At 43.2% G+C, this 144,179-nt stretch overlaps 2 protein-coding genes and 2 pseudogenes across 8 annotated transcripts; 2 read left to right on the forward strand and 2 right to left on the reverse strand.

Moving 5' to 3' along the window:
• The first annotated feature begins 48,533 nt into the window (after nucleotides 1-48,533).
• Nucleotides 48,534-92,204, forward strand: TARS3 (threonyl-tRNA synthetase 3). 2 transcript variants are annotated; one of them, XM_065906213.1, is made up of 19 exons: nucleotides 48,534-48,864; nucleotides 50,003-50,062; nucleotides 51,178-51,374; nucleotides 58,596-58,719; nucleotides 60,232-60,353; nucleotides 61,544-61,661; nucleotides 63,820-63,884; nucleotides 66,837-66,915; nucleotides 67,785-67,931; nucleotides 68,745-68,843; nucleotides 70,533-70,699; nucleotides 72,330-72,492; nucleotides 79,627-79,764; nucleotides 81,340-81,417; nucleotides 81,497-81,597; nucleotides 86,858-86,962; nucleotides 89,119-89,191; nucleotides 89,817-89,931; nucleotides 91,249-92,204. In XM_065906213.1, the coding sequence occupies exons 1-19, from the start codon at nucleotides 48,562-48,564 to the stop codon at nucleotides 91,395-91,397; spliced, it is 2,403 nt and encodes an 800-aa protein (XP_065762285.1). In that variant the 5' UTR covers nucleotides 48,534-48,561; the 3' UTR covers nucleotides 91,398-92,204. The 2 variants fall into 2 exon arrangements, with proteins under 2 accessions (XP_065762285.1, XP_065762286.1); XM_065906214.1 differs by lacking the exons at nucleotides 89,119-89,191; nucleotides 89,817-89,931.
• LOC136147427 (c-Myc-binding protein pseudogene) lies at nucleotides 53,885-54,318 on the reverse strand (annotated as a pseudogene).
• A 1,559-nt stretch (nucleotides 92,205-93,763) lies between the features above and the next one.
• TM2D3 (TM2 domain containing 3) lies at nucleotides 93,764-105,922 on the forward strand. Of its 6 annotated transcripts, XM_065906645.1 has the most exons (7): nucleotides 93,766-93,874; nucleotides 94,206-94,298; nucleotides 96,784-96,941; nucleotides 101,338-101,512; nucleotides 102,997-103,072; nucleotides 103,272-103,351; nucleotides 104,123-104,681. In XM_065906645.1, the coding sequence occupies exons 1-6, from the start codon at nucleotides 93,784-93,786 to the stop codon at nucleotides 103,318-103,320; spliced, it is 642 nt and encodes a 213-aa protein (XP_065762717.1). In that variant the 5' UTR covers nucleotides 93,766-93,783; the 3' UTR covers nucleotides 103,321-103,351; nucleotides 104,123-104,681. The 6 variants fall into 6 exon arrangements, with proteins under 6 accessions (XP_065762715.1, XP_065762716.1, XP_065762717.1 ...); XM_065906641.1 differs by lacking the exons at nucleotides 103,272-103,351; nucleotides 104,123-104,681 and adding an exon at nucleotides 105,158-105,922; XM_065906642.1 differs by lacking the exons at nucleotides 103,272-103,351; nucleotides 104,123-104,681 and adding an exon at nucleotides 105,176-105,922.
• A 5,006-nt stretch (nucleotides 105,923-110,928) lies between these two features.
• On the reverse strand, nucleotides 110,929-111,611 carry LOC136146942 (NADH dehydrogenase [ubiquinone] 1 alpha subcomplex subunit 5-like; annotated as a pseudogene).
• Between the last annotated feature and the right edge of the window lie 32,568 nt (nucleotides 111,612-144,179).

Below are 144,179 nucleotides of genomic sequence, written 5' to 3' on the forward strand. Positions count from 1 at the left end.
ATTGGAAGGACTGATGCTGAAGCTGAAACTTCAATACTTTGGCCACCTCATGCGAAGAGTTGACTTGTTGGAAAAGACCCTGATGCTGGGAGGGATTGGGGGCAGAAGGAGAAGGGGACGACAGAGGATGAGATGGCTGGATGGCATTACCGACTTGATGGACATGAGTTTGAATAAACTTCGGGAGTTGGTGATGGACAGGAAAGCATGGTGTGCTGTGATTCATGGTGTCGCAAAGAGTTGGACACGACTGAGCGACTGAACTGAAGATTTTTCTTAATGAATTGACCCTGAATTTCCCATTTTACATAAGACAATAAGAGTACCAATCATGCAAATGGAATACATACCCACACGCCAAATGACAGATATGTCATCAACCCTCTCCTACTTGGGGCCCAAGTGTATGCCAAGGATGACTAGTACAGAGTCCCAAACAAACATTTTCCTGATACAAATCATCCTCGGTGGTAGTCAAATGTTAGAACCAATTGCAAAATACCCAAATGACACTCATTGGTCATAAATGGTCCTCAACAATAGTCAGATGTCAGAACCAATTGCAAAGAATGCCCCAAAGCACTTCATGCTCACAAACAGTCCTCAGTGGCAGGCAGACATCAGAACCAATTGGCAAAAATGCCCAAGTAGCAGTCAGTGCTCATAAACAATCCTTAACATCAGACACATGTCAGAGCCAACTGGCAAAGTGCCCAAACAGCACCAAACAGAACTGTCTCAAGCAGTTCTCAACAGCAGACATTCATCAGAATCAACAGGCAAGAACGTCCAAATAGCACTAGCATTCACAAATGGGAAGGTTGTCCGTATGCACACTGGTGGACTTACCCTGTCTTGGAGCTCATCAGCTCATCCCAAATGCAAGTTTCCATTGCACCAAGAAAAGTATAAGTTGACAACCAGGGCCAAGCAGGGAAAAAAACAGGGAGGATCCTCAAAACAAATGGTTTCAGCAACTGCTAGGAACATCCCCCCAATCTCCTACCTAGGGTTAGCTAGCTTACAGTAGCAGGCTAATACATTGTCAAAGACACAACTCTCCCCTGGAAGACTCAGGAGAGCCAGGTGCCATGAAAGCTCAGGAGTCAGCCGTAGCCAGCCCCACACTGGGTGCCAAAATATGTTACTGAAAGGTATGTGTGGGAGGTCCAGCTGCTCACCGCTCAAAAGTCAATACGCAGGCCAGGTTTGTGGAAAGGAAAATTTGCTTCATTTCAGATGCTGGCAGCTGGGTGGAAGGGTGGCAGATATCTGTCCAAAGGCTGACTCTCCCCACCCTCCTGATAAGCAGCAGGCAAGAGTATTTATGGACAGAGTGGGGGTGTGGTGCTAGATGCAGAAACAACATAGTCATCTCTAACAGTCATCTTCAGTTGGTCATCAGTGGTCTGACTGGCATTATTTTGGTTGTTTTAGGTACAGTTAATCTTCAGTTTCGGGGAGAAGTTGCTCCCATTTCTCTGCAGTCAATTCTCAGAATTATGGCAGCTCAAGTCCTGGGTACAGTCTGATCATCATATAGTTAACTTCTCCACCTGGTGTTTTGGTATCCATAAGACAGCTCACAGGATATGGCTCAGAACATTATCTACAGCCCTTGAGAAAGAACTAAAGGTCCTTGACTATGCTTAATGACTACATTATTATTATTTATTCTCCTTAGACTGTTTTCCTTTGTTTCAGCATTTCTCACTTCTCTGATTAAATTTATTCTTTGACTAACCTTTTCCACAGGCAGAAGGCAGGCAGAAGACACGGTAGGGGGACAAGGATTATAGAATCCTGCTCCATTTCAAAATCAGGGTGAAGCTTTCACTAGTCAGGGAAGGTGACTGGAGAAAGATGAGAATAAAGAAGATCTATGACCAATAAAAAGAACAAGAATCTAATCACAATCATATCAGCCCCAACCAGGGATCACAGAAAGCCTTAATCATGTCCTGTGGTGTTAAGACAACAACCCTACATTTTCCTGACAACAGATGTTGGTGCTCATATTTTGGTCTTTGCCTCCAAGCATTGGCCTCCTCATAAAGTCAGACAGCTTTAAAAATGTATGTGTATATGTGTTTGTTTTATAAATAGAAATATATTTGAGGTTATATGAAAGGAGCAAAGTATTTATCTCACCACCCAGTTAAGGACTTTAAAAATATTCATGCCCTGTAATGTCCTTTACAACAGTAAAATAAGTGGGAGCGTTGCTTTGAATTTATGAAGAATAACATATATAATTAATGACTTTCCCCTTCTGTCTGTATTGTACTTGCTCAGTTTTTTTCAGACTTTGTGAAAAGGCTATATATAGGGAAAAACAATGTGTATATGTAATAATAAGGAAATATCTGGTGCTCTGTGACAACCTAGAGGGGTGGGAGGTAGGAGGGAGGTTCAAGAGGGAGGGGACATACACATTCCTATGGCTGATTCATGTTGATGGATGGCAGAAACCAACACAATACTGTAAAGCAATTATCCTCCAATTAAAAATAAAATATATTTTCTAAAGAAAGAAATAATGTGGACTATCAATGAAATGAAAAATGACCCATTTGGATACACTTACTAACAGTTTAAAGATAGTTCCAGATATTCTCTCTACATTCACCTTTCATATTTAGTGCATAACTAGCATAAGAAGATCTTCAAAATTAGGTAACTCAGATGTATCCTAGTTGAACACAAAAAAGTGAGAAAAAAACTAATTTTGCTAAATATGTAATAGAGGGTAGAAGACTGTTGGAATTGTAGAAATCTTTTTCAAAATTTATTCTGAAAAAAAAATTTGATTCTGAAACTAGTGGCAATGGTTGTTCAATAATGTGATAGGACTAAATGCCTCCAAATCGTACACATTAAAATGACTGAAATGGAAAATTTTTCTATATGGATTTTACCATAATAATAATAAAGAAATGACCTTTCTGGGCTTCCCTGGTGGCCAGTGGTTAAGAATCTACCTGCCGATACAAAAGACTCTAGTTTGATCCCTGATCCAGGAAAATCCCACATGCCAAGGGTCAACTAACCCTATGCATCATAATACTGAAGCCTGTGTGCCCTAGAGCCTGTGCTCTGCAATGAGAAGCCACTGCAGTGAGAAGCCTGCATGCCACAACTAGAGAGTAGACCCCACTTGCCACAACTAGAGAAAGCCTGCACAGCAACAAAGACCCAGCACAGCCAAAAATAAATAAATAATTTTTTTAAGGATGACCTTTAAAAAAAACAAACCCATTATTCATCTAAATAGGCCTGGAAATCTACTCTGCTAGGAAGCTAAGATCTGAGACTTGAAGGAAAAAAGAACAAACCTGAATTTGCTAGGATTGCCCATCATTGTCTTTGTTGACAACCTTCGAAATGTTTACAAACTTCAAGGCAAACCCGAGTTCAGTCAGTACAATCAGGAAAGACGTGACATGCACTGGGGCCCAGGCAGATGGTACCCAGGTGTCTCTGGATGTTGAATTCACCCAGTTCCCTACTGAGCCCGTAGCAGAGAGGAGCTGGTTTGAGAGCTACTGATCCTAAGAGTGTGCAACAGAGTCAGCTGGCCGTGAACGGGACCAGCACAAGTGGCCTTTCATGCCGGAGCCCTGCTGGCCGCCAAGAGGACAATCCCTCCATTCATTTCTTCCCTTTGGACACTTGTAGTCTTGGGGCCTTTTGGATGTTTGTTGTTGCAGATGGCAGAAAACAGGGGTGGATCAGTATTATAATAGGATTTTCTTTCTTTTTTAAAAAAATATATTTTTTCTTTTTTTAAATTCATTTTTTATTGACGGATAATTGCTTTACAGAATTTTGCTGTGTCCTGTCGCGAATCATGAATCAACATGAATCATCCATAAGTATACATATATCCCCTCCCTTTTGAACCTCCCTCCCATCTCCCTCTCCATCCCACCCCTCTAGGTTGATACAAAGCCCCTGTTTGAGTTTCCTGAGCCATACAAAAAAATTCCTGTTGGCTATCTTTTTTACATATGGTAATGTAAGTTTCCATGTTACTTTTTTCATACTTCTTACCCTCTCCTCCTCTCTCCCCATGTCCATAAGTCTATTCTCTATGTCTGTTTTTCCATTGTTGTCCTGAAAGTAACACATGAAAAGATGGTCAACATTGCTTATTATTAGAGAAATGCAAATCAAAACTACAATGAGATATCACATCACACCAGTCAGAATGGCCCTCATCAAAATGTCTACAAACAATAAATGCTGGAGAGGGTGTGGAGAAAAGGGAACACTCTTGCACTGTTGGTGGGAATGTAAAGTGATACAGCCACTATGGAAGATGGTATGGAGATTCCTTAAAAAACTAGGAATAAAACTACCATATGACCCAGCAATCCCACTCCTAGGCATATACCCAGAGGAAACCAAAATTGAAAGAGAAATACGTATCGCATTGTTCATTGCAGCACTATTTACAATAGTTAGAACATGGAAACAACCTAGATGTCCATCATCAGATGAATGGATAAGGAAGTTGTGTTACATATACACAATGGAATATTACTCAGTCATAAAAAGGAACACATTTGAGTCAGTTCTAATGAGGTGGATGAATCTAGAACTTATTATGCAGAGTGAAGTGAGTCAGAAAGAGAAAGATCTATACCATATTCTAACTCATAAATACGGAATCTAGAAAAATGATAGTGAAGAATTTACTTACAGGGCAACAATGGAAAAAAATTTATTTATTTATTTGGTTGCTCCAGGTCTTAGTTGTGGCACACAGGATCTTCCATCTTCATTGCAGCATGTGGGATCTAGTTCTCTGACCAGGGATCAAACCTTGGTGCCCTACATTGGAAATACAGTCTTAACCACTGGACCACCATGGAAGTGCCAGTAGGATTTTCTTTAGACTAGGAAAATCCCTGATTAGAAATAAAACAATAGAAAATGGGGAAGGTGAACAACACCAGGCAGCGTAGCTCCTGAGAAAATGACTTTATCCAGACTTTATCCTAAAATATAAGGTGGCCCAGCACGACTCTAGGCCAGGTCATGGACTATTAAAGTGTCATACATCAGACAGCCAGCAGGGACATGATGAGATGCTCATCATTGCTAATTATTTGAGAAATGCAAATCAAAATTACAATGAGGTTTCATCTCACACAGGTCTGAATGGTCATCATCAAAAAACCTACAAATAACAAATGTTGGAGAGGATGTGTAAATTGGTGCAGCCACTATGGAGAACAGAATGGAGGGTCCTTAAAAAATTAAAAAATAGAACTACCATATGATCCAGCAATCTTACTCCTGGCAAACCATAATTTGAGAATGTATATATACCCCAGTGTTCACTGCAGCTTTGTCTAGAATAGCCAGGACATGGAAGCAACCTAAATGTCCACTGACAGATGACTTGATAAAGATATAGTACATATATGCGATGGACTATTACTTGACCATAAAAAAATAATGCTATTCGCAGCAACATGGATGAACCTAGAGATGATCATACTAAGTGAAGTAAGTCACAGAGAAAGACAAATATCATATGATACCACTTATACATAGAATCTTTAAAAAAAAAAGAGTATAAATGAACTTATCTACAAAATAGAAACAGGCCCACAGACATAGAAAACAAACAGGGAAAGGGTGGGAGAGGGGTAAATTAGAAATTTGGGATTAACAGACAGACCCTACTACATATAAAAAAGATAACCAACAAGGACCTACTGTACAGTACAGGAAACTATACTCAATATTTTCTGATAACTTATTATAGGAAAAGAATCTGAAAAAGAATAGATGTATCTATATGTATAACTGAATCACTGTGCTTGTTATACACCTGAAACTAACACAACATTGTAAATCAACTACAATAAAATAAAATTTTAAAAAAGATGTATCCAGACAAAAATAAATAAATATATTTTTTAACAAAAGAAATGAAAAAAGAAAATTAAGGTCTTTTCTGGAGGGCGCAGCAAACTTCTCAGCTTGGTCACTGATCCGATTTGGGTCTCATGCCAATTTCTGAACTGATTTAGGGCCATGAATATGGGTCATTCTCTGACCAACCACCTCCCAGGTCTGGAGGTGAAATTTACCTTCACTAAGGCACATGAGGGGTCCCATGGGTGGGGCTGGGGAAAAGAACCACACAAAATTAGAGCTCTGTTAGCAAGGAGGAAGCAGTGAATGAGTGCTGTGTAAGCACAGAAGGTGCAGAAGGAGGAAGGTGCAGGACGGTATATACAGAAGGCTGACAACTTTTGTTAAAAAAGAGAAAGATGGAGAGAAAGAGAGAGAAATATATATATATATATTCATGTACTCATAAAATACATTTAGATGGGAAACATCCAGGTGTCTGGAGACAAGCAGAGGTGAACTTTTCACTCTACACTTATTTATACCTTAGAAGAAATTTTGTTTTGGCCACATAGCTTGCGGGATCTTAGTTCCCTGACCAGGAATCAAGCTTACCCCCTGCATTGAAGGTGTGGAGTCTTACTCATTGGACCACCAGGGAAGTCCCTATACCTTTAAAATTTTGAACCATGTGAATATATTGGTGATTTGGGGAAAAAATGAAATTTTAAAAAGTGGACTTTCAGAAGCCATGAGAGTGTGAAGGGGCTTGGGGACTCCAGATCTGAACACTTTCAAGGGTTTTGCTGCAGATTAAGTGGATGCTATGCTTACGTATTCATCCAGGGTCCAGAGGGTGATTGCTGGGTCAGATAATCACACACACACACACACACACACACCAAACATAAATTATCAGAGGCAGTGCAGTCTGCATTCATACTTAGGAAGGATGTCTCTACAGTTACTGCCTCCAATGGGAGGGTCATTTTAGTGACTGTGCTCGGGGGCAGCAGGCCCTTTCTTCTGTTACCAGCCTCTGAAGCAGTGGTCCTCAACCAAGGGTGATTTCACAGCCCTCACAGAGGGAGCTCTGACAATATCCACAGGCATTTTTGGTTGTCAGGACTTGGGGGTGGGTGCTACAGGTATTTAGTGGTTATTACAAGGGTACTGCTGAACAAGCTAAAATGGGGGCTTCGCTGGTGGTCCAGTGGCTAAGACTCTGTGCTCCCAATCCAAGGGCCCAGGTTCGCTTCCTGGTTGAGGAACCAGATCCCACGTGCCATAATTAGAGATCCCAAGTGTCCCAACTAAGACCTGGCGCAGCCAAATAAATAAGTAAGGCATGTTAAAATGGATAGGACAGGCAACCACCCCCCTCCCCAATAAAAAAACAATCCCTTCCTAAAGGTCAACAGTGCCACTGTTGAGAAACCCAGCTCTAAGGCAGGAAGTATAAGAGCCGAGCTCTCCGTGGCCACCATGTAAGAAGTTACCTGTCTTTGTAATTGCCACTTGTCTTACTCCCAGATAAGAATTCTTACTAGAATCCTGCCATGAAAAGGAAGTGATGTGGGAAGCTGTGATATCCAGGCTTTAATGGAGTGCACACAGCCCTTCCGGTCAGAGTTGGTTTGCTCCATCCGAGAATGGGATACGGTGCCCGTGAAGCTGCCGTGCTGCACTTGTCTTCAGCAGCCCACAGCTGAGAAGCAGTCGGACGTTCTCTTTACAGGAATGTTGTGATGACCGCCTCCTGTGTGCTGAGCCTTCTTCTAATCTGTACAAATGAAACGGATCAGGACCCTATGGTCCATCCCCCCATGTCCTCTGCCTGCCTTTTGTCTTTGGAAAACTTTAGTCAAAGAGTAAGTTTAATCAGAGAAATGAGAACATGAAGAAACAAAGGAAAACAATCAAATGAGACCAAATAATAATAAGCACAGTCAAGGACCTTTTATTTCTCCTCAAGGGCTATAGATAATATTCTGAGCCATATCCTGTGAGCTGTCTCATAATACTGAAAGCCCCACCAGGTGGAGAAGTGAACTACATGATGACCAGATTGCAGTCATGATATAAGCTGTCACAATAGCAAGAACTGGCCTCAAAGAAATGGAAACAAACTGACCTTGGAACTGAAGATAACTACCTGAAACAACCAAGATGACGCTGGTCAGACCAATGATGACCAACTTCAAGATGACTGTCAGAGCTGCCTGTGCTGTTTCTGCATGGAGCCCACTCCCTCAGCCTATACAAGCTCTTGCCCCCGGATTGTCAGTGAGGGAGTCAGCCTTTGGACAGATGCCCGCCTTTCCCCACCTCAGTTGCTAGCATTTAAATAAAGCAAACTTTCTTTTCCACCAGCCTGGGCTGTTTATTGGCTTTTGAGTGGCGAGGGCCTGGACTCTACACAACTTTCGGAAACGCAAGTACACCTAATTATCGTGAACTCTACCTCACAGATGAGGCCCAGATAGGCTAAGGTCACTGTCACAGTCAGACAGCTGGAGACTTGCTGAGGTAACCTCTGACCCCTGGCAGGCTAGTTCCAGAGCCTGACCGATCACATAACACACCCCTGTCCTGTCCCTGCTCACCCGAACCCTGCCCCTCTACATGCTCTCGTGAGAAGGAAAACTCTCCTCCATGAAGGTCATTCTGACATACTTTCCAATGAATGATACACAGGAGTGACTATTTTCCCTCATCCTCACCAACAAACAGTGGGTATAATGAAGTTTTAAAGCCTTGGCATCAACCCTTATTATTTCTGTTTTTCATCTCCCACCTTAAAATGAAATTAAGAATCTTTCCATGTATTTACATTTGTGTTTTGTGTTTCTTCTTATATGAGAAGTTTGCCTGTTTTTTTATTGGGATGTTTATTCTTTTCTTGCAGACTTAAAACACTTTATTTATTAGGAACATGTAACAATTGACTATCCTATATCACCAGTTTTTTGTCCAAATTTATCTTTTATAGTTTTTACTGTATTTTTCTCTTCCTGTGCAAAGGAGCTTCATTTTTTTCTGTCCTTGGATGTATCAGTCTTCTCCTACTTGGCTTCTTGAGTCTGATGTCACCCTTGGAAACATCTTACCTATAATATATTGGGTTGGCCTTGTCAACTTAAAGAAGACACACAATGTGAGAGCTGTGAGTTAAAAGCTTTATTTGGGGCAAAATGAGAACAGCAGCCTGGAGGACAGCACCTCAGATGGCTCTGAGAGACTGCTCCACAGAGGCAGTGGGGGAAGCTCAATATATAAGATTTTGGTGAAGGGGGAGTTCAATGCAATCAAGTGCTTACTTTACAAAAGGTTTTCTGTTAGTCATGAGGAGCTGATGTCACCATAAGGGATTTAGTGCTTTTTTAGATATGAAGAGATGCAAGGATTGGGGTCATGCAGTCCGTTTCTGAAAATTAAAGACCTGTTCCACCAGTTTCCCTAGAGCACAGAGTGCCTTACTCCATCCTGAACTCTCTGGGGTGTTGAAGGTCAACAGTTGCAACAGCACAGGGTTCAGTCTCTGCAGAGGCAGATGGCAAATGCCCTTGGCAAGCGCCAATTTGCAGTTGACAGCCAAAAGTTCATTTGGCTTTTTTTCCATAAGATGTTATGGGAAAACATGAACAAACTTTTTAGGCAAATTATTCAAAATATTTACCCCAGTTTCCTTTTTACAGATTCTCACTGTAGAACTCTAATCTTTAGTCCATCTGAAGTTAATACACTAAATCTGAATGTGCTTGTGTATTTTAACATGGGAAGAATTACAAATAGATCATGTTTAACCTTAACAGAATGCAGATTTCAGTTGAGGTCACTCTGTCTTTTGAGATTTATCAAAAAATCAACCCAAATCCCCATTGCACACCTGAAGGAAAGCCCAACCCTGTTTCCAAGGTTTCTGTCTGTCCCACAATCAAGTCCTGATTCTCTTCTCTGGCTGAATTGTTGAGCTCATTTGTTCCCTGACCCTCACCACAGTCTGCTCTCTGTTCCCTCAGTCAGATGAAAACTCCATCTACTGTTTTAATCCGGTTTCAACTTTATTTTCTTGGCCTCCAAAATCACTGTGGACAGTGACTGCAGCTGTCAGTTAAAAGACGGTTGCTCCTTGAAAGAAAAGTTATGACAAACCCAGACAACGTATTAAAAAGCAGAGACATCACTTTTCCAACAAAGGTCTGAAGAGTCAAAGCTATGGTTTTCCCATAGTCACATACAGATCTAAGAGTTGATCATAAAGAAGACTGAACACCAGAGAATTGATGCTTTTGAACTGTGGGCTGGAGAAGACTCTTGAGAGTCCCTTGGACAGCAAGGAGATCAAACCTGTCAATTAACCCTGAATAGTCATTGGAAGTACTGATGTTGAAGCTAAAGCTCCAGTACTTTGGCCACCTGAGGCAAAGAGCTGACTCATTGGAAAAGATCCTGATGCTGGGAAGGGCCGATGACAGGAGGAGAAGGGGGCGGCAGAGGATGAGATGGTTGGATGGCATCATCAACTCAATGGGCATGAGTTAGAGCAAACCTTGGGAGATGGTAAAGGACAGGAAAGCCTGGAATGCTGCAGTCCACGGGGTTGCAAAGAGTTGGACACAACTGAGTGACTGAACAACAAACCACTAAAGCCCCTCCCAGAAGACTTTTCCATGGGGGTGGGGGAAGGGTGCAGCTTTCCTGCTGCTACACCAACAGTAAACTGGACATTAAAGTTCTTTGGTCAATTCATGCTTCCCAGGTGGCACTAGTGGTAAAGAATCTGCCTGCCAATGCAGGAGACATGAGAGATGTGGATTCCATCCCTGGGTCAGGAAGATCCCCTGGAGGAGGGCATGGCAACCCACTCCAGTATTGTTGCCTGAAGAATTCCATGGACAGAGAACCCTGGTGGGCTACAGTCCATGGGGATGCAAAGCATTGGATACGACAGAAGCTACTGAGCTCACACATGGTCAACTCACCAGTTTTGAAATGAAGCAGGACTATATGGTCCTTGCCCCCACCACCATGTTCTCTGCCTTCCTTTTGCCTGTGGAAAACTTTAGTCAAAGAATAGATTTAATCAGAGAAGTGAGAAATGCTGAAACAAAGGAAAACACTCTAAGGAGAAAGAATAGTAATAATGTAGTCATTAAGCATAGTCAAGGACCTTTAGTTCTTTCTCAAGGGCTGTAGATAATATTCTGAGCCATATCCTGTGAGCTGTCTTATGGATACCAAAACACCAGGTGGAGAAGTTAACTATATGATGACCAGACTGTACCCAGGACTTTAGCTGCCATAATTCTGAGAATTGACCGCAGAGAAATGGGAACAAGTGCTCCCCGGAACTGAAGATTAACTGTACCTAAAACAACCAAGATGATGCTAGTCAGACCACTGATGACCAATTGAAGATGACTGTTAGAGATGACTGTGCTGCTTCTTCATGTAACCTCCCCCTACTCTTGTCTATAAAAACTTTCACCCCCTGCTTGTCAGGGGAGGGGGAGAGTCGGCCTTTGGACAGATGTCTGCCACCCTCCCCACCAGTTGCCGGCATCTGAAATAAAGCAAACTTTCCTTTCAATCAACCTGGCCTGTTTACTGGCTTCTGAGTGGTGAGCAACTGGACCCCACACACATACCTTTCAGTAACAGTTTGGAGTTTCTCACTGACAGATTTCTCTAAGAGTCTTAGGCTTCTACCCATTTTGCTCAAACATATACACTGTATTCTGCTTCCCTCCCACCTTTTTTCCCCTTCCAAACTTCTCTTTGTTTTTGTACTAGGTGTCACAATTTTCTTGTTGAGCACTCCAGGACAAACCACTCCCTCAGGATTTTGTCTTCCAATCAAAATATTTTCAAAAACAAAAAGAGCATTCTATCATTAAACATACCTTGGTATTATCTATTTAAAAACAAACTTCTCTTTCTGTTACAGTATTTTGAAAGTCTTGTCAGTAATGCAAAATTTTCAAAAAATGGCTTCATAGAATTAAGATAATTGTAAGGCTTTCATTTTTTAAAAGTCAGGCTTTCATTATTACTTATTAATTAATGAAGTTCATACATCAAAGGATTCTTTCATTCTTAAATTAAGCCTTGCTTAGTAATATTGTGTGTTTCTTGTAAAACATGCTCTTTAAGTATGTGTCAGGGATGTGTAACTTCATAAGTAAGTTCGTAAGACTTTAAAATAGGGATGCTCTGTGAATGTGTGTCTCTGTATGGAAGCCACCTGCAGGATGGTTTTAGAAGTCATAATGTACTTTCTCAAGAATAAATTAAGAAGGTTTCCTTTCTCCTCTGTGCTTTAAAACAGTTTAAATGCCTTTGGAATCATCTTTCCCTAAAATGACTTTATTTATATAAGACAAAGTAGACTTCAGAACAAAGAATATTACCAGAGACAAGAGGAAAATACTATTTTTTGGTTGCACCACACATCTTGTAGGATCTTAATTCCCCAACCAGGGAACAAACCTATGCCCCCTGCAGTGAAAGTGCAGAGTCCTAACCACTGGACCACCAGGGAAGTCCCAAAACACTTTTAACTGTAGATGAACAAAGATGAGAATTAATCTATCTTTTTCTCAAAACCCATGTAAGCAAGAAGATAACAGAGTAAAACATTTAAAGTACAGAAAGAAGAACAATACCAATCTGGAATGTCATATCCAATGAAGCTATCCTTGAAAAGTGAAGGAAGAAAGTTTCTCAGAAGACAAAAAATCCAGGTACTATATTACCAGGAGACAGACTTTGTAAGATGTTAGAAAAAAAGATCTTCAGAGATAAGAAAAATTGATACTGACCAGAAATTTGATCTATATAAAGCAAGGAAGAACAGTATATATGCAACCAAGAGACAAGATACATAGACATAAAAACACCAAGTTAGGTAAAGAGGCACAGAGAAGTATATTCCAAATGAAGAAACAAGATAAAGCCACAGAAGAACTAAATGAAGTGGAGACAGTCTACCTAAGAAAGAGTTCAAGGTAATGATCATAAGGATGATCAAAGAACTCAAGAAAACAATAGATGAACAGAGCAGGAAGTTAGAGGCTTTTAACCAAGATTAGAAGCTATAAAGAAAGAAAATAAAAAGATCAGTCATTGCCAGGAGTTCAGCAGAAGAGGGGAGAGAGATTAATAGGTGGAATACTGGAGTTTTATAAAGAAAATTTTTTGGCCATACAGCATGTGATATCTTAGTTCTCCAACCAGGGACTGAATCAGCACTCCCTGCATTGGCAGCTCGAAGTCTTCACCATTGGACCACCAGGGAAGTCCCAAGTATTAGACTTCTCTTGGGTGGTGTAACTATTCTGTGTCATACTGTAATGGTGCATACAAGATGATGAACTTGTCAGAACACACAGAACTGTACAACACAAAGAATGAACTCTAATGTCAGCTGTGGACATTGGTTTTTTTAAATGTTAAGCCCCTCGGCATTTAATAGCGTTTTTCCTTCAGCATATTTTGTCTTGTATTAATATGCCACTGTGGCTCTCTTACAGTTACTGTTTGCATAATATATCTTTCCCATCCTTTCAAGCTCTTTGAATCTAATGGATTTTTTTAAAAATTCAGAAATTTTGATTGGAGTGTTTAATCCATGCACATTTGGTGTTTTAATTTATCTAGTTGGAAGTATCTTTGCCATCTGGACATTTGTTTTCTATATGACTCTTGGTTGCTCTATTCCTCCTCTATCGCCTCTTTTTTAGTAAGTAGATATTTTGTTGTGTATCATTTTCATCCTTTTGTCGACTTTTGGACTATTTCTGGTTTTAGTTATCTTCCTGCATGCTAGCTCACTTCAGTCGTATCTGACTCTGAAATTCCATGGACTGTAGCCTGACAGGCTCCTCTGTTCATGAGATTCTCCAGGCAAGAATCCTGGAGTGGGTAGCCATTTCCTTCTCTAGGGAATCTTCCTGATCCAGGGATCAAACCCTCATCTCTTACATCTCTGGCATTGGAAGGCAGGTTCTATACCACAAGTGCCACCTACTTGCTCTAAGTCTGAAGCACCGAGGAGGGGCAGAATTGGAATCAGGAGAACCAGTAAGAGTCACCATGTGGGTACAACCTGCTGACCACACTCTCTCCTGGCTTCTGGAAGCTGATTTGGTCCCGTCTTCCTCTTAGGGGACTGATTTGGCCTTTGGTCCCTATCTGGCTTGCTGCTCAAGTCCTTGACTTCAGTCTGAGCCTGAGGAATCAGTCTTTCCGACCTGACTCTTCTTACAGTCAATGGCTGTGATTCCAAGGTTTTCTGATCTCTGAGCAGCCCTACATGCCTGCCAGAATGCAGGAAGGAAGCTCCTGTCTAGGTGTTGAAACCTTGGATCTCTCAATCAGCTAACACTGAAAGGTTGTTTCCAATTCTTTTATTCCCCAATTGCCTTAAAATAGTACTGGAAACATTTCTCACCTTCTGCTGTTCCCATGTGTCATCTCATTGAATCTCTACAAGGTCTCTGTTCCATGCTTTTAACACCTTTTTGCTTGAGTTCAGATAAACAATACCTGAAATTATAACCCTTTTATGATAGGATGATTTAGTTTTAGTTTTTCATATTATGAAACTGCAGAATATCTTAAATATGTTTCCTGATAGATCTAGGGCAGCAAAACCCTTCTGGATATTTTTCTCTGAAATTACACTGAAAGAAATAAACAGCTGTCAGGCGGATGCAGGCTAAATCGTTAGATTGCTGACTCAGTGCTCTGGAAGTTACAGTGTGTCCTGGAATGCAAGTCACTTGCTCTGACATTCAAGTACTCTCCTTTGGGGGGAAGGTTAACATAAATTAGTTGAGGGAGGCTGAAAAGAGGACAGGAGAATAACTAGCAAATGCATGGACTACTAACAACCAGGATTCTAGCTGTACAGGCAGATAGTCAAACGAACAGGTCACATGCAAAATATGAGTCATGCCTCATTTAGGATGTCAAAAGCCCATGTTAACAATAGTTCTCTTTACAGGCTTCTCTCTCCATGGGATTCTCCAGGCAAGAATACTAGAGTGGATTTCCATGCCCTTCTTCAGGAGATCTTCCCAACTGAGGGATCGAACCCACATCTCCTGTGTCTCTTGCATTGGCAGGCAGGTTCTTTACCACTAGTGCCACCTGGGAAGCCCCCATTAAAGTTACTGAATTATATATTTCTTTGTTGCTTGGTCTTGTTTTCCCCTTCAAGACCCTATAAAACAGTTGTAATGGAAACAGTATTTTATAAACACAAAACCAGTGCATTTTATCCTTAAGTCATATTTCATTTCAACCTCTCTCATCTTGAGGCAGAGTCAAGAGGCTTACTGGCCAGGGCAGAGAGCTCACATGCGCCTTCTTTGGCTTGATGCTAGGCTTGAAATAAGGCTTTGTGCATTTGGTTGACTCATTGAGCGGTAATTTGAATGGCCTAATCCCGACTTGGAACTTAAACCATCTCCCAGAGTGATGAGAGAAGAGAGTCCTTCCGTCTGTCTCTGCTGGGCCTCAGGGCTTTCTTCAGTCCAGTGAGAGGAATCTCGCAAAGAGGAGATGTGAAGGGAGCTCCTCCTTTCTGAAGGAGGGTGCTACAAAAGAGCAAGAAGGGTCCGGCCACGTGGTCAGTGGTGTGAGTATCAAGCTCCAGCAGGAAGGGGTGCAGAATACAGGGGACCTACAAGGGGGTTGCTGGGTGGGGTCCCATGAGCCCACGTGAGGGGGCCCAGCTTCCTGAGCCCAGAGCTCAGCTGAACAGTTTGCCAGTTCCCACCAGCACTGCCCTGAGCTGGGAGCCACCTGGAGTCTTGGTAGTGGGGTGAGGCCAGGCTGCAGGGGCCCTGAAGGAGTCATAGGGAGGATAATGCAGGCTCTTGGAGGAGCTCAGCCAGAGAGATGGGGGAGAAGCTGGGCCTATTGGGGCCATGCCTCCCCTGTGGAAACCTGCAGGCTCCCCCAGGCCTCAGCTCTCACGCCATCAGGGAGCTCAGTGCCCACACAGCCAGGAGTGCCCTTGGGACCCAGAGGAGGACCGTCTCACACTCAAACACTTGGATAGATGGAACCGGGAGGCCGGCCCATGCCTAGCAACAGACAAAAGAACTGTTTGTCTCTGGACTTTAAACCTGATGGGTCATTTAGTTGGGTCTGTTGGTGTGTTTGCTCTGTTGCCCCAAGAGGTACTTGAGGAAGGTGGGAAGTTATGAAAACACAAGGAGAAACAACGTTTTCTCTGTACATCCTAGCTGTGGCCTGCATCGCTGCAGGTAGGCTACAGGTTGAGGGGAAGCACACATGTGTGCACACACTCACACCTGGTGTAACAGAGCATATGGGAGTGAGTGTGAGCAGCAGAGCAAAGCATACACAGCCTTCTCTACATGGCTTTCTCCTGCCTCGTGGTTCCTCCCGGGTCTCACAGCGGCCTTCTGCAGGAGGGGGCCAGGACATCCTGCCTACATCCCTTACACTGGAGCTTGTGGCACCACTGCAGAAGAACCTCCACACAACACGCCTTTTCTTTCTTTTTAAACCACTTTATTGATGTATGATTGATATGCCAAAAGCTGTATATTTAATATATTAAATATACATATATGCAAATTGACGAAATGGAGATAGCTCTATATCTATTAAACTATCACCACAATCAAGGCCTTTAGCTCCTCTTTTTTAATTAATTAATTACTTCTTTATTTTTGGCTGTGCTGGGTCTTCATTGCTGTGCAAAGGCTTTCTCTAGCTGCAGCAAGTGGGAGCTACTCTTCATTGCGGTATGTGGCCTTCTCATTGTTGTGACTTCTCTTGTTGTGGCACGTGGGCTCAGTAGTTGTGGCGCAAGGCTTGGCTGACCAGGGATGGAACTCAAGTCCCCTGCATTAGCAGGCGGATTCTTAACCACTGGACCACCAGGGAAGTTCCCTTTTTAAAAATGTTTTATTTTATATTGAAGGATAGTTGATTGACAATGATGTGTTAGTTTCAGGTGCAGAGCAAAGTGATTCAGTTCTAATAAACAGGTATCTATTCTTTTTGAAGTTATTTCCCCATTTACGTCATTACAGAATATCGAGCAGTTCCCCACACACCACTTTATAAGAAGGTTCACCAGGGCAGGGAGCTTCTGGTTCTTGAAGCCAAGTTGGCCTCAGTGCGGCCAGTTCTCACCCAGAGGAAGAGAGTCCTCCCAGGCCTGGGGCCCTGAACCATCACCTGCTTCCAGCGTTCAGGGAATCTTTTCTCAGGGGGACTGGTCAGTTCAGTTCAGTTCAGTCGCTCAGTCATGTCCGACTCTTTGCGACCCCATGGATTGGGGACTGGTCAGCCACCTGCAAATGAGCGTCTTCATGTGAATACATGATTATGGGCGCTTCACACACATGATGTTACTTATGTAGCTAACTTTTTATCAGATGAAGTGTTTACCCATTTTAGAGTTGTTGGAGGATAGCTATCCCAGTGTGGTGAGGGGGGGATTGGGGTGTAAACACAGTGAACCTACCCCTCTTGGGCACTGGAGATTGTTCCCATCTTCTTGGCTCCCCCAGACCCCCCAGGATGAACAAACCTTTCCCAGACTGAATGGCACTGGCCCTGCAAAACCCCTCCAGGAGTTTCCCAACTCAAAGTTAATATGGAAGCTTGAAAAGCTACACATTACTGTCATAATTATATTGTGTTGAATATACTTATCACCATATCCAATAGTTCATCCTTTTGTTTTCATCTAGTCTCTGAAACCACAGTTGTAAAGGCCTCTTTTCTACCACACTGAGTTGATTCGAGTTTTCCTTATCTTCAAAAATGTCCTGGGACTTCCCTGCTGGTTCAGCTAAGATTTTGAGCTCCTAATGCAGGGGGCCCAGGTATGATCCCTGGAGAGGGAAATGGCAGTATTCTTGCCTAGAGAATTCCATGGACGGAGAAGCCTGGTGGGCTAGAGTCCTTGGGGTCTCAAAGAGTCAGACATGACTGAGCGACTGAGCATAAGGAACTAGATTCCACAGGCTGCAACTAAGAGTTCGCATGCCACAGCAAAGATCGGAGATCCTGCGTGCCTCACTAAGACCTGGTGCAGACAAATAAATACATAAATAAATACTTTTTAAAAATAGAAATCAAAAAATCCCTTTAAAAAATGTCTCACTTCATAATCTTTCTTTTTTGTGATTTTTCTTTCAGAATATCGATGGATACAGACTCTGCAGGACTTCCTGAATTCTTCCCTATTTAGCTCATCCTCTGTTGAGAGAATGACCACGACTTGATGAAATATGGTACCAGTGTTGGCCTCTCTTTCCTCTGGAAAATTCCAAAGGCAGCCAAAATTCTGAAAAAGATGTGCTAAAACACACAGGCAAGGCCAACATTCCAGACTACAAATTTAAAAAGATCTTCAAAGAACTGATCGCCTGAGGTCTCTGGCATGGGCTCAGCATCTGTCTCCACTGGGGTTGGCCATGTATCTTCATGGGGCTTTCTTGGCATTTTGGGTGGGACGATTCTTTGTTCAGAACTATTGCACACATTATCAGATAGCATCCTGAGCCTTCAGGCACCAAATGATGGTAGAATTTCCCTGTTGTCATGGCAACCATGCTGACCCTAAATGTTTCTGAATTCCCCTTGAAGGAAGTCTCTTCTCCAACTGAGATCCATTAGTTCTTCCTAAAAAGTATGAGCAAATGATTCTAGAGTTCTTTGTTTAGATAGAATTTCATGTTTGCAATCAGGTCTTTAAAAGCATGAAATTCCAATTAAACAAAGGGCTTTGGAATCATCATTGGTACTTCTTAGACAGAGCTAATGGATTTCAGTTGAAGAAGTCTTTGGGCCTCCCAGGTGGCATCAGTGGAAAAGAACCCACCTGCCAATGCAGGAGACATAAGAGATGTGGGTTCAATCCCTTGGTCAGGGAGATCCCCTAGAGGAGGGCACAGCAACCCACTCCAGTATTATTGCCTGGAGAACCCCATGGACAGAGGAGCCTGGAGGTCTACAGTCCATGGGATCACAAAGAGTCAGACACGACTAAAGCGAATCAGCACACATGCAATCAAGTCCGTAGATCAAAATCTACATTTTAAAACTCAATGAACTAGTAGAACGAAGGGGTCTAATGGGAATCATGTTTGTCTCCCACTGCCCTTAGTTTTTCAGTCTTTCTACATTAAGTGCATCCTCATAGAAGCAGCACTGGCATCATCTGAGAGCTTGTGAGAAATACAAACTCTCCTGAATCAAAACCTGTATTTTTTACAAAATCCCCATTTAATCCATATGCACTTTAAATTTTGAGACACAGTGCTTTAGTGAATGCCCTGGACAATCTTGTGACAGCTCTTGTAACTAGACTTTTCCCCACTCAGGGGCACAAATGATTTGGATCCCAACCCTCAATGTTATAAATGCTTTCCATTTGCACTTTCATGTTGTGATGGGATCAGCCACTTCTTTACCAAAAAACCACTGTGCTCCTCACCAGCATGGTCTCCAACCACATCAACTAAGCACTCTCTCTCTCTTTTTTAAAAGGTTTATTTATTTAGTTTCCTATTTTGGCTGTGGTGGGTCTTCGTTGCTGTATGAGGGCTTTCTCTAGTTGCTACCAGTGGGGGCTACTCTACATTGTGGTTCTTGGACTTCTTGTTGTGGTGGCTTCTCTTGTCACAGAGCACAGACTTAGTAGTTAAGGCTCACAGACGAATTAGAGCCTGGGCTTGGTAGTTGTGGCATACAGGCTTAGTTGCTCTGTGGCATGTGGGATCTTCCAGACCAGGGATCCAACCAGTGTCCTTTGCATTGCAAGGCGGATTCTTAACCACTGGACCACTAGGGAAGTCCTAAACTGTCTTATAATTTGGAGAAAGCCAGAATATCAGGTGATCTCAAATATTCCTCTTGCAGTCTATGATAATGTGTTTCTTTTCCATTACGGTTTTTTGTTTTTCAACATTTATTGGGCTGTGCCTGGTCTTGGTTGCAGCACATAGGAATCTTCAATCTTTGTTGTGGTATGTGGAGTCTTTAGTTGCCATGTGCAGGATCTTTTTTTTAGTTTAGGTATGTGAAGTTTAGTTGTGGTATGTGGGATCTAGTTCCCTAACCAGGGATTGAACCCCGCCCCCTGCACTGGAAGTGCAGAGTCTTAGCTACTGGACCATGAGGGAAATCCCTCAGCTTATTTATTATAAGATATTGAATACAGTTCCCTGTGCTATACAGTAGGTCTTTGTCATTTACCTATTATATATGTAGTAGTATTTATCTGTTAATCACCAACCTCCTAATTTATCCCTCCCCTACTTCCTCCTTGGCAACCGCAAGTCTATTCTCTGCGAATCTGTTTCTGTTTTGTAAATAAGTTCATTTGTGTCATATTTTAGATTTCACATGTAAGTGATATCATATACTACCTGTCTGCTGTTGGCCATCTGTATGTCTTCTTTAGAGAAATATCTGTTTAGATCTTCTGCCCATTTTTGATAGGGTTGTTCGGATTTTTTTTTTATATTGAGTTGTGTGACCTATTTGTTTATTTTGGAAATTAATCCCTTGTCTGTAGAATAATTTGAAAATATTTTCTCCCATTCAGTAGGTTGTCTTTTCATTTTGTTGATGACTTCTGTCGCTGTTCAAAAGTTTTTAAATTTAATTAGGTCCCATACACGTATTTTTGCTTTTATTTCCATTACTCTAGGAGAGGGATCTATAAAAAGATACTGCTGCAATGTCAAAGAGTGTTATGCCTCTGTTTTCCTGTAGGTTCATTTCCTTTTTGTTACACTATGGTTTTTTTCTTCAGTGTTAAGATCCATATTATTTTAAATTATAGTTGACTATTAATAACTATGCTGTGTTAGTTTCACATGTACAGCAAAGTGATTCAGTTATTCATATACATGTACGTATTCTTTTTCTAGTTCTTTTCTCATTTAGGTTATTACGGAATATTGAGCAAATTTCCCTGGGCGGTACAGTAAGTCTTTATTGGTTACCCATTTTAAATATAGTAGCATGTACATGTCATTTCCTTTTGAGAGAGCTATGGAATGGACTCCTGCTTGCTTCCCTTGGACACCTCTGTGTTGGGAAATAAACATGAGGCAGACACTTCAGGCACAGCACTGGAGGACTGGAGTGCCTGGATTAAGCCAACCCTGAAACCTGAAGCAGTCCTTCCAGGAATAGGACAGAGGTATCTAGCAGATGAGATTAGGGTCAGGAGGCAGTGACATGAGAGCTGTAACTGTAAACACAAAGTCATTTCAGTCCAACTCTGGTGGGCTTGCAGGCTTCTGGTTAACAAACGTAAAGTCATTTCTGATGTATAGTAAGTTACAGTTTAAAAAGTACTCTCACATTCAGGTCTTGTTTGACAGTGGCTGTGCAAGGCAAACCCTCCACTGCACTGCACAGTGAGAAACGGGAAACATCGTGGGGAAGTTCTGGTCCAAGGCCATGCCTCCTGTAAGAGGCGGTACTGGCACCTGACCTAAGTGTGGTTCCGAACCAAGGTTACATTCCCTGACTTTCCTGTGAACCCGAGGCTGCCAGTCTCCAGGCATCTGTACCCACAAACATGTAGGGGACACTCCTGGTGGTCCAGTGATTAGAACTCCATGCTGCCAACGCAGGGGGCCCAGGTTCAATCCCTGGTCAGGGAACTAGATCCCTTACTACAGCTAAGATCTGCTACAACTAAGATCTGGCACAGTTAAGTAACTAAATAAATAAAAATAAATATTAAAAAAAAACCCCAACATACATGTACTGAGGGCCCATGCTGCCTCCAGAGCAGCAGGACCGGAAATCCCTGGACAGGCAGGAAGTAGGAGTCGGCAGGAAGAACCCCATTAGGATACAGCTGCTGCCACAGGACAGCATGACCTCTAATCCCTGCCCCTGCCCCCTCCCCTTGCAGCCAGTCCTCAAGATTCAGTGTTAACATGTAGCCTCCAGGCTGCACTGAGGCAGGAGAGAAGGACCCAGTGCCCCTTATCTGATGGAAGACCCCCCAAGACAGACATTAGGGTGCGATGCTGCTGCTAACTCACTTCAGTCGTGTCCGACTCTGTGCGACCCCATAGACGGCAGCCCACCAGGCTCCGCCGTCCCTGGGATTCTCCAGGCAAGAACACTGGAGTGGGTTGCCATTTCCTTCTCCAATGCAAGAAAGTGAAAAGTGAAAGTGAAGTCGCTCAGTCGTGTCTGACTCCTTGCGACCCCAGGGACTGCAGGGTGCGATGCTAGGGAGCCCCAGATGGCCTATGTCCCGCCAATCGCTAAGGTTCCTGCCATCCCCAAAACTCTGGTGGCAAATAACAATGAATACGCTTTAGCAACCTCCTTCCTCTGGAGAGTTCTCTTTCTTTTAAAAATAATACTTCAACTGATTTAAAGAGAATTCAGTCTGAAACATGAGAGCAGAGTTGATGATGGGTTCAGGGAGCTGACCTCAATCAAAAGTTAGGAGAAAGACACGTGCAATAGCATCCTTGGGCTCAAACTTAGTCCCAGAGCTTCAGCTGAGTCTGAATGTGTCACTTAGAGGCATTGCACACACCCTTGTGCTTCTGCACAAGCACAGGCACGCCACAACGGTGGTGTCGCTTTTGTTTTTAATCCTTTGTCCATTTTTAGATCCTAAAGCACAAAACAGAAGTGTGAATTTACTTGAACCAAGCTGTAAAAAGTTTTTCTCAACCTCTGAAAAATGTGGCTACAGAATTCACAACAGTTTTAATTATAACACACTAAATTAATACAGTAAAGCAACTCCACTCTGAGGTTGAAATCTCTATTTTTATCTCCAAGCAAATAACAGACCAGAAGAGAAAGTTACTACATCTTGAGTGGATTGTTGAATCTAAGCATCAACAACTTCTTTGACATTATTTTGTACTGCAATGCTGAAGAAAATTGTTTACCTGAAAATATTACTGTAAATAGGCTGAGTAAAAAATGTAAGGTTTTTTAGAAGAGATTTTCTTCCCACATGCAAAGAAAGAATAAGCACATAAAAAACACTGCTATGCAAATTGTGCTCTCTCCATACAATGGAAGACTATTCAGCCTTAAAAAGGAAGTAAATTCTGACACAAGCAACAACATGGATGAACCTAGGGAACATTATGCTGAGTAAAACAAGCCAGTCACAAAAAGGCAACCACTGAAGCCCATGTGCCCTAGAGCCTGTGCTCCACAAGAGATACCACTGCAAGGAGAAGCCCACATACCACAACTAGCCAGTAGCCCCTGCTCTCTGAAACTAGAGAAAAGTCCACATAGCAATGAAAACCCAACACAGCCAAAAATAAATAAACAAATAAAATTATTTTAAAAAAGACAACCTACTGAATGAGAAAAAATAATTGCAAATGAGATGATTAACAAGGGGTTAATATCCAAAATTTATAAACAGTTCCCACAGCTCAATATAAAAAAAAACAAAACAAAGAACCCAATTAAAAAATACAGGCTTTGGGCTGGAGATATATTAGCTGTGTTTCCAATTACTCAGCTGAAAAAGAGAATTTTATTAGTAATTTTATGTGTTTGTAAGTCTTGTATTGGTACATATTTATTACAATAAACTCAATTTTATTCTTTCACCAAAAAAAAAAAAAAATGAGTTGAAGGCCTGAACAGACATTTTTCCAAAGAAGACAGATGGCCAACAGGCACAGGAAAAGATATTTAACATCACCAATCATCAGAGAAATGCACATCAAAACCACAATGTGATGTCACCACACATCTGTCAGAATAACCATTATCAAAAAGACCACACATAACAAGTGCTAGTGAGGATGTGGAGAAACCCCTACACTGATGGTGGGGATGTAAACTGGTGTAGTCACTGTGGAAAACAGTATGGAGTTTCCTCAAAAAGCTAAAACTACCATGTGACCCAGCAATTCCACTTTGGCCATACATTGGAAGAAAATGAAAACACTAATTTAAAAAGATGCATACACTCCATTGTTCACTGCAACACTGTTTACAATAGCCAAGATTTGGAAGCATCTAAGTGTCCATCAACAAAGGAGTGGATAAAGAAGATGTGATTTATATATATTTATATATATTGGGGCTTCCCAGGGGTCTAAGCAGCAAAGAATCCACCTGAAATGCAGGAAATGCGGGTTTGATCCCTGGGTTGGGAAGATCCCCTGGAGAAGGAAATAGCAACCCATTCCTGTATTCTTGCCTGGGAAATCCCATGGACAGAGGAGCCTGGCAGGCCATGGTCAGATGGAGTCACAGAGTCAGACATGATTCGGTGACTAAACAACAATGAAATGCATGTATGGGTATATATATATATATATATATATATATATATATATATATATACACATATACATACATATGTATATATATATTGGGATACTACTTAGCCATAAAAAAAAAGAAATCTTACCATTTATAAGCTTGGATCGACTTGGAGCATATTATGCTTAATGAAATGTCAGACAAAGAAAGATAAATACAGTACGTTATCACTTATATGTAGAATCCAAAAAATAAATAAATGAATGTAACAAAAGAGAAATAAACTCATGGACATAGGGAACAAACTATGGTTACCAGTGAGAAAGAGAAAGAGGGGAGGTGCAAAGCAGGAGTTGGAGAAGAGCTACCAACTACTATGTACAAAATAAATAAGGACTTCCCTTGCAGTCCAGTGGATAAGACTGTGCTCCCAATGCAGAGGGCCTGAGTTCAATCCCTGGGAACTAGATCCAGCATGCTGCAATTAAAGATCCCACACGCCACAACAAACTCCCAGTTCAGTCAAATAAATAAATAAATATTAAAAAACAAAATAAAATTTCTCTTTCAAAAATAAAATAATATAAAGTACAAGGCTATATTGTATGGCACAGAGAATATAGCTAATGTTTTATAACAACTTTAAATGGTACCTCATCTATAAAAAATATTGAACTAGTATATTATACATCTGAAACTAATATAATGTTGTAAATCAACTATACTGCAGTTAAAATGGTAATGTTTTCCTTTTTGTCAGAGTAGTCTTTATTTTTATTTTATTGAAGTATCTATTGTGCAGCAAAATGATTCAGTTATACATGCATATACATTCTTTTTCATATTCTTTTTCATTGTGGTTTATCTAGAATATTGAGTATAGTTCCCTGTGCTCTATAGTAGGTCCTTGTTGTTTATCCATCCTATATATTATAGTTTACATCTGCTAATCCCAAACTCCCAGTCCATCCCTCTCCCACACCCTCCCCCTTGGCAACCACATCAGTTCTCTATGTCTGTGAGTCTGTTTCTGTTTCATAAATAAGTTCATTTGTGTCATATTTTAGATTCCACATATAGGTGATATTTGTTATTTCCTTGCCGTACTTCACTTAATATGATAATCTCTAGATCCATCCATGTTGCTGCAGGTGGCCTTATTTCATTCTTTTTTATGGCTGAGGAGTAGTCCATTGAAGATATGTACCACATGAGATGGCAGATTTTCTGTTACATACATTTTTACCACAAGAGAAATTTGAAAACAAAAGAAAACAAAAGCCCTATACTGCTCTGAAGTATTTTTAAACTATAATTCTCCTCTTGTCTTTCAGAGGAGCCCTTAGAAATTCTTCCTTTCTCCCTCTCCACAGTCACAGGGCCTAGGGCTCAGGTCCCTCCAGTCATCCCTGCAGCTGGGGTCTGGGGACCATGGGATCCAGGAAGACAGCGCCCTGGGCATGGTGGGCTGGGGGCATGGTGGGGGCTGCCAGTTAGAAAAGCCTAGGGCATGCCACCCCACATACCTGCCCTTGACCTCACTTCCCTGCTCTTCCCACATCAGAAATGTCTGTGGGCTGAATGCCTTCTCCATACATGAGGTCACATGATAGAACTCTTGTAAGAAAGGGACAGCAAAGGGAGGAGCAGGCAACAAACATTGAGGTTCACTCACTTCACTTTCAAAGCAGCCCCCACTGCAGGTGAGGAAACAGGTGCACAGAGGTGAAGAGCCGTGCAGGGGACCATGCTTCACCCCAGCTCTGCCTGACGTGAAACTTTGAATTACATCAAAATAACTTCTGAAAGAAAGGGTTAGAGAACCGCTGATGGAAAACGCCCACCCTGACCAGGCAGAAGGATAACCACTTGCCTGAAGTGCCTCACAATAGGACATCCGGATAAAGAACGCTCGATGCTGCCAGGAAAACTAACCTAGAAGAATTTGGGAGGGGCTGAAAGGAGGAGGACACGCTAGCCCATAATATATCCTACCAACCTCCCAGAATCTTTTGTACTTGAATTCATCTTGGTAGAGAGAGACCCGCACCACCAGGAAGGACCCTGAGTCACCAAGTATGGACCAAGCAAGATGACTGGCCGAGAAAACCCAAAATCTAACCCATCACCATGAAACCTGATACTGCCAGCCTTGTGGCAGAGCGGTTGTCCTGGGCTCCCTGACCTGCTGCTCTCCTCCCAGGCGCCCCTTCCCAATAAAGCCTCTTACTCTGTCAGCATGTGTGTCTCCTCGGACAATTCATTTCCGAGTGTTAGAGGAGAGCCCACTCCTGGGCCCTGAAAGTGTTCCCCCTTCTGCAACAAAAGAGTTGATCCTCAAATTTACAAAAAAAGTTTAACAAGCCACCCAAAGGACTTGTTTGGGAGATTCAGTGAAATGACTACACAAGAAGTTTTCCATCAAAGTCACCCTCGTTGAACACTTAAATTATGTTTTAACACAAACAGCTATTAAATTGCTTAAAGATGTTTTAGGGCTGAATGGGTTAATTCTATATGATGCATTCCTAATGAAAGGAAACATGGACTGTTATTATTCATTATAAGGTGTAAAACAGGAGATTTCACAACCAATCAAACCAGAGTTTAGAACTGGGTCCTTCTGCACGTTCCCCTCCCCACATGTGGGTCACAACCATTCCCTTCTGCAGGTTTCTGCTGGTCTCCGAGCACCCTGGACCACCAACTACAGGCTGCCTGCCTGATCCAGCCAGGAACACCCCTGGGGGAGAGGCATCATCTTCCGTGCAGTTTCCAAAACCCCTGGGACTTGTTGCCATGCCTGGCTTACTCTAAAGATTTAACAAGTCAACAAAAATACAGTAGAATCTCAGTGCTTGGCTTGGGGTTTGAAGATCAATGGCATCTACTATTGGAATGACCTTGGGGCTTTCCAACTGACTGATGGACTGACTGATTGTGGTGTGGATGCCCAAGGGTCCTCAACTTGGCCCAGCTCTCTCTCTCTGTTGCTAATTCCACCCCCAGACTCTCGGCTGCCTCCCTGGTCCTTGCCTCTCCATTCACACCATCTGGGACCTGAAGCTTGTCTGTCCCGCACCCCGGGACCTTGGCTTGGTAGCCTCCCCACTGTCTCCTAGGGAGGTCCAGCTGCCTTTTCCTGGTCAGGGCTGCACAAGGAACCACACAAAGTTGCCAGTTTTGTTGGTTACTTTTTCCTACAGAGGACAGAGTTACATCCTTCAGTTTCATACTTCTGGAGGAGTAAATGACCTGGTTTTGTTGCCCGATTCAGGGAAGGGAATGGCAACCCACTCCAGTATTCTTCCCTGGGAAATCCCACGGACAGCAGAACCTGGTGGACTCCAGTCAAAGAGCTCGCAAAGAGTCGGACATGACTGTGTGACTAACACACAATAATCATGGAACAGATAATTCCTGCCTCAAAGAATTTTTCTGAGCCAAACCACCCTTGTTCGATGCCTGTGTCCTCTGCAATGCTACGGGTGGCACCATCACAGGAGGCCTGGATTCCTTCCTGCTTCCTAGAGAGCTCATTGCCCTTTGCCTGACAAATATCCTTCTTAGGATGGCTCCACTGTGATCGTCTTCTGAGGGTGCAGTGACAGGAAGAACATGAAATACTGATCCTGTTCCCTTAAGTAATAAATTACAGTTTCTTCCACGTTCTCTTTGACTGGAAGCTTTACCCAAATTTGGACATCTTTCTCCACTATGTAAAAAGCAAAAAGGATGGGATGGATCCATTCAAATTAGCCTGCTTCAAGCTGGAGACATCAATGACCCCTCTGTTCACTGTCTTAGAAGGCTTAGTAGCTGATAAATGTTTCTTCTTCAAATGAACTGAAACACATGCGATCCCACAAAACCTGGGATACCACAAAACCTGGGCTCATCATACGAGAATGTGAAGCTTCTCCAGGTGTGGTGCTGGCCTGTCTTGTAGAAGCTCAGAGTCAGGGGTGGGGTGCAGGGGAGAGGCCCAGCCAGGGTGCCTGGTTCCAGGAGAGGACTCTTGTCAGTTCCATATGTAACATCTCACTGCCGGAAGGCAGTTAGGGGTGCATTAGAGGAGTGCATACATAAAACAAGATCAAAATACAATGAGCAAAGAAATGGAGACAGAGGAGGATGAAGGTAAAAAGTTAAGATGAAGCCACATTTTTCTCTTTGCCTCTTCATATTTTGAGTTTTCTCTCTTTCCTTATTGGCCTGTAGGAGTTTCTTGTATATTCCAGTCTGTACTGCCCAGTGGGGTCGTCACAGGTCCTGTGTGCCTGTTAGAATGACGATTAATTAAAGTACAGCTGCTCAGGCACACTGGCCTCATTTCAAGTAGCCATTCATGGCTCTCGGCCAGAGCAAACCTGGAACATTCCCATTGCATGGAAAATCCTCTCGGATAGAGTCGTTCTGTCTGTGAGCCCCTTGTCAATCTTATTCATTTCAAATCTTCCAGATTCTTGTTTTCTGCTAACTTTGACTAAGACGCTTTCACAGAGTCACATATAGAGTTTTTATGTGGTCTTATCCATCCTACTTTGCCCTGTTGGTAAATTGGGGATCTTGTATGATCAGTCTTCTGATGATCATGATCAGTATGGTCATGTCTTGTATGATCATACAAGAGGATCAGTCTTCTCCCTGAGGTCTCCAAGACATTTCCTTTGACCTTTTTGCATCCACTGCATGGTTTTACTTTTTCTTATCTTTTACAAAAAATTTATTGGCCTATAGTTGATTTACAATGTAGTGTTAGTTTCAGATGTACAGCAAAGTGAATCAGTTACACATATACATATATAGTGCGGGACAGGGGAGCCTGGTGTGCTGCAGCCCATGGGATCACAAAGAGCTGGACGTGACTTAGCTTGACTGAACAACAGCATAGATATATCTATTCTTTTTTTTTAGATTCTTTCCCCATATAGGTCATTACAGAGTATTGAGTAGAGTTCCATGTGCTATACAACAGGTCCTTGTTGTTTATCTATTTTATATATAATGTTTGTCTGTCCATCCCAATCTCCCAATTTATCCCTCCCTCCCTTCCCCTCTGGTAATCATTAAAATTGTTTTCTACATCTGCGACTCCATTTTTGTTTTACAGATAAGTTCATTTGTACCCTTTTTTTAAGACTCTACATGTAAGTGATATCATATGATATCTGTCTTTCTCTGTCTGACTTACTTCACTCAGTATGACAATCTCTAGGGTCATTCATACTTTTCCTGTTTAGGTATTGACTCTAACAGGACGTTGCCTACTTTGAGAGGGGTGGGTAGGGAGGAATCCATTTACCAAGACAGGTGTCCCAATCGCTCCTGCTACACATGGGCTTCTCCCCACTGGTCTGGGGGGCTTCTGCTCTCCCAAGCTCATCCCAAGCCTTCGTGTGGCTTGTGGGTCCATGGCTCTCTCAGTAGCTACATTTACCTCTGTTTTTCCAGAGCACACTGCCTTCTTGCTACGACTCTGTAGTGTAACTTCACATGGGGAGCGTGCCCGGCAACCCCTAGCTCTTCTTTTGCCAAAGTATCATAGCTATTCATGGACCCTACCCATCCACCCATGCACTTTAAAATTCATTTTTAGGTTCCTCAAATATATTTATGTGTGTACATGCTCAGTTGTGTCCAATTCCTTGTGACCCCATGGACTGTAGCCCACCAGGCTCCTCTGTCCATAAGATTCTCCAGGCAAGAGTACTGGAGTGGGTTGCCATTTCCTACTCCAGGGGAATCTTTCCGCCCCAGGGATTGAACCAGAGTCTCCTGTAGCACCTGCACTGGCAGGCGGATTCTTTACCACGAGCCACCTGGGAAGCCCTCAAATATATATGTATGTAATATTACACATAAAAAACCAGCATCCACTAATGAAACGCTCTCCTTTGATTTTCAAAGAGTGTATGTATGGGGCAAGCTCTGAGATTTCCTTCTGAACCTCAGAATGAAGCTGCAAGTGTGAACAGTGATTCGAAGTCCACCCCTGGAGTCTCGGTAACCCTGGTGCGCCTCGTTTCCAGAGCACTCTGCCTTTGGAGGCTTCTGATGAAGGCAGTGTGTTGCCACGGTAACGGTTACTTTTAGTTAGTACTTTTTATAGATTAAAGGGTTACACCCTGGAGTCTATGCCTGCAAAGGAATAAATCTTAAGGCTGTGTGGTACTTCATCTAATGTAGACATTTAACAGCACAGAGGTGACCTAACCCACCAGCAACGGGAAATTTCAGCCTTTGTATTTGATGTGGATATACACTGTTACCAGGGCTACAGCATTTTCTTCAAACTTTTTTCTTTCCTCTTTTTTTTTTCACAAAATACAAGTTAATATTTTTTTATCCAATGAAATATATCCATATTTTAAAAGTTGTGGCAGAAATACATGTGTGTCAGGAGTTTGCCCAGATGGCTGTTTTCTATCTGGGGCAGAATCCACAGTTACTGGGGGAAATCTGAAGACATGAAGAAGAGTGTCTCCTCTCCTGATTGGGGGACCTCAGGGGTGCCAGGGGGAGAAGGGAGCAGGTGGGCCTGGGTCTGGACATAGCTCAGCCCTTTACTGCCTGTGTAGTGTTGAGCTTCAGAAGACGGGATTTCCCTATCTACAATGCAGAGAGACATAATGCCTCAAAGAGATCCATGTCAAAGTTGCATGGTATTTATATGAGGAATCTGAAAATACAACAGAGTAGTGAACACAACAAAAAAGAAGACTCACAGACACACAGAAAAAACTAATGGTTCTTGGGGAGGTGGGGAAGAGGGAAGGGAGAGGGGCAATTCAAGGGTAGGGCGTTAGCAGGTACAAACTTTCAGATATAAAATAAGCTACAAGGATGTATTGTACAACATGGAAAATAAAGCCAATATTTTAATAACTATAAGTAGAATGTGACCTTTATAATAACTCTAAAATTGTGAATGACTATATGATACATCTGGAACATATAATATTGTATAGCTAGGTGGACTTCCCTCGTGGCTCAGATGGTAAAGAATCTGTTTACAATATTGCTTCTATTGAACGTTTTGGTGTTTTGGCCCCTGGCATTTGGAATCTTAACTCCCATAAAAGTGATAAAACCCACACCGCTTGCATTGGAAAGTGAAGTCTTAACCACTGGACCACCAGGGAAGTTCTCTCAAAATGCATTTATGAACCTTATCTCACTTGGCTCCCGGAAGAACTTTGTGAGCTAGAATCAGCAGGCATTAGTTACATCCTTGTCTAAAATCAGAAGAGACCATTTCCAGAAAAGTAATAATCACAGTGAAGGTGAAACCATTTTTAGGCCTTATTCTGTCTCAAAAAAAAAAAAAAAAAAAAAGAAAGGAAGAAAAGAAAGTGGCTTCTTTTGCCTCTGTGCTTCAATACCACCACCAAGGTCAGGCTTATGTTGGTTCTCTGGGAATCAGGAGGCTGAGAAACAGACATTCCCAGAAAGGGTCTCTTAGACCTCTCAAGGACAGTCGTGATTGTCTAGAAGACAGATCAGTTTACTCTGCAATGAAATGAGCATGTTCTGGGCATGGTCAAAACAGGGTACTTCCCAATCTATGAGCTCTCCAGGGCTCAGATGGGCATGGGTTGAGGGACACCTACCATGAATACAGTTCGGCCCATCATCTAGCTCTTCCCTGGTAACTCAGACATTAAAGAATCTGCCTGCCAATGCAGGAGACCTGGGTTTGATCCCTGGCTTGGGAAGATACCCTGAAGAAGGGAATGGCAACCCACTCCAGTATTCTTGTCTGGGAAATCCCATGGACAGAGGAGCCTGGCAGGCTACAGTCCAGGGGTCGCAAAGAGTCAGACACAACTGAGCAACTAAACAACATCATCATCTGGGTCCATGTGATCCCCTTCTCAACTGTCCCATTGTAGTGCATGGTATTTCCACTGTTCGAGTCCCCTGGGGGGAAGAGCTTCCCAAATGGCCCCCAGTGATCCCTGCCTCCTGGTATTCATGACTTTGTGTATATGGGCTGGACCACTGACTTAACTTTAATGAACAAAATACACCAGAGGGGATGGGTTATCACTTTTGAGAAGGGGTTATAAAAGACTTCCCTCTTTTTCACATACTCTGTCTTTCTGACTCTTCTCAAGTGTTTGCTCTGATAGAGTAAGAGGAAAATCCACATGGTGAGAAACTCTGGGCTGCTTCCAACTGTGCTGGTTACTCAGTTGTGTCCAACTCTTTGTGACCCTGTGGACTGTAGCTCACCAGGCTCCTCTGTCCATGGGATTCTCCAGGTAAGAATACTGGAGTGGTTGCCATTCCCTTCTTCAGGGAATCTTCCTGACCCAGGTATAGAACCCAGGTCTTCTGCATTGCAGGCAGATTCTTTACCATCTGAAGCTTCCAACTACCTGCCAGTAAAGATTCAAGGGCTTGGTCCTAACATCTCAGAGAGAGCTGAATCCTGCCAACAACTGTGGGAGGGAGCCTGGAAGTGGGTCGTTCTCCCATGAAGCCTTCAGATGAGACCCCAGCCCTGGCAGACACCCTGATTGTGATGGCCTGTGAGAACCCCTGAGCTGTGTAAACCAGCTAAATTGTGCCTGGATTTCTGACCCACAGAAATGATGAGATGATAACTGTGGGATTTTCTGCTTTTGTTTTTGTCTTCTCGGCATTTAGGGATCTTAGTTCCCTGACTAGGAGTTGAACTTGCGTCTCCTGCCATGGAAGTGCAGCATCTTAACCACTGGATCACCAGGTAAGTCCCTCAAAACTGTGTTTTTTAAGCTACACATTCTGGGGTGATTTGAGGATGATTTATTATGTAGCAAGCGATAACACACCCAGATTCCAACACCTGGGGCTATCTTTGCTCCTGTTGATTACGACAAGGCACCTTAAAGTGCTCCTGCCCTTTTCTCAAGGCCTTTATATTTACACTTCTTTAACCCACTCCAGTATTCTTGGCTAGAGAATCCCATGGGCAGAGGAGCCTGGTGGGCTGCTGTCCATGGGGTTGCATAGAGTCGGACACGACTGAAGCGACTTAGCAGCAGCAGCAGCAGCAGGAAGGAAAGATCTCCAGTATCAGCCTCCTGGCACACCTTCCACTGCTGGACAACACCTCTCCAGCTTCTTGTCAGAAAACAACACCTTCCTTGCCTTGGACTTGCTACATCCCAACACTTAGCTTGAGTCCAGACTGTCTTCTTATTTCTTGATGGATTCCAATCCCAGAGCCCAATGCTGGGGTTCTCAGCCTGACCCAAGCAGCATACCTTTTATCACTGCTGTGTTTGATGGTTGGTCTGTGGCATTCTTGACGCCATATGACACCCACTCAGATCAAACCATCTTAACAGCCTTGCCAGATGGCCCGAGTCCCTCCCTGACCAGTACACAGCCAGGTTCCCAACTGGGTCCTGGTGGCCAGCCCTGGCTGTGGCTCCCCAACTGCTCTGCTCAGGCTTTTCATGTCACTGACTTTCCCAATGCTACCCCCTGAGGAGGCACGCACCATCTGTCAAAGGCCTATGTCAAATTCTGAGCTCTTTCTCCTAACTTTCCAGGCGACAGGGGTCAGGGGGTGGGGGGGACTTGTGGACAGGCCAGTTCTTCAGGGGAGATGTGAGCACAGTGGGTCCAAGAAGAGTTTGGCAACAGAACCCCCCTCAGTGGCACCGCAGTGACTCAAGGCAGTGGGGAATGGAACATGGGTCAGAACCAGCTCTCAGGCCCTTTCAGCAAGGATGAAGCAGACTGTTGACTTGGAGCCAGGAAAATAAGAGTAAAATTTCCTTTCTTTGGCTTCCAGGGAAAGTCACAGACAGACACTAACCTACTCGTCCAATCTGTCCTCATCTCAAGCTCTCTGCTCTCACCACTTTCTAGTCCAGAATTCTTTACTTTAAAAAATATTTATTGAATGGATGAGCCCCTCACACGTTATGTGAAGCAAAAGAATCTGGATGCAAAAGAGTAAATGCTGTGTAACTCCTTTAGATGGCTTTTTAGAATAGACAGAGCTCGGCTAATGTGAAAAAAAAAGAAAAAATTCTACTAGTCACCTCTGGTTGGTGAGGGATTGCCTGATGAGAGATGAGGAACTTTCTGGACTAATGGAGACATTCTCTGTCCTGAATGTATGTATTTGCTAAAATGATAAGCCAACTCTGCGGTTCTGTTACTATGCCATTTTCACATATGTAAATTTTATCTCCAAATAAAAAAAAAAATTAAACCGGGGCAGGGAGTGGGTGAGGTTACAGAAAAAGCAGAAACGGTGGAACAGTAATGAGGGTGTACGGATAAGTGTTTTTTTTTTTTTTTTTTTTTTCAGTAGGGAGGGGATAAGTGTTTTTGAGGGGAGGAACCACCTTTTACTTTTTTGCATTCCTCCCAAAACTTAGCCCTATGGTGCTCAGTAAACATTTGTTCAAAGTATTTATTTAGAAAATAAGTATCTCCTTATAAAGCTTGCCTGTATTATATATATATTTATAGTCTGAATGCTTGTGTCTACTCCTGTGTTTAGTTGCTCAGACATGTCTGACTCTTTGCGACCTCACAGATTGTAGCCTGCCAGGCTCCTCTGTCCATGGGATTCTCCAGGCAAGAATACTGGAGTTGGTTGCCATTTCCTACTCCAGGGGATCTTCCTGACCCAGTGATGGAACCTGAGTCTCTCGTGTCTCCTGCACAGGCAGGTACTCTTTACCACTAGCACCACCTAGGAAGCCCTCCCCCTGCCCCCCGCCCTGCTCCAAATTATATGTTTAGATTGTAACCTGCAATATTGAGGGTGTTAGCAGGAGTCTTTGGAAGGTGGTTAGGTCATGAGGGTGGAGTCTTCACACGTAGGATTAGTGCCCTTATTAAAGGGGCCCCAGAGAGCCCCCTTGCTTCTTCTGTTAGGTGAGAAAACAGAGAGAAAGCAGCCATCTATGAATCACGAAGCTCTTGCCAGGCACTGAATCTGCCAGTACCTTGATCCTGGAAGTTCCAGGATCCAGAACTATGAGAAATAAATATTTGTATTTAAATGCCACCTAGTTCAAACTATTTTGTTGTAACAACTCAAATGTATAAAGATATATGTAGATTTATAAATATATCAGGGAGAAGGAAATGGCAGCCCACTCCAGTATTCTTGCTTGGAGAATCCTGTGGACAGAGGAGCCTGGAGGGCTGCTGTCCATAGGGTCACACAGAGTCGGACACGACTGAAGTGACTAAGGATGCATGGATAAATATATCAAGAATTCTTTCTCAAAGTATTGAACTAAATGATTAATTGTTAGTGGGACATGCTCTTTTATGAAAGGAAATATAAAAATAGGTAAAATTTGAACATAACTTTTCAGTTATTTAATTTTGTGACATGCCAATTCAGTTTATTTCCTGTTTGACAAATTCTGTCTATATTATTTTTGGTATCTGTCCTCATGCAAACCATCCATATGCTGAGTTGGTTGTAGGGGAAACATTTGTTCTAACAGAGTTCTTGGGACTTGAGCTGAACCTGAACCCACTCAGGCATTTGAAGAACCATCATTCTTAGGAGCTGACCACAAATGAGAGGAACTATATGTATCTATTGGGCTTGTCAGGTGACTCAGTGGTAAAGAATCCACCTGCCAATGCAGGAGATGTGGGTCCAATCTTTGGGTTGGGGAGATCCCCTGGAGAAGGAAATGGCAACCAGACAGAGAAGCCTGGCAGGCTACATTCCAGGAACTTGCAAAGAGCTGGCCACAACTGAGCACAACACACAAAGAAGCATTAGAACACACTTTAGGGGGTCAATACATGATTCCTAATCTCCATTGATATGTTAGAATTTTACCACTGAAATGCAAAGTTACCTGGGAGGCTCTGAAAGTGCAGAGTTGGGGCTCCAATAAAGAACAAAACCCCATTACAGATGAACCTATTTCCAAGGCATAGAGACACAAACTTGTATACACAGGAAGGGAAGGAGAAGGTAGGATGAACTGAGAGAGTAGCACTGACATATATACACCACCATGTGTAAAACAGATAGCACAGGAAGCTCAGTTCAGTGCTCTGTGATGATCTAGAGGGGTGGGATGAGGACAGGGATGGGGAGGAGGTTCAAGAGGGGAGGGATATATTTTATAATATATGTATATGATTTACTTTGTTGTACAGCAGAAATTGACACAACATTGTAAAGCAGTTACCCTCCAATTTAAAAGAAGAACAAAATCCCAGGAAAGTCAGGAGTGTGCTCTCACAGCATCAAGGGCCTATGATAACTGTGCTCTCCAAGAACTGTTCTTTCTATACTTTGAAACAATCCAAGAAGCCACACAGTGACCTAGGCATGTCCTCGGAAATATGGGCATCAGCATGACAATTTGTAAAGGGTTTCCCCAGTGGCTCAGCAGTAAAGAATCTGTCTACCAATCAGGAGGCACAGGAGACCTGGGTTTGATCCATGGGTTGGGAAGATGCCCTGGAGAAGGGAATGGCAACTCATTCCAGTATTCTTGGCTGGAGAATCCCATGAACAAAGGAAACTGGCAGGCTCCAGTCCATGGGGTCACAAAGAGTCGAACACAACTGAGGACACAAGATGATTTCTAAAGGCCCAGAGGTCAGGGTGGAATCAGATCTACACTGGAGGAAGAAATCTAAAAAGAAAAAGGCAGGACTTTTGAAAGGCTGCAAACACACTGGGAATATGAACATACTTGTTAAATAACTGAAGACTTTCCAGATCCTCCGGCTCAAGGACTCTGTGAAGTTTTTCAGGCTGAGCTCCAGCCTTTGCCTTCTGCTCTGCGGCAGCTGCGTCTTGCAGGGTCCCGCGGGTCCTCTCTGAGTCAGAACAGAACCGGGAGTCAAAGTCTGGTGAGACCCTGGCTCACCTGTCGCTGAGCCTCAAGTTGCCTGTCGTTGGAGACGTGGCCATTTAAACGTCACAGAAACGGACAAACAGGGTTCAGGCCAGATCTTGCTGACTAGACACCTATTAGTTCACTGAAACATGGTTCATGCTTAGTCAGTCTTTCAAAATAAACAGTCTCTCACTTGCTGGGTCTGGGAAGAGATGGGCTGGCTTTCAGAAGCCCATGTTGCTATCTTCCTGGGCACAGAACTCTGGAGTCAGTACTTACATTCCCTATGATATGGAATGTTTGTTTCATGGAAACAGGGAAGGAAGAAGAAGAGGAAGGAGGGACGAGAATCCCTTTCTCAGGTGGCTTCCTGCGAGCCGCTGACCCAGGACAGGCACAGCCTGGTGGGGTTGGGAGGCACAGTAATGTGAGATTCACCAGGGAAGCTCGTCTTCTCCCTCTCCAGGGCCTGGTTCAATCGTTACATCTGATCAAACCGTCTGAGACTTTGTTCTTGGCCAGTGTCTTCGTCCCACCTCCCATCTGTCATAAGAGGCCATCTTCCCTGGCAAAAAGCTGATGGTACCCAATTAAACCTTCTGTCGGGGCCCTTCAGCATCCGAGGTCACTCACCAACCTCTCTGCTCACCCCTGCCTGCCCTGGCTGTCGCTCACATGCCCTCCCCCTCACATGCCCACTCACGTGCACCTCCCCCACCCTCCCAGCACTGGTCTCAAACCTGCCAGGTGCTGACGTGTCGTGGTCTGTGCGGCCACAGGGAACCCCATCATCCTGGAAGAGCTCCCTCAGGAGCTGGGCTGAGGGAGAGGTGGTTCTGCTCACACTTAAGTGGTCTTTTCAGTTCTAGGGCCTGTCTCTCTGGCCTATGCACAAGGATGGGAACAGGAGAAATGGGGTGGCCACCTTAAGGGGCCATAGGGATGAGTCTCTCGCCCTATGTGGGGGCTTCTCTCCTGTAATTAAGGGTGTCAGGCATTCTTTATTTCTAGGGGCACAAATGATCATTACAACAACAAGTCCTTCCGCAAACAACATTACAATGTGGACATAGGACTCCCTTGGTGGCACAGTGGATAAGAACCTGCCTGCCAACGCAGGGGACATGGGTTTGATCCCTGGTCCAGGAAGATTCCACATGCCAAGGAGCAACTAAACCCATGTGTCACAACTACTGAGCCTGTGCTCTGGAACCTGTGCTCTGCAACAAGAGAAGCCACTATACTGAGACTTCTGCGCACAGCAACAAAGAGTAGTCCCCACTCACTGCAACTAGAGAAAGCCTATGCACAGCAACAAAGATCCAGAACAGCCAAAAATAAATAAATAAAAATTATTTTTAAAATGTGGGCATAAAACACCATCATGCTCTTGGGCCCCACATTGCACTAGCTGCTGATACGGAGCGAAATATAGTAACTTCTTGCCTTCACCTTTATACCGATTAGGTCATTTTTCCTTTGCATTTGCTCTGAAGCATAACTGCTGATTGGGATGCTTTCTTGCATGGTCATGCTGGGACATGTTTGCTTATAGTATGTATGCCTAATGATAGTAGCTGGCCCTGTGCATATAAGAAGAATGGAAAGGCCTCCTAGGCATTTGCACAAGCTCTTTCTACTCCCACCTGAGGAGACCAGTTACTTCTGAAAGGAGATGTCATGATGGGCCATCATAAAGCAGCTCCTTCTGGGGACCCACAGAGGGCAAGCCCCACGGTTGGATCACCCCATACTGGAAGAAAGCAAACCTCTGTAAAGAACTTGCAGAAGAGCTTGAAATTGTTACCTAGGGAACCAGCTACAGAGGTTACTTTAAAACTCTTAAATCCTGACCATCCATATGGAATTCAGTTAGCAAAAGACATTGCACATTTTAGAATTTGATTTTTGAAAAATAATCCCTCCAGTTAAATTCTTGATAATGTATTTCTGTGTCTATACACACACACACACACACACACACACACACACACAAATTTTAATTTTTGAGGAGTTTTAGGCTCGTGTAGAAGTTGCTCCCACGTATCTTTCACTCTACTTCCTCCAATATATTGTTTTGCATAATCCTAGTTATGATATCAAATAGTCAGTCAACCACCTAAACCAGAAAGCTGATATTGGCACTGTACTAATCCATAGATGTTATTCAGATTGTACTAGCTTGTACATGCACTCTTTTTTTGTGTATTTTTGGATTTTTGCTTTTTGTGGTTGTTGTATAATTCTATGGCTTCCCTGGTGGCACTAGTGGTAAAGAACCTTCCTGCCACTGCAAGAGACAGAAGAGTCGGCAGTTGGATCCCAAGTCAGGAAGATCCCCTGGAGAAGGAAATGGCAACCCACTCCAGTATTCTTGCCTGGAGATCCCCAATGGACAGAGGAGTCTGATGGGCTAGGGTCCATGGGGTCACAGTGACTTAGCTCGCAAACAGGCATATAGTTCTATAAAATGTTATCATTGATACAGATTTGCATAACCACAGTCACTCCTATTCCCTTTACTTGCAGCCCTGGACAATCACAAGTCTATTTTCTGTCTCTATGGATTTATCTCTTTTGGACCTTTCATATGACTGGAATCATACAATAGGTGGCATTTTGTAACTGGCTTATTTCTTTTAGCATAAAGTTTTCAAGGTCCATCCATGTTGCAGCATCTTTTAGGCCTTCATTACTTTTTACATCAGAGTAATATCCCATTGTACGAGTATACCATATTTTGTTTATTTACTCATCACTTGATGGTCATTTGGATCATTGCTTCTTGGATAGCATGAATAATGCTGTTGTGAACATTCTCACACAGGTTTTTTCTGTGGACATATGTTTTTACTTCTCATGGGAATATACCAAGCAGTAGAATCCTGGTCATATGGTAACTCTTACATTTTGAGGAACCATTGCAACTTGCATGCCTTCACGTGTAGAATGAAAGCTCAGGCCAGAACTTCCATGAACAGAACCTTAATCTATTAATGTTTTGGCGGTGGTTTAGTCACTAAGTCATGTCCAACACGTGACCCCCATGGACTGCAGCCTGCCAGGCTCCTCTGTCCATGGGATTTCCCAGGCAAGAATACTGGAGTGGGTTGCCATTTCCTTCTCCTCTTCTCTGGGATCTTCCCCACCCAGGGATTAAACCCACATTTCCTGCATTGCAGGCGAATTCTTTACTGACTGAGCCACCAGAGAAGTCCAACTAATATTTTATGCTTTGCAATTAAAAGTCCTCGTTAAAATCAGAATGGTGAAAACTATTCTATCAGACAACCGAAATCACCCTCTAGGCTATGTTGTGTGAGCTTTTATGTGATGCCACAGACATTTATTTCTGTGTCATCAGTACTGGAAAGGAGCACTGAAAGAAGTTCTGGGTCTTTTTTATTAAAATAAAAATCAGAGACATAGCCAGTTGGGGAAGAATGCTGTTACCTTAAAATAAAAATCAATGCTGTCTTGAAGCTCCTTTTTTTTTTTTTTGCAGTGCAGCAGGGCATGTGGGATCCTAGTTTCCTGCCTGACAAGGGATCTACACATGTCCCTTGCAGTGGAAGCACAGTGTCTTCATCACTGGACCACCAGGAAAGTTCCTAAAACTCATTCTTAAAGAGTGTGGATGTGGTACCAGATATTTTGATTAGACCATCATTCATCCTTCTTACCACTACTCAGAGCAAAGCGTGTTCTTACCTTGGAAGTAAAGAAAAAAGCAGGTGAGCAGGTAAGGGCAGAATTCCTCCAGATGAGAGCAAAAAGCACAGAACGCCTCCGGCCCTTTGGAGCCCAGCTTCAGGAAGAAAGCATCCACTCTCTGCTGAGAGCCAGCCCTGGAGAGGATCTGGGTGCCCTCCTGCAGGGAGAACAGGCCATCGTACACCAGATGTGGGAGCACCGAGCCCACGTCCAGGGCCCGCAGCGCCCTCTCTCGGTAACTCCCGGGGATCTCTGCGAGCAGCTGGGCCCGCCTCTCTCTTTCTCTCCGCGCCCTCGGCTCGCAGTGATAGAACCAAGAGCTGACGCCTCTCTCTGCTGCCCTGGCACGGGAAGGGCCCGAGAAACCGCTCCCCCCGGGGCCTGGCGGCTCCTCGGCCTCCGCGGGCACCGTCCACACCGCGCGGGCATCTGCAGGCCGACTCATCCCGCCGTCTGCAGAGACTGCAGGTCTGCGGGGAGGGCTGGGATTAAACCTGCAGTGCTGGCGGTCGTGCCCTAAGAGGATTGCGCTGCACCGTGAACCCCTTGCGGGGGTGAACATGAAAAGATGAGCCAGAGGCAGACTGACTGAATCCCCTCCCACTGAAATTCCTCCTCCGGTTCCCAGGTGAGCACTCTCACCACATCCCAGGTGACCCCTACATCGCCCTTCCCCGCCCCCCACCCCCCAACACATTTACAGGTGACTTGGAAAATACAGAACGAAGTTACATACAGTTCCACTATTGTTGTTCAGTTGCTCAGTCGTTTCAGGCTCTCTGCGACCCCACGGACTGCAGCACGCCAGGCTTCCATGTCCTCCACTATTTCCTGGAATTTACTCCAATTCATGTCCACTGTGTTGGTAATGCTATCTAACCATCTCATCCTCTGCCGCCCCTTCTCCTCCTACCCTCAATCTTTCCCAGCATCAGGGTCTTTTCCAATGAGTCAGCTCTTCACATCAGGTGACCAAAGTGTTGTCGCTTAAACTTTAGCATCAGTCCTTCCAATGAATATTCAGGGTTGATTTCCTTTAGGATTGACCAGTTTGATCTCCTTGCTCCTTCTCCAACACCACAGTTTGAAAGCATCAGTTCTTCAGCACTCAGCCTTCTTTATGGTCCTTGTTTATGGTCTCTCACTTCCTCACATGACTACTGGAAAAACCCTAGCTTTGACTACATACACCTTTGTTGGCAAAGTGATGTCTCTGCTTTTTAATATGGTCTTGTCATAGCTTTTCTTCCAAGAGGCAAGCATCTTTTAATTTCTTTTAATTTCCTGGCTGCAGTCACCAATTTGCCTTGACTCATGGACCTAACATTCCAGGTTCCTATGCAATACTGTTCTTTACAGCATCTGTAAAGTTCTTTACAGGACTTTACCTCCATCACCAGTCACATCCACAACTGGGTATTGTTATATTGTCACCCTCCTTATTTAACATATGCAGAATACATCATGCAAAATGCCAGGCTGGATGAAGCACAAGCTGGAATCAAGATTGCCGGGAAAAATATCAATAATCTCAGATATGCAGATGACACCACCCTTATGGTAGAAAGTGAAGAAGAACTAAAGAGCCTCTTGATGAAAGTGAAAGAGGAGAGTGAAAAAGTTGGCTTAAAGCTCAACATTCAGAAAACTAAGATCATGGCATCTGGTCCCATCACTTCATGGCAAATAGATGGGGAAATAATGGAAACAGTGAGAGACTTTATTTTTTTGGATTCCAAAATCACTGCAGATGATGACTGCAGCCATAAAATTAAAAGACGCTTTCTCCTTGGAAGAAAAGTTATGACCAACCTACATAGCATATTAGAAAGTAGAGACATTACTTTGCCAACAAATGTCCATCTAGTCAAAGGTATGGTTTTTCCAGTAGTCATGTACGGATGTGAGAGTTGGACTATAAAGAAAGCTGAGTGCTGAAGAATTGTTGCTTTTGAACTGTGGTGTTGGACAAGACTCTTGCAAGTCCCTTGGACTGCAAGGAGACCCAACCTGTCCATCCTAAAGGAAATCAGTTGAATATTCATTGGAAGGACTGATGCTGAAGCTGAAACTCCAATACTTTGGCTGCCTGATGCAAAGAACTGACTCATTGGAAAAGACCCTGATGCTGGGAATGATTGAAGGTGGGAGGAGAAGGGGGCGACAGAGGATGAGATGGTTGGATGGCATCACCAATTTGATGGACATGAGTTTGAATAAGCTTCGGGAGTTGGTGATGGACAGGGAGGCCTGGCATGCTGCAGTCCATGGGGTTGCGAAGAGTAGGACACAACTGAGCTACTGAACTGGACTATAGTCACCATCCACAGTAATTTTGAAGCCCAGGAAAATAAAATCTGCCACTATTTCCATTTTTTCCCCATCTGTTTGTCATGAAGTGATGGGACTTGATGCCATGATCTTAATTCCACTATATATTACAATTATTTTTTGAGTAGATAAATTAAGATTTTTAGTTGGAGTTTCAATATCAAACCCTCAAAAATTAATAGAATGAGTAGACAGAAAAGTAGAAGGATATAGCAGAACTGGAAAGCACTGTGAACCAATTTATCATAATAAAGATGTATACAATTTTCACACAACAGTAGGATACAAATGCTATTCAAGTTCCCATATACTATAAACTAAGAGGTACTGGTATATATCCAGAGACATAAAAGAAGGTGCAAAAATTTCATGGTCTAAAGGTATTGAAATCATACAGAGTCTGTTCTCATTGTGGAATTATGTTAGAAATCAATATCATAAGATATCTGAAAATAACCCACACATTTACAAGTGCAATGTGACATTTACCAAGAGAGATCTTTGACTTAGCCATTGAAAGCCTCAATAAAGTTAAAGACTGAAAAAACACAGATGGTGATTGTGAGAAGAAAGCTTTTAAATGAGAAATTAATATCAAAGATACTTTAAAAACCCAAGTCCAAATGATTATTTTCAACATCACAAATGTAACAGGCTCACAGTCTGTACTGAAGGGTCTCCTTGTGACAGTGGAAGTTGTGTCAGGACCTGGCTACTTATCTCTCTGGCCTTCTCTGTGCCCTAGAGTGGGGTTGGATGCAGCCTGACAACTAGCCTGCCTGCAGACACTGGGGAACTTGGCCAAAGCCAGATTTTGAACAGGGCATTTCAGTTTTCCCAAACTGTTTGCTGAGTGCTATTTCTTAGTACATGGTTTCTTTTCTTTCAGAAATTGGGACACCTCATTTATAGCAACATGGATGGACCCAGAGATTGTCATACTGAGTGAAGTAAGACAGAGAAGGAGAAATATCATATGACATCCCTTATATGTGGGATCTAAAAAGAAATGATGCAAATAAACTTACTTACAAAACAGAAAGAGACTCGCAGACTTAGAGGACGAACTTATGGCTGCTGAGGGGAAGGGATAGTTAGGGAGTTTAGGACGGACATGTGGTAGTTTAGTCACTCAGTTGTGTCCGACTCTTTGCGACCCTATGGACAGTAGTCTGCCAGGCTCCTCTGTCCATGGGATTCTCCAGGCAGGAATACTGGAGTGGGTTGCCATTTCCTTCTCCAGGGAGGATGGACATGTACACACTGCTATATTTAAAATGGATAACAAACAAGGACCTCCTGTATAGTACAGGGAACTCTGCTCAATGTTAGGTGGCAGCCTGGATGAGAGGGGAGTTTGGGGGAGAATGAACACATTGTATGTATAGCTGAGTCCCTTCACCATTCACCTGAAACTATCACAAGATTGTTAATTTAGTATAACCCAATACAAAATAAAAAGTTCAAAAGAAAAAAAAAAAAGAAATTGGGACACTTCTGTGTGATGACTTGGTTAAATGATCCGGTCTCATAGATGACCCCTCCCCTTTGATCCAGCTCTGGTGTTCAATTAATGGATCAGATTAGAAGGGATTATTGCCGGGTTGGGAGAGTGCATGGCCAGCCACAAGCCATGCCTCATTGAGGATCATATAATATGATTACTCTACCTGCTGGAGCCGCCAGGCCCTAGTGACCTCAGGATGCTCCCTGGTTGCGTCTGAACGGGACCTGTTCTTCTCTGGCCTGTCCCTCTTCCTTTGCCTGTGAGATGAAGTATGGCCTCAGGGTCCTTCTCCGGCTCACATCACCCACTGAATACTCTGTAATAACCTGTACAGGAAAAGAGTCTGAAAAAGAGTGGATGTATGTATATGCGTAACTGAATCGCTTTGCTGTATACACCTGAAATGAATACAACATTGTAAGTCAACTATACTCCAATACATTTTTTTTTAAACAAAGCAGATCATTTCCAGGTGAAGAGAAAAGATTTAAAGAAGCCTGATTTCTAAATTGATAAAAAGTTCTGTTATTCTCTAAGATCCCTGCCAGTTAATAGATATTTTTCTACAATATCTGTGTGGAAGAGTTACTTTTCATAAATCCAAACACCCTTGTGGTTGTCTGGTGGTAGTGTCACAGAAAAGACTTCCTGGCTTTGCTTCTGACCTCATGTGTGACCTTGAGAAAATAATTCTGTGTCATCATACTCATTTGTGTTAACCATGTTTTCCTGATGTTTTGCTATCTTGAGGCCTTACCTACTCTGAAGAGATGGCCTCCTTCCCCCTGAGGGCTGGCCAGGTCCTAGAGACAGAAGAGAACTTGCCTGCAAGCATGCCTTTTATAGGCAAGTTACCAGTCTAGAAGCCACACCCCCACACACCTCCTTTATGGGATCTTTACACCTGGGACCACACTCCACCTGCCCTAATCACTGCAGGGCCAGAAAACTAGGGACAGACTGTCTGCTCCACAGGCTGCCGAATGTATTCAATCTAGCCCATCATAAGCCTGCTTACCACCTCACCCATTCCTCCCTGAAGAAACCACACAAAGGCTCTTATCCACATCTGCTTCCTGCTCCTCCAATCTCCTGCTGGACCCCATGATTCCCCACGTGGCCCTGCCTGGAACAGAGCACCCTCTCCTCTTGGGAACTGTAGGTGACAGACCATCTTTTCAATGGCAGGGGTCTCCTGCTCTGTTGGCCTCACCCTGCCTCAGTAACAGTAAACTCCATATTTTAAAACGTCTATTGAAAGTACAAAGCTGGGGCTGAATTGTGATGACTGTAAAGCATTTTTGAGTGTCGTTAGAACAGGACCAGATGACATAGAATCTGACTACTTTCTTCAGCACCAGCAGCGAAGGTCACGCTGAAACTTCTAAGGAAACCAGTGCCATCTTGTGGTATTTGGTAGTCTCTCAGGTGATTTCTTTTCCTTCACACAGTGGTCCCCAATCTTTTTGGCACCAGGGACAGGTTTCATAGGGCTACCCCGGTGGCTCAGATGGTAAAGAATTTGCATGCAACGCAGGTGACCTGGGTTCGATCCCTGAGTCGGGAAGATTCCCTGGAGAAGGGAAAGGCAATCATTCCAGTATTCTTGTCTGGAGAATCCTATGAACAGAGGAGCCTGGGGGGCTACAGCCCATGGGGTCGTAAAGAGTTGGATATGACTGAGAAACTTTCACCAGTTTCATGGGAGACAATTTTTCCACTGACCAGAGAGTGGGGCTGGTTTTGGGATGATTCAAGTGCATCACATTTATTGTGCACTTTGTTTCTATTATTATTGCATTGTGATATATAATGAAATAATTGTACCACTCACCATAGTGTGGAATCAGTGAGAGCCCTGAGCTCGTTTCCTGCAACTGGAGGGTCCCATCTAGGGGTGATGGGAGACAGTGACACCCCGAGTGTGTTGATTATGTCCAGTCTACTCTGGAATCTCATGTTGATTGCTGTCACTGCAGAAAACTGTGCTTCACAAAGATGGGATATTGGAAGTGGAAGCGGAATTTCAGTACTTTTGTGGTAATCTCAGGATATTCTGCCTTGACTCTAATCCAGAAAGTATGGAGATTTGAAGCTATCTCAAACATGCGTGTTGCCTGCTAAGTCACTTCAGTCATATGACACCCCTTATATGTGGGATCTAAAAAGAAATGATACAAATAAACTTACTTACAAAACAGAAAGAGACTCGCAGACTTAGAGGACGAACTTATGGCTGCAGAGGGGAAGGGATAGTTAGGGAGTTTAGGATGGACATGTGGTGGTTTAGTCACTCAGTCGTGTCCGACTCTTTATGACCCCATGGACTATAGCCTGCCAGGCTCTTCTGTCCATGAGATTCTACAGGCAAGAATACTGGAGTGGCCTCCACATGCCCTCCACAAGGGGATCTTCCCTGATCCAGGGATTGAACCCATGTCTCCTGTGGCTCCCACATTGCGGGCGGGTTCTCTACTGCTGAGTCACCAGAGAAGCCCCATTTCAAACATACCCTGATCTTAACCCTAACTCTGACCTGCTGTGCAGCCTGGTTCCTAACAGGCCATGGGGACCCCTGTCTTAACAGACCTTACTTTTTAGAGCAGTTCTAGGTTCACAGCAAAGTTGAACAGAAACTGCAGAGCATCCCTATGTACCCGCTGCCCCCTCCCACAGCCTCCCCCTGGCCCATTATCAATATCCCCCACCAGAGGGGTACTTTGGTTACAAGGATAAATCTACATTGACATGTAATTATCACCCAGAGTGCATAGTTCACTCTTGGTGTTTCAGATTCTGTGGGTTTGGAAAATACATAATAACATGTGTCCGTCATTACAGGATCAGATGGAGCTTCATTGCCCTAACATCCTCTGTGCTCCACTTGCTTATCCCTCCCTCCACTCTTGATCATGTAAGCTCTCTTTGCTTACTGAAGCACCTATAAATGGCTGTGTCTCTCAATATAAGTATCTTTTAAAGGAGTTCATACTTGTGTAAAGACCTTAGAACAAGGTTTGCCACATCCCAAGCTGTAAGAATGTTAATAAAAACCAATCTGTGTTGTTTTTATGGGAGGGTGTGTGCTCATGGTTATGAGGGACACAAAGACCTATGTGGCACTTGCCCTACCCTCGAGGCACTAGCAATTTTGTGTCATCAGATGTAAATCTTTGTAGCGATCTGGGTGCCCTGGTGCCATGGCCTCTACACTTGGTCAGACTTGGCATGAGGCCAAAGAAGGTCAGTTCTCAATGGCCACTTTTTAGAATCTGGGGGCAAGTTAAAAGAATGGTGACTGCCAGCATTTGAGAGGGGAAAGACAAGAACCATTCTGGGAAGGGAGATGTTCCCAAGGTTTTGGACAATTTGCATTTTGGCAACATACTGGCGTGCTGCAGTCCACGGGGTCGCAAAGAGTCGGACACGACTAAGCGACTGAACTGAACTGAACATACTGGTAGCTCTGAAGGTACCTTGAACCTGTTCAGGGCCAACGCCGCTCTACTGGCCGGCCTGCCGGTACCCGGTGGTCTCCCCCCAAAAGAGTGCCCAACCTGGGTCCACCTGCCCCGCCCTCCTGGCCCCTCGCCACCGCCCCGCCCCTCGTTCCGTAGCCCCGCCCTGCAGTGCACAACCGGCCCCACCCCTCCCATTGCCCCGCCTTCCTTACGCAGCCTGTCGCTCCGCCTCTTCTCTTCGCCCCGCCCCCTACAGGCCCTATGGCCCCACCTCCCCAGAACCTATCGTCCCACCCCGGCTGTGCACAGCCGGCCACACCTTTCCACATGGCCCCGCCCCTACAGTTCTTATAGCCCCATCCAGAACCTGCGTTCCCGTCAGCTCCTATCGCCCCGCCCCTAAAGTGTACAACCAGCCCCACCGTGCCCTGGCGCCCCGCCCCCCCGTTTATATAGCGCCGGCCGTGCCCCCGCCCCCGCAGTGCGCCCCTTCGCTGCTGGCTGTCCACGCGTGGCGCTGGTGCGTGTGGGAGGCGAGGTTGCTGCCATGGCGGCCGAGGCCCTTGCGGCTGAGGCGGTGGCATCGCGCCTGGCGCGGCAGGAAGAGGACATCCGTTGGCTGTGGGCGGAGGTCCACCGTCTGAGGGACGAGCAGCTGAATGCGCCGGACCGCTGCCAGGCCGAGGGGCCGTGCCTCACGCGCGAGGTGGCGCAGCTGCGGGCAGAGAACCGCGAGTTGCGCCACCGCCTGCACCGATTGCGGCTGTGCCTTGAGGAGGAGCTGAGCCACCAGGCGAGGCTGGAGGGCGCGGAGCGGTCGGAGGCGGGGCGCTGGGCCGCAGGCGCGCAGGTACGGAGGAGGGGGCTGACTGCCGGGCGGGGCGGGGCAGGGAGCGTGCGCTGCTGGCCGGGGGTTGGGGGGGCGGCAGGTGCGGGTGCGCTGAGGGCCAATGGGCGGCAGGAAGGTGCTGAGACCGGACCTCCTCCCTGTCTCCGCCATGACCCCGCTTGGACCCGGAGCCCACCGTAGGCCAGGCACCCCAGGGCCGCTGCGTTTGCAGCGATCGCCAGGCTGACCTAAGGCAGTGATGTCTCAGCTCTTCTAAATTGTCCGCTACTCATTTTCTTAAGTGGCAGAAATAGGGTTCTCCTTTCTTTGAAAAAAATGCTTTGGTGTTTAAAACTCAGTGTTCTTTGCTTGGGCAGAAGAGCAGCAGCTCCCTATAGAAACCCCTCCGTTCTGATGAATGGCTGGTCTGACCTATTGACGACAGGTGGCTTGGGGTGTTTGGTCCTTGCCTTGTTTCCGAGGCGGGGAGGTGGGGGGAGGTGTGTCTTGAGATTTGCGTATCTAACATTGTCACTTAATAGTGTTCTGAAAGATTGAGGACACGAGGAGAAAGGGGCGACAGAGGGTGAGATGATTGGATGGCATCATCGACTCAATGGACGTAAGATTGAGTGAGCTCCAGGGGATGGGAAGCCTGGCGTGCTGCAGTCCATGGGGTTGCGAAGAGTCAGACATGACTGAGCGACTGAGCACGCATGCATGTTAGTGTTTTGATTCATTTACCTTCCAGTGATGTAGGGCATTTTAAGTTCTTACTGTGGTTCAGACTGTGGATGCTCCTCACTTTTTTGCCAGGGGACTGGGTGTTTCTGCGTAACACCTTCCTGAAACAGTGCATTTAAAATCGCTGATGACAGCTCTGCAATCGACTTCCAGGGACATTGTTTAAGATTTGGGGTGGGGGAACCATTAAAGAGCAAAATTTATTAAGTGCACTTAGCAAGAGTGTGCACAGTCAGGAAGGACTGAACCCAAGAAAATCACTTACCTGTTGAGGGTTGAAGGTGGTGGTCAGGAGAGCCTCTCACATGGGATGCCTGCTGCCTGCCGACCTGTCCCTCCCCTTCCTTAGACTTCAAACCTGTTGCTCTTTGTGGTCCTTGGTATAAGTTGTTTATTATTTCTGTTTGTTTGTCAGCCTTCTCCTAGTCAAAGCCCAGAAGAGGACATTAGAAAGGAGATTGAGCCTGACAATGAGGTAAGTCATTGCTGTGGAAATAATATAGAATACTACCTATAATTTAAATAACACTTATATAGTTAATTGCCCAGGGGTGTGTGTGTGTGTGTGTGTGTGTGTGTATGTGTGTGTATTTGTGCTCAGTCGTGTCCAAGTCTTTGTGACTCCATGAACTGTAGCTCTAGAGCCTGGGAACCACAACTACTGAGCCTGCACACCTACAGCCCATGCTCCACAACAAGAGAAGCCACTGCAATGAGAAACCCATGCACCTCTAATAGAGAGTAGCCCCCACTCACCAAAACTAGGGAAAAGCCTGTGCAGCAAAAAAGACACAGCATAGCCAAAAATAAATAAATAAAGATTAAAAAAAAATAGCCGTCTTAACTTAGAGATGAGACAGCCACATAGCCATAAAGCACTGCTTAGTCTAAATTAAGACAGCAGAGCTTTTCTTTTGTGTTAAGGAAACTTTGTTGCTTTTTTAATATAAGTCATTACAGCAACTGGAGAGAACTGATAAAACATCAACATTTGGTAGGAGCAGAGGAGGAGTACTTGGCCTCACAGGGATCCCTGGGGTTGAGGAGTTCAGACACATTGGAGAAACAACTAGAGAACAAAGTCAGATAGTGTATCAATTAAGGGCTGAATTGTGTGACTGTGCACACGCTTGCTAAGTGTGCAGAGAAGGGCGATGCCAGTGGGTATAGCAGTTGGAAGAGGAGGGTTTTGCATGGCTTGGTGAGACCTGGGCTTCCCAGGTGGCTCAATGGTAAAGAACCTGCCTGCCAATGCAGGAGCCTCAGCTTCAATCCCTGGATTGGGAAGATCCCTGGAAAAGGAAATCCAGTATTCTTGCCCAGAGAATTCCAGGGGCAGAGGAGCCTGGTGGGTACAGTCCATGGGGTCACAGAGTCAGACAGGTGCATGAAGGCACTGAGTTGGGAGGGGGTCAGCCCTGTGGAGGGGATTCTCTAGAGGGTGAGAGTTAAACCAGAGCCTAGGGGCTGGTGCAGGGGGATGCCCTGGGCCTGCTGAGGAGGGTGAGGCTTATTTAGAGCTGAGCAGTTAGAAAAAAAGTTGGCTGTGTGTGTTAACCTTACCATATTCTGTATTCTGATGGCTTTCAGGTGAAGAAACCACCAAATTTTGTGAAGGAAAGATTGAAGCTTTTTGAAATATTGAAGAAAGATCATCAGCTCTTACTTGCCGTTTATGAAAAGAAGGGAGATTCAAGCGATGTGATCACAGTAAGAGTGGCTGATGGGAGAACAGTGAAAGGGGAAGCTTGGAAAACAACGCCTTACCAGGTGGCTGCTGAAATTAGGTAAACCATAGTGTGGAGCAGATAATGTTAAGTGCTGCGCCAGAGCTTGGTGAGGGTGTGTTCTTGGGGCTGCTGAAGTATTTTTATCTTAGTTGAATAAATTAAATGTAATCAGTTTATTTATTCCCTCTTGGCTTCTAAAGAGGCCATTTTATAAGTAATTGAATGTCAGAACACAGTCTCTTCCTCTTTAAAGTGTCCAACTTTTAGAGTTCTAATAAAAATACATAGTAGAGAAAAGTACCTATAATCCTTGACAGGCGACATGATGTTGACTCGTTTTATCATCAAGATACTTCCATGAGATTTTACAGGTCTTTTGTCGGACTTGACTCCAAGCCATTCTTCTGCCAGTAGATAACCATGGGTGAGTCTTTGGACCAGTGTGGGCAGATCCCTCCAGCTGTCCAAGCCCGTTTTCTTATATCTTAAGTGGAAATGATAATACTTTCATCATTTACCTTATAAGGTTGTAAAGATTAAATGAAAAAATGTATATGGAAGATACTCTGAAAATTAAAACCTTTCTAGAAATGTACAAAGAAGGCTTACTAATTATAGATTGAAGATGTGTGTGTTAGAGCTATGATCAGACTTGGAATAGGTGCCTTCATCTTCCTAGAATTTAGACACTTGAGTGAAGTTACGTTATTCTGACTAATGTTAATTCCTGGTATTATATAAAATTCTGTGGAAGCTGTAGCTCAGAACTGCCATGTAAATAAACTTATTATTTAAAAAGCAAACTTTTCAACAATTCAAATCCTCAGATTCCTTTGAAAGCTATGGTTAAAATTGTGTTTCTTTTATCCTATTACATCATATACCCTCCAGGGCCCTCCCATCTGTTACTGTGCTTTCCAGGAGAGATGGATAGATGTACTGGGAAAATGGACTTTGAGGCAAAAGTAACCTTCTGTCTCCTCGTGGAGAGTCATATGCATGTTGGCAGATTGAAGTCTGAGCTGCCCTGTGCTGAAGAGATGGTCCAAGCTTGGCAAACAAGGTTATTTCATTCTAGGCCATGTTCTTTGTTGTTCTGTCAGTGATATTCATTTCCACAGGCACCAGGTCAAAACCACCCTCGAGTTTGATGACAGAAGGGTTGCAGGAGTTGTCTACAAAGTAAAATTGTCCAGAGCTAAAGGATGGACCTAGCCATGTCAGACATACCTGATAAGAAGAAAGCAGAGGTCATGATATTACCTTCAGGTGGCAGAACTCAGGGATACACTCATCGAGTGGGCGACTAGGACTTATTTTTAAAATAGAACAGTGTAATCCGCAATTTTTCGCACCCCTTTATGAGTTATATAATGTAGCATCACACCAGAAATGCAAAATTATAAGAACTCAAGAGTAGCAGCCTTTAATATACCTGTCTCAGTTCTTGATCAAACAGGCCAAAGTTAAGATGACATGGTCTGAATGGTAACACTTAAGGTGGGCTTCATGGCTACTCCCCGGTCTCTGTGCTGTGGCCCACATGGTGCCTTCTCTCTTGGGACATATGGTTGTGCTTTCAGCTCCTCAGAATAAGATGCAGAAACACACAGTTAGCATTCTGTGAGCAAAATTCAATCCATTGTGAACTCAGTAAACATTAAATGGCAACAAGACAAAACAAAACTAGGAAATTGAAAGAAAGACTTCAAGATACTCAGGTGAAGGGAAATAAAAACAAATATTCTTAAGAATAGAAAGGAATATTCTTAGAAAATACTTCTTTAAAAAAAAAAAAAACTATTTATTTATTTGACTGTGATGTGTCTTGGTGGCAAACAACTCTCAGTTGCAGCATGTGGGATCTAGCTTCCCGACCAGGGATCAAACCATTTGCATTGGGAGCTCAGAGTCTTAACCACTGTACCACCAAGGAAGTCTCAGAAAATGCTTATTATAAGAGAATACATTTCAACATCTGTGGAATAAATCTGAAGTGGTGATCAGAAACAGGTTTGAATTGCTGAAGGCTTTTATTATCGAATAAGAAAAAATGAAATGACCTGAGAATTCAACTCAGGCAGTTAGGATAATTAAACAAGGAGGAAACTCTAAAAATGTGGCTTAGAGAAGTAACTGAAAAACTCGTAAGGGTAAAGGTGCAGTGAGGTGGCTGGATACAAAAATAAAGTTAAAAATAATAGTTTTATAAAGTTATTCTGCCTGTTGCCTTGGTTTCCTGAGAGTAGATTGCATAGATGATTCTTCCTGTTCTGAAGGAGTGTAGTAGGCCTTCTGAAGTGCAGTGCATAAGGTCCAGATCATTCAGGCAAGGATGGGAAGATTTGAAATCACTTTGGTGAAATAGCTGTGTGTAAGAATGACACCACAGACAGGGAAATGACAGATGTGAAAGAAATGCACCATATAAAACAAATGATCACTCCTTAAATAGTTTTTCTTTTTTTTTTTTTGGTGATTCTAAGTATATGTGTTTATAACAGTTAATGTGTGATAGGTGAATTTAACATATTTAAAAGAGTGCTATAGCATCTGTTCGGAAAAGATTATATACTGTATAAACTATTCAAGTCATACAAAACCATTTTTTTCAGTGTCTTTTCAATTGAGATGAATCCTATTCAGCACATTTCTCCTCCTGAGGTGGTTCATACTGAGCAAGCTTTGTTTTCAGTTTTTTATTTTCTTCTACAATAGCTTCATATTTCTCTTTCATTTCTGCCAATTCTAGGCGAAGCAGCTCTATTTCTGGATTTTCTGGGGTAGCAGCTCCTAAGTGATGCTTTAAAAAATCCAAATCACTATTAGGTTTCTCTGGTTCTTCATATAAGGCTACCAATACCTTGGTCAGCGTGTCCAGCAACCCCGACTTCTCCAAGTACCTCCGGAACTGCTCGCGCTTCGAGTCGGCGGCTTTGTAATGGGCCATAGTGACAGCGGCAGCGACGTAGCTGGCGCCGGAGACCGTGGCTGGCGGGCTCAGAGCCTAGTTTTTCATATTAATAGGAAAATGATGAAAACTTCAGAAAAAAAATAGTCTTAGGAATGCAAATTAATTGTGTATTATAATATCTTTTGATCTATCAAAGGTTTACTAATAGCAGTTAATATTGATAGCGTTTGGCCCTGCTGGAGGGGTGGACGCAGAGGTGCCATGTCTTTCTTAAATGTTTGAACCCCAGCCCTGACCCTGTCATCCTATACATAGCCAATTATCCTCAGAAAACACCCCCAAAGAAAAAAATGGGCAAAGGACACTTGATAGCCCAGTGAAGAGTAGCTCTTGGCTTGTGGTCCCCAGATCAGCAGCACTGGCATCACCTGGGAGCTTGATAGAAGAGCAGCGCTCCGGGCCCCTTGGGAGTCAGTCAGTCACCCGTGCTCCCAGTGCCCTTGGGGCTCCTGACTTAACTGCTGCCGGAAGAAGCCCCTTGGAGACCTAAGCTTAGATAAGACACATGCTACTCTCCCCTTACGGTGTGGCGGAAGCCTGCTGGTGGGTATCTCTGGTCCAGGCCGTTTTTCATGGACCCTGATCCCTCTTTCACCATCTTGTCACTCAGCTGACCCTTAAGTGGAGTTTGTCCGTATCTGGGGTGCAGGCTGTGTGTCACCCCTGGACCAGCTCACAGGCCAGGGGAGGAGCGGCTGAAGAATGAGGGTGCTTTGAGTCTAAGACCCCGGAGTGGCACACTTTAATCCGCTAGGGGCTGTGAGTTCATACAGAGTCACAGGCTCTGCCGAGCTGTGGGAGAATGGAAACACAGCTCCTACTGACCCAACGCATATCCAGCCCAGGTGCTCTTGCCACAGGAGAGAAGACTCTTAGCATCAGGTACAGTGTCTCCTGGCCGTGTCCCTTGATGTCCAGACCTCTGTGAGTAGCCCCCTGCCTCATGCCCCACCATCCCTCCTCCCTCCCCTGTGAGTGGACTCCAGGCACCTCCAGTGGCAGCAGAAAGCCCAGGACTCACTTTAGGTGAACCACACAACTGCCCTCCTCGCTCCGCCCATCAGCCAGCTGCAAGCAAACTAACAGACAAGGCTGCATGTGTCACATGGGTTACAGTGAGGGATAAATGCAATCACGGACATTTGGAACAAAGAGGAGCGGTGTGGCTGACATCAAGGCAGTGTTTAGGAGCCCTCGGGTCCTGTTGGTTTGGGTTGGCCTGTCTGGCCACCCTTTGTTCTCTGAGAGTAGCTTGACTGCCCACTGTCCTCTTTTGGGCCTGGTTTTGCAGTTTGGAAGGTACATTGTCATCCCTTGCCCTCACCTGCCATGTCTCAAGTGCGGACAGCCATTGGGTATAGAGGCTGCGTGTTTGGTGCAACTTCCCTGGTGCACATGGTGAAGGTGGGGGTGGGGGTCTCAGGGCTCCTCTGAGGATCAGTCATGCGTGTCTGTGAGTGGGGCTTATGGTTTGTTCTGCAAAACAGTTCCCTCAAGCAGTTAACTGAAGTAGGCCTCTCACCGGAAGCTTCTAATCAGTTTCACACGACAGTAATCTTCCTAAAGAGTTCTCCTAGACCGGAACTTCTCACCCTCTTATGCCCTGACTTTGTACTTGACTCATTTGTCTCTTCCTTCATTTAATGGACCAAGATTAGACATACCGTAGGCTGGGGGAGAGTGGCTCCCTTACTCTGACCTGTGCAGTTGGATGGACCCATCTTGTCTGTCCCTGTGTGGACTCTGAGAAGGGCTGTCACTGCCTGTCCCCTTGCCACCTCTGTTTGCAAGCAGAATAGGTCTCACCTGAGCATCCCTTGGTCTGGTGTGTGCATGCTCAGTTGCTTCAGTCGTGTCTGACTTGTTGTGATGCCATGGACTGTAGCCCACCAGGCTCCTCTGTCCACGGGATTCTCCAGGCAAGAATACTGGAGTGGGTTGCCATGCCCTCCTCCAGGGGATCTTTCTGACCCAGGGATCAAACTCACATCTCTTAAGTCTCCTGCATTGGCAGGCCGGTTCTTTACCATTAGCGCCACCTGGGAAGTCCTCTTGGTCTGGTTGTTGTTGTTGTTTAGTCGCTCAGTTGTACCCCACTCTTTGTGACCCCATGGACTGCAGCACACCAGGCTTCCCTGTCCTTTCTTATCTCCCGGAGTTTTACTCAAATTCATGTCCATTGAGTTGATGATGCCATGCAACCATCTCATCCTCTGTAGTTTTTTGCTAAAAGCCAGAGGAGTTCCCTGGCATATCCCAACATTCTGCCTTTTCATATCTGTTTGCTCAGGTGCTACAGGCGTTGTGAGCAGATGTTTTGCCTGCAAGTCTTACGAGATACTTTATTGTGCTGTAACAATGGTTGTTAGCTCTGCGCGTCTTAGTGTCTCTCCTTGTAACTGCTGCCCATCTGCTAAGCCAATGCCATATAACTTGTCATGTTACTTCCAGGTCCTTGTTTCTGTGTTAGTTAAGACACAGGCTAAACTGCTGCAGTGGAGGCCACAGAAAACTCCGTGGCTTAAATGTGGTCAGCATCTCTCTGAGAGCAGTCAGGGGCTGCAGGGTCCAGGCTGGGAGGCAGTGCGTCTCCATACCCTCATTTGGGGACCTGAAGTCCTTCCATGTGGCTGCTGGGTGGTCTGGTATGGTGTTGCCTTGTCTGTGTGGTCCAAAGGTTGTAACTCACTTGTGTTCCATCCACAGAGGGCCGGGAGGGGGTGGATTGGTGCCCTGCATAGTCTAAAGGCAGAAATGCAGCCGTGTTTCTGCCCATCTCCTCCACCTTAGCCAGACAGCCCCCTTCTGCTGCAGGGCCAGCCAGATGCTGACTGTAGAGGATGAAGATGACGGACTGGAGGGGCCCTGAGCTGCCTGGCCCGGCCAGCAGAAATGAAAATGAGATTCTACTCCTTTGACAGTAATACTGAACATTTATTAAGTTCTGATCATGAGTACACCTTATTTTTGTTGTTGTGTAGTTGCTCAGTCATGTCCGGATCTTTGCGACCCTGTGGACTCTAGTCTGCCTGGGTCCCTCTGTCCATGGAATTCTCCAGGCAACAATACTGGAATGGGTTGCCATTTCTTTCTCCGGGGGATCTTTCCAATCCAGGGATCGAACCCGCGTCTCCTGCCATCTCCTGCATTGCAGGCAGTCTTTACCACTGAACCTCCTGGGAAGCCCACACCTTATTTTATCCTCAGAATAAATATATGAAGAAGGTCCTGTAATTCCCATTTTACTGATAAGGAAAGTAAGGCTTAGAAAAGCTGAGTAAATTGTTCAGGGTTCAGCCTGAGGTTGTCCTGACCCCAGAGTGTGTGCTCTTAACCACAGGGCTGTGCCCCGGCTCAGGGCAGTCACAGAAATACAAATGAAAACATTACATTGCCAAGAAGACATAATTTTGTACTCCCTGAGAGCACAGAGAAAGGTATTCTTAGGCCCTCTCCTGGTAGGGAAATTTGGGAATGTAGTCCAGTTAAGTTATTAAAAGTTCAAATCCCAAAAGTTTACTTCTAGAATTTTCCTCAGAAAATAGCCAGGAACTAAAATGTATTCAATATTCAATGAATATTCAAGAATATTCACTGCAGCATTATTTGTCACTGCCAAAATAAAACAAGACAAGCAAAACCCTCAAATTATAACCAAAATGCTCAGCAATAGTGAGTTCATTGGGCAAATCTTAGTTCTACTGCAGCTGTCAGGTAGCATGTTTTACAAGTCTGTCTGCTGTTGGGGAAAATGTCGTGGTTTGCTGTTAAGTTTAAAAAGTGAGTGAAAGTCACTCAGTCGTGTCCAACACTCTTGCGACCCCATACAGTCCATGGAACTCTCCAGGCCAGAATACTGGAGTGGGTAGCCTTTCCCTTCTGCAGGAGATCTTCCCAACCCAGGGATTGAACCCAGGTCTCCTGCATTGCAGGTGGATTCTTTACCAGCTGAGCTACCAGGGAAGCCAAAGTTTAAAAAGTAGGTTATCAGATAACATAAGCAGAGTAATACTTTCAAAGCTTTTATATTGATGTATAAATGTTGTGAGTACTTATCTCTGAGTGGTAAGATGTATGTGATTTTATTCCTGCGCATTCTGTTTTCTGAATTTTTACAGTGAACAAATCATATTTCTTTTGTACTTAAACATCACAAAAATTAAAAAAAGATCTATCCTATTAGTTTACATTTGTACTTTCCACTTAAGAAAGAAACAAACCCTGGAAATTAATTTCATGTCTTGTTTTAAGGAATAGCTTTAGTCTGTGATGGGTTAACCCTGACATGACTGTCCTCTCCCCAGTCAGGAACTAGCAGAAACCACCGTGGTGGCCAGAGTGAATGGGGAGCTGTGGGACCTAGACCGCCCGCTGGAAGGGGACGCCACTGTGGAGCTCCTCACCTTCGAGAATGAGGAGGCCCAGGCCGTAAGTGTCTGAAAACCAGTCGACCACACTTTGGGTGTTTATGTTGTCAGATGTACCATGTACAAAGTCACACACTAAAGGGTAGAACAGTGGGTTTTGTGATTTTCTAAGTTTGGTATTTAATAAATCTAACATGACACCGTATTTAAAAGTGATTCATAAAGAGCATGAACAATATATGTAATGAAATACATAGCTTGCATATATGTGTTAGTTTTTCTCACTTAAGGACTAACCCTAACAACTGTCACCTAGCTTCATACCAGATGCCACCCTGGAACTTGTGAACCTGTGTTGATTTCCTTGGTCAGCTGACCAGCGTCCAAGATGCTGGGTGCATGTGCCAATTCTATGGGCAGCAGAGTTCACAACAGGTGGAAGGAATCGTTAGTAAGCAAATCAAACAGCTAGATGCTTTCAGGTAATGTCAGCCTCTGAGAGGAGCCAACCCGGAGCAGCTGTGGTGGCTGGCCTAGCAGGTGGTTTTAACCCTCTCCTGAGGTCAGAATCCTGCTGAGACCTGAGCAGTTTCCCACACAGGTGGGCTCTTGGTTGACCTGCAGACACGGTTCTTTAACAGTGGGCTGCTAAGGGCCTTCAGTCTGTCAGAAATATGGGTGGTGGGGACAGGGGACCACCAACCTTAATGTTCTACAGAGGGGTCAGCCTCTTTGACATTCTGTCCCCCTGTGTTCAGTGACATCATGAAAGATAAAGCATTTATCATATTATCACGGGAAATCTTTCTAGAGTGCCTGATCAGTCCACCCCTGGCACCTGGTGTCACGCCGTAGGGCTTCCAGAATAGTTGTGGTTGCTCGTGAAAATGAGAATGTTACCTCCCAGGCTCCATCCCCAGCCCTGGTACACATTATCTAGGCGAGACCCAGTGACCTTGTCACAAAAGTACTGTGTTAATAGTATGCAGAGCTCAGATGATTCAGTAACTTTTCCTTCCAAGAGACTCCTCTGCCTTCCTGAGTCCTCTTTCAAACTTCACGGCCACGTGCTCTGTTTAGTGTGGGAAGACTGCTGTGTAGACGCAAAATCTTGTTAACGTGAGCGATGTCAGGAACAGCCACTGTGGCCGCATCTCTGGCTCAGAAAGGCTGGCCAGAGGAGGAGGATGAAGGGGGCCAGTGCTCACACTCATAGGCGACCCTCTGCACTGGGCCTGAACCCGCTCTGGGTGACTGGCCTGCTCATGGTCCAGTTCTCTTCTGCTCATGGTTGAGGCCCAGAAGGAAGTGGTTTAGGAGCCGGGCTCAGCGCTGCTCAGAGTAAAGCTGCAGGAGAAGCACATAGCCTGCTGGTGGGGTGGGGGGTAGGGTGGGGGCACAGTGGGCTCCAGGGAGGGCTCAGAAACAGGCAGGTCTCAGCAGTCTGCAGAGACGACACTGCCTGTGTCCTGGGGTCTGTCACCTGATGCTGTGCCCACATGCTCACTCGTCCCTGCGTCCCCCTGGTGACTTCCCATGATGCAGCTGTGGCCTGGCCTCTGTCGCTCCACAGGTATACTGGCACTCCAGCGCCCACGTACTCGGGGAAGCCCTGGAGCTCCACTACGGGGGCCTCCTGTGCTGCAGCCCACCTGGCGATGGTGGCTTTCACTATGATATGTACCTGGAAGACAGGTAACCCTGAGAGCTTACTTGTCAGTGCATTGAGTATCTGATACAGGGCATGATTACAGATGGGGTAACTGTTTGTGAAAATTATTATTTTTTATGAGTGTAGATTTAAGGGTAACTTCTCAAGTGGTTTTCTTTCTTTCCTCAAGAAAGACATGACACACTATTTATCTGACCTGAGGCTTGTTAGGGCAGACTACCGATTTGGACCAGAGTGGTCAGGTTAATCCCCGGAGAGCAGGTAGTCCTCGCCGTGATGGTCAAGGGCAACGTGCTCCCCAGCCATACATCCCATGGCTGGTGCCAGAGGGGCCAGTCTCTGGAGGTTTCACATTCCCTAGGTCTGTGCATGAACTCCCGAGCCACAGGCCCCACCTCAGCCCTCCTTACCTCTCACGACTCTATATGGAATCCTTCCCAGCTGTCAAACTGAAACCCAAGGGTCCTCCCTACCCCACCCTGGTCCTCATCGCCCACCCTGTCACTCCATCCAGTTCTGCCTGTTTTGTCCCCTCAGTAGTTCTCCCTGACCCCCCTTCTCACTCCTTCTGCCTTAGCATAGACCCCAAAAATCTGTAGCCTGGTTGCCTATGGTTCACTCCACCTCCAGCTGTTGCCTGCACGCTGCCCGAGTGCCCAGTGCTCTCTAGCTCCTCTCCTAGCCCAGCCAGCTCGTCCCCTGTGAGCACGCCTACCCACCAGAGTCATCTCAGAATGTGTAGATGCCTCTTGTGTGCTGGACTTGGTGCTGCTGACTACCTAGTGGAGATCAGCCTGTCCTCATGGGCTCAGTCATCCAGTCGGGGGAGACAGACGGAAACAGACGCACCACCACTTGCTGCAGGAGGTGACAGAGCTGTGGGACAAGCAGGTGGGCACTCAGCCGAGAGCTCAGTGACCTGGAAGTAGGGTGTGACGGAGGATGGCAGGGAGCTGTCCCAGAGCATCCCAGGCCTCTATGGGGCAGCCTTGGGCCCAGGGGTGGGGGGCTGCAGCCCATGAGACTGGAGGGACATGAGCACAGATGGTGGAGGAGGGAAGGAGTGGGGGTTAGGGGGACATGTTGAGTCTCTGAAGTCCTGGACTGTAGAGCACCACGTTCTTCTGGGAGAAAGTTGGTCTGCTGCTGACTAGGGACTCAGGTCACAGGTGCTGTCCCAGCGTCTGTGGCAACTGTTGCGTCTTCCCTGCAGGGCTGTGTCCAGCACAGAGCTGCCGGTGCTGGAGAGCAGGTGCCAGGCCATCATCAAAGAGCAGCAGCCGTTTGAGAGACTGGAAGTCAGCACGAAGGTCCTCCTAGACCTATTCAAGGTGATTACGGGGGACTTGAGCAGTAATAGCACACCACTGCTTTAAACAAATGGTCAGCCCCTGCTCACCACATTGTTTCTAACGCTTGTTTCAAATTTTCAGTGCAGATATAAGTAGGTGAAGGGCCAGGAGAATAGTGTTCATTTGTGTTTTATAAATCTGATTAATCCTGAGTGTTGTTAGTACTCCAGCTATTGAATTCAACAATGTTAATAATACCATATAAAATTCTGGCTTTTCCTCTTCATTGGGGTTTTCTGCTAGTTTTTAAAATAGATTCTAACCTGGAGTAACCTGTGTAAAACTTCAACTTTCTCTTTTTATTGTTCAAACTAATTTACTTAAATATCTTCTAAATTTTATTTTTAAAATCATAAATATCAAAGAAAACATAATTTGAGAGTGCGTGCAATATTGTTAGTTTTGTGGGCTTGAATTAAAAAGTAGATTTGAATTTGGTAAAAGTTGCAGCTGCTTTTTTTCTGTATGTGGTAAACTATCCAAAATATAAAAATTATTGTTTGAGTCACGCTCTAAGTGGACAGTTCTGTGGCGTTAAGTACTCGCACACTGTTGTGCAGTCACTGTCAGCACCCATCTCCAGAGCTCTGCACCTCCCAGCAGTTACGCCGAATCCCCGTTCCCCACCCCTTCCATCTCCTTGAGAGTGACTGCTCCAGGGCTTCATCAGGTGGAATCACACAGTAATTGTCCTTCTGAGTGGCCTGTCTCAGTGTTGTGTGCTCAAGGTTCATCCATGTTGTAGCAAGTGTCAGAATTGCCTTCCTCTTTTGAGGCTGAATAATATTCATTCCACTGTATGGATGGACTACCTTTTATCTATTCACTGTTTGTCAATGGACACCGCTTGACTACTAAGAAAAATGTTACTACCTGGGTGTACTCGTATCTGTTCAGGTCCCTACTTTCAGTTCTTCAGTGTATACCCAGAAGTGGAGTTGCTGAATTATATGTAAATCTTGTGTTTAATTTTTTGAGCAACTGCCATACTGTTTGCCACAGTGGTTGTACTGTTTTACATTCCTACCAGCATGAGCGTTCCAGTTTCTCTGTATTCTTGCTAATTTGACTTTTTCTTTGTCTCTCTTCCCTTCCCTTTCCCTTCAAAAAAATAAAATAACCATTCCAGTGGGTGAGGAGGTACCCCATTGTGGTTTTTATTTGTATTTCTCTAATGGCTGGTGAGAGCATCTTTCCACAAGCCTGTTGTGATTTGTAGATCTTCTTTGGAGAAATGTCTGTTCAGTCCTTTACCCATTTTTAAATTGGGTTGTTTGTTTTTTGGTGTAGAGCTGTAGGAGTTTTTGATATATTCTGGATATTAATCTCATATTAGATATGTGATTTGCAATTATTTTCTCGCCTTCTTTGGGTTGAGAACTAAACTCCATCAAAACTTTATGAAGAAAAATGACTTGATTTTAACATGTAAGTACACAGCAGTTAGATCATACAAATCCATTTTTTTCTCCCAACAACTACCTCTTTTAAGTAGTTATTTAATACAAAGTATCTGGTACAATAGTAATAATGATGAAAGCAGAAAAGTGTTTGCTAAATTTTTTAATGTAATAATATCATTTACTGTAGACTTTGTTTTGATTTTTTTGTACAAATTCATAATGTAGCTATGTCTTCAGAATTTTATTTATTCCATGTAGTTAAAGCTGAAATCTAGAACAGTTCAGTCTAATAATGCCATTCCCAAGTCTGAGCCCTGTATGTCATCTGAAATTTTCTGGTAGCCACATTTTAAAAGTAAAAGAAAGGTGAAATTAATCTTTATAACATTTTTTTTAACTCAATAAATCAAAAAATATTACTTCAACTTGTAACCAACATAAAAAGTGATTTTATATTCTTTTTTTTTTTCACATTGTGCTTCTGGAATCCAGTGTGTTTTGGTCTGGTGGTGCCTCTCAGTTCAGATCAGTTACATGTCAAATGCTCAGGTCCCACACAGGCTCTGGGCACCCATCCTGGACGGCACAGAACCGGGTGCTGAGCTCCATGTGTGTCCAGGGTCTCAGCACCTAGAACATAGCAGATGCCCGTTCAGTGTTTGTTGGAAAAAGGGAACATTTTTTCCCACTTAAACGTTTTATGTGATACTGTTTGGGTGTATTTTTCTTTGTAGTACAATAAATTTAAATGCCGCATCCTGAAGGAGAAGGTGGACACGCCAACGACCACAGTTTACAGGTAACGTGTATGTGTGAATTGTAAACTCTGCTCAGTGATGCATCTAAATGCGTTAGCAGAAGCAAGTTTGTCTTTGAGTGGGAGGTCTGATTGTAAGTTTGCATGGTTGATAGAGTACTCCTTTGTGTGGGGACTCTGAAATATCACCGCAAAGGGAGGTAATGATTTTCTCATTTGTATTTATCAGGATGGTACTAAAAAGCCATAGGATTCCCTGGTGGCTCAGCGGTAAAGAACTCTTCTCCTAAAGCAGGAGACGTGGGTTTGATCTTGCTTTGGAAAGATTCCCTGGAGGAGGAAATGGCAACCCACTCCAGTATTCTTGCCTGGAGAATTCCTTGGGCAGAGGAGCCTGGCGGGCTACAAGTCTATGGGGTCGCAAAGAGTCAGACACAACTTAGCAACTAAACAACAACAAACCCACATTCTGTTTTTGGGGTGTTAGCTGTAGAGTGCCTCTCTCCCTGCAAGTGAGACCGTGTTCTCAGGGCCTCATGTTTTGGGGGGGCTGTTCAGGAAAGGAATTCTGTTCATCCTCCTCTGTTCATATTGGGAGACAGTGGAGCTGTAGTGGGCCATCTCCTCAGGTATGATTCTCTGCTTCTCACCACACTCTCCACTATTTGGGGGCCAAGAGCATCACCCTCTGTGCATCAGTAAGGCCGAATAGAAGTGGTGTATAGCAATGACCATGGGAGCCCAAACCCAAACCCTTAGTTCTGCTGGACATCAGGCTCCCAGCCCCTCTTACTGTCCACTTGTTCAACTGCCTTATGAGTACTGCTTGTCCCCACTCCTGGTGTCCCCTTCTTTGACTGCCTGTGACCTTCTCAGTCCCATCAGAGAAGACTTGTCCCTGTAATAAGTATGACCTCAGATTTCCTGCACAGGGCACTTCCTTTCCACACTCAAGTGCTGTGGTTCTGTGACTTAGCTGTACCGTGAGTAAAGTCACACCCCTTCATGCACAGCTGTGTACAGTGTATTTCCTGAAGGATCATGTGAACATGTGGCCACTTTATGCTGCAGGTGGATACCATGTTTGTTTTTACCACTCTCCAGTGACCTGAGAAGATTTTATTGTTTATTACCTGTAGTACAAATAAATGTTAGCATACCATTTCAGAGTTTAAAAACAAATGAGGAAATTGACAAGATATGGTGAGCTTTAAATTTCTGACTTTTAATACTTGATCTTTTGGGGTTTTTAAGTACAATTTTATTTATTTATGGCTGTGCTGGGTTGTCATTGGTGTGAGGGGGCTTTCTCTAGTTGTGGAGAGTGGGGGCTCCTCTTTGTTGCCGGCCCCAGAGCACCCAAATTTCAGTAGTTGTGGCACACAGGATTAGTTGTTCTGCAGCATGTGGAATATTCCCGGACCAGGGCTTGAACCTGTGTCCTCTGCATTGGCAGGTGGATTCTTACCCACTGCATCACCTGGAGAGTCCCTTTTTTTTTTTTTAAACATTTCTTAGGTCAGCATTAACACTTAATTTTTCAATTGGAATAGCTTGTATTTAATTTTCTGAACATAAATGACTTTTTTTCCCTATGGGGTTATTTAAAGATTGGCTTATTTAAGTCTTTCTTATTAGTCAGGCATTTTTTTCCATTTCTCTTGAGCATTAACTTACCATCTCCTTTTTGGACAGAGAACAGTACATAAATCCTGGTCATTCAAAGAAATGGTGTTTTCATGTTTAAAACTTCATTCTACTTTGATGAATAATCCAGTCCCTTTATGTGTTCATTATGATTTTTAACTTTTTAACTAGTGAACTTTAAAAATATTTAAAATTGGTTGGAATAGTTAAGGAACAACTTTTTTTTTTTTTTTTTTTTTTACTAAATTTCCCTTAAATTGGTTGATGTTAAGTTACCTTCTCTCTGACCTGCATTATTGGTATCTTAACTCCGTTCATGCTTTTGTACTTGGAGAAGAGTCTACTCTTGTTAGGGTTTTATGGCCCCTTGTTCATTACAGGTGTGGGCAAATGCTTTATAGTGGTTTCATCTCTCATCTAAACTTTTGCATCATCTAATAAACCAAAATGCAAGTAGGCATTTTGTTATAAAACCAGAGTGCCTGAAACAAGTGAAGAAAACCCTTGAATTTATATATTTATTTAATAGAGTTTAATTTTTGGAGCAGTTTTAGGTTTGCTGCAGAATTTAGAGGATGGGCAGAGAGTTCCCATACACCCTTGCCCCTGTGTGCATGTGGCTTCCCCATGGTCAAGATCCCCCCCATCCAGAGTGTGGCATGAGTTAATAGTCCATCTACACTGCCATGTCTCTGTCACCTGAGTCCAGTATTTACATAGGCTTCACGCTTGGTGGTGTGCGTTCTGTGGGTCTGGTGAAGTTTATTTTTGACATCAAGTGAATGTGTTTTTTTATATCTTTCATGTAATTTTGGTTTTGAAAATTAGCGTAGAGCAGGAAAGTGGATTTTTTATTTTCCAACAGTGAAAATTTGTAAGAGCCTTGTGTGTGTCCAACTGTTTGCGACTGTGTGGACTAAAGCCTTCCAGTCACCTCTGTTCATGGAATTTCCCAGATAAGAATACTGGAGTGGGTTGCCCTGTTCTCCTCCAGCGGATCTTCCTAATCCAGGGATTGAACCCAGGTCTCTTGTGTCTCCTGCATTGGCAGGCAGGTTCTCTACCACTGAGCGACCTGGGAAGCCTCAGGATGTGACAGTGAAAAGAGGTGCATCTGTCTGCAAAGTTTCTTTCAAAGATTCTATGGCTTCTGTATGCAACCTGAGGGGGGAAGATTGGGATCTGAGACCAGATGACTCACCTCTTTCCTGCACCCTAAATTAAAGATGGATTCACACTAAGTTGTTCCTGAATTAAACATTGCCCCAAAACATAGAACATGGTTTCCAACCAATAGTCCCCAAAGCCGTAACTGTGTCTGGACATGTTTTAAATATTTCACCACAGGTGCGGTCCACTAGTTGAACTTTGTAAAGGCCCTCACATAAGACACACTGGAAATATTAAGGTCATAAAAATTTTCAAGGTAAGGATTGATTTTTTTCTGATACAGTAAACTTTAAGTGAACTAGATAAGATGTTCAATAACGTCTTTTATAATATGAGCACTGTGCCACTTTCAAACACCACATGTGTATTTGACTTTTATATGGGCTTCTAAAAATAATAGTGTTTTAGGATTGATAATTAGAACATTTTACATTGCCTTTGATTGTCTGTCATTTAACATTACTGTAAGTTTCACAGTACATTTCGTTTTTATCTGTGAAGATATTCTGTATACTCTTGTTTTCTTGAGTTGTTCTAATGTGAACAAGAATGTTTATCTGCCATGAAAATAATATAATGTAGGAAAAGGAGGGGAAAAAGAGATGGAGTGGTGTGATGCCGAAAACACACTGTGAAAGCAAGAGGCCTGGGACTGATGGAGCTGGCCTGACGTGCCTTGGTTTTCTCAAGGCGGGAGGAGGCGGGTGGAGGAGGGGGCTGGTCACCACACCCCTTTCTCCTTCACTGCCCTCTCCTGGGTGATGCACGCGGTGCTTGCCTTCCCTCGTTTTCACATTTTCTTTCTCACTTTCCACTCCTAGAACCCACAGCAGACTAGATGTAATTTACTGATTAATGGTGTAATTTGGAGTGGGAAGGTTTAGTTAGAAACAATCTAAGATTCTAAGTCTACAGGAAGTCCCCTGTGAGTCAGCTGTGCTGATGTTCAGGTGGGAAGTTGTGTGTAGTCCCTCATCCCTTGGTGTCCAGGATGCCTGACTTATATCCAAGTCCACAGCAGTTCAGGCCCCTGGTTAGAACCACCTGCACATATTAGTATTTCAGAGCGGTTTTACTGGTCACCAAGAGTTTGACGTGTTTACCCGAATCTTGTCTGATGTTTAGAATTCCTTGGCATACTGGGAGGACAACCCTGAGATGGAAATGCTGCAGAGAGTCTATGGGGTGTCCTTTCCTGATGAGCAGCGGATGGCTGCCTGGGAGGAGCTCCAGGAGGAAGCCAGAGCCTGGGACCACAGGACAATCGGGAAGGTGCGCCCGCCAAGCGCTGCTGCACTGCTCTGGGACCAAGGCTCGGAACCAGGCTGTCTTAATGCTGACATTTCTTCTCCCCTCCTGTCTTTTGTTTCCCTGGCACTTGTGGTTTGCTGCTGAGTTCTTTCACACTCCTACCCCCAGTGTCTACTAACCTTTTTCCTTCTTGTATTTCTATTAGATTTAAAAAATTGCACTTCTCTCTCATGTTTATAATGATATAAAATTTTTTAAAGAAAAAAGAGTGTATACCTGATAGTATACTTTGTATTTGGGAAGCAGAGCAAGAACAGTACTTGCAGGCAGGTGAACCTGGTTTAACTCTCAGTCCTCCAGTGGGAGCTGTTATGTGAGGGGCCGGTGCTCACTGTGGAGCTCCGTGTCCTTGGCTCTGCTGGGGGGTGTGTGGGGTGGCAGGAGGACGGACACTGGAGGGTGGTGGCCACCCAGGCGGACTCTCAGCACGACCGCCATGCAGAGGTCACTGCCACTCAGAGCCCACCTCCAGCAGTGAACTTTCCTGACCTTTTTGCCATGTCGACTCCTCATGAGATCCATATCTCAAGGTGCCAAGTAAGAAATCGGCAGTAAATCCCAGGTGAAATAAAAGTTACGTTCAAAGCTGAGTAATCATAAATATGAGTTGTAACTTCACATGCACTGTTACATAAGTCAGATTCAAGTATTTGGAATGTCATGCTACTAGAACTTGGAAATAACTGAGTGTATGTTTTATTCTAACATATCATATATGTACAGTAAATATATAACAGCAGTGGAATTTGAAACGCAATTACTTTTTCAACCTAGGAACAGGAACTTTTCTTTTTCCATGATCTGAGCCCTGGAAGCTGTTTCTTTCTTCCTAGAGGAGCCTTCATTTATAACACACTGATAGACTTCATACGAGTAAGTAATTTTTTAAATATTCTATGCTTATTCAACTCCATTTTGTATTTTACCGTTTTCTCTCATCATAAAATAGCAAAGCATTTCCATTGATTTTATTTGAATAATACCTAGAATTTTGAACCTCAAAGAGAAATGCTGCATTGTGCCTTCAACTAAAAACATTGAGACCATTAGTATTTTCCTTGGATTTCATTAAATGTACCTCTTGTCCGTTTGAGTTTCTAGAGCACATATGATACAAAGATAAACTTTAGGTCAACTGTGGAACTTCTTGTGAGAGAGGAAGGAGGAAATGTTCTGTGTGACACCTGAGACTGCAAATGATGGTGGCCTTAAGAGTATGTTTGACACAACTCCAAATCTCCATACATTTTAGATTAAGGTTGAGGTGGAATATCCTGAGACTGCCACAATAGCACTGAAAAGCTTGCTTCCATTTCCAGTATCCCATCTTGGTGAAGCAGGGTTTTTTGCAGTGAAAGTGAAAGGCATTCAGTCATGTCCAACTCTTTGCAACCCCATGGACTGTACAGTCCATGGAAATCTCCAGGCCAGAATACTGGAGTGGGTAGCCTTTCCCTTCTCCAGGGTATCTTCCTAACTCAGGGATGATCAAACCCAGGTCTCCTGCATTGCAGGTGGATTCTTTACCAGCTAAGCCACAAAGGAAGCCCAAGAATGCTGGAGTGGATAGCCTATCCCATCTCCAGCGGATCCTCCCAAACCAGAAATCAAACCAGGGTCTCCCACATTGCAGGCAGCGTCTGCAGTGACAGCAGCCAAAACGGGATCATGGAGTAGGCTGGACATATGCAACACACTCCAGGTGTCACTGTTTTCCAGCGCCCCTAGATGGGACCATCCGGGTGCAGGAAAACAGGCTCAGGGCTCCCACTGATTCTGCATTATGGTCAGTTGTATAATTATTTCATTATATATAACAATGCAATAACAATAGAAACAAAGTGCACAATAAATGTGGACTTCTCAGGTGGGACTAGTGGTAAAGAATCCACCTGCCAATGCAGGAGACCTGGGTTTGATCCCTGGGTTGGGAATATCCCCTGGAGGAGGGCATGGCAACCCACTCTAGTATTCTTGCCTGGAGAATTCCATGGACAGAGGAGCCTGGTGTGCTACAGTCCATCCATGGGGTCCCATAGAGTCGGACACAACTGAAGTGACTTCACACACGTGGACACACACAATAAATGTAAGACATTTGAATCATCCCAACCTCCGCTACCCCTGCCGCCAGTCAGTGGAAAAATTGTCTACCCCAAAACTGATCCTGGTGCCAAAAATGTTGGGGACTGCTGTTATATACTACATACCATTATATTATAAAATGAATATGTGCGTGTATGCTTGCATGCTAAGTTGCTTCAGTCATGCCCAACTCTTTGCAACTGTGGACTGGAGCCTACCAAGCTCCTCTCTCCATGGGATTCTCCAGGCAAGAATACTGAAGTGGGTTGCCGTATAAAGTGAATATATTTATATACTGAGCATACATGAATCTTTCTTTTATGATCCATAAGGTACCATGCTTAAAACCAAGGGCATATTAGCTGTGAACTGATGTAAGGCATGATCCTGAATTTAGCAGTCCTTGTCTGGATATCTCTTGCCTGCAGTTATGCCCTGCCCCAGCAGATTTCAGCTCTGCGCGCCTGTCTCCTTTAGGAGCAGCACCACCAGCGCAACTTCACGGAGGTCCTGTCCCCCAACATGTACAGCTGCAAGCTCTGGGAGGCCTCTGGACACTGGCAGCATTACAGTGAGAACATGTTCACCTTTGACATCGACAAGGACACTTTCGCCCTTAAGCCCATGAATTGCCCAGGGCACTGGTGAGTATGAAAAATGAAGCAGATCTGTACCTAGCAGGTACTTCACTACAGTTAGTTTTTAATGTTATTTTGCTTTTTGGAGTTAAGAGAATCCTTTAACATGAAGAATGGTGTTTAGAAATCATCTTTACAAAGTTGTTTCATTCTGGAGGATGAATTTACTTTTAAAATATGTTAGCTCTTTGCCAGATGTGGGCTGTTGGCTGGAAAACATTTAGTATTTTGTGCTTCTCAGAGGATAATATTACCCATCAATTTTATAAATTATTACATTTCTCTTTCCAGTGGTAATATACTTCAAATATGCACATTTGCAGAACATTTAGTTCTTACGTGCTATTTGGGTGATTATAACAAGGCCCGTGAGCTCACAGTCAGTGATTGGATTTCATTGATTTTAGGATGCATTCCCCTCCGTATCTCAACATCCCTGAAGTTGAGATGTGTCTTATAATTTGTATCTTAGCATTATGCCATATTTTAATTCATGGTTGTGTTCTTTCTTGGTTGTACATAATGTAATGGTCCATCTTACAGTCAAGGTTGTCTTAGAGTCTATGAAAAAATGCAATTATCATAAAGCTGCATAGGATGTAATTGCAACCTTGTCAGAGAAGTAGATTTTACAACTAGAAGTGAACAGGTACAATTTTCCACCAAAAAATATCCCACCTATTGTAGCTTCTTATCAACATACACAGTTTCAGTAAATTGACCTTAAAAGGTAACTGCTTGAAAGAAACCTCTGAATACTGAAGAAAACTCTTTGCCCTTTTCAGTAAAGACTAAAGGAAGTTCAATTCTGTGGTAACTGCATATAAAAGATATATATTTATCTTTAGTTTTATGAAAACTGATATATAAATATTCTATAGCCTCTTTTTTTAAACAAAGGTGGAGGCTAAAACCTAGTGCTTTGCGTTCTCCAAAACTCCTGTATTAACTACTTCTTAACTCATTTTCCCATTGGGTACTAGTTGAAGCTGTGATTTCAGTATTATTACAAGAAAGTTAAACACAAGCAGAAGGTGTAATTTTGTATTTTCTTACCTCAGAACAAGGAATCAGGACCACAGTGGCTTAGTAGTGATGGGGTGTGGGAGCGAGGGTTGCTTCCTGCAGAAGAGAGGCCTTTCATGCAGAGAGTATTAGCGGGGTGCTTTAGACACAGCCATTTCCTTCTGGAGCTCATGAACAGAGTGCAGAAGGAACAAATACACAGACAGACAGTTATTGAAAAAGTAAGACCAGTGTCAAAAGTGTGGCAATTCTGGCTGTTCTTGGAGCTTGAGGCTCGACTGACCAGCCCTTCTGGGGAGTGTCCAGGGCTGCCTCACTTAGGAAGTAGCCTTTGAAATGGATCGTAGATGGTTAGTGCAAATGGGTGAATGAGAATAGTGAGCAGTATTTCTGGAGGAGATGATTGGGTTCTTTCTCAGAGTGTGCAATGATGTAAATACAGCATTCAGTAATTCATGGGAGAAGAAATTTCTTTTAATTGGTGATCTAAGAACCAGAATCAGGTGTTAACAAATCCTGAGTCATTTAATTGTTAACTTACTAACATTCAGATGGTTACTGCATCTCTTCTGCAGTAAGGAAACACCGTGTGCCCCTGTGTCTTTTCTAGTCTGATGTTTGCCCATCGTCCACGGTCTTGGAGGGAAATGCCGATCAGACTTGCTGACTTCGGGGTTCTTCACAGGAATGAGCCATCAGGAGCTCTGAGTGGCTTGACCCGCGTCAGGCGCTTCCAGCAGGATGACGCTCACATCTTCTGCACAGTGGAACAGGTAGACGGGAACTCAGGGAGGCATGGTCAGCACAGGTCCATGGTGGAGTAGGTAAACGGGGACTAAGGGAAGCATGGTCAGCATGGGTCCATGTTAGGGTAGGTAAATGGGGACTCAGGGAGGCGTGGTCAGCATGGGTCCTGTGTGGCTACCTTAGACGCATTGCTGGGCCTTTCAGAGTGGCCGTGAACTGAGTTGTTCAGCCTAGTCTCCGAGGTCCCAACAGTTCCAACACATTTTTTTGTATTGTTTTTTTAGATTCCACATATAAATGATCTCATATGAATTTTGTCTTTCTCTGACTTACTGCACTTAGTATGATGATCTCTAGGTTTATCCATGTTGCTGCAAATGGCGTCATTTCTTTCTTTTTGTGGCTGAGTAACATTCCATTGTAGATATGCACCATATCTTCTTTATCCATTCCTCTGTCAGTGGTCATTTAGTTTGCCTCCATGTGTTGGCTATTGTGAATAGTGCTGCGGTGAACATTGGGGTGCATGTGTCGTTTCAAATTAGGGTTTTCATCTTCTGGATATATGTCCAGGAGTGGAATTGCTGGATCATATGACAACGCTATTTTTAGCTTTTTAAGGATGCTCCATACTGTTCTTCATAGTGACTGTACCAATTTATATTCTAGCAACAGTGTAGAAGGGTTCCCTTTTCTCTACACCCTCTCCAGCATTTATTATTTTATAGACATTTTGATGATGGCCATTCTGACTAGTATGAGGTGATACCTCATTGTAGTTTTCATTTGCATTTCTCTAATAATTATTGATGTTGAGCATTTTTTCATGTGCCTGTTGGCCATTTTTATGTCTTCTTTGGAGAAATGTCTGTTTAGGTCTTCTGCCCATTTTTTGATTGGGTTGTTTGTTTTTCTAGACATGAAGTTTTTTTTTTTCTTTTAAGCTTCTTCCAATTTTATTAACATTAATTATTAAGTAACATTATTTTGAGGGTATTGGTGAAATTTTGGATGTGTTTGTTTTTCAGCTTTGCCTGAAAGTTAGAATTTACTTTTTCAGGTTTTCATCTTAATTCAAATTCAAATTGCCATGCAAAGGGCCACTATTAGATGGTTTGACATAATAGACAGTTGTAGACCCCTCCAATCAATAATGGAGTACACATTCTTTGAAAGTGCCCACAGGACATATTCCAAGATAGACCATATTCCGGGCCATAAAATGAGTCTCAGTAAATTTAAAGGGATTCAGTTCATGCAGAATATGTTCTCTGGGGCTTCCCTGGTGGCTCAGTGGTAAAGAATCTACATGCCAATGCAGGAGACATGGGTTTGATCCCTGGTCTGAGAACTAAGATCCCACATGCTGTGGGCAGCTAACCTAGTGTGCCACAGCTAGAGCTTGTACTCTGAAGCCTGTAAGCCCCAACTACTGAGTCCATATACCCTAGAGCCCGTGCTCCACAAGAGAAGTGACCGCAACGAGAAGCCCGAACACTGCAGCTAGAGAGTGGGCCCTGCTCACCACTAGGGAAAAAGCCTGTGCAGTGATGAAGACCCAGCACAGACCAAAAAAAAAAATTAAATAAATAATTTTTTAAAAGTTCTCTGGCTACTTTGAAATTGAGGTAGAACTCAATAACAGAAAACTATCTGGAAAATCCCCAAATATTTGGAAAGTGAGTCATATGCTTCTAAATAACCATGTGTCAAATAGGAAATCAAAGGGAAATTAGAAAATATTGTACACTAACCTGTGCACAACACAAGTTTGAACTGCCCCTGTCTATTTCTACACAGAAGTTTTTATGAATACATATAGCACTGCTCCGTGAGTCACAGTTAGCTAAATCTGCAGGTGTGCAACTGCAAACTGAGGGCCAACTGTACAGTTATGTATGGGTTTTTCATTGTGTGAGGGGCCAGTACTCCTAACCCCAGCCATGTTCAAGGGTCAGCTCTATACCAAATGAAATGTAAAAGAAACACAGTATATCAGGATTTGTGGGATGCTATTAAAATGGTACTTTAGAGGAACAACCACATTAGAAAACAAGAATGTTTTCAAAGATGTTTTCAACTTCTATTTAATAGACTAGAAAAAGGAGAGCAAATTACATTAGAGATGAACAGAAAAAAGAAAGCAATAGCAGAAAAGAAATCAGTGAAATAGAAAAAAGAAAAACAATATGCAATATCAACCCAGAGGCTGGGTCTCCTAGAGCAATAAAGTTCATAAACCTTTAGGTTTGTCAGAGAGAAAACTAATTAAAAATAATCAAGACTGGAAAGTTCCCTGGCAGTCTAGTGGTTAGATCTCTGTGCTCTTACTGCCTGGGGCCTGGGTTTGATCCCTGATTGTGGAACCAAGATCCCACAATCAACAATGTGCAGCAAAAAAAGAAGAAAAAAACTTCAGACTCAGAGATGTGACATTCCTGCAGATTCCACAGATATTAATAGGATAATAAGGTGAATGTGCTTACACCAGTAAATTTGACAAATTAAATTAAACGAACAAATTCTTTGAAAAACACAAATTTTACTCAATTTAGTAAATTTACTTTACTAAATTTTACTCAAGAAGAGATAGATAATCTGAGTAGTCCTTTGTTTGTGAAAGAAGTTGAGTTGGTAGTTAGCAAGCTTTCCACAAAGGAAACTCCAGGCCCAGAAGGGATCACTAAGGAATTCTACCAAACACAGGAGTCATGCCAAATTCTGCTCATTCCTGGCAGGCATTAACGGGGAACCCCTACACCCACCCTGTAATGTCAGTGGAGACTAAGTGGCACCTGGAATTCTTCACCTGGCAGTCACATGGTGCCTCCTCCACTGCCTGCTTGAGGGGGGAGATGAGACTCCCGCCAGCACTCCTCAGTGATGAGGCTGCACCCTGGGATCAGTAGAAGCCACATGAGGAGTGGTACCAGGACACTTCAGCCACTCCTAGCATCATCTGAGAACCTACCAGGGTGTAGAACTGCTGTCACCCAGCAGTAACAGGGAGCCCCTGCCTTCCTCACAGTCCCCAGTGGGAAACCCTGACATGTGCTCCCACTCTTCAATAGCCAGACAGTCCTCCCTCCCTGTTCCAGCAGAGTCCATGGAAGACAGCTAAAACAGGTAATTTAAATAAAATCCAAAGTCTTATAATAGCCAAAATATCCAGATTTCAGAAATCAGTCATCATGTCAAGAAGAAGAAAAATCTCAACTTGGATGAAAAAGGGTAGTGTAGGCACCCTGCTGCGGAGATGATAGGGTTGTTTGAATTATTTGGTGAGGCCACCATAAAAATATCTCAATAAGCAATTACAAACACACTTGGAACAAATGCACAATTAAAAAAATCTCAGGAAATAGAAGATATAAAGAAGAACCAAATGGAGATTTTAGAACTGAAAACTGTAATAACCAAAATGAAATATTCAGTGGATGGATTCATGAGAAGAATGGAGGAGACAGAGAAAAGAATCAGTGAACTTGAAGACACCAATAGAATTGACACCAGCTGAAAGAACAGAAAAGAGACTGAGAGAAAAATGAACAGAACCTCAGAGACCGGTGGGACTATAACAAATGCCTAATATATATGTCACCAGAGTTCTGGAAAAATAGAGTAGGGTGGAAGTGAAGAAGTACTCAAAGAGGTAATGGCTGAAAACTGGCCAAATATAGCAAAGGCCATAAGCTTACAGATTCAAGTAGCTGAGAAAGTCCAAGTGGGATAAACCCAAACCAGGTGGTGCAGTGGTAAAGAACACACCTGCCAATGCAGTAGACGTGGATTCAATCCCTGGATCAGGAAGATCCCCTGGAGAAGAAAATGGCTACGCACTCCAGTATTCTCACCTGGGAACCCATGAACAGAGGAGGAGCCTGGCAGGCTACAGTCCATCTGGTCACCAAAGATCAGACACAACTTAGTGACTAAACAACAACAAAGAAACATTAGACACATTAGAGCCAAACTTAGAAAAACTATAAAGAAAAAAATGAAAACAGAAAGAAGTGATACCTTACCTTCAAGAAAAAAATTAAAAATGAAATAACAGCAGATTTCTCATCAAAATGAAATATAACCTGTATAACGTGGGCACTCAATGCTCTGTGGTGGCAAAGAGGGGATATATGTACACATGTTACTGAATCACTTTGCTGTAGAACAGAAACTAACACAACACTGTAAAGCAGCTATACTCCAATAAAAATTTAAAAAACAAAATTCAGAGGCCAGAAGGAGGAGTCACAGCATTTTCCAAATGTAGATATAACTCTTAAATCTATATCTCCCCCCAAAAAATCTTTCAGCGATGAAGGTGAAATTAAGACATTAGATCTACCTTAAAAGATTGCTGTAGGAATTTCTCTAAAGAGAAAGGAAATTATAAAAGAAAGAGTGTCAGAACATTCAGAACGAAGAAAGAACTGTAAAAATAAAACATGGTAAGTACAACTTGTTGCTGTTGTTTAGTTGCTTAGTAGGGTCTGACTCTTTTGCAACCCCATGGACCGAAGCCTGCCAGGCTCCTCTGTCCATGGAATCTCCCAGACAAGAATATTGGAATGGGATCCTTCTCTAGAGGATCTTTCTGGACCAGGAAATGAACTCACATCTCCTGCATTGGCAGGCAGATTTCTTTACCGCTGAGCCACCAGGGAAGCTCAGTTAACTACAATAAATATTGCTTTTCCTTTTTCTTTTGAGTTTTCTGTGTTACATCTGATGATTAAAGCAAAAATTATATCATCATTGGGGACACTGAGTAAATGGCTAAAAGATCCCTGTCTTATTTCTTGCAACTGCATGTGAACCTCAAAATTAAAAGTTTAACTTTAAAAAATGGGCAAAAAGATGTGACCTTTCAGTTTACCTAAGAATATGTACAAGAGAAGGTACACATCTAACACACTAAGCAGATGGCAAAGAATCATGTGAATGAAGTGTTAAGGATCATCGGTTACTGAGGAAATGGAGATGGATGCCCTATGAGCTGCCTCTATGCCTGCAGAGTGGCTGACATTTCAGAGACAGACTCTGACATGTGTTGAGTGTGTGGAGGCACTAGATCTCCCTCTCACCAGTTGTGGAGGTTGAAGATGGTACAGTTCCTCTGAGAAATAGTTTGGCAGTTTCTTAAAGTGAAACATGCACCTACCATATGTCCCAGCCATCTTACTGCTTTTCTTTTCCCAAGAGAAAAACAAAGCACACGTCCATACAAAGACCTGTACACATGTTCAGAGCAGCTTTGTTTGAAGTTGTCGAAATGTAGAAACAGCCCAGTGACTGGTGAGTGTGTAAAGGAACAGTGGTGCATCCACAGAGTGGACAGCTGCTCAGCAGGAAAAAGAGTGATCTGCTGCTGACACTGCAGCATGGATGGATCTCGAAATAATCATTTACTGGTAATTTCGGTCGCTCAGTCGTGTCTGACTCTTTGCGACCCCATGGACTACAGCACACCAGGCTCCTCTGTCCATGTAATTTTTCCAGGCAAGAACACTGGAGTGAGTTGCCATTTCCTTCTCCAGGGGATCTTCCTGAGGGATCAAACCATGTCTCTTGTGTCTGCTGCATTGGCAGGCGGATTCTTTACCACTAGTGCCACCTGGGAAGCCCTTGAAATAAATAAATGCTATGTGCATGAAGTCACTTTGGTCGTGTCTGACTCTGCGACCCCATGGACTGTAGCCCACTAGTCTCCTCTGTCCATGGGATTCTCCAGGCAAGAATACTGGAGTGGGTTGTCATTTGCTTCTCCAGGGGATCTTCCCAACCCAGGGATCATACCACATCTCTTCTGAATCCTGCATTGGCAGGCAACTTCTTTACCATTAGTATCACCTGGGAAGCACTGAGTGTAAAAACTGAAAGAAAATAGCATGGACATGTGGTTCCACTGATGAAAATCTGCAAACCTAATCCACAGTGATAGAACAGAAGCAACCCCTTGCTGGTACCCTTTCTCTGCGTCTATATTTTTGCTGCCCCATCTCGCTAACACTTAGAAGTGCTCATCTTCCTCCTCTTTTGGCCTCTCAGCTCAGCCCTGCTCTTCTCACCCTGCACTCACTCTCTGTCTTCAGTCCCTTCGCTAACCTCAGTTGCATGTCTCAGCTGACCCTGTGAACTCCAGACCCCAGCCCTCCAGGGGACGTGTCTGCTTGGCCTCACACACACCCTCACATAGGCCAGGTCCAGTGCCAGCCCTTCTTCTGCCTCTCTCCCCACGTCCTCTCCTTTCAGCAACACTTCGGCACCCTCTCCACAGCCCCAGCCAGGAACCCAGGCCTGGTTTTCAAGTCTCATGTCCAGTTTATCACAAGCCCTGTCGATCGCTCTTCTTAAGCATGCTATTCCTGAATAATTTCATTCATTCCTCATTTCCCTGCATCCGGCGCAGTGCTGACTCCATAGGCAATCACTGTCTGTTAGTGAACAAGGACAGGTGTCCTGCAGATGCAGCCCACCCCTGTTTCAGCTACTTGTTTCTAGCACCAGCCTCCCACTCCTGAAGAATCCCAGAAACTCCCAGATGGGCTGCTCTTCTCATCTTGCTGATCAGTTTCCCAGATTCAAACAATCATGGTGAACTGTGTTGTTCCTCTGCACCGCTTCTCACTGCTTGCTGGTTCAAAAGTGCAGCTTTCATCCTGGCTCTGGTAGCACTGGATTTCCTCTAGCCCTGGTCTGCCTCCATCCTGTGTACTCTGTCTCTGCCTTCTGCCCGGTCACAGGCAGCTCCCACGGCTGGCCTGCCCTCACCCACTCCTCTGTCCTCTGGCCTTCACCCTCCATGTTTCCTGTGCTCAGAGGGGTTCCCGCCCTGGCCACATTGGAGGACTGTCACCTGTCTTCTGGGTGCAGCTTGGCTATCACATCCTCTGGCCAGCTGCTCTTCCTCCTGGGTGGCATGTACATGGAGAGGCACCCTCAACTGTATTTTTGCCCGGTTCTGTGCTGGCCCAGCAGCCTGGAGGTGCATATGGGCATCTGGCAGGTGTCCTGTGAATATTCCAGTGAGAAAAAGACAACAAGGCGAACAGTGCCGTGGACTGTCCTCCACAATAAAATCGCACTTTATTTCTAGCTGACAGGAAGAATTTTCTTTAATGCTGTAAATGGATTTAATTTCTCATTTGCTCTAATTTCAGATTGAAGAGGAGATAAAAGGGTGTTTGCAGTTTCTGCAGTCTGTTTACTCAACGTTTGGCTTCTGCTTTCAATTAAATTTGTCAACAAGACCTGAAAACTTCCTGGGAGAGATCGAGTTATGGGATGAAGCTGAAAAGGTAGGGAGAAGCAAAGTGTTACCTTTCATTTACCTTTCATGATGTTGTGATGCTTTGCAATGGAAATTAAAGACTGGGAAGTTTGGGATAAATGTGCTAATCGTAGAACACAGTTAATCCAGTTTTCTTCAAACACTGATAAGAACGATACCTAACATTTGTTTCACACTTTAGTTTATATCAGATTTTTGTTTGTAGTCTTTTCAGTGCTGCTTCCTAATAACCAATTTCATAAGTTTTTCAAGAAATCCTCTGGCTCGTTTTTTAGCAGCTCTGGTCAGACCTCTGCCCATGGGACCAATGTAGGTCCCTCAGTTCCTCAGAACCAGGTTAACCCCAGCCTCTCTATGTGCTACTTTCCAGAGTTGTAATGAGTTGTTAAGAGCCCTCCAGCCCCACCCACACACCACAAGCAGACAACTGTGTCTGGAGCCCAGCAAGAACCACAGTCTAGACCCCAGTGCTCCTGGGAGCCAGAGATGTGGCGAATGTGGGACAGGACAGATAGATGGCAGGGAGAAGGGGTGCTGGGCAGTGTATACAGCCAGGCCTAGGAGCAGAGGTTCCAGCCCTGGCCAGATCTTGCGTAAACTCGAAGCTTTCTGACCCTTGGCCTCTCCAGCTGCGCCTCCCAATCCCTGTGTCTTCAGAGGCTTCTACCGTATGCTCTTCCCCCAAACCTGGCTTTTTAAAAAAATTTTAATTCCCTGAAACTCCTCCCCTCCCTCAGCTGCTGTAGCTGGGCCTCACTTTGTCTGAGAACATGCACCAGAGTCCCTTCAGAAACACTCCACCCCCAGGGTCACCCCCTCAGGGCGCTCCACCCCCAGCGTCACCATTCGGGTCCCAGTGCACAGGGACAGTGACAGGAGTCTGGCTGCTGTTCTGACAGAAGCCTGGATGCTACCCAGAGAAGCTGCTTCCACAGGGAGGGAGTGTCCAGAAGACCCAGAGTGCCCTGACCCTACTGTCGTGTGCACATCCGGCCCCGTCAGCATGGACGGGTGTCTCCACTGCCAGCTGGCTGGAAGGACTGTGTGTGGCTTACAGACCATGGAGAGCCTCCCACTTCCACACCCCATAGGTCACCAGGGGCGCTGCCCACCAGCCGCAGGCACAGAGATGGGGGAGAGCAAAAGAGGGTGCGCAGCCTGCCCCTGCCCCAGGTCTTCTTACACCTGTAACGGAGTGCACGAGGGGCAGGGCAGAGCCTGCTTGCCCTTTACCATGCAGGGTCCCTCCTGAGAGGCGCTGGGAGTGTGAGGTGGGGGGCTGCAGGGGCAGACGAGCCCTAGTTCCCCCCCACCTCTCATTGGGATTCACTGGACATGTCAGTGAGTGATCCTTTCTCCCCCAGTTAAAGTGTCTGTTTCTTGAGAGCAGGCACCATCTTAGTCATCTTCCTGTGTCCTCACCCAGAGTTTACTGACTGTAAGAGAGGCTCAGTAAGAACAACTGGAACTAACATGGAATGTAGTGAAGATTAACTGTGACTTACTATTTTGAGCTACAGGACAAAAAGAAAATGTACAATGAAGTGGAAGTTACTAATGTTCTCTTCTTATTAAAAAACAGCATCTACGGAATAGCTTGATGGAATTTGGGAAACCATGGAAGATAAACCCTGGAGACGGAGCATTTTATGGTCCTAAAGTAAGTAGGCAGTATGCCTCAAAAAGAGTAAAACTGGAAAGTAAAAACTGTGTCTAAGGGAACATCTTTGAATTTACAGATTGATATAGAAATCAAGGATGCTCTTGGCAGATACCATCAATGTGCTACAATCCAGCTGGACTTTCAGCTGCCTATAAGATTTAATCTTACATATGTGAGGTAAGTGACTGTGATGAATAGCATAGGACTGATGTCTTAAATACTGTCACTCATGCTTTAGCAACATAAGCACGTGCATCAGTGAATGTCCATCTGTGTACAATGCACTCAGTATTTGTTCACTTGCTTCTTATCTTGTTGGCGGTCAGCCTTAGTTTCCTCAGGTCCTGGTCAGTGAGATGATGAAGATTAGAGCAGTGAACAGAGGATATAGAAACACACCCCAGATGGTGACGTCTCCCTGAGGTGGAGGAGGGGGCTTTGTACAGGCTGATCCTGGGTCTGTGTCTCCAGAACAAGGTGTTTGCCCAGGAGAGCAGAGAGAAAAGGCCATTTCATCACTGTAAACAAGCAACTTTAAAATTTTTTCTTAATACACAGTGAAGTCGACTTCGTGTATATGTGTGTGTGTGTCTCTGTGTGTCTGCATGTGTGTATAGTTGTGTAAGTTTTATCATTGTGTGGAGCAGTGCCTACCACCCCGATTGTGATTCATCAGACCAGCACACTCCTGTTCCTCTGTGATCACACCCTCCCCTCTTGCCCCCAGCAGCCACTGGCCTGCTCTTCTTCACTTACCCAGAAGGTCACACATATGGGGTTATGCTGTATGTCACCTTTGAGGGTGGCATCTCCTGTCAAGGGTGTGCGTGGCAGCAAGGTGACTTGTCACCAGTGATGTTAACCTCCATTGCTCAGGTAAAATAGAATTTTCCAGGTTTCCCCATTGCAAAGTTACTCCCTTTCCGTAATCTGTTCAGAATTGTGACTTTGCTGGTGATGCATATGCTGAGTAGTTTTGGACTGCATCCCAGATATTGTTAGTATTATACTATGAGGATCTGTGTTTTGTTTCTTTTTTCTATAACAGTTTTTTTAATTGATTTATTTTGGCTGTTCTGGGTCTTCGTTGCTGTACCAGCTTTCCTCTAGTTGCAGCAAGCAAAGGCTACTCTCGACCATGGTGCATGTGCTTCTCATGGTGATGGCCTCTCTTGTTGTGGAACACAGGCTCTAGGGTATGTGGGCTTCAGTCGTTGCAGCTCCCCGGGCTCTAGAGCAAGGCTCAGTAGTTGTGGTGCTCGGGCTTAGTTGCTCCGCGGCATGTGGGATCTTCCCGGACCAGGAATCAAACCTGTGTCTCCTGCATTGGCAGGCAGATTCTTCACCACTGAGCCGCCAGGGAAGCCCTGGGTTTTGTTTCAGTCCTAAGCAGATTATTGAGTTTTTAGCAGTCATTGTGCCTGGGCTGGTTCAGGCTGTAATTTCCAGCCCACCTTCTGTGGCTGCGATGTCAACTTAGTTCGCCCGGCCTATGTACTATGTCCTCAGCCCTCTGTATCCGTATCCAACACCCATGGGGGCCCTTGGTACCCATCACTTCATAGGAGGGACTTGAGCATTCCTGGATCTCAGCATCGGTGGGGCCTCCTCTCCTGTGTGCGCCACCCCAGGTCCAGGTCCCACAACTCAGTTCTCAAGGCTTCTATGTGCTGTTGGGTCAGGTCCTTATACACGTGGTGAGTGGTGAGGCCGGGCAGCTCTCCCACACCCCCTGCTGTCTGATTTTCCTGAAGTCCTTTCTGCAGTCCGTGGCCAGGAGGCTGGGCATTAGCTTCCCTGCCCCACTGCTCTTCCCAGACTCTCTGTGTCACACACCAGCCATCTGGGGGCCAGAGTGAGTGCAGGGACTCGCCCCGTGCACCTGGGTTCAAGGCTGTCTGGTCAGACAGAAGGGTCCCTGCCTCAGAGCTTTAGGTGCCTATTTGCTCTCTGTGCACCATGGGAATGCTGGGGGCTGGAGGAAGAGAGCAGGAAAAAGAAACAGAAGGAAACCCCAGGAGCCCCCACTCTGCACCTTCTGAGACTTAGTTGTTATTTTTCTGGCTGTGTATTTTTGGTTGTGGACTGTCTTTATGTCCAGGCCTCACAAAAGGGAAGACAAAATTACAAGAACCTAAGCACTGGTTTGGTGGCACTTGAGAGTTGGGTCTTCTTGGGCATAACTCAGCTCTCCCAGCCCTTTTGTTCTCTCCTGGGTCCATGTCTGTGTCCAGTGAGAGTGCTGAGTGTAGCATGCTTACTTCATTCCACCTGGAGCCAGCTTCTTTTCAAAGATATTCCCGTGAGTTGAATTAGACAAAATCACAACATCCTTCCTTTAAATGCTTCTCTTCTCACCATGTCCAATTTTATATGTAGTGTTGCTTAGACAATGTGTTGAGATCTCTTTCACTCAAAAGTTACTAAGGCAAGAAAGGAAAAAATTTATTGGCATATTTTAAATCTAATAATTTTTATTAGACTATTTTCCTGATAAGATTCTTATAATAAATGAACAACCACCAGCTCCCCAGAGCATATGATATTATGGGTTGATCTCAGTTTGTGTTCAACCAACAGTAATTTCATTTTGGATTCCCTGTGTTGTGTTTTAATTAATAGTTATAGAACTACACTCAGAGTTAGGTCCGGGGAGAAAGTAAAGAGCTGAAGGAATGGTTGCAGTGTTCATATGGAGTTACACCAGGACATGAGAAGAGTAAAAATTATCAGAGAGTAAAGGGGAAGGCACAGAACCTTCAAGAATAAATTTGGGCCTTTTAGAAAAGATTGTGTCTGGAGTTTATATTTCCAAAACCATCTTTCCCCAATAACCTACTATTAATAAAATTAGGAGTGGGGGGACTTTATTTATGCTGAAATGGCCCAACTAGTTTAACAAAATTTGAATACTGCTGGCCATCTAAAGGGTATGTGGAGAAGAAGCAGATCAGGCAAGCCAGCATCCATCCATCCATCCACCCGTTTACCCATATATCTATCCTCATCCATCCACGCACCACCTATCCATCCACCCATCTATCCATCCATCCGTCCATCATCCTAGGTGTTGTGTGGATGACAGGGACTGGAGAGCATAAGTGGAAGCAGTGGTCTGTAGACCAGGTAAGAGATGACAGTTATAACAAGGTGGCTGTAATAATAGAAATATGAAAAGTAGAGGTATACAGGGTTTGTTTTGGAGGCCGAACCAGTGTGATCTGTTGTGGCTTAAATGTGAGGAGAGAAGGAGGGAGGAGCAGTGAGGTCATTATCTTGATCAAGTTAAGTTTTCTACCCAAGAAAGCAAGGTTTAACATGAAGAGGCATATTGTCACCCATTACCTTTAATAGTGCTGAAAGGCATTGGGTAAAATGTAATTCATTCCAGTGAGAGGAAAGGAAATAAATTTTCCTATTACTATAAAAAACATCTATTTAGAAAATAATGATAACATATTGACCTATTTGAGAATAAGGCAAATAGCCTGTTTGTACTTTTACTCACAGTTGTGTTGGGATATGTAGACAAATTGAAAAAAGAGACAAAATCATCACTATATGTAGATGCTAAGATGTCAAGAAATCCAACAAGATCAGATGGAGGAAAAATTAAAACTGATAATAGAGTTAAGTAGGGTACCTAGCAATAAGGTCAATCAAACATCAATTTGCTTTCCTATATATATTAAAAACAATCCACTGGGAAATGCAATGGAAAACAAATTTCAGAAACAACAACAAAAACAAATATCTAGGAATAAATTTAACAAGAAATATAAATATATAATATATATGTGAAGTATATACTGTAAAACTTAATTAAAGGCCAAAAAGTTACTTAAATGAAGATTCATACACGTTATTGGAATGGGAAGAATAATATTGTGAAGATACTGATTCTCTTCAAGGGTATCTTTGAATCTAATGTAATTTCAGCTGAATCCACTGGGATTATTTGGGGGAACTTGATATTGACTTTAATGTTTACCTAAAAGTGTATCTGTGTAAACATAGTTTAGGTTATTATTTGCCCTTCTTAAGGCTAGACCCGATTTTAGTTCTTTTAAAATAAATGACAGGACAGCAATTTCTGGTACCCCGAGGCCTGTGAAAAGATTGTGTGGCTTCTCTTTCATTCCCTCCACAAAACAACATTATATGACATCCAGGAACATCCACACTGGTTCCAGGTTGTGGAGTGAATCATTTCTTCACGTATCTGAGCAGGACTCACCCGGGCCCCCACCCCACCCAGAAACTCCTCTTGGCTCTGACAGAGGACGTGGCCTGCAGTCAGTCTGCCATGACCCTTAGCAGAGGTGACTGGCAGGGATGAGATCCAGTGAAAACTCACCTGAAGTGAGTTCAGTGAATGACTCTCTGTTTTTGTTTGCTTGTGTGTACATGAGTTTTAGTAGTAACTAGCTACTATAAAACCTATAGATAAAAAACCCTATAGATATAAAACCCTATAGATAAAAATTCCTCCAAAAACTTTGTAAGCATTGTGAAGACATTTATCTTCCTGGGAAGAGTGTGCACAGATCTTGGAGTGAGTTACTTCTTTAGAGTTAACAGTCATAGTTTGCTTTTTACATCTTTTTTGAAAGAGGGGAGAGAATCCTCCAATATAAGGAACAGGTCATGAAGGTTTCAGGTCTGTATAGGGAATTAGACCAGGAGCATTTTGAAATGTAATGTAAGGGCATAGCATTTACAGGGTGGGACGGCAGTGTGTTTACAGTGGATGGTGTCCAGAGTGGGTACGTTTGGACCAAACAAGGTGGATTGTGAGCTGATGTTTGCCGATGCTGAAAAAGGGTTATATGTGAGTTCATTATACAATGCTCTCTAGTTTTGTATATGTTCTCAATATTCTCTAATAACTAATGACTATGTTATACTAATTATACAAGGTTGGTAAATTTTTTGCCAGTCACAGTGGTCATACCATTAACCCAAATTAATAGAATACCAATGTATTCTAACAGAATACAGAAACACATTTTATTTTTTCAATGTCTTTGATAATTGTCCAACAAATTACTGGTAGAGTAAGTCATAGTTCAAAATAACGTTAATTTTAAAATGTGATTTGTTAGATTGCCTGTTGGTATGGGTGAACTGGTAACTTAGATTAAAGCTGGTAGTTTAGAATAATCAGTGGACTTGTGATCGAAATAGTGATCTAATATTACCTTGCTTTTTCCTAGATGATGTATTTCATTTCCCTTTGGTTTATTAAAGATACTATAATTTGAAAGAAAAAACCTTTATTTCTAATTAATGCATGGCACATTTATGTTTAAAGATAATTCATGAGGAATCTTTTGTTTTACCTAGTTTGGAAAAATAACTTTTAAATAAAAGGTAAGAAGGTAAAGTTATTCCTGAGTCTGAAGAGAACATTACATGTGTAATTTTCATTTTTCAGTAAGGATGGGGATGATAAGAAGAACCCTGTGATCATTCACCAAGCCATTTTGGGGTCAGTGGAAAGAATGATAGCCATTCTCTTGGAAAACTATGGGGGAAAATGGTGAGTGATGTGGGAAAGCTACATGTTTCCTGTTCTTTAAAGTCATGTCTAAAGATGAAATTAATATGAAAAAAATGATGGCTCCTGCCTTATAATTAGCAAGTGTCCAAACAGCAAATAAAAAATTCTTGTGGCATCTGCCAGACTAGGAAACAAAACAAAGAAAACAAAGGCAGGGTGGCATAACCCTGTCATTTACCTTTTTGGGAACTTGGTGAAATGAGAGAGTAGCCTTTTCACATGTGTGTCTAACCTTCAAAGATCTGGTTTCTGGAACACATGTGGGCCGTACTCCAGGGCATGCCCCCATCCCCCGCCCCACCCCCCACCGCTGGCTGTCCTGCTCTCCTTTCTTCCACTCACAGCCCTGTGACCACTGACTTGGGAGGAGATACGTGGACCTGGGTCACATGTGGCCCCCAAAGCCAGAGGCTGTCTGCAGAGGCAGCCCCATCTGGGGATGGAGGGGCAGGTGAACTCCCTGAGGGCAGCATTGAGTGGTTCATCTGGTCACCCTCTGTGCCCCCAGGGAAGAATGGCTAGAGGTATGAGTTATACTGATGTGTGGGCTCTAGTTATTGCTTTGGCTGCAAGGTCAGATTTAGAGATAATTAGGCTGGAAAATGTAGATTTGATCACTTAAAACGGTCCATAAGGATGGTATTGCCTGAGTCTGCGTCTGTCTCCGAGATTTTATTTGTGATCTTAGAGAAACATACTGAGGTGTCACAGGGTATCCAAGCCATTACAGGTACAGGCATAGATATGAATGTGTGTGCCTCCTAAGCGTGAGTTAACTTGTTTGTATTTCTTTCCAGTTGATTCCATTGTAAGTAGTTAGCACAGTGAGAGATGGTGGGTCTTTCACAAGAGCAGGAGAGCTAGGGGATCTGGAGATGGGGTGGCGCACTTCCCCATGGAGCTGCTGTGCACACCCTCCACAGTTTACGCTGCAGGCCTTTGGACACCTGCTGAGTGATGGCAGAAGACGCCCCGAGATGGAAGTAGAAGTGTGTAGAGTGCGGTTTTCTAGGGCTGGTGACTGGGTCTGGGGTGAGGGCAGAGCTCAGAAGGAAGCATTTACTGTATTTCTCTGTTTCATCATGTTTATAATTACATTCATCGCATGTATTATTTTGGTTTGTAATTTAAGAATAAGTATATAAAAACATGCATTCACAGAATGCCATCCACAATAATCTCCATGCATTTCCCTACACTTTCAAACTAAATTCATGTGATGAAGAAAAAAGCAGCCATTTCTCACATCAAACATTGCTTATCCCCACCTTTCCATGTTGAAAAACATTTTCATTCTGAAAATAACTAGAATCATATACACAGAGGCCTAGCACACCTGTTACCAGTCTCCCCAGTGGTGACATTCTGTAGAACTACATACAGAATGACCAGGAAGTGACTCTGATACATTTACCAGCCTCGTTCAGACCTCACACTTGTGCACATGAGTGAATTTGTGTACCCGCTGGTCAGGGAATAGGACAGGTCCGTTACTTGCAAGGACCCCACACACCTCCTGCTCTACTCTGTCCCTATCCCTAGCAGCCACTAATCTGGTCTCCACCTTCATAATTCTGTCATTTCCAGAGTCTTACAGGCTTGGAATCTCAGCACACAGCTGTCGAGACTGGCTTTTCCACTCCTTGGATGGAATTGCCTTGGGATCTGTCCGAGGTGTCTCGAGCCCTAGTCCTCGGCCCCCTATCACTTCTGTCAGTGTGTTTGTATGTGGTGACAGTTGAGCACTCACTCGCTGAAGGGCACTGGGGCATTTGGTGCTCTGATATGGAACACTGCTGTAAACTTTAGCGTGCAGGGCTAAACACATTCATGCAAACACGTTTCTACTTCCCTGGGGTGGATGCTCAGGAGAGCAGTTGCTGGGTCAGATTGCTAGTGATGTTTAGCTCTTTCACCTGGCTACCAGCCTGTCTTCCCCTCCTCTTCCAATCAGAAGGCCCCGTCTCCCCTTTTGTCTCCTCAACTGTTTTTCCATATAGTTTGCTTGACTTACACCTCTCTCTTCTGAACCTGCTCTCATGTGAAGTCTTATTTTTAAAAAAAAGTCTTCAGTTAGTTTTTAATCTTGTAATAAAAGGTCATTTTGAAACATACATATTACTTACCTTTTTCAGGCCTTTCTGGCTGTCTCCTCGTCAGGTGATGGTCATCCCTGTGGGGCCAACTTGTGAAAAATACGCACTTCAGGTAACATCAGAGATGTTTAAAGTGCATAATCTTGGCATGTGGTCAGTGAATGTCATTGACTTGGAATGTTATTCACGCCTTAAAACATTGCATAACTAATACATGTATTTACCATCCCATGTTTTCAGTAACACCTGAGACGAGTCTATGTAGCTGTATAAGAGATACTTTATATCTTGTTTTTGAGAAATTGGTGTTTTAAAACATCTCATAGTTATTCTTTTCCTTGTGGCTCTGTTAGGGAAGAATACTTATCTGTTGCTGTGTAACTTGGCACTTCAGAGCAAAGAAACAGGCATGTATTATCTCACAGTTTCTGTGGGGCAGGATCTGAGCCATCATGGCTGGTGGGCTCTGACCCGGGCGCCTGGTGAGGCCACAGCCCTTGGGAGCTTAAAGGTCCCAGCTAAGGAAGTGGTCTCAGCCCTTTAAGCTCATCTTAGAACTTATGCGACATCACTCACTCTTCACTGTGGTCAAATGGACCAACCTGGGACCAGGTGGAAGAGACACACCAGGGTGTGAATACTGGGTGGAGGGGATGCTGGGGCTCATTTTGGAGGCTGGCTACCATACTACCCTACCCTACACAGAGTACTAATGAAAGTGTCTCGTTGTCTTGTAGATATCCAGTGACTTCTTTGAGGAAGGATTCATGGCTGATGTTGACTTAGATCGTGGTTGTACACTAAATAACAAAATACGAAATGCACAGCTGGCTCAGTATAATTTTATTTTTGGTAATCTAAATTTATATATATTTTCCCAAATGCTTGTTTTTTCCACTTTAATTCCCCCCCCAAAAAACCCTTACCAGAAAAGAAAGAATATGGTATAACTGCTTGATTATGAATACTTAAACACAAAGAAAAGCCTGTGGTGTTCCTGGCTAGATACTCTGTAATTTTCTGGAAGAAGACAGGAAATTTCATGTGCATCCTGTGGTGTAGTATTACTAGCAATAATTAATATCTCAAACCAACAGTGGAAAAACTATATAAATGATCTTATCAGTAGAATTATACTCCTCATGTTTCAGCCATGTGACAGGCCTGAAATAATATCCTTTGCTTTTTTGGTTTATTAGAACTCTTTAGGATTCAAGTAATGAGTAGGGAAAGTTCCAAATTTAAGATGATCAAAAGAAAAGAATTAAGTGAAAAAATAAAATGTCCTTGAAGAACAGGAGCAATTAGATGTTGAATCTAAAATTTTGACTGTAAGAGTAATTTAAAACCAAGGGAGACGGATATTGACATGCCTGTGGGCACAATGTTGTTATCTCCTGTTAAGTTGAAAGTTTCTGTCGAAGGCAAAATAAATATGCAGGGGGTGGTCCTGTGGGCAGTTTGTCATCAAAAGTGTTTATAATGGGTATTGGTGATGGTTCAGTCAGACTTCTTGTGGTGACAGAGATTTCACATTATCTTAGACATGATGAAATGTATTGGGAGTCAGAGTGTGTCATGCCACGGAAGGTAGAATTCAATAGCCAAACCATTAGAGAAGTAACTGGGACAGGAAGGAACTTCACCCTGACCAGGACCATTTCTCCCCATTTCTGTTCCCTTTTGCTCTGGTTCTTTATGCTTCTTTGATCTACTTTATTCCACCCTCCTTGATGGCCAGTGTCTTCTTTCCAGGTGGCAAGACACATGACTGAAGAATTCTGCATCATCTCACAGTATGGGTTGTGAGAACAGACCTTTTACTTATATTCTAGAACATTCTGTCAGCTGGTTGACCTGTGTCTGGTGCCCACCCTGATTCATCAAGTGTGCCAGGTGGAGTTGGGGAGTCTGTAGGAGCTTTCTGCTCCTATTGGTACCCCACAAACACCACAGGTGTTCTCTAAAATGGACAATAGACCAGTGGGATTAGAAGTCATTCCTTGTTCCAGAAACTTACTCTCAGTGGATGACCCATGGACATTAGATTGGTATTTGGTGATTCATGCTAAGAAGGAAACTCGATGGGACACAGGCCATGTGACTGCTGACTTAATATTTAGTAAACCATTGATTTAAAATAGATTTATTTCCCTTTGTTTTCTACAGTGGTTGGAGAAAAGGAAGAAACAAATAATGCTGTAAATGTTCGAACAAGAGACAACAAAATTCATGGGGAGATCTCAGTAACTTCCGCCATTGATAAATTGAAGAATCTCAAGCAGTCACGTACCCTGAATGCTGAAGAAGAATTCTGACGTCCTTTCCCTGTGCGCAGTCTGTGTAACCTCATTTTGACCCCCAAGCTTGCATTTTCCCTAATTACTATTAGTACCTCTAAGAACTTGGAACCCATGGTCAGCTCTGCTGCTGGGCACAGTGAGAAGCGAGTCAGGAACTGAGTGGTTGATACCCACAAAATCTGATTCACTCATGTGTCTACAGACAAAGAACAAGGGTGGGAAATTTTAAATTTCCTAAATGTCTTGAGAAACTTAAATGGGAAAATGTTCATCAAAAGAGAGAAATACTAGGAAATAAACAATATGAGATGTTACTGTTAAGAACTGTGATTTTTCAAAGGATAAATCTCAAAAGTCTGCAAAGCTTTTTGAATGGGGGAAAATCTTATTTTCTAGTAACATTATGTCTCAGGTATTTTTTTAACTGAAGTTTTACTAAAGTTCACACTGAAACTTTATTTTCAAAATCAGAGTCAATTTGTTTTAGCTAACCTACAATCACAATAGAAGCTAGTACTAAATATTGGATTACTAACAAAGGATCCTAAACTCAAAGAAATTCAGTGTTGTGTAATCTTTTGTAGTTTCCACTATAGGATGAGTTGCCATTTTAATGCTTCTAAATGACAGTTGAACCTTACTTATCTTTAGGAAAAAAAATTCAAAATGTATTACATAGTGCTTCCAGGGTTACACCTATGGGTTTTTACCAAAATAATTTGCTCCCCTACAATTAAATTGCTCTTTTGACGGGATCACGTTCCACTGACTTATAGACTCAAATGGCTTTCTGATTTTAACTGAGAGGATACCTTGCTTCCTAGAACCATATTAAAACGGCTTTGTGTCAATAGTGAATTTAGCTTGCATTCCATCAGTCTTTATTTGCTATGTGCTCTGGAATTCGAAATAGATTTAAAACCTGCTCTTTTCTGTACACACTGGTCATTTAGCTTCCTGAAGAGGTGGTGGATAGAATAGTCGACCGTGAATGACAACAAATTGAATTGTATGGGTCCATATTCCTGTGGGTTTTTTTGAATAGTAGGCTTCCCTGGTGGCTCAGCGGTAAAGAACCCACCTGGGACGCAGGAGAGGTGTGTTGGATCCCTGGGTTGGGAAGATGCCTTGGAGAAGGGATTGGCAACCCGCTCCAGTATTCTTGCTTGGGAAATCCTATGGACAGAGGGGCCTGGCAGCCACTGTTCGTGGGATCGCAAAGAGTCGGACACGACTGAGCAACTAACACATTTTTTTTCAATAGTAAATACTAGAGTGTACAGGATCCTACCCGCGACAGGTGGAAGAACTGAACTTGGAGGGCCTGCTCTAAGTTTTATGTGGGTTTCCCCCTGTACCCCTCTCCCCGAGGTGGTTCAAGGGTCACAACTGTGCGATGCTAGAAGCTGCAGGTTGTGTAATGTAACTTTTAAAGCCAACTTTTATTGAAGCCAAGAACTATTCGATAGATTTCTTTATTCACCAAATGTACTAGTGAGGGAAGGGGTGTGAGAGGACTACCCACCCGGACGGTCTGGTGGAGGGTGGGCGCGAAGCGGGAGGTCTATGCGCGGCCCAGGACGAAGGATGCTGCAGCAGGAACAAGTGTGGGTCGCCGCGGCCTGCGAGTAACTCCCTTCCCCGAGCCGGGCCTCCTCCGGACGGCCTGGGGGCCTGAAACCCGCGCCACGGGGCAGTCGGCCTCTCTCTGTCCTCAAGGAGCGTCTCTAGGGACTGGCTAGACTTCGGGGCGGGACGCTGGCCGAGCCCCGGGTGGCGCGGAGTGGGGCCTCGGGTCCCCCGGGCACACCTCGAGTCCTTCCCGAGCAGTCTGGGCCGCATCTGTACACAAGCAGCTTTTCAGTCGGACGAACCGTAAATTCGTCAGATCTCTGCACGGTGCCGAGCGCACAGTAGTTTTTGTCTCTAAACGTACAGATCCAGTCACAGGTAAACAGTGGCCAACTTCCCAAACTTGTCCACCTTTGCCCTCAATCCCTCAGGAGGGAGAAAGTGAAGTAAAAGTCGCTCAGTCGTGTTCGACTCTTTGCGACCCCACGGACAATACAGTCCATGGAATTCTCCAGGCCAGAATACTGGAGTGGGTAGCCTTTCCCTTCTCCGGGACATCTTCCTAACTCAGGGATCGAACCCAGGTCTCCTGCATTGTGGGCAGATTCTTTACCAGCTGAGCCACAAGGGAGAAAGGTGAGCCTCTTATTCCAGGGGCAGGCGGCACCCGGGTACCCGTCAGCCTTAGCCGGCGGAGCGCGGGGAACCGTGGCAGGGCTACCGCGCCTGCGCCGGCGCTGTGGCCCTGTCCGGACTCGCCCCCTCGGCGCGCGCCGGCGCCCCGCCCCTCGCGCGTTCCCGCGCGGCCGGAAGTGAGCGCGCCGGCAAGATGGCGGCTCCGGTGGTTCAGCTGCGGGCTCTTTGCCGACTGTGTCGTGTGGTGCTGTTCCTCTCACAGTTCTACATCCTGTCAGGCGGCGGTGAGTTAAGGGCTGGGGGCCCCGGGACCGCAGGCGGAGGCAGAGTGCGGGAGGAGGGCGCGGGTTGCTGCGGCCGAGTCCGGCGCGGTTTGCCGCCGCCCCTCGGCTTGCTCAGGGACCCGAAGCCGAGAGCCTGGAACTGGGAGGGCCCGGGGCGTGGAGCTGTGTCCCGGCCCCACGCTTGGTCCCAGGTGCTCGCAGACCGGGACGAGTGTCGATCTCGTTGGGTTTCCCCTTCAGTTTGTGGGCGATCAGGCCGCCAGGTTTGCCCAGGCTGCTGAAGCCTGGAGCGCAGCCGCACCGCCTGAGGTCTCCGTCTCTCCGGTCGCAGGGTCCTTCAGCGAGGAGCCCTCGCAGCCGCTGCCGCAGGCCATCAAGGACCCGGGCCCCACACGGACCTTCACTGCGGCTCCCAGGGCGGCAGGTACCGGGCGTTTTCCGTGCTCGTAAATGTGTGTGTTTATATCTAGTGGTCTCTCTCTTTTTGGCGAACATTTTCTGCAGAATATGAAATCATTTCCCTGGTGGCTCAGATGGTAAAGAGTCTGCCTGCAATGCAGGAGACCCGGGATCAGTCCTTGGGTCAGTAAGATTCTCTGGAGAAGGGAATGGCAACCCACACCAGTATTCTTGCCTGGAGAATCCCGTGGGCAGAGGAGCCTGGCTGGCTACAGTCCGTGGGGTCGCGAAAGAGTCAGACACGACTGAGCGAGTTTCACTTTCCATATTTGAACATTTTATTAATTGCATTTTAGGTTATGTGAACTAAAGACAGAGGCACAGACCATTTCTGTAGACAGTCTCGGTATTTCAATACCTTTCTACATTCCGGCCTCATCTCTTTCCAGTCCCAGGCTCTTATTCCCATCTTTTTATTTGTAGTATTTTTTCACCTCACCCATCAAGATTACCTTCAACCAATGTTCCTTTCTCTTCAGAAAATTTCTTGTGCCTCTTGAACCCTGATCCTGATGTTGGGTATTAAAAGGCGCCCCCAGGGCTGTGTGAAATGGAGCTGGGAGGGGAGGGGGGGAGGGTCGGGAAATCCCAGAGGGACTGGATGAGACTTGGCTTTAAGTCTGGTGATGCCGCTGGAAGCTGGAGCAAATTACTAACCTTTCAGGCTTCAGAGACATTTTGGTTTTGTGATTCAAAGTGTCCATCCTCCAGCCTCAGTAGTAATAGGAACAAAACAATAAAGGAAAAAGCGATATTTTGCATCAGTTCAGTTCAGTCGCTCAGTCGTGTCCAACTCTTTGTGACCCCATGGACTGCAGCACGCCAGGCTTCTTCTGTCCATCACCAACTCTCAGAGCTTGCTCAAACTCATATCCATCAAGTTGGTGATGCCATCCTACCATCTCATCCTCTGTCGTTCCCTTCTCCTCCTGCCTTCAATCTTTCCCAGCATCAGGGACTTTTCTAATGAGTCAGTTCTTCACATCAGGTGGCCAAAGTATTGGAGCTTCAGCTTCAGCATCAGTCCTTCCAATGAATATTAAACATTGATTTCCTTTAGGATTGACTGGTTGGATCTCCTTGCAGTCCAAGGGACTCTCAAGAGTCTTATTCAGCACCACAGTTCAAAAGCAACAATTCTTCAGTGCTCAGCTTTCTTTATAATCCAACTCTCACATCCGTACATGACTACTGCAAAAACCATAGCTTTGACTAGATGGACCTTTGTTGGCAAAGTAATGTCTCTGCTTTTTAATTTGCTGTGTAGGTTGGTCATAGCTTTTCCTCCAAGGAGCGTCTTTTAATTTCATGGCTGCAGTCACCATCTGTAGTGATTTTGGAGCCCTCCCCCCCAAATAAAGTCTCTCACTGTTTCTATTGTTTCCCCATCTATTTGCCGTGAAGTGACCCAGATGCCATGACCTTCGATTTTTGAATGTTGAGTTTTAAGCCAGCTTTTTCACTCTCCTCTTTCACTTTCAATAAGAGGCTCTTTAGTTCCTCTTTGCTTTCTGTCATAGGAGTGGTGTCATCTGCATATCTGAGGTTATAGATAGTTCTCCCTGCAATCTTGATTCCAGCTTGTGCTTCATCCAGCGTGGCATTTTGCATGATGTACTCTGATATTTTGCATCATTGCCCACTTAATAGTGACTTTAAGTAGGACCAGTTTTAAATGAGTGTCAGTGTGCTTTGCTGAACGAAACCTTGTTCTCTGTAGTTTCATCCCTGTAGAGTTAGTTCTGTTATTTCAGTGAACTGAAATTAGTAGCCATATATTATTCCTTCTATTAAAGTCTGCTAGAAGACATCAGCATACTTGAGTTTAAAACATAGATTATTTTACAGAGAAAGCATAAGAATTTTTGACTCTTTCAGACGTTTTGAGAGCTTTTCTTCCTTCCTAAGAAAAGTGTTTACAGTTTTGGTCGTCTCTTAACTCATAGTAATATATTATACTCCTGGGTAGTCTGACTGGAAAAAAAGAGCTGTAACCCACTGAATAAGTTGCTAATATAAAGAACTGTTTGTACTTTGGTAGTGTAAAACTGCATACTCCTTGCAGATTGTGGCTTGTGGAAGTACCAGTGTGTAACAATGACAGTGTATCTTCTGGGGGTGGTTCCTTGTTGTACTGATTCTGTTAGAGGGTCAGTGGCGTCACTTAAAAATTGGTGAATTCAAGTGAAAAGCACAGTGGATTGGAAACGGAGAAATTTGGATTCTGATTGCAGTTCTACCCACCCTCTGTGATCTTGAACAAACTTTACCATCTATAAGCCTTTGTTTTTTCATCTTGTAACAGTAAACTTTTTGCAGTCCTGGTTTATTACTGGCACCATATATGTGTGTTATGCTCATGATTGTGTTCCTTAATCTTGGAAAATTGCTTTCATCTGTTATTCTAATCCGTATTCTAAGAGAATAAGCTTCTCTCTCATCCCTTGCAGAAAGTACCGATATCCCACCTTATGTGATGAAGTGTCCGAGCAATGGCCTGTGTAGCAGACTTCCCGCAGACTGTATAGATTGCAAGACCAATTTCTCCTGTGTCTATGGGAAGCCTGTTACTTTTGACTGCACAGTCAAACCTTCTGTTACCTGTGTTGTAAGTACTGCAACTTATGAATTCTTAACAAAGTCACTGTAAAGCTTGAGTTATAAATAGAGTTTAGACGTGAACATGGGGAAAATTGAGAAAGTGCTTTACATTTTAAAAGTAAGATTTGAGGATTGAAGTCCACTTTATCAGATGAAACTTCCGTCTCCCAGCAAGGTTTGGTGTAAGGGTTCAGATAGCAATTTTCTGACATCAGACTAAACTGAAGGAACTGTCAGACTGCTTAAAACAAGTAGGGCGTAGAACAGGCTCAAGGGCACCCACTGTTGTGCATCAGCAATGACCTTGTTAGAGCTGTCACGCTGCAGCCTGTCGCTGATATGTTGACAGCTCTCAGGACACCTGCTTCAGAGCTCGGTTCCTGGAGGCAGCCCTACACCTGGTGAGTGTGACCAGGTCAGGGAGATTCACATATGTGCATTCTTGAATGGTTGGACCAGGTAAATTACTGCACACTTCGTTGTAGTCCCGGCATCTGGGCGAGACAGAGAGTAGAAATGAATAACAAAACAGTATCTACTCTTGGCCTTGCCAGGACCAGCTCTGAGATTTATTCATCTGTCTCCTGTTTAATCAGGAGATGGACCTAGAGCATCTTTTCCTAAAGTGTTTCTGTGGAGCCCTTGTTGTGGGAGGTGGTCAAGAAAACATAGATTCTAGGTCATGTTCTCTTTAGCGGGTTTCCATTGACCCAGTGATTCTCACTTGAACAAGATACCTTTCCCCATCTGTCCTTTGGAGCCTGGTTTGCAGAGGGCTAGATTAGAAAGTTTCTCACCTCCCCCACCCCACCCAGGCTTTTCTGTTTCTCCTGAAGTCCAGTATCAGGAGAGGGCCTGAGGGAGGCTTCACTCCAAGGGGGCATGAGATTTTATGTGGCCTCAGCATCTGGATGTAGTGTTGGTAAACTTCAGTATTTGTCATTTTCGTGTATCAGTGTTGCTCTTGAAATAACGCTGGAAAACTAAGCTAGTTGGTGGGTAGTCTTCATGACTGCCTTTGGATTATCAGTCTGTTGCATCATCTTAAATAGAATTTTCTCCCTACTCACCTAATAACAAAACCTGTTTGACGGCTTTTTAAATCACATACTTAGTAAGTCTGACACGTAGTAGGTATCTTGTGGAAAATGAGAAAACCCAGATGGCTGAGGGGCGCTTTTCCCAGAATGAGCCTACTTTGTTTGCCTTCATGTCTTGGACATTCATCTCGCACAGCTGGTTCCTGAGTGAAACTTAGTTTTCAGTTTTTTCCTCCCTTAGGTGTTCCAAAAAAACAGGTGGTTTCATTTTTCAGAAAATAGCAGAGGACAGGGGAAATGACAAAGGTAGAGAAATGACAAAACTTAGGGAGGGACTTTTCCTGGCTGATCCTGTCCCGGGTCCGTCCTCAGCCCTTGGCTGAGACACGCCCTGGAAGCACTCTTTCCCTCACACCTCAAGTGCTTCCATCTCACCTGCTTCGTGACTAGCCAGCCGGTCATCACAAATCCTGTACAGTATCAGGTGCCCAGCCGCCAGAGGTGGCTTTTGAAAGTAATCTCAAGAGCATCTAGTGGTCTGTTTCTTCTCAGAAACGAAGAACAGTCAAACAATTGGCTGTCAGGAGCTACGGGTCCCAGGAGTGCTGCAGCTGTGATTTGGGGCCGGCCCCATGTTCTTCCCTTGGTGTTTGAGACCATCACAGGTGTACACGCAAGTACTCATCCTCTCACCTGCTGCATTCACCCCTCCCCTCCTCTCACTTTGTGTTGAACTTCAGATTAATAGAAGGAAATAAACTCTTCTCATCGTTCTAATGTGCACTTGTAGGGACTCAGGCCAAGGGAATCTCACCTGGATTACACTAGTCAAAGAAATTGTTTTATAATTTATATAAATAGAAGTAAGTGCAGAAATCCGGCTGTAGTGGAAACTGCCAGGCCAGTTCACATCAGCTGGAGATGTGCTTGACAGAACTGGTTTTTTGTGTCTGTTACTTGGAGGAGAGCTCAGTCTGCTAGTGTAAGTGAGGCAAGTTTAATTCCTTTAGGTAGGCTCTGGATTCTCAGTAATGACAGTTGTGTCACAGAGGGAAAGGTATTTACCACAGGTGAGCTCTTGTTGGGGTCTGTACTTTTTTGTGGTGTGAAAGTGTACTTAGTGAATGCTAGGGTGCCCAGGTGCCCATGGAAAAAAAGTGGAATCCCTATTTTGTCCACAGTAAATTCCAGATAGATGCAAGACTTTATGTGAGAAGATGAAATCTCAAAGTACCAGAGAAAGTGTGAGAGTTTTGTTATCATCTCAAAGTGGGGAATAATTTTCTAAGTATGAAATAAAGTTTAGAAGTTATACAAGAAAGAATTTATACATTTGACTACTAAAGATAAGAAGTTTCTGCATGAGCTTAAAAAGCATAAAGGCTAGAGATAAATGACAAATGATGAAAAAGTTTTAACACATGTGACAAATAATATACTAATACTCATAATATATCAAGACATCCAAAAAGCCCATGAGAAAAAGATGACAGTCCTGTAGAAAAATGATGCTAGAGCATGAGCACATGGTTCATAGCAAAGGAAGTACAAGTGGACTTTCAACTTGTATTTGAAGGATGCTTAATTTTCTCATAGTTTAATACAAATTAATGCATTTTTTTAACCTGTCATATTGGCAAAACAGTCAAAGAGTTTGATAACACTTTTCTTGAAGGTGTTAGAGACAAACATTGCTGTGTCTTGTCAGTAGATGGGTGGGTTAGTCAGCCTGTGGTAGACAGTTTGTCTCATCTCTGAAACCTGTGGGCTTCCCTGGTTATCAGAAGGTAAAGCGTCTGCCTGCAATGTGGGAGACCTGGGTTCTATCCTTGGGTCAGGAAGATCCCCTGGAGAAAGAAATGACAACCCCCTCCAGTACTCTTGCCTGGAAAATTCCATAGATGGAGGAGCCTGGTAGGCTACAGTCCATGGGGTCACATAGAGTTGGACACGACTGAGTGACCTCACTTTCTTCTTTTCTGAAATGTACAGATGCATGTAAGCTTTGACCTGGCAGTTCCATATCTAGGAATTCATCTAACAGGTGTTACTTATTGCACATTGATACACAAAAGTATGCCTAAGAATATTCTTAGTTGCATCATTCACCCAGCAATGTTGGAAGCAAGCTGAATGTCCAAGAAAGAGCAGTTCACTTTGCAGCTCACTGTGTAGTGAAATAAATACATTGCAGCTGCTGAGAAGAACTAGGCAACTCCAGAGATGTTTCCTGATACCTACAGAATTAAGTGAAAAGTAATTATCAGTGGGAACATTAAATTAGAAAAAGAAGAAGCGTATCTGACGTAAGCGTCCGCATGCATAGAACAGAATCCCTGGAAGACCAGCATGGATCAGCTGTGCTCAGTGCTGAGGGCCGGGCCAGGCCAGCCACCTCTTTTCTCTCCTCTTGTCTCCCCGAGTTTGTACCATGTACACTGACTGCCCAGTGTTAAAAAAAAACAGTTGATAAGAAACATGTTACAGATGCATCACTAGAAATAGGCAGATATTTACAGTAATATTGCTTAAATCAAGGAGTGCCTTACTCGTGAATACTGCCCTTATAAGTGGTTTTGCATTAATCAAAAAAAAAAGTTAGTAAATATGATACTTCCAGAGGTGATTGTGTTACCATTTAAATACAGTTTTGAAAAGTATGTTTTATAGCATAATATTAAGTGGTGGTGAAAGAATACAAAATGTTTTCAGTTTAATTCCATGTATGTAAAACTATCACAGGAAGCAAAAATGAAAGAAAGTTAGACGTGCTTCTCTCTGGAGAGGTGACCGGTTTTCCGGTAATTTCCAAATGTGCAACATATAATAAGCACATGGGGTTCTCTTACAGGCAGAAAACAAATTTAAAATTGAAATGGAAAACTTGTTTCAAGGCTCAGGGCCACAATAGCACTGGCTGTTGACTGGGTTCTGTCCAAGTTGGGGATGGTCTTCTGGGGCTGCCTGTGGGTGGGTCCTCTCGGATGCTCCTGGCAGTGTAACAGCAGTGACTGCCCTGGGCTTCATAAAGTGCCTTTTCCTTTCTTTTTTGTTATATAAGTATGCATGTGTATTATTAAAAATTTAGCCAAAGTAACAGTGATGAATCTTATCCTTTGATATTTTGATGTGCATTTATCTAGGTATTTTTTCTTAGGTACATATTTTGGGGTATATACTTACAATCCTAGATCATGGCATACACATTTGTTTTGCATACATATTGGCTTGGTACCTGTTTGTCTGCTACTTCCTTCTAGATTATAAATAGAAGTGTTTTTGATACTTGTGTCTTATAACTATGTAGTTTTATTGACATATTGACAAACTGGATTGGACTGAATAGCTCTGTGTCCTTTGTAGGATCCAGACTTCAAATCCCAGAAGAGTTTTGTCCTCAACATGACCTGTAGGTTCTGCTGGCAGCTCCCGGAGGCTGACTATGAGTGCTTCAGCTCCAGCAACTGCAGGGCGGTGTCCTGCCCTCGGCAGCGCTATGCAGCCAACTGCACTGTGCGGGACCACATCCACTGCCTGGGTAGGTTGACTGAGGGAGGCTTCTGGGCAAAGTGCTCTTCTTTAGGCGTACTTGCAGAACCATCACAGAAGTTTGAGAATTAGGTTTCAATTGTGTAGTCAGAAATGTTTATCAGCACCTTTTAGTTATGCCAGTTCTCTTATCTTTTAAAATGTAGTACTTCATAAAATAAAAATGCATAAGGTGTAAAGCATAATGTGTGATTGAGTCTCCCCCAGGTTAACAGCCAAAGCATGTGATACCATCGAAACTACCAGAGTGTTTGCTGCCTCTTCTTTAGGGGTGACACCCTTTTGAGGTTTCTTATGATCCCAATCCCTTCCTTTAAGTTTTTTATAGTTGTCCCATGTATATGCTAGAATACAGTGTGGTATATTATTCAGTAATGCATGTCTCAGAACTGTGTGAAGTAGCAGCAGGCTGTTTATGGTCTCCTGGGACTTGTTTCTTTTCATCATTATGGTTCTAAGATTCTTCAGCTTATCCTTTTCTTTTTTCACTTCTTTATAATAACCTATTGTAAGATTGTATCATAGTTTATCTGCTCTCCAATGTATTTGGACTCTTTACCTTTTTCTTTCTTTTTCTCTTTTTTACAAATTGTGGTGCTCTTAAAGCTTTTGTCTGTGTCTCTTGTCACACGTGTAAGGGAGTGTGTCTGGTATGCACTCTCTGGCATGTGTTCTTTTCCACGTGGTTGTGTTTGTTCACACTCCTGCCAGTGGTGCACAGCTGTTACTGAGGATCCACATCCTCTCCAATACTCGTCCCTAAGTTATGTTTTTTCTTACAGACTTCTATGAATTCTTTTGTATTTTGGATAGTAACCTTTGATGGCCCTGAAATCCTCTTCTGGATTTTAACTTTTTCCCCCACTTTCTTTTGGTCTCTTTTGAACACAACTTTAAATTTTAGTTAGTTGGTTTTTTCATCTGTCATAGTTAGCCCTTTTTTGTTGCAAAAAGCCTTTCCCTGCTCCAGATTCACAGAGATAATTTCCTGTATTTTCTTTTAAAAGTTGTAACTTTGGCCTTTCACATTTAGGTCTTTAGTTCCCCAGGATTGGTTTGGTGTATGGTGTGAGGTGGAGTCAGACTCACTTTTTCCAGTTTGAACAGTCAGATGTCCCAGGACCCCCGGGCCATCTGTGGCCTGCGTCCATGAGATGTGTCGGTCCTGCATGGCCTTCTCCCCTCCCGGTGCCTGGTTTGTCTGTCTTATTCACCCCCACATCATCCACACCTTGACAGCAGGTGGGGTGGTTTCACCTTCATCAAGCTGTGGTCCTCATGAACCTGTGTTCCTCACAAGCCTGTGCTCGTGGACAGTTAGGGCTTTCTGTTTAGCATTCAAGGTAGTGAACATTTATTTTTGTGAAGAGAGTTGTCTTTTTAGATTATAAATCATAAGACCACCAGCTATAATTTAGTCTCTGTGCCAGAGTATTTTTATACCCTTGTTTCATTGTGGAGTATTTCCCTTAGGTAACCGCACTTTTCTGAAGATGCTCTACTGCAACTGGACTGGAGGATACAAGTGGTCCACAGCCCTGGCTCTGAGGTAAGCCCTGTTCCCCGTGAGCAGAGACACCACTGGGCGTTTGCTGTGGCTTCTGGGCTCTTCTGCGCTCCTCTCCTACTCTCTCAGGCCCTGCCACGTGTTGGGTAAACCACAGGGACTGTGCTGCCGGGGGCTGTTGAGGTGGTCAGACCGCTATCTTTGTGGAGCTTGGTGGCCTGTTGCTGGCTTTCTTCCCAAGGTGCCTGCACGTTCTGGAGGTGACTCGAGTCTTTATTGGAGCTCATTAGAACCAGTCTGTCTTCCCATTATGAGCATACTGTAAGTCAGTGATATGCTGCGTACTATTTAAAGTAGTTAGGCTTGTGCCTGTCTTTAATTTTCAGTAATTTCCTTCTAAATCATAAAAAAATACTACATGTTCAGTATTGAAAACTAGAAAAAACAAAAATGACAAAGATAAATGTTGAAAATCACCTGTAATTCCACTATTCAAGCATAATTATAGACTTAATTTTTACATAAAAATATACTTGTATTTGTTAAACTTTTCAGCAGTTTGAAAAGAAAATTGTAGCAGTTCTCCCCACCCCTACCGGAGGGAAGGTCAGGTGGGCTGCTGGCTAAATGGTCCCTGATTCAGAAGTTGTGCAGCTGCTGTTGGAAGTTTAGGGTGAGAACCCAGGGACTGTATGGTGGAATGTGGGCAGGGCTTCTCAGCCTTGTCGTTGTCGATGTTTGGGCCAAGAATTTTTGGTTGTGGGGTGTCCTGTGAGAGTAGGGTGTGTAGCATCCTCTCTGGACTCCATTTATTGGGTGATGTTTACAAGTCTTCCTACCCCAGTGGTGACAGTAATTAGCGCCTCCAGGTATTGCATCTGTCTGGGGACCACTGCTTGAGGGTCTGGCTAGGAAGGTGGAGGGTCCTGTCTGGCAGGAAGTCCCCCTGGAAAGTGAAAAGATGGGGCCACGACAGAAAGTCAGACACAGCCAAGGTGAGATTGCCCAGCGTCTTTGACACAGCAGTTCATGTTGAAAATAACACCTGACTTTCTGCTTCCCAACAAACTTTTTATTTTGGATTTATTTTAGATTTACAGAAAAGTAAAAGCAAAGCTAGAGAGTTCTGTACATCCCTCACCCAGTCTCCTCCTCATTGTGAACATCTTAAATTACTATGACACGTTTCACAGCTGGCTTTTAAACAGTAAGAGTTCTTCTCTGGGCTCAACATGGTTTCTTGCAGAATATTGAATGTGATGATGCCTGGCAGTTGCTTCATGGTTCTCAGGTTGGGGTGGGAAGGAAAGGGTGTGATGAACTAGGGTGGGCACATGGTGGTAATTATTGAGGCTGGGTCGTGGACTTCCCAGGTGACTCAGCGGTAAAGAAACCACCTGCCAATGCAAGAGATATAGGCTTGATCCCTGGGTTGGGAAGATCCCCTGGAGAAGGAAATGGCAACCCACTCCAGTATTCTTGCCTGGAGAATCCCATGGACAGAGGAGCCTGGTGGGCTACAGTCTATGGGGTCGCAAAGTGTCAGACCCAACTGAGTGACTAAACAACAACAATAAACATGGGTGCTGTTTGCCTTCTTTTTACTTGTGTATGTTTTAGAATTTTCCATAATAAAAATTTTAAAAGAAAAGCAATGAGAAGTTGTCTGAATATTGTTAGATGCTAGAATTTGAAGGAACCTTAAAATTCATTTTTTCCTAACACAGAGCTTTTTTACATGGGTGATTGACAAAGGTCCAGACTTGATGAGGTGGCCAGCTGGCTGGCTGCCTTGAGATGCTCCTGCAGCCTCCACACTGCTGGTGTGTTAGACTAGCCCTGCCTTGCCCTCCCAGATGCACCAGTTTTTTGCTACTTAAAAACGTAGCAAGCTAGATTTTCTTCAAAAGAGAAGGAGAAGGATTAGATTTCATTACAGCTCATGTGTGTTCATTGTTGACATGTGAGCAGTCTTCTTGCCTGTGATTGTTTGGTGGTGTGCATTTGTGAGATGATCGCTGTGTCCTCATCCAGGGTCTGCTGATCTGAAGCCCTTTCACACATGTGAGTCAGCATGGTCACTGAGCCCCAGCTGGTGCAATTGGGGGGGCTGTTGATGCATTTCAGGCCTGTTTGCTGTTGCAGCATCACTCTCGGTGGGTTTGGAGCAGACCGCTTCTACCTGGGCCAGTGGCGAGAAGGCCTCGGCAAGCTCTTCAGCTTCGGGGGCCTGGGAATATGGACGCTGATCGACGTCTTGCTCATTGGGGTTGGCTACGTGGGACCAGCGGATGGCTCTTTGTACATTTAGCTGCAGTTACATGCTTCAGAGAGGAGCGGAGCTTAGCAAATATGCTTTGCCTGTGGGAATCCACGTGCTTTGAGGGACTTGTGTGTGTGTTTAATGTACAGCATCTGTACTTTGCCTGCCTTGATGAAGGTAAAATAAAAAACAGTGAACCATGCTTATCTGGAATTTGGTTTTCTTTGCCTGAAATTTTTTTTTTTCTGTGAAAAAATTTAAACTGGAAGAACAACCTGTGCAACTGAAAATCTATTTAGTTCCTAGACTTGAGTTTTATATTACTTACCTCAGAGTGTATCATTTGTATCTCCAACTTGAATGTCATCTGCCGTAAAAAACATTTGAGCTATAATTGCAAAGAGTGGAAAATCTTTTCATTCTTCAGCTAAATAAAGTTATCTATCTAAACTTCAGTCATCTCTGAGTTTTGCAGTGTAGTAATGTCTGTGTAGTGTGGTCTTTCTGTATGATTGTTTGAAATAAATGCAGAAATTTTGTGTCTGGTTCCTGTGATTGCAATTTTGTTAGTAATATAAAAGGTTGCAAGAGTACTGGAAAATAAATAAAAATACAAGTTACTTTAAAAATTTTTGCAGACTTCTGTTATGTTTTTTATATTAAAACATAATCTTGAATAATCTTAGCAACTTTCTTTTATTATTAAGAAGTGAAATGTTTCTTTTTCAGGGTATTAGTCCATTCTAATAGATTTATTCATAATTGGCTGGTTCATTAACACACAGTGGAAATATTTTAAAATGTGTCAGTGTGATAAATGCTTTTGAGTCTTTATAAGATCTGTTGTAGACCTTTTCTTGGATAGAAAAACATTTATTAATCCAAAAACTTTTTCAAAAACATTTTTAGTTAACTTCTTAAAATTCAAGTGTAGTCAATATACAGTGTTTCAAGTGTATAGCAGAGTGATTCAGTTATGTATGTTGTTGAGTCACTGAGTTGTTTCTGTCTCTTTGCAACGCCCAGACTGTAGCCCACCAGGCCCCTCTGTTCGTGGAATTTTCCAGACAAGGATACTATAGTGAGTTGCCACTTTCTTTTAGTTGTGTGTGTGTATATATATGTGTGTATGTGTGTGCATTTTTTCAGATTCTTTTCCATTATAGGTTATTACAAATATTGACTATCATTCCTGTGCTATACAGTAGGACCTTGTTGGTAATCTGTTTTATTTAGAGTACTGTGTGTATGTTAATCCCCAATTCCCAATTTATCTCTCCCAGCCTTTCTGCTCTGGTAACCATAGATTTCTTTTTTGTGTCTGCAAGTCTATTTCTGTTTTGTAAATAAGTTCATTTGTATAATTTTTATGATTCCACGTACAAGTGATATGTGGTATTTGTCTTACTCTGTCTGACTTGCTTCACTTAGTGTGATCATCTCTAGGTTCATCCATGTTGCTTCAAATGGCACTATTTCATTCTTTTCTATGGCCAAGTAATTTGTTGTTGTTCAGTCGCTCAGTTGTGTCTGAGTCTTTGCAACCCCATGGACTGCAGCATGCTAGGCTTCCCTGTCCTTCAGCATCTCCTGGAGCATGCTCAAACTCAAGTCTGTTGAGTTGGTGATGCCATCCAACCATCACATCCACTGTTGTCCCCTTCTTCTCCTGCTTCAGTCTTACCCAGCATCAGGGTCTTTTCCGATGAGTCAACTCTTTGTATCAGGTGGCCAAAGTATTGGAGCTACAGCTTCAGCATCAGTCCTTCCAGTGAAGGACTGAGTAATTTTCCATTGTATATATGTACCACATCTTTATCCATTCCTCTCTGGATGGACATTTAGGTTGCTTCTACATCTTGGCTGTTGTAAATAGTGCTGCTATGAACACTGGGGTGTTTGTATCCTTCTGAGATAAGAATTTTCATCTTTTCTGGATATATGCCCGAGAAGTAAGATTGCTGAATCATATGGTAGTTCTATTTTTGGTTTTTGAAGGAGTGTCCATACTTTTCTCCATAGTGGCTGAACGAATTTACATTCCTGTCAAGAGTGTAGAAGGGTTCCTTTTCCTCCACAACTTCTCCAGCATTTATTGTTGATAACTTAGACTTTTTGATAATAGCCATTTTGACTTGAGTGAGGTGATACTTCATGATAGTTTTCATTTGCATTTCTCTAGTAATTAATGATATGAGAGTCTTTTTATATGCCTGTTGGCCATCTCTGTGTCTTCTTTGGAGAAATGTCTATTTAGAACTTCTGCCCATTATTTGATTGGGTTTTTTGTTTGTTTGTTTATATTGAGTTGTACAAGCTGTTTGTGTATTTGGGTAAGGATTAAGCCTTGTTGGTTGCCTTCTCTACAAATATTTTCTCCCAGTTTGTATGTTGTCTTTGGTTTTGTTGTGGTTTCCGTTCCTGTGCAAAAGCTTTTTAGTTCAATTAGGTCTTTTTTGTTTATTTTTGCTTTGCTTCTGTTAGAATCTTGAAGTAATTCCAAAAAAATATTGCTGCAATTTATGTCAAAGAGTGTTCTGCTTATGTTTCGTCTAGGAGTTTCAAATAGTATCTGATCTTTAATCCATTTTGAGTTTATTTTGTGTATAGTGTTAGAGAATATTCTGGTTTCATTCTTTTACATGTAGCTATCCAGTTTTCCTGGGACCACTTATTGAAGAGACTGTCTTTTCTTCTCTTGTATGTTTTTGCCTCCTGTGCCATAAATTAATTGACCCATTGAACTCTTATGTCTGCTTTTGTGTCAGTACCATACTGTTTTAATAACTGTAGCCTTTAGTATAGTCTGAAGCCAGGGAGTATGGTTCCTCTAGCTCCATTCTTCTTTCTCAAGATTGTTTTGGCTACTTGTTCGAGTTCTGTGAAAAATGCCATTGGTATTTTTGTTAGGGATTGCATTGAATCAACAGACTGCCTTGGGTAGTATAGTAATTTTGACATCATAGATTCTTCCAGTCCAAGAATATGGCATATCTTTTCATTTGTGTGTGTGGTTTTTAGTTTCTTTCATCAGCATCTTACAGTTCTTGGAGTATGGGCCTTCTGCCTCTTTAGGTAGGTTTATTTCAATCTATTTTTTTTTGATGCAGTGGTAAATGGGGTTGTTTCCTTAATTTCTGTCTGATATTTTACTGACAGTGTATAGAGATGCAAGAGACTTTTGTATGTTAATTTTGTATCCTTCAAATTTACCAAATTCATTGATGAGCCCTAGTAGTTTTATGGTAGTGCCTTTAGAATTTTCTGCATATAGTATCACATCTACAAACAGTGACAGTTTTACTTCTTTTCCAGTTTGGAAGTGGAAGTGAAGTCGCTCAGTCGTGTCCTACTCTTTGCGACCCCATGGACTGTATAGCCCATCAGGCTCCTCTGTCCATGGAATTTTCCAGGCAAGAATACTGGAGTAGGTTGTGATTTCCTTCTCCAGGGGATCTTCCTGACCCGGGGGTTGAACCGAGGTCTCCCGCATTGCAGGCAGATGCTTTACCATCTGAGCCACCAGGGAAGCCCTTATTATTTCCTTTATTTTCTCTGACTACTATGACAAGAACTTCCAAAACTCTGTTGAATAAAAGTGGTGAGAGAGGGCATCTTTGTCTTGTAGCTGATCTTGGAGGCAATGCTTTCAGCTTTTCACCCTTGAGTATGATGTTGGCGCTGTTATGTATGGCCTTTATTATGTTGAGGTAGGTTCCCTCTATGCCCACTTTCTGGAGAGTTATTATCAGAAATGTTAGATTTTATCAGATGCTTTTCTGCATCTTGTGATAATCATAAGTTTTTTCCTGCAGTCTCTTAATATGGTGCATTACATTGACTGATTTTTGGATATTGAAAAATCCTTGCACCTAGAATGAATTCCACTTGATCATGCACGGTGTGGGATCCTTTTACTGTACTGTTGGATTCGGTCTACTACTATTTTGCTGAGGATTTTTGCTTCCCTGGTCATCGGTGATAATTGGCCCGTAATTTCTATTTTTTGTGATATCTCTGTCTGGTTTTGGGATCAGGGTGTTGCTGGCCTCATAAGAGTTTTGGAGTGTTCCTTTCTCTGCAGTTTTTGGGAAGAGTTTTAGAAGGATAAGTATTATTTCTTCTGTAAATGTTAGATAGACTCCACCTGTGAAGCCATTTGGTCCTGGACTTTGGTTTGTTGGAAGTTTTCAAATCACAGATTCAATTTGATTACTTGTGGTTGATCTGTCTATATTTTCTGTTTCTTTGTGGTTCTGTCTTGAAAGGTTGTGTTTTTCTAAGAATTTGTCCATTTCTTCCAGGTTGTCCATTTTGTTGGCGTATAGTTGTTTGTAATAGTCTCACATGATTCTTTGTATTTCTCTGGTGTCAGTTGTAGTTTTCTCCTTTTTCACTTTTGATTTTATTGATGGGGGCCCCTTACCTCGTTTTCTTTATGAGTCAAGCTAAAGGTTCATCAATTTTGTTTATTTTTTCAAAGAACCAGCTTTTAGTTTTATTGATCTTTTCTATTTTTTTTAAATTTATATATATTTTTTGTCTGTTTTTGTTTTTTGTATTTTCTCTTGTTGCTTTGGGTGTAAGTTTAGGTTGTTTATTTGAGATTTTTCTTGTTTGCTGAGGTAAGCTTGTGTCGCTATATACTTCCCTGTTAGAACTGCTTTTGTTGCATCCCATAGATTTTGGATTGTTGTGGTTTTGTTTTCATTTGTTTCTAGGTATTTTTGATTTCCTGTTTGATTTCTTCAGTGATCCATTGGTTGTTTAGTAGCATATTGTTTGGTCTCCACTTGTTTGTGTTGTTTGTGGGGTTTTCTTGGTAGTTTAGTTCTGGCCTCATGGTGTTGTGGTCAGAAAATATGCTTGATATTCAATTTTCTTGAATTTATTGAGGCTTGCTTTGTGACGCAGCATGTGATCAGTTGTGGAGGGTGTTCTGAGTGCACTTGATAAGAATGTGTATTCTTCTGCTTTTGTGTGGAATTTTCAATTAAGTCCATCTCACCTAATGTGTCATTTAAGGCATGTATTTTCTTACTGATTTTCTATGTGGATGATCTGTCCATTGATGTAAGTAGGGTGTTCAAGTTTCCCATTATTTCTATGTTACTACTGATTTCTTCTGTCATGGCTGTTAGTGTTTGCCTTATATATTGAGGTGCTACTGTGTTGGTTGCATCTGTATGTGCAGTCATTAATCAGTCTTAGACTGATCCCTTGATCATTGTGTAGTGTCCTCCTTTGTCTCTTGTAGCAGTCTTTATTTTAAATTCTATTTTGTCTGGTACAAACTCTCTCTCTTGATTTCCATTTGCATGGAGTATCTTTTTCCGTCTCATTTTCCCTCTTTATGTGTCCCTAAGTCCGAAGTGGGTGTCCTGCAGACAGCATATATACGGGTCTTGTTTCTGTATCCATTCAGTCTGTTTCTTTTGGTTGGAGCATTTAATTCCTTTACATTCTGGGTTATTATTGACGTGTATTTTTATTTCCATTTTATTAATTGTTTTGCATTTGTTTTTGTAGGTTTTTTGGGTTTTAATAATTTTCTTTAAAAACATTTACAGGCTTTTGGCATTTTTCCCTTTAAATTGGGTATGTGTTGCTATTTTCCTGATATAACAATATTTATTTACATCAGTTTCCCATCAACACACAAGTCATTTAATGATATATATGTTAGCCATTTCCATTGGTTGGCAGGAGGCTCTTTCGCTAAAGACGCCTGTGGTTTTCACTGAACCACTTTTCTTCCCAGACTTAGTTTATTTTCAGCCTGAAGAATCACCTCTTCTATTTGGCCTCCCTGAAGTTGCACTTCTAGTGTCTTAACATCTGGTTTGGCTTTAACCATACTCACCTTCTCACTTCTAATCTGTTCTGTATGCTTTTCTAAATTAAAAAAAATAATAATTTTTCTGGCTGTGCCATGTCCTCATTTTTGCATGGGCTTTTCTCTGGTTGCAGAGAGCAGGGGCTATTGCAGGGGCTTATCTTATTGCAGAGCACAGGCTATAGGGCTCTTGGGTTTAAGTAGTTGTGGCTCCCAGATTCTAGAGCACAGGCTCAGTAATTATGGCACATGGGCTAAGTTGTCACGTGGGATCTTCCAAGACGAGGAATTGAACCCGTGTCCACTACATTGGCAGGTGACTCTTCACCACTGAGTCACCAGGGAAGCCCTGTATATATGCTTAATTTTTAGGGATTTGTGTAAGAACATCAAGAATCTGTGTATAGTATTTTTAGCCTCTCATGTAGACTGTCACATACAGCCAGTTCCACAAGGCCAGTGATCTTTACCAAGCCCACCATGACAGCAGTGTTTTTAAACATCTGTGTCAATAGCCAGAAGATGTAATTAACCAGGTTATGAGATATTTAGCTATAAAATATTTTTGAGAATATCTCCATAAATCTCAGGTGACAAAAACATGTTTCTTTGCCAGAATAAATTACAGTTTACCTGAAACAGGAACTGAATCATTTGGTGCTATATCGCCTTTTTGTGGTAGTGGTTTAGTTGCTTAGTCATGTCCAACTCTCTGCCTGCCAGGCTCCTCTGTCCATGGAATCTCCCAGGCAAGAATACTGGAATGAGTTGCCATTTCCTCCTCTAGGGGATCTTCCTGACCCAGGGATTGAACCCACATCTGCTGCGTTGCAGGTCAATTCTTTACCAGTGAAACCACCAGGGAAGGTCCTACTTGCCCTTTAGGAACCAGGAGTTGTGTCTGGGCAGGTGTGTGTTGGTCTGGTCAAGTAGCAGTTCCAGCCCTGGGCACTAGGTGGGGCTTCCCCATTACAGTTGCTTTTCCGTCATATGCCCAGAAGCAGCCAGTCTTGACCTGTTTTTTCCTGGGACCATGAGCCTGGGTACGGAACAGGCAGCAGTTCAGGTGAGCAGCCCGGGTTGCATGAGACTCTCTTTTCTACAGACAGGAGACTTTCTTACCCTACCTGGGTACTTGAGACTGGGCTGAGCAGGTATTTCAAGGAGGACCTGTCCTTCCAGGAAGTGGGCCCTTTGTTAATTACGGTAAAGATTTCCCAAGAATCTGCTCCATAGAATCAGCTCTGCATAGAAGAGACTCTCCACTGCTGTTACTACCACGTGAGGAAGAGCGGGGAGGTGACAGGAACTTCTGGCGGTGTGCAGTGTGTATCCTGACCGGGGCCATTTGTATGGCTTTGGGGCCTGAGTTAAATGACCAGTGTCCAGTGTTTGAAAGGTGAAAACTGGGAAGACTCTGACTTCACAAGAGGCAATGGATGAACTTCTTCCTAAGCTGTTTTATAAGCAGACTTCAGCTTCCTTAGTCACCCAGTGGTAAAGAGTCTGCCTGCCAATGCCGGAGACGTGGGTTTGATCCATGGGTTGGGAAGATCCTCTGGAGAAGGGAATGGCTGCCCACTCCAGAATCTTTGCTGGAGAATCCCATGGACAGAGGAGCCTGGTGGGTTAGACCAAGGGGGTCTCAAAAGTGTTGGACGTGACTTAGTGACTAAAAACAACACCTAAAGGAACCTAAAGAATATAAGCAAATCGGGGATAGTTCCTATCAAGGATTTGATGGAGCCAATGGCCTCAGAGAACTAGTGGGAAGATGAAGAGGTTCTCAAAAGTTATGAATGAGGAACTCATGTGAAAGTGAGAGTCACTCAATTGTGTCTGACTCTGCGACCCCGTGGACTGTACAGTCCACGGAACTCATACATGGGCCTTATTTTGCCAGTAGTCCTAATTGTGAAGGATTAATTTTGAACCTAGGTTTGAAGGGTTTGTTATCAAAACAAACCACTCATTCCACACATAAATAATTTCAATTTTTAACAATTTTTTACTTAATTTCAATGTACAGTCATTAAAAAAATAAATAGAAACAATAGAAGTAACAACATACTTATCATTAGATTGGACTGACCTACAACCAGACTTAACAGTTGTGGGAAATTCCTTGTTACAGCAATCTGGAGTCCCAGGTGGGAGAGGGTCTTGGGCAGTGTGTCCACTCCATGGGTGAGACAATTCCAGGGCTGTCAACATGTGATCCCGGACTGCAGAGTGATTTCATCAGTTTGTGCACAAAAATGGAGCTCTGGTTAACTTTAACCTCTTTACAATGCTGTTCTTTTCACATTGTGACTCATAGGATTTTGTTAGATTCTGGGGGGGTGGGGGGGGGCAGGGGGCTGGGTGCTGGTTGACTCAAAAATTCCTCAGGGACTCAAAAATTCAAGACCTACTCCCTTACCTAAAGTGCTTCCTGACTTGCTACACGTGCCAGCAGGCACAGAATCCAGGTGTTACCAAAACCCCAAGTCCGTGTGCCCAATGTGCAGTGAGATCAAAGAGTACTAAAACATTGGCATTTGGAACAGAGAAAGGTTTGTTACAGGTTCATGCAAGGAGATGGGTGGCTTATGCCCTAAGGACCCCAGAGTTACTGAAAACTTAGCAACGCCCTTTATAAAGCAAAAGGGAAGGGAGGGGTGTGGTTAGCTGTTGAAGATTTCTTGGTGTCAGATCCTTTGTTCTTGAGGTCCAGTGATGGTCAAGTAATGATATTCCTGTAAATCTCCACCAAATGAATGTTACTGTCTGTCCCAACAAGAACGGGCAAGATCCCAAGGCACAGCTGTCACCCTCCAGTGTCCCCATCCTTGCTAAGAGGAGGCAGAGCTCAGCTGGCAGCTCCCTCAGGGCCAGGTCCCCACACCCTGCCCAGCTGTCATCGCTGAGGGAGCCAGGCACCCAACCCAACTGGCCCTCAGTTTCTTCAGGCCACCTAAAGGAGTTGACCAGGTTTCACAGACTGCAACCCAGGCAGACGGCCTCTGCTATTAGGTCACAGAGATAGGGATGGGGGAGAGGTTCACTGCTCCTCAAGGCCTGGGCCAAGACTAGTGGGTGGCCTTGGCGAGGGCTCTGGAGCCCTGCAGGACACAGTCCCCTGTCTGGTCCCTGGACCTCCAGCTCACCTGCTTGCCCAAGGCCAGGGAACAGGCTTGAGGTCCTCCAGAAGCGTGCTGGGATCCGCCTCTTACCTCACTCTCCACCTAGTGACCATCAGGGCACCTACTTGCTGAATCACTCCCCTGATGGTCGCTCATTGGCAGTTTGTTACTTGTGGGCGGGGCCCACTGTGGTGCTGACCAATAACTGAGCAGGACTGCTAATGGTTGTTCGTTGACAATTGTTGCTTGTGGGTGGGGCCCACTTTGGCACTGACCAGTAGCTGAGCAGGGCCCATTGCCTGGTAACAGGGTGCAGAATAATGATGCACAGCAACGGCTGCTATGATCTGCGCTTGCTGTGCTGTGTCACAGAGGCACAATCCAGGCAGGTTAGAGATCTGCTCTCCTGCTTCTGAAGCCTGAACAAGACTTCCTCCATTTTAGTTTCCCTAACAGGCCCCTTGAAGGAAGTCTAATGGAACGGCATGTTCAAAGGGCAGCAGAGAAGGTGGGGGTGATCTCTAGTCAGTTGCAGGAGCCTCAGCTGGCAGCCAACTGTCTTGTTTGGGTCTGACCTTTAGACTCTGTTCCCCTGTTGTGGGAACTTCGATCAGAGGTTGTTACATGGCTCATCACAGGCTGGGCACCGTGTTGGTCACCACCTTCAGATGACTGTTCTCTAGAAATTCAGAATTTATCACTGCAGCACTCCAAGTGTCATTACTTTGAAGAACGTCTCTCTGTTTTGTCAGCATTCTTCCACTTACCCCAGTAACTCCTGGTGGTCAAGTGTGTTATTTATTGCTCTCTCCACACCACTGTCCCCAGCACAGCATCATGCAGACAGTGGCCCTCATATTCGTTGCTGAATGAATGCCATAGGTGTCTTGCAGGTATTGAAGCCCCTGAGTGGGATTCTGGACTCTGGTGGGTGAGACAGTTGCAGGGTGGTGACATACAGAAATTGGCTCTAAATAAATATTGGCCACAGCACCATGTGAATCTGATTTCAGGAAATTGCTGAGGACCATTGGTTTATGGTGCCTGTAAAAATTTTTAGAGGATTTTATGTTTCAGGGGACTTTTCTGGCAGTCCAGTTGTTAAGATTCCATGCTTCCACCACCGGGGGCTTGGGTTTGATCCCTGGTTAGGGAACTAAGATCCCACATGATGCACTGTGCAGCCAAAAAGGAAAAGAATAGATTTTTACACTTCAAGATTTAAAATCTTTAGATGTCTTCTGTATGCCACACAACTTTGCTTTCTTCACTTTTAAAGTACTTTGTGCCAAAATTGCATTTATTTTTGGCACATGATCAGGTAAGGAATTTGGAGATAGTTCTGATTCATTCCGTTACCAGTGAATGGAAAGCACTCTGTAACTGATGCTGCTTTTCAGATACGTCAGGAGAGCTTGAAAAGGCAGGCAGGTTCCTTCATGTGTGCTCTCAAGTTTCCCTCTATCCAAGCCAGAGTGTGTGAACTGTCATAAGAAGGTTAGAGGGTATGCGGTTCAGTATAAATTCTTGGGTTTGAAGTATTGAAATTGTCCTTTATAAACTTGCTTTTACACAGGAGGGGGGCAGCTTTGATTAAGACACTGGACATGGTTTACTGAGACTGCAGGAGAGCAGGGCTCAGGGTCTGTGTTGTGGCCCAGCATCTCAGGAGTAAGCTAAAGAGTAAGCTAGAGACCTAAACGCATTGCTAAGACCTGGAGAGAATGGCTGGATCAGAGCATCTCCCTTTTCAAATACTGAGATGAACACGGTGGTTAAACCGGCGCCTCCTTGCCACAAAGAACAAGCAAACAAATAAACCTGGCAGGAAACAAGGAAAAAGACAACCAACCCCCCCCCCCCAAAAAAAAGTCCAGAAACGGTAAGAGAAGAAAAAGTTATTGCTCATGTGTGCCAGGTTACTACTGCAAGTGGTATTGGTGGCGAATCACCACAATTTGGGAACTCTGCCTCAGGAGAGACGCTAGCTGGGAGTGGGTTGGGTATCCTTATCGTTCCCTGTCCGCGGGAGAGGGGTGCGTGGTGAATAGGGTGGCTGGGGAGCAACCAGGATGGACTCTGATGGAGGTGGGGGTTCCACGTTGAGCCAGAGAATGGATCCAGAGCCTGGGATAGGAAACGCTATCAGGGACATTTAGAGAACCTTGGTGAAGAGATGGGAGATCAGAAACTCCAGGAAAAACAGTCTCGGCTGAGTTCTTCCCACATCGCCTCTGGCAGTCAGACTCCAGAGCCTTATGTGGAACACAAAATATGGCTTTCACACTGCTCAGAGAGGAAACAAGCAGGGTGATCTGTTCACTCAATACCATGAGGTTGCCCACGTCATACAAGAACATGATAAAAAGGAACGACATAGCTTCATATCCACTAGAATAACTGCAATAGAAAGGACAGTCAAACAAGAGTTAGGATGGGGAGAAATTGGAACCATCATACATTGCTGGTGGGAATGGAAAACAATTGCAGCTATTTTGTAAGACAGTCTGGAAGTTCTTAAAAAATTTCAAACATGAAGTTAACTGTTTTTGACTCATGAATTCTACTTCTAAATACATGACCCCTGCTAAAAAAATGAAAATATAGGTATATGCAAAAACTGGCTCATAGCAGCAATATCCATAATAGTCAAAATTAGAAGCAAGTCAAATGTCCATTAAGCACACCAGGCTCCTCTGTCCATGGGATTTCCCAGGCAAGAATACTGGACTGGGTTGCCATTTCCTACTCAAGGAGAATCTTCCTGACCCAGGGATTGAACTTGTGTCTCCTGCACTGCAGGTGGATTCTTTACCTCTGAGCCACCAGGGAAGAACAGATCTGTGAGCACAAGGTTGTTGATTCCATTGGACCACTCCTCTCTAATTGACTTATTGGACGGGGATATTGATTTATCCTCGTGGAATAGACACACTCTGCGTATGGATTTGTCTTCCTAGCCTTCTTCGCTGATTCACACAAGATGGCTTTTGCTTAAAGAACTAATTTCACAGCAAACTACATGTAGCTCCAAGAGTGAGATGGTGCTCAGAAAGGGGGAAATGGCCCCAATAGTAGGCAGGTTGTGATTTTTAATGTCTGAATATTAAAAAAAAAAAATGCTCAGAATACTGCTCTAGTTGTAGTGAGTAGGGGCTACTCTGTTTCTGTTCGCTAAGTTGTGGTACACAGGCTTCTCATTGCAGTGGCTTCTCTAGTTGAGGAGCACAGACTCTAGGGTGCATGGGTTTCAGTTGTTGTGGCATATAAACTCAGTAATTGCAACTCCCAGGCTCTAGAGCACAGGCTGTATAGTTGTAACTCATGGACCTAGTTGCTCCATGGAATGTGGGATCTTCCTGGATTGGATTGAACCTGTGTCTCCTGCATTGGCAGATGGATTCTTCACCACTGAACCACCAAGGCAGCCCCAGAATTCGGTCTTTTTAAAGGTTGTATAATATTCCACTGTTTGTCCATTTATCTGTTGATGGAAATTTGGGTTGTTTATGCCTTTTGGCTACCGTGAATAATACTGCTATGAACACTGGTGTACAGATACCTGTTTGAATCCCTGTTTCAATTATTTTGGGTATATGCCCAGAAGTGGAATTTCTGGATCAAATAGTAATTCTGTTTAACTTTTTGAGGGATATATGATGTTTTCTTGATGACTTGACCCCTTCATTATCCTGTAATGTTCTTCTTTATCACTGGTAATATTTCTTCTTCTGAAGTCTACTTTTCTGATATTAATATAACCAGTATCATACTAATGTTATACTATTTATTAGTGTTTGCCTGGTGGTGTATCTTCTTCCATCCTTTTATAATATATAAAAGTTTTTATATTTAATTGAGTTTTATGTTTATATTGAGTTTATATGTCTTTATATTTAATTTAATTTCTTTTAGATGAGTATGTTGGGTTTTGGTTTTTCATCTAATCTGACAATCTCTGCCTTTTTAATTGGGTATTTTAGACTTTACATTTAGCATCACTGGTGATAGAATTGGATCTAAGTCAACCAGGTTGTTAGTTCTTTTCTGTTTGTTTCATCTGTTCCTTGTCCTCTTTTTCATCTTTTCCTGCCTACTTTTGGATTAGTTGAATTAAAATAAATTATTTTCAGTCATTTTTATTCAAATATTTTTTTCAGCTTCATACTCTTTCTCCTTTTTCCCCAAGACTCCAATGATACAATTGTTAGATTTTTTTGGTAATCATCTCACAAGTTCCTGAGGTGCTGTTTTTCTTCTTTTTTAAAGTCTATATTCTCTCTGTTGTTCAGATTGGAAATTTCTGTTGATTGGTCTTTGCATTCACTGTTTCTTTCCTCTACTATCTCCAGTTTACTTCTGAACAACAACTGTCCAGAGAGTTTTAATTTCAATTATCACTTTTTTTTAGTTCTATAATTTCCCTTCTGTTCTGTTTTTATGTCTTCTGTTTATTTGCTGATGTTTTCCTGTTTTTTATTTAAGTGCATACGTAATTGCTCACTGAAGCATCATGACTGCTTTAAATCCTTGTCAGATTAATTCCAACCTCCATGTAATCTCAGCACTGGTGCCTTTTGATTATCTTTTTTCATTCAGGTTGTTGGTTTGTGGAGTGGCAAGTAGCTTTGTGCCCTGGCCACTTCTCTGGCATTGTGTTGCAAGACCTGTTTGATATTACTCCCATTAAATCCTTTTTCTGTTTGGGTGTAGTGTGCAAGTCCAGCCTGGGGTGCATGCACAGCTCCTGTGGGGCTTCACCAACTCCACCCTGACAGTGGCGCAGGGACTTATGCCTTGGTGCAGGTGGTGTAACCTGGTCACAGGAGTCCTGGTAGGACAGGCTGCTGTGATGTGAACTGTTTGTAGAGGGCCAGGGGGCAGGGAGCATGTGGCAGGCTGCAGGAACTTAAGGGCTGCAGTCCTACAGCTTTGAGGAATCTGGTTCTTTCCACAACCATGTGAGTTTGGAGGAAGGCCTCAAGATCCCAAAAGGAGCACAGCCCCATGGCACTTGAGTGCAGCCTGGTGAGATGCTGAGACAGAGAACCAGCTAAGCCACTCAGACTCTAGATCCACAGGTGTCCTTCTGAACCATCCACATTTTACAACTGTGGAAGACTGACACGCCCTTTTTGCTGCTCCTTCTCCTTCCTCATGTTCCAGGTTTCCTTCCATTGTCATTTCCTTTCCATCTGAAGAACTTCCTGTAGCATTTTTTTGTTTTTACTAGAGCAGGTCTGCTAACAATAAATTCCTTAGATTTCCTTCTTCTGAGAATACCTTTATTTCACCTTTGTCCCTGAAACATAATTTTGCTAAATATAGAATTCTGGGTGACAGCTTTTTTTCTCTCAGCACTTGAAAAATGCTTCTTTCTGGAGTTCATGATTTTTAATGAGAAACATGCTGTCACAGGAATAGTTTTACTGTTCACATCAAGTAACACATCATTCGTTTCTGGTGGCTTTCAAGATTTTTCTTTGTCTTTCTTTTTCAAGGATTTGATTATGATGTATCCAGGCATGAGTTTCTTTCGGTTTATCCAGTTTAGGGTTTGCTTAACTTCCTGAATATGTAAGTTTCTTTTTCAAATTCACTGAGTTTTCAGTCATTATTTATTTTTTCAGCGTTACACTCATTCTCTCCTGCTGGGTCTCCCATGACAAGAATATTAGATCATTTTGTTGTTGTCTCACATATTGTTACTAAGATTCTGTTCATTTTCAAAATCTATTCTCTCCCTGTTGAAATTGGATAATTTCTGTTTTTCTGTCTTCCGGTTCACGGATTCTTTCTAATATCACCTCCACCTGCTGTTCAGCCCATTCAGTGAGTTTTAAATTTTCATTTTTTTTTTTTCAGCTCTCAAGTTTTTATTGGGTTCTTCTTAAGCCTTCATTTTCTTGACAAAGTTTCTATTTTTTCCTCTTTTCCCAGATTTAGTGTATGTGCCTTGGAACATTTTTATGATAGTGCCTGTAAAATTCTTGTCAGGTAATTAGAACATCTGTATCATCTTGGTGTTGGCTCTGCTGATAGCTTTTTCCCATTCGAGTTGAGATTTTCCGGATCTTACTATGATGAGTAATTGTAGGATGTGCCAGGACAAATTGAGTGTTAGTTTATGAGATCCCAGTTTCCATTTCAGGCTGCTTTTGGCAGGCACTCAACCAGCTGGGGTCAGAGTGCGTGTTCTGGCACACCTCTGTGGGCTGCAGTGCCGAGGCCAATCAGATCACAACGCTGTCCTGCCCAACTTCATGCTCCCCAGAGGCCAGCATTTGACGTGAAGTGCAGTTCCTCAGTCCTTTGATGTGCTCGTTCGGCTGGTCATGTCTGGGCTGCTTGGGGGTCTGCCCAGGACTCCACGCACAGATTTAATGTCCCTGTCTCAAGCTCTTTCCTCTTTGTTATCCTCAACCCTCCCCGCTGATGGGGAGGGAGCGGGTGCTGCCTCCTTGTTCCTGTTTGCTGAGTGAGTGAGTCTGCCACAGTCTCTGCAGTAGTACTGCCCGGTGATGGGAAGATGGAAATGGTAGCTGGGGACCCCTCCATAGTTAGTGTGGGGTGAGATGTGGAGCGAATCTACGCCTCTGCTCACGTTAGTGTAGGACAGAACAGTCGACAGGTCACCTCTGCCTGCAGACAAGGGGGGTCACAGAACTTTCCCCAGTCTCCATGGCCCTGCTCCATTATGGGGGGACCCTTGTCAGCATAGGGCACCAAGGCTCTGCCTGCTGTCCATCCCTCTGTCTGCAGTGTTGGGTGGGGTGAGGGTGGAGTGGCTGTTTTGAGGTTTCCTCTGCAGTGAGTGGGTTCTATCCTGCAGGACTGCCCTTTGTCAAGGCTTTGGGGCAGAGAGAAGAGGCTCCCCTCGGAGGCTGTTGGCCTGTACAGGGCATGCTGGCATTTGTGGGTTGTGGCCCTTGTGACTCCCAGGCAAGGATATGTCAGAGGAACACAGTGCCTGGCTGTACTTCAGTCAAGATCCCCATGCCTAACTCCTCTTCTCTGCCCCTGAGTATCCTGCCAACTGCTCTGTGTGTTTGTGAAGAGCTTTATTTGTACACAGTGAGGAACGGGGTGAAACTTTGTCTGGAACCAGAAGCTGTGGATTATCTTCCATTGTGATTTACAGTAAGAAAAATCTTCTCTAGTCACCTCCAACTTTGCCATTTCCAGTGCCCCTCATCTCTCTGTCAGTTGAGTTTCTGTCTGCTGTCCTATCCATGTAGTAAAGGGTGAGGCTCCACTTTTGATGTTGGACCATACACAACTTTCTCTTCTCCCTCCCTTTTGGCTCCACACCTGAGGCAAAAGCCAATAAGAAAGTAGTAAGAAAACCTGTGCTCTCCCTCCAGGAGTGGGGCCAGCAGGAAGCTCACACCTCGAGAGCTCAGCCCGATGTCAGAGCCCCTTCCATCACCACTGGCCCTGCGCTGCTCAAGCCAACTGGCCTGACTGGCAGCCTCTGCCCCTCTCGCCTCAGGAAACCCCCTGGGTGGTAAATCTTCTGCATCTTCTTGGTGCCTGTGACCTTACGAGTCTCAACATCCCAGTCTTCCCCTAGGAAGGGGTCCCTCCGATCCTCCTTCTGCCTCATGAACTCAAAGTCTGCTTTCTTTAAAAAAGTGTCCTGTACATCTTGTGTTCGCTCTTCTCTGTATAAAGTACTCTTTTCCTATGGCTACCTTCAAGATTTTTTCTTCAAAAATTTTTTTTCCTTTAGTTTTATTGAAATATAATAGTTATACAGCACTGTGTAAGTTTAAGGTATATGGAATGATTGGACTTACATCATGAATTGATTATCACAGTAAGTTTAGTGAATATGCATCATATCGTATATACATATACAGAATTAAAGAAAAGGAAAAGTTTTTCCTTGTAATTGATGACTCTTAGGATGTGATCTCTCAGCAGCTTTCATAGTTAACATGAGTGCATGGGTGCTCAGTCGCTCAGTCGTGTCCAGCTGTTTGTGACCTCATGAACTGTAACCCACCAGGCTTCTCTGCCCATGGGATTCTCCAGGCAAGAATGCTGGAGTAGGTAGCCGTTCCCTTCTCCAGTGGATCTTCCTGACCCAGGGATCGAACCCAAGTCTCCTGTGACTCCTGCATTGCAAGCGTATTCTTTCCTTCTGAGTCACCAGGAAGCCCCATATGTCACATAAGCAGTGTGAATTCTCTTCATCACTGTACGGCTTTTCATCTTTCAGCAGTTTAACTATGATGTCTATAAGTGTATGTGGGCTTCTCTTTGTGGTGGTGTCTGTTTTTTGTTTATTCTTTTTAGTGTTCTCTGAATTCTTGGATCTGTGGTTTAATGTTTATTCTTATTTTTGGAAAATTCTTCTTTAAAAAGAAATTTATTTCTTTGGCCACTCCAGGTCTCAGTTGTGGCACACAGGAGCCTCAATCTTTGTTGTGGCATGCAGGATCTTTTAATTGAAGCATGCAAACTCTTAGTTGTGGGATCTAGTTCCCTGACCAGGGATTGAACCCAGGCCCCTGCGTTGGGATCCCAGAGTCCTTAGCCACTAGACCACCAGGGAAGTCCTTGGAAAATTCTCTACTAAAATTGTCTTCCTCAAGTAGTTCTTCTCTTCCAATTCTCAGTTTTCTTCTGTCATTCCAAGTACATGTATGTTAGACTGTCTGGTGGTTCCTGTAGCCCTGGAGTGCTCTGACTCACTTTTGCCACTTTATTATCCTTGTGTTTGAAGTCACATGATTTCCATTGATCCATCCTCAAGCTTGTTGAATTTCCAAAGCTATATTCATTCTATTCATACTGGTCTGTCACAAGAATTTTCCATTTGTGACATCATATAGTTTATTCCCAGCATTTCTCTTTTACTCCTTCTCATGGTTTTCATCTCGCTGGTGGAATTTCCTACCTATTCATGCTTGTTGCCTCCTTTTCCACTAGATGCACCAACATATTAATTACAGTTATTTTAAAATTCCCGTCTGACAGTTTCAGCTGCCTGGGCCAGCAAATCTATTTCCATTGATTGCTTTATCTCTAGATTGCTTTCTCTTAGTTCTTTTTGGAAATTATAATTTCTTTTATTGTATGCCAAACATTGTATGTACATGGACAGTACAGAAGACTGAGGTAAACTGTATTTTTACCTGCTCGTTAGCACGCCTCTTCTGTCTGGTGTTTAATGTGTGATGTTGAGTCTGTATAGTTAGCGGTTGAGCAGTATTTGGGCCTTATTGTTTCACTGCTGCTGTCTGTGTAGCTAAGGCATCTGCTTTCTCTGAATGTGGGTGCTTTTCCCTTGTGCTTACAGGGCTGGGGGTGCCAGGTGGTTTTCATCAGTGTTTCTGGTACTCCCTTCACCTGCATATGTCTCTGCATTTCTGTGCGGCTGAGGACTCTTCTAGACTCTTGCACCTGCAGCAGGGGTGAAGGGCTACTGTCTGGTCCTCAGCACAGGGCTTATGGTGACACGAGAGTTCCTGTGCTGATCTGCTCCTGAATCTCAGTGAGGGACTCCCTGCCCCTCCTTACTGCACAGCGTACATCTGCCTTGTGTCTGTGTTTATTCTGGACAAGGACCCCTGCCCCACTTCCTCTGCCTGGTGTAGGTCTTGGGTCCCAGGCCCCACATGGTTTCCCGTTTTTCCCCAGTAGTCTTAACATTCAGAAAACTAAGATCATGGCATCTGGTTCCATCACCTCATGGGAAATAGATGGGGAGACAGTAGAAACAATGTCAAGACTATTTTTTTGGGCTCCAAAATCACTGTGGATGGTGACTGCAGCCATGAAATTAAAAGACGCTTACTCCTTAGAAGGAAAGTTATGACCAAGCTAAATAGCATATTAAAAAGTAGAGACATTACTTTGCTAACAACGGTCTGTCTGGTCAAGGCTATGGTTTTTCCAGTGGTCATGTATGGATGTGAGAGTTGGACTGTGAAGAAAGCTGAGTGCCAAAAACTTGATGCTTTGGAACTGTGGTGTTGGAGAAGACTGTTTAGAGTCCCTTGGACTGCAAGGAGATCCAACCAGTCCATCCTAAAGGAGATCAGTCCTGGGTGTTCATTGGAAGGACTGATGCTGAAGCTGAAACTCCAGTACTTTGGCCACCTCATGTGAAGAGTTGACTCATTGGAAAAGACCCTGATGCTGGGAGGGATTGGGGGCAGGAGAAGAAGGGGACGACAGAGGATGAGATGGCTGGATGGCATCACCGACTCAATGGGCATGAGTTTGAGTAAACTCTGGGAGTTGGTGATGGACAGGGAGGCCTGGTGTGCTGCGATTCATGGGGTCGCAAAGAGTTGGACATGACTGTGTGACTGAACTGAACTGACTGAACTGAGACCCTTTTACTCCTACAGCAGTGATGAGTCTTCCTCTTTTCTCCCTGAGGCAGATGGGTTTTGCTTTTCTTTCTTCAAACGTGATGGATTTTCACCTGTGCCCATGGGTGGGAGGACCTGGGGCCCTTCCCTCAGTTTCAGGCATACAGCATAATGATTCCATATATATAAAAATATATAATGCAAACTTGCAAAATGATCACCATAGTAAGTTGAGTTAACACTACCTATAGATACAATATTTTATCTTGGAAGGAGAACTTTTTTTTAAGAGTGCTGTGTCTTTATTTTTAAAATTAATTTCTTTTAATTGGAGGCTAATTACTTTTCAATATTGTGGTAGTTTTTGCCACACATTCACATGAATCAGCCACAGGTGTACATGTGTCCCCCCATCCCAAACTCCCTTCCCACCTTCCTCCCCATCCCATCCCTCTGGGTTGTCCCAGTGCACTGGCTTTGAGTGCCCTGTTTCATGCATTGAACTTGGACTGGTCATCTATTTCACATATGGTAATATACATATTTTAATGCTATTCTCTCAAATCATCCCACCCTCGCCTTCTCCCAGAGTCCAAAAGTCTCCTCTTTACATCTGTCTCTTTTTGCTCTCTTGCATATGGGGTCATCCTTACCATTTTTCTAAATTCTATATATATGCATTAATATACTGTATTGGTGTTTTTCTTTCTGACTTACTTCACTCTGTATAATAGACTCCAGCTTCATCCATCTCATTAGAGCTGACTCAAATGTGTTCTTTCTTATAGCTGAGTAATATTCCATTGTGTATATATACCACAACTTTCTTATCTGTTTGTCTGCCAATGGACATCTAGGTTGTTTCCATGTCATAGCTATTGTAAACAGTGCTGCATTGAACATTGGGGTAAATGTGTCTCTTTCCATTCTGATTTTCTCAGTATGTATGCCCAACAGTGGAATTGCTGGGTCCTATGACAGTTCTGTTTCCAGTTTTTTAAGGAATCTCCACACTGTTCTTCATAGTGGCTGTACTAGTTTGAATTCCCACCAACAGTGTAAGAGGGTTCCCTTTTCTCCACACCCTCTCCAGCATTTATTGTTTATAGATGGCAGCCATTCTGACCAGCATGAGATGGTACCTCATTGTGGTTTTGGTTTGTATTTCTCTGATAATGAGTGATGTTGAGCATCTTTTCATGTGTTTGTTAGCCATCTGTTTGTCTTCTTTGGAGAAATGTCTGTTGAATTCTTTGGCCCATTTTTTGATTGGGTCATTTATTTTTCTGGAATTGAGCTGCATGAGCTGCTTGTATATTTTGGAGATTAATTCTTTATCAGTTGTTTCGGTTGTTATTATTTTCTCCCATTCAGAAGGCTGCCTTTTCACCTTGCTTATAGTTTCTTTCATTGAAGGAATTTCCTTCATTTCTTAAAAGCAAAAGTTTTTAAGTTTAATTAGGTCCCATTTGTTTATTTTTGCTTTTATTTCCATTACTCTGGGAGGTGGGTCATAGAGGATCTTGCTGTGATTTATGTCAGAGAGTGTTCTGCCTGTTTTCCTCCAGAAGTTTTATAGTTTCTGGTCTTACACTTAGATCTTTAATCCATTTTGAGTTTATTTTTGTGTATGGTGTTAGAAAGTGTTCTAGTTTCATTCTTTTACAAGTGGTTGACCAGTTTTCCCAGCACCACTCGTTAAAGAGATTGTTTTTTCTCCACTGGACATTTTTGTCTCCTTTTCAAAGATAAGGTGTCTGTAGGTGCATGGATTCATCTCTGGGCTTTCTATTTTGTTCCGTTGATCTATATTTCTTAAAGTCCTTCTACAAATATGTATTTATTTATTTTTATTTATTTGATTGTGCCGGGTCTTAGTTGTGGCATATGGGATCTAGTTCCCTGACCAGGAATTGAACCTGGGCCCCCTGCATTGGGAGCCACTGGACCACCAGGGACATCCCTCAGCCTCTTATGATTTGCTAACATGTTATCTGAGGTCTCCAGACCATTAGGGGCGGCCCCTTGTTTCTCCTGGCTTGACCCTAAAGGAACAAATTGAAGCCAAGTTTCTCCAGGAGGTTCTGCCCCTCCTTTGGAATTCAGCTTATTTGGTAGCTGTACAGTCTCACACCTCTAATCACTCAGTTCAGTTCAGTCGCTCAATCCTGTCCAACTATTTGCGACCCCATGGACTGCAACATGCCAGGCTTCCTTCTAATAGACCCAAGAAAAATGACAATTTGTGTAGACTATCCAGATTTTTCTTATTGTTCTTTGCAGCATTCTGCTTCCTATGTGGAAGCAGAAATTAGCTGTTTTAAATCAAAATTACAAACTTACTTTCATTTATCTGCATTTATCAAGAACATTGCATGGATTTTTTTTTTCCAATTATAAAATGACTTTCACAGAGTTTCCCAGCCATATATAAAAGCTAAGAGCTGTATATGATCTGCTTTTCTTGTTATTTTGTAACTTGGTAACCAAGGTTATTAATGAACATGAAAGTTGTTTTTTCCCTTTGAAAAAATTTTAGTCAACATATGATCAGAAAGTTAACTTTTTTCTTTGGAAGTTATTTAATTACAGGCAGACCTCATTTTATTGGGCTTTGCTTTAGTGCACTTTGCAGATACCACTTTTTTTGTTGTTGTTAATAAATTGAAGGTTTTTGGCAACCCTGCATCATCAGATGATGGTGAGCATTTTTTAGCAATAAGGTATATTTAGTTAAGGTGTGTACATTGTGTTTTCAGCCATAATGCTATTGCATATGTAAGAGACTACAGTAGAGTGTGACCATAAATTCTGTATGCACTAGGAATCCAAAATATTCACATAACTCACCTTATTGTGATATTTGCTTGATTGCAGTAGTCTGGAAACAAACCCAGGATGTCTCTGAGGTCATATGCCAGCATCTTTCCTTTAAGTTTATGTAAACTTTCTGTAACCACTTAGGATGGTATCTCCTGTGGACTTCAGTGGATCTTATGATCTGATTTATTTTTCCTTTGTGTCAGATCTTTTTATCTTGGATTGTTAACTCTGCAGTGTGGACATAATGGCATACATGGACCTGGGTTCCACATTCTGACATGGCTCCAGAGCCATCAGCATCCTGTCCACCACAGTCCACTCACCAAGTCAGCGACAGGCTCCTCAGGACCTGAGGGACAGACACATAAAACACAGCTCTTACTGGTGAGTGGGAAGATTCAGAAGAAAAGCATGTGAAGCTAGAAGAATGGAGCTGGAAGAATCACACTCCCTGACTTCAGACTATACTAAAAGCTACAGTTATCAAAACAGTACAGTACTAGGCACTGCCAGCCTCAGTGGAGCTGCTCCCTCAGGGCACATCACCTCTTCACTTCTGTTCCCCAGCCGTGGATCACTACGCTTAGTCTAGTTATCACTTGTCACTGAATAAACTTAACAACTTTTCTTTCTTCTGATGAGAACATTTAGAATTTGCTCTCTTGGCAGATGTCAAGTGTGCACAGCAATGTTATGCCTGTAGTTGCTATGCTGTACATTATATTCCCATGACTTACTTATTTTATAAGTGGAAGTGTGTACCTCTTGACACCCTTCACCCATTTCCCCCCATACCCCCTAGACCCTTCTTCCCCTGTAACAACTATTATATTCTTTGTATCAATGATTTTTGTTTTGTTTGTTCATTTGTTTTCTAAATTCCACATTTAAGTGAAATCATATGGTATTTTATTTATCTGCCTTACTTTGTTCACTTAGTGTGATTCCCTTGAGATCCATTCATGCTATTGCAAATGGCAAGATTTCTTTTTTCCTTCTTTCTCCATTTTTTGGGCTAGGTAGTTTTCCATTCACTTTGCTGACAAAGTTCTTTATAGTCAAAGCTGTGGTTTTTCCAGTAGTCATGTATGGATGTGAGAGTTGGCCCATAAATAAGGCTGAGTGCCAAAGAATTGATGCTTTCAAAAACTGTGATGCTGGAGAAGACTCGTCAGAGTCCCTTGGGCTGCAAGGAGATCAAACCAGTCTATCCTAAAAGAAATCAACCCTGAATATTCATTGGAAGGACTGATGCTGAAGCTGAAGCTCCAATACTTTGGCCCCCTGATGCAAAGAGCTGACTCATATCCTGGAAAAGACCCTGATGCTGGCAAAGTTTGAGGGAAAAAGAAGGGGATGACAGAGGATGAGATGGTAGGATGGTATCAGTGACTCAATGGACATGAGTTTGAGCAACTCAGGGACATAGTGAAGGACAGGGAAGCCTGGCATGCTGCAGTTGATGGGGTTGCAAAGAGTTGGACACGACTTAGTGGCTGAACAACAACAGCATTTATTCCATTACATATATATGCCACATCTTTATTCATTCATCCATCAATGAATAGTTAGATTTCCATATCTTGGTTATTATAAAAAATGTGCAATAAATGTAAGGGCGAATGTGTCTTTTTGAACTAGTATTTTCATTTTCTTTACATAAATACCTAGTAGTGGGATTTCTGGATTATAGAGTAGTTCAGTTTTTAATAATTTGAGAAACCTCCAAACTGTTTTCCATGGCGGCTGCACCAATTTACATTCCCACCAACGGTGCACGAGGTTTCCCTTTTATACACATCCTCACCAGCACTTGTTATTTCTTGTCTTTTGGATGATAGCCATTCTGACAGTTGGTGATACTGATTGTGATTTTAATGTGCATTTCCCTAGTGATTAGTGATGTTGAGCACCTTTTCATGTGCCTGTTGCCAACTGGAAGAATATCTATTCACATCCTCTGCCCATTTTTAAAATGAATTGTTTGCTTTTTGGCTATTGAGATGTTGTGATTGATTTCTAGTTTCATACCATTACTTGATATGATTTCAGTGTTCTTAAATATATTTAGATATGTTTTGTGGCCTAACATAAAATCTATCCTGAAGAATGTTCCATATGTACTTAAGAAGAATAAATATTCTACTGTTTTGGGATGAAATATTCTATGTTTATCTGTTAAGTCCATTTGGTCTACTGTGTCATTTAAGACCAATGTTTCCTTCTCTGGATGATATACCATTGTTATAAGTGGGGAGTATTAAAGTCTCTTACTATTATTGTGTTACTGTCAATTTCTCTCTTTAGTTCTGTTCATATTTGCTCTATATATTTAGGTGCTCCTGTGTTGAGTGCATAAACATTTACAAATTTTGTATCATCTTATTGGATTGAACGCTGTATCACTATGTAATGCCTTTATTTGTCTTTTATTACAGTCTTTGTTTTAAAGTGTATTTTGTCAGATATAAGTATATATATGTATTTATAAATGTATGTATTTATTTATCATTCTATTTCAAGTTGGTAGCAACTTCAATATGAACATGTTATAAAACTCCTCTATATTTTATCAGTATGTTTTTGATGTCACATTTTGCATTTTTTTATTTTGTGATTTTGCGTATTCCTTAACTTATTGTTGTGGTTATGATAACTTTTACTACTTTGTCTTTTCACCATCCTGCTAGCTTTGTAAGTGATCAATTCACTGCATTTTCTCTGTACTGGATATTTACCTTTACCAGTGATATTTATGCTTTCAAGTTTTTGTTACTACTTAGTGCTCCTTTTTTAAGATTAAAAAAGTCCCTTTATCATTTCTTGTAGGGCTGGTTTAGGTGATGAACTTCTTTAGATTTTGCTTGTTTGGAAATTCTTTCTTTCTCTTAATTCTGAGTAATAACCTTGCTGGGTGGAATCTTCTTAGTTGGAATTTTCAAACACTTTAAATGTATCATGCTTTCCCTCTGGCCTGCAAAGTTTCTACTGAAACATATGCCAATAGTCTTATTCAGTTCCCCTTGTATGTAGCAAGTTATTTTCCTCTTGTTGCATTTAAGATTATCTGCTTAACTTTTGACATTTTAATTATGTGTCCTAGTGTGGATCTCTTTGGTTTCATCTTCTCTAGAACTCTCTGGGTTCCTGGACCTGGATGTCTGTTTCCTTTCTTTCTAAGTTAGATGAGTTTTCAGCCATTATTTCTTAAAATAAGTTTTCTGCTCCTTTCTCCTTCCCTTCTTCAGGACCCCTGTAATGTGAATATTAGTGTGTTTGATGTTGTCCTATAGGTTCCTTAAGCTGTCTTCCCTTAAAAAATTTTTTCTCTTTGCTTCTCTGAGTGAGTTCCACTACCCTGTCCTCTGCTCACGGATGCTTTCTTTGCTTCATATAGTCTGCTTTTGAACCCCTTGAGGGTACTTTTCAGTTAAGTAATTGTGTTCTTCAGTGTTGTGACTTCTGCTTGGTAGTTTCTTACATTCTCTGTCTCTGTTGAAGTTCTTACTGTGATCATCCATTGTTTTCCTAAGTTTGGTGAGAATGTGTATGACAATGGCTTTGAATCTTTATCAAGTAAATTATTTATCTCTGTTTCATTAAAGTTTTTCCCTGAGGTTTTGTCTTGCCCTTTTATTTGGGACATATTCCTCTGTTTGCTCATTTTGCTTGAATCTCAGTGTTTATGTGTTCAGTGAAGCAGCCACCCTGTCCTAATCTTGAAGGACTGGCCTCTGTAGGAGATGAACAGCTCAGTCTGTAAAGAATCTGCCTGCAATGCAGGAGACCCCAGTTCAATTCCTGGGTTGTGAAGATCCCCTGGAGAAGGAAATAGCAACCCACTTCAGTCTTGCCCGGAGAATCCCATGGACAGACTACAAGAGTTGGACACAAGTTAGCGACTAAACCACCACCACAGAAGCCTGATCCTTCTGTGACAGGTCCCAGTTGCTGGGGGAGTGCCGAGACCTGCCTGCATTCCAGAGGGAAGGATCTCGGTCAGTACCAGGTTTCAGGCTGACTGGAAGCCAGGCTGTAGTTTTTAGAGTATGCAGGTGTGTACAGTCCTGTGGGACAGCAGCTGTAAACCCATAAATCTGCTGGCCTGCAGACCAGGTGATCTGGAGCTCTCCTCTGGGTGACAGTGCAAAATCTGGGGCTCCAGCCGAGTGAACGTTGGGCAGCACCCCACACCCCCTACAAGGCCTGCACTTGCCCAGCTACAAGGCTGAAGAAAGAGCCTGGAGCCAGCAAAAGAGACATCAGTGGTTTAATGGATGAGGGAGTGTACATGTCTGAAGCAGGTCCTGGAGTGACATGACAAGCCAGCAGGATGTGGCGTTAGTCTTCACTCCAGGGAGAAGGGTGTGTTGCCAGTTATAGAGGAATCCATGTTGTTAGACTGGCTCATTAGTTACTGGGGAAACCAGAGCGTGAAGATGGGGCCCCCGCCTGTCTGGGACCCTGCCCTCAGGCTGAGGTTCCAGGACAAGTGCACAGGCCTTTTCCGCAGGAAGATGGGATATGTCTTAGTCTGCTGTCCATGTGCTGCTCTGGGGAGGAAGCCTGCAGTGAAACATCTCCCTGATTTTTACAGTCCCACGGGACCCAGGGGCGCAAGTGCCCTGCCACAAGAGACAGACAGACAGTCTGGAGTCACCTGTGTTGTCTGTGCCTGGCTGCCAGCTTTAGTGGGGCTGCTGGAGGGTCTGGGGGAGGGGTGGTGTCCGGCTTTGTTTAAGAGGACGCTCTCCCACTCCTGGCTGTATCGTGGCTGTGTCTCTGGGAGGAGGTGGGTTCAGGATCTTCATGTGCTGTCCTTGTGGGCCTCCTTGTGGTCTTTATATTTGAAATAATTGTTACTGTTGTCTATCCTTGGGACACCTTTCCGCATACTGGATTACAGAAGCAGTGTTCCTAACAAATAGTTTACATTTCATCTACTAGAGGATTATGTTTTGAAATAGTAGTTACCCTTTCTTTTTTTTTTTTGATCCTGTTGATACATACAAATTTAGAAACTAAACATCTTAATTTACATTCTGTGACTATGTGGGTGAAGGAAGAAGAAACTGTTCAGCATTTACTATATTTTTAGGTTGTTAAACTCCCCTTCTCTTTTTGCTAATGTGGTGAGATTAACACTTACCCAGAGACTCAGAATTCCTGAGGCAGCAGCAGAGGATTGTCCCTCCCGAAGGCCCCAGGGTCAGCCTTGCACTGCTTCCTGTGAACAACTCAGTTAAGGGGGTCAGGGCCCCTCCCTTCTCAGAAGACTCAGTCCCAGAACTGTTCAGGGCACCTGTGAGCAGAGCCTTACTTACACTCTCCTTTGGGTGTTTGGACACAAGCCAGGGAGTCCTGGGATTTGGGGCCTGGCGTTAATTACCTGTCTGCACCTGGAGCCTCCAGGATCCTTGTCCTGCAGCAGGTATAGTGGGCATTGGTCACTGTGGATGCCCACAGTCTTTTCAGCACCTCCTGGCACTCTCACCATCCCCTGCATCATGAATCCTACCTTCCACACTGACTTTTGCTCCCATAAGACACCACATGCGTGTGGCTGAGGCAAGGGGGTGCCTGGGTGGAGTGTGTCGGGGGCAGGGCAAGGCAGTGGAGGCGCCTCCTCCCCAGCACTGTGGAGGCAGGGCAGTGGTGGGTCGGCAGGTCCAGTTCTCAGGTTTTGGGAGCTCAGCCAGAGCTGAATTCTTCACTCTTCTTGAAGGATCTGTGAAACTTAGATTCACCAGTAAGCCCTGGCCCACCTGAGCCAAATGTCATGGTTCTGTGGGAGTTCATGGATCAGAAGCATGACTCATTTATCTAACTGGGAGTCCCCTTTATGAAGAAGAACATAGGATTATGTGAACAAAACTAAGTACTCAGGTTGAATATTTAAAGAGAAAAAATAGAAGAAATACAAGAAAAAGCAAAATTTAAACCTCAAACATATTCTGAAAAATAACAATTTTATGATTTTATATCCTAACATACTTCTGAGCTTCCCTGGTGGCTCAGATGATAAAGAACCTGCCTACCAGTGCAGCAGATATAAGAGACTGGGTTCAATCCCTGGGTCAGGAAGATCCCCTGGAAGAAGAAATGGCAACCCACTCCAGTATTCTTGCCTGGGAAATTCCCTAGACAGAGGAGCCTGGCACACCACAGTCCATGGGGTCACAAAGGGTTGTACACGACTGAGCAACTAACACTTTCACTTTCAACATACCTCTAGGATTCTTCTTTCTTATGTTTTTTTACAGTAACTGCAATGGCATTTTCTGTAAAGAGAATTGAAAGATAAATGAAGCTTTCCTTTAGCAGTGTTGATTAAAATTTTATTTTCTTATTGATAGTTTAGAAAAGTTATTTTTCAACTTTACAGCTTGTCATTAATGAAATCTCATGTGAAATTCTGGGTTATTTCCAATTTGAGAAAATCTTTATCAAGTACCTGTCATGTGAGCTATGAGATTACAAGGCATCTCAAGTTATCTTGTACAGTGGATAATCTGAAATATTCTTTTGATTGATGACATTCGTTATTCAATTAGTAGTTTCTTGTCACTTGTCAGGTGAGTTGACACAGTGGGCAGTAAGCAAATTTTTGGAAGACATTACTATACCAGATGACTTCCAATAATTTAATTATACACTGAAGTCATGAGGGAAATCACATAAATATTTCTCAAAGGACTCAAACTTAACGTATCCTCAGCTCACTTTCTCTTCAGATCTGTAGCTACCCCGAAATGTCTACAGCCACTGATAAACCACCCAGTAATGGAGGGGAAATCAGAGTGGAAAAAGAAACTGCTCAAAGCAATTCCAATTAAAATTCCTTAGTCTTGAAAATTTTATAAAAGGTGCAACCATGTGACCTTGGCTAGGATCCCTTCTAGGGACTCAGATGGACCCATGGTAGTGGGGATCCTGATATGCAGGGTGACTAACATTGTTTCAGTCTAGAATAATAATAATAGTAATAAAGTAAAACTATTTAGCCTCAGATTTGTGTAAGGACCAAGTCACCAAGTCACAAGAAACTAACTAATATCCTGAAATCCTCAGTAAATTGTCTTGACATTTCCATGGGCTTTATGCCACAATGTTGCCTCCAAACTCCACCATAGAATTGTTTCTGTCTTGCACATTCGGCTTGGAATGTGTGAGACATTCACCTTGTAAGCAGAACAGTAATATGTGCTCTTGGGGATTTGCAACATACGTAAAGAGTAGCCCCCTCCCTTTTTAAATTGAAGTACAGTTGATTTGCAGTGTCATGTTAGTATCATGTGTAGAGCATAGTGATTCAGTTATACATATATATATTCTTTTTAGATTATTTTCCATATTAGGTTATTACAAGATATTGAATGCAGTTTCCTGTATTGTACAGTAGATTCTTTTTGGTTATCTGTTTTTTTTAATGTATTTATTTATCTGACTGTACCAGGTCTTACTTGTGGCACATGGAATCTAGTTCCCTGGACAGGGATTGAACCTGGACCCCTTGCATTTTGAGCACAGAGTCTTAGCCACTGGACCACCAGGGAAGTCCTGGTTATCTGTTTTATATATGGTAGTGTGTGTCTGTTAATCCTAAACTCCTAACTTATCCCTCCTTATTAACAAAACAGAAATAGATTCACAGACATAGAAAACAAACTTATGGTTACCAGAGGGAAAGAGGGGCAGGGTATCATCTTTCTGCTCTGATAAATAACCTCGGTTCCAGATCATGAGTTGGAACACAGAGAACTTTTAGGGCAGTGAGACTATTCTGTATGGTATTGTAATGAGGATACATGTCATGATACATTTGTCCTAACCCATGGAATGTACAAGCCAAGAGTGAACCTTAATGTAAATGATGAACTTTGGATGATAATAATGCATCAGTGTAGGTTCATCATAACAAATGTACCACTCTGGTGTGAGATGTTCATGGTGGGGAAGCTGAGTGTGTGTGAGAAGGTCCTGTATGGAAACTCTGTACTTTGTGCTCAGTTTTGCAATGGATCAAAAACTGATCTAAAGATAAAGGTATATTTTTTAAAAAGCATAGTTTTGCCTTTTTCAAAATATCATATAATTGGAATCATACTGTAGCCTTTTCAGATTGGCTTCTTTCACTCAGTGCAATGTGCATTTATATTTCCTCCATATCTTTTCATTCTTGATAGCTCATTTATTTTTAGTGGTGAGTAATATTTCATTATATGATTTACTACAATTGATATATCCATTGACGTACTACTGAAGGAAACTTACTTGTTTCTAAGTCTTGGCAATTATGAATGAAGCTTCCAAAGACACCTGTATGCAGGTTTTCACGTGGAAAGAAAGTAGTGTTAGTCACTTGGTCATGTCTGACTCTTTGTGACCCCATGGACTGTAGCCCATCAGGCTCCTCTGTTCATGGGATTCTCCAAGCAAGAATACTGGAGTGGGTTGCCATTTCCTTCTCCATAAAATTTTATAAGAGATTTAAAATAAAATACTTATCTTTGTTGCAGCTGTTCCACAATTCCTGTTGTTGTTGTTTAGTCACTAAATTGTGTCCCCATGGACTGTAGCCCACCAGGCTCTTCTGCCCTTAGGATTTCCCAAGCCAGAATACTGTAGTGGGTTGCCATTTCCTTCTCCAGGGTATCTTTCCTGGACTCCTGCATTGCAGGCAGATTCTTAACCATCTGAGCCACCAGGGAAGCCCATTCATGTGGAGATTCTTTCAGTTTATTTGGGTAAATACCAAAAGGTGTAACTGCTGGACTGAATGATAAGACTGTTTAGCTTCCTAAGAGATTGCCAACCTGCCTTCCAAAGTGCCTGCGCCAGTTTGCATACCACCAGCAATGAATGAGACTTCTCTGTGCTCCACATCCCTATCAGCATTTGATATTGTAGGTGTTTTGGAGTCGGGCCATTCTTGTAGGTGTGTAGTCTTCCCTGGTAGCTCAGATGGTAAAGTGTCTGCCTACAGTGCGGGAGACCTGGGTTTGATCCCTGGGTCGGGAAGATCCCCTGGAGAAGGAAATGGCAACCCACTACAGTATTCATGCCTGGAAAATCCCATGGACAGAGGAGCCTGTGGGCTGCAGTCCATGAGGTCACAAAGAGTTGGACATGACTGAGTGACTTCCCTTATAGGTGTGTAGTTGTACCTCACTGTCATTTTAATTTGAAATTAATTAATCATATGTGATGGTGAGCATCTTTACATATGCTTATTTGCTGTAAGTATACCTTCTTTTGTGAGGTGCTTATTCTGATTTGTTTTTTTGTCCCCTTTTTGGCTAACAATTTGGTTGTTTTTGTTGAGTTTGAAGAATGCTTTGTACATTTTAGATACAATTCTCTTATCAGTTATATTTTACAAACATTTTCTCCCAGTCTCCAGCTTATCTTTTTGTTCTCTTAATAATGCCATTCACAGACATTTTCTCTCATGTTATAGTACAAAAGTTTCATGTTGTGTTATTGTGCTTAGTCATTCAGTCATGTCTGACACTTTGCAACCCCATGGACTGTCACCCACCAGAAATTTCATAGTTTTATGTTTTACATCTAAGTCCGAGATTATTTTGAGTTAATTTTTATGAAGGATATAAGGTCTGTGTCTAGATTCTTTTATTTATTTGCATGTATCTAGTTTACCTAATACTATTTGTTGAAAAGACTTTCCCTTCTCCATTGAATTGCCTTACTACTCTTTGTCAAGAACAGTTGGACTGTGTTTGTGTGTATTTGTTTTTGAGTTCTTTATTCTGTTCCATTGATTTATTTGCCTGTTCTTTCACTAGTACCATACTACGTTGACAATGTAGCCTGAGAGTAAATCTTGAACTTGGATAGTGGCAGTCCTTTGACTCTGTTCATTTTCTTCAATATTGTACTGGCTACTCTGGACCCTTTGCTTTCTGTATAAATGTTCACAAAATACCTCGCTAGGATTTTGATTGGGATTGTGTTGTATCTATACATCAGCTATAATCAAAAAGAATTAACATCTTAACAACATTTGTTGCTGTTGTTGAGTCACTCAATCATGTGCAACTCTGTGACCCTGTGTACTGCAGCACGCCAGACTTTCTTCCCTGTCCTTCATTGTCTCCCGAAGTTTGCCCAAACTCATGTCCATTGAGTCAGTGATGCTGTTTAGCCATCTTGTCCTCTGCCGCCCTCTTTTCCTCCTGCCTTCAATCTTTCTCAGCATCAGGGTCATTTCCAATGAGTCGGCTCTTTACATCAGGTGGCCAAAGTATTGGAGCTTCAGCATCAGTCCTTCCAACGAGTATTCAGGATTGATTTCCTTTAGGATTGACTAGTTTGATCTCTTTGCTATCCAAGGGACTCTCACAGTCTTCTCTAGCACCACAATTCAAAAGCATCAATTCTCTGGCACAGAGCCTTCTTTTGGTCCAGCGCTCACATCTGTACGTGACTACTGGGAAAACCATAGCTTTGACTATATGGAACTTTGTTGACAAAGTGATGTCTGCTTTTTAATATGCTATCTAGGTTTGTCATAGCTTTTCTTCCAAGGAGAGCATCTTCTAATATCATGGCTGCAGTCACTGTCCACAGTGATTTTGGATTTCAAGAAAATAAAATCTGTCACTGTTTCCATTTTTTACCATCTATTTGCCATGAAGTGATGGGACTGGATGCCATGATCTTAGTTTTTGAATGTTTTGAGTTTTAAGCCAGCTTTTTCACTCTACTCTTTAATCCTCATCCAGAGGCTCTTTTTAGTTCTTCTTCACTTTCTGCCATTAGAATGGTGTCATCTGCGTGTCTGAGGTTATTGATATTTCTCCCAGCAATCTTGATTCTAGCTTGTGCTTCATCCAGCCCAGCATTTTGCATGATGCACTCTGCATATAAGTTAAATAAGCAGGGTGACAATATGCAGCCTCAAAGTACTCCTTTCCCAATTTTGAACCAGTCTGTTGTTCCATGTTCAGTTCTAATTGTTGCTTCTTGACCTAGATACAGGTTTCTCAGGAAGCAGATAAGGTGGTCTGGTATTCCCATCTCGTTAAGAATTTTCCACAATTTGTCATGTCCACACAGTCAAAGGCTTTAACATAGTCAATGGATCAGAAGTAGATATTTTTCTGGAATTCCCTTGCTTTCTCTATGATCCGTTGAATGTTGGCAATTTGATCTTTGGTTCCTCTGCCTTTTCTAAACCCAGCTTGTACACCTGGAAGTTCTCAGTTCACGTGCTGCCGAAGCCTTGCTTTTGAAGGATTTTGAGCATAGCCTTGCTAGCATGTGAATTGAGTGCAATTATATGGTAGTTTGAACATTCTTTGGCATTAGCTTTCTTTGGGATTGGAATGAAAATTGACCTTTTCCAGTCCTGTGGACACTACTGAGTTTTCCAAATTTGCTGACATATTGCATGCTGTACTAGAACAATGTCATCTTTTAGGATTTTGAATAGCTCAGCTGGAATTCTATCACCTTCATTTCATTTTCCCTTGGTATCTTCACAATTTTCTCCATTCTATTGTTTTCCTCCTTTTCTGTGTATTATACACTTAAAAAGGCCTTCTCACCTCTCTTTGCTATTCTTTGGAACTCTGCATTTAGTGGGGTATATTTTTGCCTTTCTCCCTTATCTTTCACTTCTCTTGTTTTCTCAGCTATTTGTGAGGCTTCCTCAGAGAACCACTTTGCCTTCTTGAATTTCTTTTTCTTTGGGATGGTTTTGGTCACCACCTCCTGTACAATATTACAAACTTCTATACATAGTTCTTCCTTCAAGTTAAGTCTTCCTATATATGAACATGGAATACCTCTCCCTTCATTTAGTCTTCTTTTATTTCTTTCATTGTGCATGTGTGCTAAGTTGCTTCAGTCATGTCTCACTCTTTGCTGCCTCATGGACTACTCTGTCCCACCAGGCAACTCTGTCCATGGGATTCTCCAGGCAAGACTATTGGAGTGGGTTGCCATGCCCTGATCCAGGAGATCTTCCCAATGCAGGGATTGAACCTGGGTCTCTTATGTCTACTGCATTGGCAGGTGGGCTCTTTAATTACCACTAGTGCCATCTGGGAAGCCCCTCTTACATTAAAGATGTGTAGTTTTCCACTTATATATCTTGTACATATTTTGTTAGATATATGTCTGTGTACCGTATTTCATTTTTTGATGCTAATGTATTTCATTTACGGTGCTATTTTAAATTCTAATTTCAATAGCTTATCACTTGTATATAAGAAAGCAATTGATTTTTTTGTATATTAATATTGTATCTTGAACCTTGCTTTAATTGCTTTTTAGTTCCAGGCATTTTTGTTTCTTTAAAAATTTCCAAGAAAAAATGACAGGAATAGATGGTGTCATTATAAGACTCTACCAAGTGTTTAAAGAATAACCATTCTACAAAAATCTTTCCAAATATAGAAGCAGAGGGAACACATTCCAATTCATTTTATGATGCCAATATTACCCTAATAGCAAAAGCAGACTAAGACAATACAAAAATGGGGAAATTGCAGACTCATATCCCTTTTTAATATAGATACAAAAGTTCTTAACAAAGTATTAGCAAATAGAACTCAGCAGTATATAAAAAGGCAACTGTAAATTGTGACCAAATAGTGTTTAGTCCAAGGATAGAAGTCTGGTTCAGTATTCAAAATTCAATCAATGTAATGCCCAATATGGACTTCCCTTGTGGCTCAGCTGGTAAAGAATCTGCCTGCAGTGCAGGAGACCTGTCTTTGATCCCTGGGTTGGGAAGATCCCCTGGAGAAGGGAAAGGCTACCCACTCCAGTATTCTGGCCTGGAGAATTCCTTGGTGTCGTAAGAGTTGGACATGACTAAGTGACTTTCACTTTTACTTTCAATGCCCAATATAAACAGGCTGAGAGAGAAAAATTATATGATCATATTAATTGATGCAGAAAAGCATTTGACACAATGCAGCATACATTTTTTTATTTTAAAACTCTCAGAAAACAAAGAGTAGAGGAGAACATTCTCTGCTGGGTAAAGGCCACTTACAAAACCATACAGCTAATACCATATGCAAACTTAATTGAAACCCTGGATATTGTTCCTCAAAGGAAATTAACCTATAATTCCTCCTGTAATAAGGTAAGAATGCCCATTTCACCACACATTCAGCACAGTAATTAAGTTCTAGCCAGTGCAATGGAAGGAAGTAAAAATTACACAAATCTAAAAGGAAGAACTGGAAATTTCCCTATTTGCAGATGCTATGCTTATCTATGTAAAAAAATCCCAAGAAATATACCCCTCAAATGATAGAATAAGTGCATCCTTCAAACCCACAAGATCAGCATACAAAAATCAATTGTATTTCTATATAATATTAATAAACACATGGATGCCAACATTGAAAATACAATATCATTTACTATACTGAAAACCTTAAGTGTATATTTAGCAAAACATGTACAGGACTTGTATGTGGAAAACTACAAAACACCAATAATAGATTCTAGAGAAGCTCTGCATAAATGGGAGATACTCCATACTCATGGATTGGAAGATGCAATATGATAAAGATACCAATTCTCTCCAAACTGATGTATTGGTTAAATGTAATTCCTATCCAAATTTCAGGAGGTTTTTGTAGTTACAGATATTCTAAGATTTATGGAAAGATGACAGAACTAGGAGAGCTGAGATAATTTTGAGAAGTAAATAAATTGGGAGGAATCAGTCTATCCCGTGTCAAGACATTATACAGCTAAAGTAGTCAAGACCCTGTGGTATTGGTGGTGGGATAGACACACGGATCAGTGGAACAGAAGAAGAGAACCTAGAAATAGACCCACACAGATATGCCAAACTGAGTTTTTACAAAGGTGCTGAGGAATTCAATGGAGGGAGGAAGGAACTAGACATCCGTCAGGGAAAAAATATGCACCTGGACCTAAACTTTATATATATATGAAAGACAGAAAGTGAAAGTCTCTCAGTCGTGTTCGACTCTTTGTGACACCATGGACTATATATAGTCCATGGAATTCTCCAGGCCAGAATACTAGAGTGGGTAGCTGTTCCCTTCTCCAGGAGTCCCAACCCAGGAAGCGAACCCAGGTCTGCTGCATTGTAGGTGGATTCTTTACCAGCTGAGCCACCAAGGAAGCCCATATATACATACATATATATAAATCAAAATAGCTCATCTATAAATGTAAACTATATTTTTTAAAAATGTTAAGTGTAAAACTAAATTTTTAAGAAAAAATTATAAGAGAAAATCTTCAGGATTTAGAGCTAGGCAAAGAGAGCTTGAACTTAATACCAAAAGCACAATCCATAAAGGAAAAATCAATACATTTGACTTCATCAAAATTTAAGCCTTTTGTTCTATGAAAGACCTTGTTAAGAAATGAAAGTTTCTACAGAGTGGAGGAAAACACTGCAAACCACATAAATGGCAAAGAATTAGTATCTACAATATATAAACAACTTTTGAAACTTAACAGTGAAAAATAAACAGACAGTAGGCTAAAGGCATGAACAGACATTCCACCAAAGGAAGTATACAGGTGGCAAATAAATATATCAAAAGATGTTCAGTATCATTAGCCACTAGGGAAATGCAGGTTGAAACTACAAGGAGATACTACCACACACCTATCAGAACGACTGAAATGGAAAACAGTGACACCACCAGGTGTTGTTAGGGAGGATGCAGAGAAATTGGATCACTTATATATTGCTGACAGAAATGTAGATGGAAGAGCCACTTTGAAACATTTGGCAGTTTCTTGAGATAAACAGGCAGCTGCCATACAACTCAGTGATTGTGTTCCTAGGCTATTATCCTGGAGATGTCAAGACTTAGGTTCACACAGTAACTTGCACAAGAATGTTCACAGCAGCTTTATTCATAGTAGCCGAAAGTGAAAAACACCCAGATGTTCCTGAGCAGCAGGTAAACAGGGCATGCGCACTGTGGAATTTCCTTGGCAACAGAATGAATAAACGACCGATACATGTGCAACTAGGGTGAATCTCCAGGGAATCATGCCAAGTGGGAAAAAGGTCTGGTTACCTACCTACTATATGAGTTCATTTACATGACATTCTTGACAGCAACATTATAGGAATGGAGAATATACAGTGGATTAGCAATTGCCCTGGGTGAAGGACTGGGCGTGGGAGGTGCAGTAAGTGTTGTGTTTTTGAAAGGGCCATGGAAGCAGCCTTGCAGTGATGGAAGGGTTCTGAGTCTTAACTGGATCAATGTTGGTTTACTGGGTGTGATGTTTAACTGTTTGGGAAAACCGTATAAAGGGTACATTGTTTCTCTGTATTATTATTATTACTATTATTTTTGAGGATGGTTGACAGGGTCTCAGTATTTATTAACTCAGTGTTCATTTTTTTTTATTGAAGCATAGTTGGTTTACAATGTTGTGTTAGTTTGATGTACAGCAAAGTTACTCACTTATATACATACTCTTTTTCATATTTATGATTTATTACAGGATATTGAGTATAGTTCTCTGTGCATTACAGTACACAAGGCTGTGATCCATGTGATCAGTTTGGTTAGTTTTCTGTGACTGTGATTTTCATTCTGTCTCCCCTCTGATGGACTAGAATCAGGGGCTTGTGGAAGCTTCCTGATGGGAGGGACTTGCTGTGGGGTAAACTGGGTCTTGCTCTAGTGGGTGAGGCCATGCTCAGTAAATCTTTAATCCAGTTTTCTGCTGATAGGTGGGGCTGTGTTCCTTACCTGTAGTTTGGCCTGAGATTAAACTATAGTAGGGGTAATGGCAACCTCCTTCAAAAGGACTTATGCCAGCACACTGAGGCTCCCAAGACTGTTGTATTCAGTGCCTCTGACTATTGACCCACACCTCCACTAGAGACTTCTGAACACTCACAGGCAAGCCTGACTCGGTCTCTTGTAGGGTCACTGCCCCTTTCTCCTGGGCCCTGGTGCGCACAAGGCTTTGTTTGTGCCGTCCAAGAGTCATTTCCCCAGTACTATGGAAGTTCTGTAATCAAATCCCACTTGTCTTCAAAGTCAAATTCCCTAGGGGTTCTCAGTCCCTTTGCCAGCTCTCCAGGCTGGGAAGTCTAGAATTTTTGCAAAAGTGCGAGAACTTCTTCGGTATAATTGTTCTTCAGTTTGTGGGTCATCTGCTTGGCAGCTCTATAGTGACACTAATGGTGACCCCTCCAACAGAACTTATGCCACATGCTGCACCTCCCAGGTCTGCTCCAGCCAGAGCCCCTGTCCCCATGGCAGGCCACTGCTGACCCATGCCTCAAACACTCAAAGGCAGGTCTGGCTCAGTCTCTTGTGGGTGTCACTGCTCATTTCCTTGGGTCCTGGTGTGCACAAGGGTTTTGTTTGTGCACACATACCCTCTGAGTGTCTCTGGGAGGTATGAGGTTTGATTCGAAACACTATTTTGCCCCTCCTACTGTCTTATTGGGGCTTCTCCTTTGCCTTTGGATGCAGGATATCTTTTTTTAGTGGGATCCAACATTCTCCTGTTATTCAGCTTGTTGTGATTTTGGTGTTTTCGCAAAAGATGAGTGCATGTCCTTCTACTCTGACATCTTGCCTACAGTAGGACCTTGTTGTTTATCTATTTTATATATAATCATTTGCACCTGCTGGTCCCAAAGTCCTGATTTATGCCTCTCCCACCCCATTTCCTCATTGGTAATCATAAGTTTGTTTTCTGTTTCTGAGTCTGTTTGAAATGAAACAAATGAAAGAAGTTCATTTGTGTCTTTTCTTTTTTTTCAGAT

This window comes from Muntiacus reevesi, chromosome 15 (assembly GCF_963930625.1).
Source record: "Muntiacus reevesi chromosome 15, mMunRee1.1, whole genome shotgun sequence".
Classification (NCBI taxonomy): Eukaryota; Metazoa; Chordata; class Mammalia; order Artiodactyla; family Cervidae; genus Muntiacus; species Muntiacus reevesi.

Coding starts and splice junctions, on each gene's coding strand:
- TM2D3 (XM_065906641.1), top strand. CDS start 93,784: ATGGCGGCTCCGGTGGTTCAGCTGCGGGCTCTTTGCCGACTGTGTCGT. Junction 94,299..96,783: donor TGCGGCTCCCAGGGCGGCAG/GTACCGGGCGTT, acceptor CATCCCTTGCAG/AAAGTACCGATATCCCACCT. Junction 96,942..101,337: donor AACCTTCTGTTACCTGTGTT/GTAAGTACTGCA, acceptor TGTCCTTTGTAG/GATCCAGACTTCAAATCCCA.
- TARS3 (XM_065906213.1), top strand. CDS start 48,562: ATGGCGGCCGAGGCCCTTGCGGCTGAGGCGGTGGCATCGCGCCTGGCG. Junction 67,932..68,744: donor ACCACAGGACAATCGGGAAG/GTGCGCCCGCCA, acceptor TTTTCAACCTAG/GAACAGGAACTTTTCTTTTT. Junction 72,493..79,626: donor TCTTCTGCACAGTGGAACAG/GTAGACGGGAAC, acceptor CTCTAATTTCAG/ATTGAAGAGGAGATAAAAGG.